General features: G+C 45.1%; 3 protein-coding genes across 4 annotated transcripts in view; 1 reads left to right on the forward strand and 2 right to left on the reverse strand.

The window, feature by feature from the left end:
- Positions 1-1,524: 1,524 nt before the first annotated feature.
- LOC144497209 (4-trimethylaminobutyraldehyde dehydrogenase-like) lies at positions 1,525-44,221 on the forward strand. Of its 2 annotated transcripts, XM_078218108.1 has the most exons (11): positions 1,525-2,238; positions 9,616-9,761; positions 19,872-20,001; positions 28,075-28,209; positions 31,121-31,317; positions 36,001-36,141; positions 37,709-37,897; positions 39,235-39,322; positions 41,689-41,830; positions 43,706-43,818; positions 43,900-44,221. In XM_078218108.1, the coding sequence occupies exons 1-11, from the start codon at positions 2,073-2,075 to the stop codon at positions 43,992-43,994; spliced, it is 1,542 nt and encodes a 513-aa protein (XP_078074234.1). In that variant the 5' UTR covers positions 1,525-2,072; the 3' UTR covers positions 43,995-44,221. The 2 variants fall into 2 exon arrangements, 1 of the variants encoding a protein (XP_078074234.1); XR_013498528.1 differs by lacking the exon at positions 41,689-41,830 and having other exon boundaries at positions 1,864-2,238.
- Positions 44,222-45,253: 1,032 nt separating this feature from the next.
- Positions 45,254-70,152, reverse strand: mgst3a (microsomal glutathione S-transferase 3a). The gene is made up of 6 exons (XM_078218109.1): positions 70,056-70,152; positions 60,544-60,673; positions 57,472-57,545; positions 50,422-50,479; positions 47,406-47,478; positions 45,254-45,508 (listed from the first exon to the last, which is right to left on the reverse strand). Exons 2-6 carry the CDS (start codon positions 60,661-60,663, stop codon positions 45,396-45,398), a joined length of 438 nt encoding a protein of 145 aa, XP_078074235.1. The 5' UTR covers positions 60,664-60,673; positions 70,056-70,152; the 3' UTR covers positions 45,254-45,395.
- A 30,681-nt stretch (positions 70,153-100,833) lies between these two features.
- The window catches only part of ccdc190 (coiled-coil domain containing 190), a 29,990-nt gene continuing 25,028 nt past the window's right edge, over positions 100,834-105,795 (reverse strand). The window contains exon 2 of the mRNA XM_078219177.1: positions 100,834-101,980. Coding sequence (XP_078075303.1) covers positions 101,320-101,980 — 661 coding nt within the window. The 3' untranslated portion in view covers positions 100,834-101,319. The remainder of the gene's footprint in view (positions 101,981-105,795) is intronic.

A 105,795-nucleotide genomic window follows, 5' to 3' on the forward strand; every position in this document is an offset into this window, starting at 1 on the left:
TCAACTTCTGCACTATAGGGATTCTATGAGCCCCTTTTAATGGCATCAACTACTGTAAAGCGGGTGGGGTTTAAAGGTCCCAGGATGATGGTAAGTTTCTAAGGTAAGTGAATGGGATGTGGGGATGGGAGTTTGGAAGTTGGTGGGAGTGGGGAGTGGGAGGTGGGAGGGGCCAGGTCCAAACTTTGGGGGATGGGGGTGGATAGGGGGTGTGGAGACAGGTCAGGGCAGGAGGTTGGATTAGGAATCCCGTGAGGGATAGGGTGCTTGGTTGGTTGGGGGGGCTGAGGGGTGGGTGTGCCATGCAGGGTTTGGTCTGAGTGTTTAAAATAGTTACTCTGAAAATTAGAAGTGTTTTTTCCCTTCTAATTCTTTCAGAGTAACTGTGAGTGTAAAAACAGCACAACCATCCAAAGTTAGCAATTTAAATCATTTTGTTGAATGGTTCCCAACGCAATGCAATTGTCCAGGATAGAATCTCATGGTGACTTTTTGAATGCTCTTCTGCCCAGCCTCCTGACCTCCATATAAATCTGTACAGCCATGATGCTCTGCCTATTTTCCATGCCCTGATCAAGTCCTGTTCACCCAAAACCCCTGTCTTGGCAGCATGGTGGCACTGTGGTTAGCATTGCTGCCTCACAGCACCAGGGACCTGGGTTCAATTCCTGGCTTGGGTCACTGTCTGTGCGGAGTCTGCACATTCTCCCCGTATCTGTGTGGGTTTCCACCGGGGGTGCTCCGGTTTCCTTCCACAGTCCGAAAGACGTGCTGCCTAAGTACATTAGCCATGCTAACTTGTGGCACTAATAAATAAACTGTCATAGGAAAGTAAGAATTTAGGAGCAGGAGTAGGCCATTCGGCGTCTTGGGCCTGCTCTGCCATCCAAGAACACCATGGCTGATCTGATTGTGGCCTTAAGTCCACTTTCTGGCCTGGTCCCTGTAACCATTGACTTCCTTCTTCTTGTTGATATCCTGCCCCCCCAAATGTCTCCAATTTAAAATGCCCATCCTCATGTTTAAATTAGCACATGGCCTTGTCTCGCTATGTCTGTGACAATCCCCTGGGGCAGCATAGTGGTTAGCACTGATGCCTCACAGCGGTTCGATTCTGGATTGGGTCACTGTCTGTGCGGAGTCTGCATGTTCTCCCTGTGTCTGCGTGGGTTTCCTCCGGGAGCTCCGGTTTCTTCCCACAGTCAATTTTGTTCCTGTGCTGTAATTTTCTTTGTTCTTTCCGGAAGGGTAAGGGGTTTTAGTTCAGTTGGGCAGCGTGGTCAGTGCAGGGCTGGAGGGCATGTTCCTGTGCTGTAATTTTCTTTGCTCTATGTAGTGAAAGATGTGCTGGTTAGGTGCCATGCTAAATTCTCCCTCAGTGGACCTGAACAGGCGTGGGAGTGTGGCGACAAGGGAATTTTCACAGTAACTTCATTGCAGTGTTAATTGTTTTTTACTTGTGACATGTGACACTAATAAATAAACTTTGACTCTCTCCTGTGCATTGTCCCCTCCCTCCACAGCACTTTTGGGAAGCGCACTGTCTGTGTTTGGGCTCAGTGTGCAGAGTCCCCTCCCTGCACAACACTCATTGCAACTCCACCTCGGCGTCCTTTCGCTATGTCGCCTCCGAGACTCCGTGGAGAGGCTTCTGACACCAGAAAGAGGGAGGAGGGAGGAAGAATAATGTGGGTATTTTTAAGCAGAGGTTCCGTTCACAATCAGAAAAGGAGATCATTTTACAACAACCGTGGTTGAAATGATATTGTGAAACATTTAAAACCAAATCCTTCTTTAATAATGCAGAGTAATAAAGTGAATTGAACAAAGTGCATTTCATACAATAAATCCCTCTCTCCAATCGCAGCGAGGGGGAGGCGCGGCTTTGAAAGGCAAAGCGAAGTCCATTTCCCAAAATATGCTGCTGCCAATTCCAAGCAGCGTTTCTTGAAACATTTGCAAATAAACCTAACATTAGGTGTGGCTGCCGGCAGAGGTTTTGTTTCAGTTGCCTTCCTGCCACCCCCCTGCTCTCTGTCTCCCGCAGTGTCATTGAGAAGCTCGCTGACTCTATGGAGCTGCTCCGCTCTCGGCTGATTCCCAGCTCGCTGCTCCGCGCCGCCTCCACCGGCGCTTTCCAACTCAAGGAGCCGCTCAACTACCGGCACGGAGGCCGGCTGCAGCCGCACCGCGGGGACGGGGACAGCCGGAGGGAGAAGGTGCACGAACCGGCCTCAGGTACAGCCTCCTGCGGCGGGGCATCTTCCGGAAAGCAAAGTTTTTATTTATTTAGTCGCAAGTAGGCTGACGTAACGCTGCAATGAAGTCACTGTGAAAATCCCCTAGTGGGGCTACACTCCACCGCCTGTTCGGGTACACTGAGGGAGAGTTTAGCATGGCCGATTCACCTAACCAACAGGTCTTTCAGACTGTGGGAGGAAACCGGAGCATCCGGAGGAAACCCATGCAGACACGGGGAGAACGTGCACATGCCACACACTGACCCAAGCCGGGAATTGAACCAGGGTCCCTGCTAACCACTGTGCCACCCACATCTTTCCTCTCTTAACTGATAGCTGCAGTCCAGCCACCTCCCCCCCCCCCCTTTACAATCCTTGTAAAATAATCCGAAATGAATGCAGCCTTTTATTTTGCAAAAGAGTTGGAAATGTTAGTATGAGCATATTACCAACTTGACAAGACGTTGCCTGGCACTGAAGCTGATGTGCTCCTGTAGTGATTTGATTTATTATTGTCACATGTATTGGGATACAGTGAGAAGTATTGTTTCTTGTGCTTCTGTATAGACAAAACATACCGTTCATAGGGCACATAGGGGAGAAGGAAAGAAGAGAGTGCAGAATGTAGTGTTACAGTCATAGCTAGGGCATACAGTGAAAAGTATTGTTTCTTGTGCGCTATATAGACAAAGCATACTGTTCATAGAGTACATGGGAGAAGGAAAGGAGAGAGTGCAGAATGTAGTGTTACAGTCATAGCTAGAGTATAGAGAAAGATCAGCTTAACATAAGGTAGGTCCATTCAAAAGTCTGATGGCAGCAGGGAAGAAACTGTCCTTGAGTCAGCTGAATATAACAACAGTCAGTACAAGTATCTTGCAGCCCTTAATGTCTGGAACACCTTTGGCATGGGGTATGTGTTACTGCTTGGCCATGTCTTCCCCTAGATTGATCTACATTATAATTCCAGGCAAATTGAGTTTTGCATTTTGGCCTAAAGGCATCAGATTAGCTCATGGTATCCTCGCATTGTCAGGTCAGGGTAGAATTGCAGTTGGTGCAAAGTCAAATTTCTTTTAAGTTTCAAAAGAATTTCTAACTGTTCAGCTTTTATCATTTTTGTATTTCTTATATTAATGGTTAGGTTACCTATCACTAATGTGAATCATCATAGAATCATAGAATCCCTATAGTGCAGAAAAAGGCCATAGGGCTGATCGAGCCTGCACTGCCAACAATCTCACCCAGGCCCTATCCTCTTAACCCCATGTAGTTACCCTGACACTCCAGGGCAATTTAGCATGGCCAATCCGCCCAACCTGCACATCTTTGAAGTGTGGGAGGAAACTGGAGCACCCGGAGAAAACGTATGCAGGCATGGGGAGAATGTGCAAACTCCACACAGTCACCCGAGGCCAGAATTGGACCTGGGTCCCTGGTGCTGTGAGGCAACAGTGCTAACCACTGTGCCACAATGCCGCCCCCGCCCCCCTTCTGACCTTTTATTCATGTCCTCACTAAAAAAGCCTATTTCCATAACATTGCCTAACCTTACTCCTGTGTCAGATCAGCTGCTGAAACCTTCAGTTGTGCCTTTGTTACCTCTAGATTTAATTACTCCAATGTACTCCCCACTTTCAATCCTCTGTTATCTTGAGCTCATCCAAAACTCTGCCTGCTGCGTCTTAACTCATAGCAAGTCCCCTTCCCCTTCGTCTGTCAGCACTTCGGGCGGGATTTTATGGCCTGGCTTGTCCCAAAACCGTAAAATCCTTCCCGAGGTCAGTGGACCTTTCCGGTAAAATTCTGGCCTTCATGTCCCCATTGAACTGCTTGTTAAGCAACATCTTGGTTTTGAAAATCTAACCATTGTTCTCAAATCCCTATATGGCCCCCACCCCCCAATCTCTGTAATCTCATCCAGTCCGACAACCCTTTGCGATATCTGTGTATTCAGGCCTCTTGTGTAACAGTGATTTTAATTGCCCCATCATTGCCTTCAACTGCCTAGGGTTCGGCAACCTTAACAACAAGAAGAGCCATTTTTAAAATTTAGCTAAAAACTGTTGTTCAAATGTCAAATAATTCTGAAAAACAAGATAGAGACTTTTGTTTTACAACATTTCACGAAAAGGTTATTTGAATGATACGTTCTGTAAGTGCAATGCTGATAAAATTGAAACAAGCTGTTTAATAATCATGATAATGGGTTTCAAGGATTAAAGTCAGGACCCACATGAGTCCACAGGTTGTGGACCCTAGGCCCTAAGTTCTGGAATTCCCTCCCTGTCCCTCTTTTCCCCCTCTGCCTCCTTTAAGATATTCCTTAAATCTTACCTTTTGAGCAAGCTTTTGGCCATTTCTTTTTTATTATTCATTTGTGGGACATGGGCATCGCTGGTTGGCCAGCATTTATTGCCCATCCTTAGTTACTCTTGTTCAGAGGGCAGTTGAGAGTCAGCCACATATTGCTGTGGCTCTGGGGTCACATATATGTAGGCCAGATCAGATAAGGTCATCAGATTTCCTTCCCTAAAGGACATTAATGAACCAGATGGGTTTTTCTGACAATTGACAGTGATTTAGTGGTCATCAGTAGATTCTTCATTCCAGATTTTTACTATTGAATTCACGTTCCACCACCTGCCGTGGTGGGATTCAAACACGGGTCCCCAGAACATTAGCTGAGTTTCTGAATTAATGGTCTATCGTTAATACCACTAGGCCATTGCCTCCCCTCATACTCCTTATAAAAGGCATGTCACAGGAGCATTATAAAACAAAGTTGTATGTAAGTTGTTGTTGCAGTGTGCACTGTGTTTCAGCTTTAAGCTTTCATTTTAAGCCTGTGTATATGAAGCTATGGATTCTGCTGCCCATAGGTCAGGATAGTGACACTGGTATAACCAGATGCTTCTGACTTGCTTTGAAAACAGGTATTGCTTCTAACAGTATCTGACATATAACTGTGACAGTAATTAAGCCTTTGGTGTGGAGCTTCTGAGCAGATCTAGTTCCTGCAAGAGTTGGTGCAGAAAGTTGTTGCACCCGTGCTCATAATGTTGTGAATATTCCGTTACTGAACCACTGAACCCAAAGGCTGAGACCACCATCACCACGTTGCGGGTGGATTGGCAGAACAGATAAACATTGCCTCCAGAATTAAGCAGGTTTCAGAATGTGATCGTAAAACGCTGTGAAGATAATCTCACACGTGGAGCTTACTGACTTGAGTGCAACCACCGTAACATGCTTAATCTGCTATAACAGTATTGTAACAAAACAGCCTCACACCTGGGGCCAACCACTGTAAGCCTGGGCATCTTGAGACTTGTGAACAAAGAAAAATGAGTTGCCTTGTACATCAGATCAAGAGACTATCCCCGAGTGCCAGGTAGTGGCCTGGGAGAGATGGAAAACTGGATGAAAAAAGCCAAGCTGGGAAGTTCCCCTCCGATTCCTCAAGGGGAGCAAACCTAGTCCCGGAGATCCCATTGTCATTTTTATTAATGCCTACCTTGTGTACAATGTAACCTGTTCCGGTAACAGGTCCAACTCCCTCTTGAGGGTACAGTGCACCCTTCTCATCAAAGGGCACAGCTCCGGATTCTAATTTGTTACCGGTGAGGAAGACAAGGTGCTCGCAAAGTATGTGTACAATCTTATTCAAACCATTGGGTGAATGCCATCTGTCCCAATGCAACCCAGTCTATTTCAAGATTTTAATTATAACTAGGATGATTACTATTTATTTCAACAGTTACAATTTGACTGATGCAAAGTAATCAGTTCGTATCTCTGCCATTTCCTCAGAGTCCATTTGGATTGGTTGCTTCACAGAGCCAGGGACCCAAGTTCAATTCTGGCCTTGGGCGACTGTCTTTGTGGAGTTTGCATATTCTCCTCATGTCTGCGTGGGTTTCCTCCGGGTGCTCCAGTTTCCTCCCACAGTCCAAAGATGTGCTGGTTAGGTGGATTGGCCACGGTAAATGTGAGGTTAGGGGGATAGGGTGAGGGAAAAGGGCCTGGGCAAGATACTCTGTCAGAGAGTTGATGCAGGCTCGAATGGCTGAATGGTCTCCCTTCTGCACTGTAGGGATTCTAAGATCTCTCCCTGGGATTTTTTTCTTTTGCATATTCAGCCTTTTAATATGACCTCCAAATTCTAACGTAGCTTAAAATCATTTTGCCATTCCTGCTGCAATTGTTTACTATCCTCTTCTCCAGTGATCTTTTAGCTGTTTAAATTGAAGCTATTGTTTCCTTCAATTTTAGACAATATACATCTTTGATTTCCTGAAAAATATATTATTTTAATCAATGAAAATATTTTTGCTTTAAATCTAATTTGCCTTTGTACATGACCAATCACAGATCTTGGCTTTCCACATGCTCCAATTTTGAATTTGTTAAGTACAAAGAAGGCAAATATATCCCTGACGTTTTAAAGATTTGCCATTTATCTCAAATATTGGTAATATCCCTGGAGTTGAGTTAAGCAATTGACTCCACTTACGTAAAATTAACACTGAGCCAGAGATGGAACCACTGAGAGCAGTGATTAATAGTTCATTCCAAGCGGTAGGTTTTAATGAGCATCTTAAAGGAAGAGCGGTTCAGAATAGTTTAGGAATGGATTTCTGTAGCTTAAGGCCTAAAAGCCCGAAGGCATGGCTGCACATGGTGAGGCAAAGAGAATTGTGGATACATAAGAGGCCAAAGTTGGAAGAAGACAGTTCTTGGGGGGGTTGTAGTGCCAAAGGATGTTCTAGAGATAGGTGAGGCAAGACGTAAAGGAGGATTGGCACACAAGGAGTTTTAAATTCAAGGCTTTGGTGGACCGGGTGCCATGGTCGGTCGGAGAGTAGAGGGATGAACAGGACTTAGTGGATATTAGGAAATGGGCAGTGGAATTTTGTTTGAGTTCCCGTTTGTGGAAGAAAGAAGGTCAGAAAGAAGAGCATTTGCATAGTTGGGTCTGAAAGTAAGAAATGCATGGATGAGCATTTCAGCAGCAGATAGTGTTGTGAAAATCTAGTTCATGGTTTATATCTTTCTGAATATAACTTTTGGTTTCAGGGATATCCTTTAGGAATTAAAGTGTTAAATGGAAAATCTTGATTGCGAAACTGGTAATAACCATGAAATGAGCGCAATTCAAACAAGCCAGAAATTAATTACAGTTAAAATTTACCCTGTGTTTATCTTCACAAGTGGGGCTAGAAGTATAAACAAACAAAGGATCAATTTCTGGACCTTTTGGTCGAGCCAAGATGTTTTATTGTTGTCTCCAAAGAGATAAGAGCTAGTAATTCTGGGAGAGAAGGCACTTACATCCATTAGAAATATAAATTAATCCTATGGGTTTACTTTTCTCTTTAAGAATATCCCAAAGCATGCCACATTGTCATAGAGTTTTGTAATGGGGGTAGAAAGTTATTTTGTTTAATTCGGTTGGGTGTTTGCTGTGAAAACAGGCAGTGCAGTGTTTCTTTGGTTGTAGGCTACATCTCACTGGATTGAGAGAGCCAGTAGGAGAAGACTTTTGGTCAGGGCTGAACTTAAAGCAGAGAAAATATAAACAGACTATAGTTGGAGCTCAATCTCAATTCCCCTGTGGGTTCCACAGGGGAAAAATCAGCTGGTAGATTTGCTGTAGCTTGCAGCTAGTGGAAGAAGGTATTTATGATTCTATAAATTAGGGGCAGCACAGTGGTTAGCACTGCTACCTCACAGCGCCAGGGACCCGGGTTCAAATCCGGCCTGGGGTGACTGTGTGGAGTTTGCACATTCTCCCTGTGTCTGCGTGGGTTTCCTACGGGTGCTCCGGCTTCTTCTCACAGTCCAAAGATGTGTGGGTTAGGTGGATTGGCCATGCTAAATTGCCCCTTAGCGTCCCAAGATGTGTAGGTTAGGGGGATTAGCAGGGCAAATATGTGGGATTACGGGGATAGGGACTGGGTGGGATTGTTGTTGGTGCAGGCTCGATGGGCCGAATGGCCTCGTTCTGCACTGTAGGGATTCGATAAAATGTAAGTTGTTATTTTTACATCCCCAGGTTGTGTAAGGTGCTGTATAAATATAAGTTTTTTTTTCTCTTTCTGGCTGACGGCTTACATTCCATCTGTTGTCAGGATGCAGCTACTACAATTTGGGCAAAATAGTCACAGGAAAGCCGAAGGCCAAAAGAATCTAGAATAGCTAGTGGCTGATGAACCAAAAGTCCTTTTACTGATGAGGTGTATATTATGAATCTGGCTCCTGACTGTCAGACTAATAACACTGCGACGAAATATAATTCGGTCTCCAAATCTATTCATTAAGAAATTAAACGAGCAAAAACAAGAGTCAGACAATAGCAGAAAGATAAGTTACAATGTTCTAAACTAGGTTGTAAATATAAGATGGTCACTACTAAATCCACGAGGCTATTTAGGAGAATCTTCTTTACCCAGAGAGTAGTTAGAATGTGGAACTGGTATGATATGGTTGAAGCAAGTAGCATAGATGCATTTAAATTGAAGCTGGATAAACATGAGAGAGAAGGGGTGAATAGGTATGGGTTAGGGGAAACAGGACGACAGGACGCTCGTGTGAAGCATAAACATAGACCAGTTTGTCCCCCCTCCTCCCTTAGCCCCTTCCATACCAGTGGGCTGGCCGGTACTATTAATGTTGGCTATTTGAAAGTACAATAAGGTGTGATCTTCCTGTAAGAGATGTACCCTCCTTCTAGGGATTAAAAGAGTTGCTTTCAACCAAGCTGCCAAGCTATGAACTTTCCACAAGAACATATCAGAATGACAGTCTTGTACGATTTGCAATTGGTGTGGCTTCAGATTCAACAAAACAATGCAAATACATGGGAGGATGATAACCCAGAAAGCTTCAGAGAAACAGAGTTAACATTTCAGGTCGATGACCTTTGGTCAGAATCTGTTTGAGTATAAAGTCATATCAACCTGAGACATTAACTGTTTCCATCTCGATATTACAACAAAGGCTAAAGTAGTCCATTAGCTGTAAAGCACAGTGGAATGACCTGAGGCAGTGAAAGATACCAGATAAATTCAAGTCTGCCTATCTTTCCACAGACGCTGCCTAACTTGCTGAGTGTTTTACAGCATTTTCTGTTTTATTTCAGATCTCCGGCATCTGCAGAATGTTGGTTTTATTGCCAGAGTGATTTACTCTTGTGGGCAGTGAAGTACTCTAATTAGATCAGTTAACGGGGTGGGCCAGGGGTCAAATATGAGAATTTCCTACTATTTTGTATTTTGATGGACCAAATACTAAAGATTGAACTATTTCACTCTGTTCATTTGGCTGTTCCCTTCCTGTGCTTTAGGACTTAACTATTTTCTTTTTTTTGTAGGTCGTGTGATATGTGACTTCCTTTGTTCAGGGCAACAGGAAATAGACCTTGCTGTGCAGAGCTCCAAGGAAGCATATAAAACCTGGAGTCGACTGTCTGGTTCGGAAAGAAGCCGCATCTTACTTGAGGCTGCAAGACTCATAAGAGTACGGGTGATATATTTAAATTTATTTTCAGCTTGTTGAAATAACAACTTACATTTATAGAATCATAGAATCCCTACAGTGCAGAAGGAGGCCATTCGGCCCATTGAGCTTGCATCAACAACAATCCCATCCAGATCCTATCGTCGTAATCCCCCATGCATTTACCCTACTATCGCTCTGACACTAAGGGGCAATTTAGCATGGCTAATCGACCTAACCTGCACACCTTTGGATTTTGGGAGGAAACCGGAGCACCCGGAGGGAACCCACGCAGACACGGGGAGGACGTGCAGACTCTGCACAGACAGTGACCCAAGCTGGGAATCGAACCTGGGTCCCTGGTGCTGTGAGGCAGCTGTGCTAACCGTGCCACCCATTTACCTACTCCATTAACTTAGTAAAACATCACAGGAGTTTTATCAGATGAGGTTTGATGCCAAGCTACATAATGAGGCATTAGACAAATGACCAAAAGATTGATCAAAGAGCTCAGATTTAAAGGGTGTCATCAAGGTGGAGAAAGTGGTAGATATGCAGAAAGGGTTAGGGCCGAGATAGCTAATGCTGTGGCCACCAATGGAGGGGTGAATGAACCTGGGCCTGCGCAAGAGTCCAAAATTGAAGGAAAGGTTGTAGGGCTGGAGGAGTTTGGATGGGGAGGGATGAGCCCACAAAGGGATTTCAATAGGAGGGTAAAGTGAGTATTTTAAATTTGATGCATTGCAAAGTACAGGTTAAATTATTGTGCAACATTGGCAGTTGAAAGACTAGAATTTGCTTAAGAAATGGATGATTTGTTTAGAAACATAGAAAAACTACAGCACAATACAGGCCCCTCAGCCCGCAAAGTTGTGCCGAACATGTCCCTACCTTAGCGATTACTAGGCTTACCTATAACCCTCTATCTTACTAAGTTCCATGTACTTTTCTAAAAGTCTCTTAAAAGACCCTATCGAATCCGCCTCCACCACCGTTGCAGGCAGCCCATTCCACGCACCCACCACCCTCTGAGTGAAAAACTTACCCCTGACATCTCCTCTGTACCTACTCTCCAGCACCTGGGTTTGGGCGTTTCTTAGGCTGTTAGTTAACTTAGAGTTTATTGCTGTTTCGTACAGGCGTTATCTCTTGGGTAAAGTTCCATTAATTATAGAATCATAAAATCTCTAGAGTGCAGAAAGAGGCCATTGGGCCCATTGAGTCTGCACCGACAACAGTCCCACTCAGGCCCTATCGCTGTAACCTCATATATTTACCCTGCTAATCCACCTGATACTAAGGGGCAATTTAGTATGGGCAGTGCACCTAACCCACCGCGTCTTGTCCCAAGTGCTCAAAGGTCTGTTGGTTGACAATTGGCTTGTTCAGTCTCCTGAAGAGTTGTGACGGAAACTCGAGACCCTGAGTAGACGTCATCCTTGGATCGAGGGACAGCCAACAATGATGGTATCAAGCTGCTGGTTGATTATTAGGGGCGGCACAGTGGTTAGCACTGCTGCCTCACAACGCCAGGGTCCCGGGTTCAATTCCAGCCTAGGGTCACTGTCTGTGTGGAATTTGCACGTTCTCCCTGTGTCTGCGTGGGTTTCCTCCGGGTGCTCCGGTTTCCTTCCACAATCCAAAGATGTGCAGGCTAGGTTGATTGGCCATGCTAAATTGACCCCAGTGTCAGGGGGGACTAGTAGGGTAAATACATGGGGTTATGGAGATGGGGCCTGGGTGGGATTGTGGTTGGTGCAGACTCGATGGGCCGAATGGCCTCCTTCTGCACTGTAGGATTCTATGATTCTGAGAACACATTTGCTTGGTCCTTCCATTGAATCCAGTGGATGTAGCGGAGGCATTGCTGATGGAATTTCTCTGGCTGATGCCGAGTCCAGTCTCACTGCAGTACAGGAATGTGGTGATGACAACTGCTCTGTGCACAAATACTTTGACTTGCGGAGGTCTTTGTTGTGGAACACTCGCTGCTGTGGTTTGTAGAAGGCTGAGTTGGTACTGCAGATCTGGTGTTGGATCGCCTTGTCAATGCTGGCCTTTTGAGAGAGGTAGCTGCCTTTATGGGAAGTGCTGAACGTACTTGAGAGCCACTCCTTCAATATACTTGGAAGGTGGAATAGTTGGCTGGCCAGATGTGGGTTGATATGAGTTTTAGTTTAGCAATGTTCAAAAGACAGAATCATAGAATCCCAACAGTGCAAAAGGAGGCCATTCGGCCCATTGACTCTGCACCGACCCTCCGACAGAGCATCCCACCAGGCCCTATCCTCGTAACCTCATGTATTTACCCATCAAATCCCCCTACACAGCTTGGGACACTAAGGGTCAATTTAGCATGGTCAATCCACCTAACCCGTACATCTTTGGAGTGCGGGAGGAAGCCGGAGCACCCGGAGGAAACCTCCACAGACACGAGGAGAATGTGCAGACTCCACACAGACTGTCACCAAAGGCCAGAATTGAACCTGGGTCCCTGGTGCTGTGAGGCAGCAGTGCTGTGCCTCTGTGCCGCCCCAAGTCCGGTTTCTTGTCTGCAGAATTGAGGAGATTGAGATCTGGTGCAGAAGGGCAAAGACTGCAGTTATTTGTAAACTCGATCATGTCTGTCTCTGGTGGTCAGTTTAGTTTTGGCATGGAGGCATCTTGAAATTATTTAGACATCCAGATCTTTGGAGCACAATCCACAGAGCCCCACGATTTACTAAGACTAATGCCTAGGTCACGTTGATGAATGCAGAGGTCTTCAGCATTTATTGGTCGCCTTGATGCTTCCAATGGTCACATTCCTGAAATCAAGGGTGGGTGGGAGGGTGGGTGAGGGAGGAAAGTCACTTTCCTTCCAAATGTGTAGGATTAATGTGTAGAGTCTTGATGTGTGAGCAAAAGCCCACCATTTTTGAAGACCTTAGCTGAAATACCCCGGGGCGGGTTGTGTGTGGGGTGGGGGGGGGAGGGGGGGGGCACAGGCATCATTTTCTATACATTTGATTGCTTATTGCAGCTCTCGCACTGATGGTGGTTCATCCATGGATTTTACTAAAGCATACTGGGTGACAGCCTGGAGAGAAACAGCTACTGCTATGTATCTGTGGTTGAGGAACTGTTGGAAATGCTCCTTCCAGCGTTGGTGGGTGGGAATGCCATTCTTGGCTACAAAAGCATTTAAAGAGAAGCCTGTTAAGTACAGGAAGGAATCAAAAAAGACAAGAATGATACATTGATGAATTGAGATGAAGTAGGATCTGAGGAGGCTGAAGTGGATTTTAAATGCCATGTTCCAGTTGGGCCGACTGGCCTGTTTCTAATATTGAGCTGCAGAGTATTGTGACTGAATGTAATTCAATTCTCTCTAGCTGTGTGTATGCAGTTTCCAGTTGTCAGGAGTGGGCTTTTCTTCATGTTGAGTAGTTATGGTCCCTCTATTTGTACCCACACTAGCATTACCCAGCTCGGTGTAGATCGGACATGCCTCTGGTCTGCATGGTTCTGTATCACATTGGGCAGCGCACCTGTGCCCAGTGCCACCAGGTGGCGCTTCCATGTATTACCCATTCAGCAACAACAGTTTACATTTACATTGTCCCTTTCAATGCAGTAAAACGTCCCAAGGTGCTTCACAGGATTTATCAAACAAAATCTGACAACAAGGCCAGATAGCCAAAAGATTGGGCAAGGAGGTAGATTTTAAGGAGTGTCATAAAAGGACGGAGAGGTTTATTTTCATTTATTTATTAGTGTCACAAGTAGGCTTATATTAACTCTGCAATGAAGTTATTGTGGAAATCCCCTAGCCGCCACACTCTGGCGCCTGTTTGGGTACACTGAGGGAGAATTTAGCAAGGCCAATGCACCTAACCAGCACGCCTTTCGGGGGGAAATGGAATTAAAGGTGCTGTATGAATGCCAGATGTTATTGTGTGTGCAATAGTCTTCATTGCTTAGAATCAAATAAAACTCCCCCTGGTGGCACAGTGGCATGGCTGCCAGTGATGAGGATTAGAATCGAGCTGCATAAGAGGCAGTGGTGGACTTGCACTTTGTGGGATCCAATGCTCACCTTAGTTTCTTCGTCCCTCGCGCCCCGCCCCGCAATGGCCTCGCGCCCCGCCCCGCAATGGCCTCACGCCCTGCCCCGCAATGGCCCCGCGCCCCGCCCCGCTCCCCGCCCCGCAATGGCCCCGCCCCGCAATGGCCCCTCACCCCGCCCCGCAATGGCCCCGCGCCCCGCCCCGCAATGACATTTGCATTTCAAATGCTAAATTATTATTGGCCATTTAGCCAGTTTTCACCCTTCAAGCGTTAATGGAAGTTGTCTACACAGATCAGTATTTTACACTTCCAATTAATATTGTTAAATGTGATGATGTAAACATTTATAATTAGTTTGAAAAGCTTCCAGAAAAGTAACTTGTGTTGGTAGACACTCACTCGTGTGTAAATTCAAGACAGGATACAAAATATGCCCCAAAAATGCCTCCTGCCAGAGGGCAGTTCAGAGAAAAAGGTGCCTCATAGAGGTGTGCCGCCACATATAAAAGATTGGGAATCATTGCCCTGGGATATGGTTCAATGTCACACTACGCAGTATCTTTTCCCCACTGAGCTATCAGTACAAATGCCAATTGTTTAGAGTTGCTACAGTGCGTTTGATTGCTGCTGAATTGCGACTGAAGCTCGGATCCCAATCGATTTACTTGCAATTCAGTATCTGTCCACTTTATTTATGAAGAACAACATTATGCAAAAATAGTGAAAGCAAGTCTCTTTCCTTCCTTACGAGGGAAGGAAGGGGGACAGAATTAAGAGGGCAGTGAAGTAAATAAAACCAACGTAATCCTCAGAATGAAACCCTTTTATAGATACATAATCAGAATATTATCACTAAGTTATATGTTGTAAGTAGCTGAGAAGGAATAGGGAGGTGGCGAGCTGATTCTGCCAGATTTATTGCTCTACTGATTATTCTCCTCATCCAGGTTTTCTCTCCTTTCTTGGAAGCTCAGGTTAATGGCTGTAAGTATTGCTGGCAGCCCCCTGGTACCTAGGCCTCTGAGAGGTGCCAGGTGTTGTAAGATATTTTGCCATCAATGGCAACGCAGCTGAACCCCACTCTGGTGTTGGTCAACATTCACAAACTGAGTTTTCTCAGCTGATGCTTGCTGCATTGCATTGGGAGCAGAACCCTGGCTGAACTTTCCCTATCCCAGCTTTTCCTGAGTTGGTCGAGCCTGTTTGGTTTCACCCGCAGAGTAGGATCAGTTGGTGCATGTGGCAGTCAAACCTTTGAAGCCTGCAATTTGGACCCTGAGGTACCAGGGGAAACTAGACTGTCTTCAGATTGGATGGTGGGGAGCACTGTGGTGTGGAGTTGCAGCTGTGTGACTTGCTGACTAACTGCACTGTCCAACAGGCACAGAGCCAGCTGTTTTCCTGGTTGCAAAAGATAAAATTTGGATCGAGTGAGGTTCCCACTAGCTGCTGTGTTTCTGTGACCTTGTTGTCGCTGCCCAGCAACCAGTCATCCAACAGCCTCTTAGACGGGGACGTGGTTTTTGAAAATGGGAAGGAAATTAACCTTTCAGGCAGGGGAAGAAAGTTAGAAACAAATACAAATTGCTTCACCTAACCGCTTGGGAGCTTGAATTTTGGCCATATTCTGTGGTAAACATGGGCTTGGGATTGGGCTGACATGGAAATATCCCTTCTGGCACACGTCATTCGGTTTCAAGCTAGGTAACCATGGTTACAGAAGTGTTTTGCAAAGGATTAACTCAAGTTCTTTTCTGTCAGATTTCTGCTTTTTTTGTGGAATCACTGATATATTCCTCTAGTAAGTAGTTGCACTCATGTGATATCTGAATTCCCTACCCTCACCGCTATAACCACCCCCTTTGTCAGAGCTAGAAGGGTCATCCAGACTCGAATCATTGGCTCTATTCTCTCTCTCCACAGAAGCTGTCAGACCTGCTGAGATTTTCCAGCATTTTCTGTTTTTGTCTATGTTTCCACTGCTTGATTGTTCAACTGCCATGTCCTCATCAGATGCTATCTGTTATCATTTGTTTGAAATCAAAATTCCATCCAGCCCACACTCAAGAGGACAGAACAGTCTCGCAAAGGTTATCCTGTGGACAAATGTCTGATTGTCAGAAGTGCCCAAGATTGGCCCAATGTGATTACTTCCTGTAAGTAAAAAGGAACCAAGCTGAAAGCACACTCGGCAGAGAGGAGGCTCTTGGCCCGAAACATTGATTGACTGTCCTCCCTGCGGATATTGTTTGACCAGCAGTGTGCCTTTTATGCCACGGATGTCTGAAGTTTTCAGTATTTTGCTTTTGATGGGGATACTTCCTGGAGTTGACATCTTCTCTTGATATTGATGACAATATTAGGGACTTGACAGCATGTAAGAATGCTTGAATGAGCTCTTTTGCTATGCCTTGCTGTCATAATGTGCCTACTTTAAATAATCACAAGACCATAAGATATAGGAGCAGAATTAGGCCATTTGGCCCATTGAGTCTGCTCTCCCATTCAATCATGGCTGATATGTTTCTCAACCCCATTCTTCTGCCTTTTCTCCATAACCTTTGATCCTCTTATCAGTCAAGAACCTATCTATCTGTGTCTTAAATACAGTCGATGACCTGGTCTCCACAGCTTCTGTGGCGATGAGTGTACTATTTAAAAATATAGAGAGATTAAAAAAAAAAGAGAGATTGAATAGGTTGGGACTTTATTCCCTGGAGCGTAGAAGATTGAGTGGAGATTTGATAGAGGTGTATAAGATTTTGATGGGTATAGATAGAGTGAATGCAAGCACGCTTTTTCCGCTGAGGCTAGGGGAGAAAAAAACCAGAGGGCATGGGTTAAGGGTGAAAGGAGAAAAGTCTAAAGGGAATATTAGGGGGGGCTTCTTCACGCAGAGAGTGGTGGGAGTGTGGAATGAGCTGCCGGATAAAGTGGTAAATGCGGGGTCACTTTTAACATTTAAGAAAAACTTGGACGGATAGATGGATGAGAGGAGTGTGGAGGGATATGGTCCAAGTGCAGGTCAGTGGGACTAGGCAAAAAATGGTTCGGCACAGACAAGAAGGGCCAAAAGGCCTGTTTCTGAGCTGTAATTTTCTATGGTTCTATAAGCAGTGTATTTCCTTCCTACTATCCCGGGTAAATATTTTTTAAATCACTCACGGGATGTGGACATCGTTGGTTTGATCAGTATTTATTGCCCATCCCTAATTGTCCTTGAACTGAATGGCTTGCTGGGCAATTTCAGAGGGCACTTGAGGATCAAACACTTGATAAAAGCAAATTACTGCGGATGCTGGAATCTGAAACCAAAAGAGAAAGCTTTGACAAAGGGTCACCTGGACTCAAAACATCAGCTCTTTTCTCTCCTTACAGATGCTGCCAGACCTGCTAAGATTTTCCAGCATTTTCTCTTTTGGTTTAAGAATCAAGCATATTGTTGTGGATCTGGAGTTGCATGTAGGGACCAGGTAAGGGTGGCAGATTTCCTTCCCTAAAGGCATTAGTGAACCAGATGGGTTTTCCGACAATGGCTTCACGGTCATCACTAGACTTGTTCTATGATTTCAGATTTCACCATCTGCTGCGGTGGGATTTGAACCCAGGTCCCCAAAGACATTACCCTGGGTCTTTGGATTATCAGCCTAATGACAATACCACTACCCAATGGCCTCCCCCAAAATATTTTATCTCCCAAGTAGCATTGCTAATTTTTTCGCCAATATTTTCTTGCTGTTTATGAAATGTTGCTGAATGCAATTTGCAGTCTACATTTTCCTATGTCATGACTGTTACTGCACTTCAAGTACTTCCTTGGCTGTGAAGCACTTTGGATATCTGAGGTCATGAAAGGTGCTATAAAATGTATGTCTTCCTTTTTATGTTGTCATCTTGTTGGTGATTATTTTTGAGATCGAAATAAAACTCCTCTCATAGGCATTTGTCGGATATGATAAGACCATAAGATGTAGGAGCAGAATTAGGCCATTTGGCCCATCGAGTCTGCTCTGCCATTCAATCATAGCTCATATGATTCTCATCCCTATTCTCCTGCCTTCTCCCCACAACCCTTGATCCCTTTATTGATCAAGAACCTATCTATCTCTGTCTTAAAGGCACTCAATGATCTGGCCCTTTGTGGCAATGAGTTCCACAGATGCACCACCCTCTGGCTGAAGAAATTCCTCCTCATCTCAATTTTAAAGGAGCATCCCTTTATGTTATTGGACTGTGATCCAAAGACCTGGATGAATAATCCGGAGACGCGAGTTCACCAGGGGAGCTGGGGAATTTGAATTTGGGTATGCTGAAATCTGGAATGAAAAACTCGCTGCAGTAATGATGGCGATGAAACACATCTGGATTGATGTAAAAACCCATCTGGTTCACTTAATATCCTTCAGGGAAGGAAGCCTGACATCCTTACCTGGTCTAGCCTACATGTGACACCAGACTAACATTATATACTTTAATCTTAACTGACCTCCTAAATGGTATCACATCATCACAAGAACATCTTTTCAGGGATAGATAAGAATGGGCAATAAATACTGGTCTCGCTAGCATTGTCCAAAACCTGTGAATGAATTAAAAATAAGAATAGGTCATTGTGAAATGATTGAAATTTCCGTGGGCTGTGGGGGGGGAGAGGGGTTGGGGGAGGGGGGGGAGAGGGGGTTGGGGGAGGGGGGGTGGTGCTGCAGACTGAATAGAGATGTTCTTCAAAGAGTTTGCCCAAAACACATTTGCTCTCCTCAATGTAGAAGGAACTGTGTTGTGAGCAGAGAATACTTTTGATTTGATTTATTATTGTCACATGTATTAGTATACAGTGAAAAGTATTGTTTCCTTCACGCTATACAGACAAAACATTCTGTTTAGAGAGAAAGAAAGGAGAGAACTCAATGTAGTGTTACAATCATAGCTAGGGTATAAAGAAAGATCAACTTAATGCGAGGTAGGTCCAGTCAAAAGTCTGATGGCAGCAGGGAAGAAACTGTTCTTGAGTCGGATGGTACGTGACCTCAGACTTTTGTATCTGTTTCCCAGTGGAAGAGAGAATGTCTGGAGTGTGTGTGGTCCTTAATTATGCTGGCTGCTTTGCCGAGGCAGCGGGAAGTGTAGACAGAGTCAATGGATGGGAGGCTGGTTTGCTTGATGGACTGGGCTTCATTCATGACCCTTTCTAGTTTTTTATGGTGTTGGACAGAGCAGGAGCCATACCAAGCTGTGATACAACCAGAAAGAATGCTTTCTATGGTGCATCTGTAAAAGTCAGCCAAATTTCCTTAGTCTTCTGAGAAAGTAGAGGTGTTGGTGGGCTTTCCTAACTATAGTGTCGGCATGGGGGGACCAGGACAGTTTGTTAGTGATCTGGACACCTAAAAACTTGAAGCTCTCGACCCTTTCTACTTTGTCCCCATTCATGTAGACAGGGGCATGTTCTCCACTACGCTTCCTGAAGTCGATGACTACACTATGCTGAGTTGAGAGAAGTACAAGTAAATTAGTGTTTCACCGGGAAGGAGAGTTTGTGGACTTGGACAGTGAGAACTGAGGTGATAAAAGGACATTCTCTGCACTCGCGTGGAGGAACGGGATGTATATGGGGGTGACTGAGGAGTGGACCATGGCGGGAACAGTTCCTGAGGAATGCTGATAAGGGAGGGCTGGGAAAGAAGTATTTGATGGTGGCTTCACAATGGAGGTGGATGGAAGTGGTAGAGAGTGATCCATTGTATACAGAAGCTGATGTTGTGGATGGTAAGAGTAAGGAAGCACTATTGTGGTATTGGGGAGAGGGGAAGGATCAAAACAGAAGTGCAGAAAATGGGACAGATGTGGTCAAGGGCCTTTTCAACCAGATTGGGCGGGAGGGGAGTAGAATCTTTGATTGAGGGTAAAGGAAGACTGAGTACTAACTTTGATACTGGGCATTGTTGGTCATAGGCAAGGTGATAGATTAAAATAAGTTGAGGGGAAGGGAGAGAAATGTCAATATATGTACTGCAAGAAAAGTTATCTTGTCCTGTCAATAGTTGCACAAACAGTTAAACTGTTTGCCTTTTATCGAACCAGGAGCAGAGAGAAGATATTGCAATTGTGGAATCCATTAATACTGGAAAACCCATTACTGAATCCAGAGTCGATGTGGATACAGCATGGCAGGCTGTGGAATATTATGCTGGAGTTGCTCAAACACTAGCTGGTAAGAACAAACTTGCAAAACTGAACCAAAATAATCCTAAACAGAGCCCTCATTCGTAAAAAGTTGAGGAAAATTCACATAAATTCTTGTAAGAGTTGAGCAGAATTTTCATCACTCCAGCATTGACAGCAACTGTCCAGGCCCCTAACCTCAGGAATGATCTCCCTCACCCTGTTATCTCATTAAAGAGTTCATTAAAATGTACATCTTCATGACCTTGTTTCTGAATGAACCTGTGGTTCTCATTGGGAGGCTTTACCACTTTATAAAGGTGCTTTATAAATGCAAGTGTTTTTTTATTATTCATTCATGGGATATGGGCGTCACTGGCTGGCCAGCATTTATTGCCCATCCCGAGTTGCCCTTGAACTGAGTGGCTTGTTAGGCCACTTCAAAGGGCAGTTGAGAGTCAACCACATTGCTGTGGCTCTGGAGTCACGTGTAGGCCAGACCGGGTAAGGATAGCAGATTTCCTTCTCTAAAGGACATTAGTGAAACAGATGGGTTTTTCTGACAATCGACAATGGTTTCATGGTCATCAGAAGATTCTTAATTCCAGATATATTTTATTGAATTCAAATTCCACCATCTGTCCTGGTGGAATTCGGGTTCCCAGAACATTAGCTGAGTTTCTGGATTAGTAGTCCAGCGATAATACCACGAGGCCATCACCTCCCTGTAAATTGTTGTTGATCCCTTTGTCAATCTCATTGTTTCTGCTCATTCATTATTTTGCCATGAATGTTCCTTTGATGTGTAGTACAGTATTTGACCACACTGTGGCACCAAACTGTAATTTACTCCTCTGACACACCCAAAAATTCTTTCAGCAATGCCCCCTTTTGACGTGGTTGGAACTGGCAGGTGTTTCTGCAAATTTCATTCCAATAAAGTGACTGCCATTTTCTTAACATTTCTTGTTGCAGACCAGAAATGTTTTGAGGTTCCCCCACCCCCAGCTCCACCTCTCTCCCTAAAGGTGGGGGAATTGATGTTTTCTTCATTTGCCAATGACATAATAGAGTTCCACAGATGTAAAAGTTGCCCCCTTGGCACTGTGCCTGATGCTAAATTTTTGCACATGACTGAGGACCTTTGGGTGTGAACCACCCAGTCTGGAAGTGTGGGCTTTCAAGGCCAAGCTAGTTTTTCAACTCGCTTTATTGGATGACAACTGAAAGCAAAACTTGAAATGGTTCTTGTCACTTTCACTTCTTCCAAACCCAGAATCATGAAGACATTCGATGCTGGTATTTCCCCAGTGCTATCTTATGTGGTGTAAATATCATGTTTTAGAGAAGCAATACTGAATACTGGAGATTTTTGCAGCTAAGGTTTCACTTGTATGATTTTCCCACCAGCAACCTGCCAGTTAAGGTGATGGATAAGAAATCAATGGGCTGTTTTTGTTGAGTGAGGGTTAAGACACCTGGAACATGGGAACAGTCTATTTAGACTGCTAGTCTATTTAGCTCCTTGTGCCTGTTCTGCCATTCGATGCGATTGTCGCCGGTCTGCTACCTACTCCAAATTCATGCCTTTACCCCATACCTTTTAATACCTTTTGGCGAACAAAGATCTATCAAATTCTATTTTAAAACAAGTGAAGGGGGCATCCCATAGAACTCATATGTCCACCATGCTATGTTACTTCAACATTACTGCAATTACCCAGCTCTTCCTTGAGGCTTTTCCCTGTCAGGTTGATGATCCGTTAAGCACAAAGCTGGAAAACATAATTTTTTAATGTAAGAGCTGCCATCTTACTGAAGAGGCTTCTGGCTGATCCATATCTAACAACCTGCTTTGAAAACTCTGCTCACGTTTTGACAGCTGTGCCAAATTCCACCACAGCAGCTGAGATGGTCCACGACATTCTAAAACAATCAACAACATTCTAAATCAAACAACCCACAACATTATATTTTTTTTAAAAAGTCTATTTGTCCCAACTCCCAATGTTAACAGATCCTTTAAATAAATTCCAGGATCCAGATCTATACCTTTGGCAAAACCTGATCAATTCTTCTTTGAGCCATACCCTATCTGTGTACCAATAACATTGAAATCCGTCCATTCATTTTTGAGATGCGTTGTTTACAAACAGAGGGGTAAGAACATTATCTCCACCTACCTTCCATAATCAAGAATTGATCTAACATCTGTTGTCATTTGCAGAAGAATGTTCCAAACTACTACCACCTTTTTCAGTATGAAAGTGTTTCACTCAAACATTCGGCCCTAATTTTTTGACTATTTCTCAAAATTAATTGAAATCATAGAAACCATACAGTGCAGAAGGAGGCCATTCAGGCCATCGAGTCTGAACTGACAACAATCCCACCCCAGGCCCTATCCCCACAACCCCACACATTTACCCCGCTAACCCCTCCAACCTACACATCCCGGGACACGAAGGGGCGATTTAGCATGGCCAAATGCATCTGACCCGCACATCTTTGGACTGTGAGAGGAAACCCACACAGACCCAGGGAGAACGTGTAAACTCCACACAGACAGTCACCCAAGTCGGGAATTGAACCTAGGTCCCTGGAGCTGTGAGGCAGCAGTGCTAACCACTGTGCCATCCAACCAGCGGAAACCGCTTCTATCTATCCACTCTTTCTGTTCCCAACTGATAGATGGAGTTCAGATGTAGGCTAGCCATGATCTAATTGAACGACGGATGAAACTCGACAGGATAGATAACCGACTTCTGCTCCTATGTAACCTCATCCACCGATGTGTAAACACTTGTGAATTTATCACACATTTCTCATTTAAAAATTAAGCCACTCCTGCGAGAGGGCTTTGAGGAATTTTCAGACTGCTGTGATGGCCAGAGACCCAAGTACCAACCGGTGATTGCCTCTCTTGGCGTGGTGGCCCAGGGAACACATCAAAGCTCTTACTATTTGCTCAATCCTTGCCCCGTTTGGCTAATTACAATATAATATCTGCACACTTACACAGAGCTAGAATTAGAATGAAAACAAGCCAGGAGCTCCACATTTCCCCACATTTTCCTTTCTATTAGGGAGGGAGGTGGGTAGTGATATTGTTGCTTGATTAATCCAGAGATGTGGAGATGCTGGCGTTGGACTGGGGTAAGCACAATAAGATGTAGAATGAAATAAACCTGTTGGACTTTAACCTGGTGTTGTGAGATTTCTTACTGTGCTTAATCCAGAGACCCAGAATAATGCTCTGGGAACCCAAATTTGAATCCCGCTACTGTCGACGATGAAATTTGAATTCAGTAAAAAAAAAAGTTGAATGATGACCATGAAACAAACCATTGCTGATTGTCATAAAAACCCATCTGGTTCACTAATGTCCTTTAGGAAAAGAAATCTGCTGTCCTTCCTTGGTCAGGCCTACATGTGACTCCAAGTCCAAAACAATGTATCAAATTGCTAAAATGCCTAATGAAACTAGCTGGATCGCCAAGCATCGACCTAGGCACCAGAAATGACAACAGCAAACTCAACCCTATTGACCCTGCAAAGTCCTCCTTACTAATAGCTGGGGATTAGTTTTGGGAGAGCTGTCTCACAGACTAGTCAAGCAACAGCCTGACACAGTCATGCTCACGGAATCAGACCTTACGTACACCTTCCCAGGCACGCCCATCACTATCCTTGGGTGTATCTAGCCCTACCTGGAGAATAGACCCAACAGAGGTGGCAGCACACAGTGGTACACAATCAGGAAGGAGTTGCCCTCAACATTGGCTCTGAACCCCATGAAGTTGCATGGCATCGAAAATGGCAAAGAAAACTCATGTTGATTACTACATACCTTCTTCCACCACTGACGCACAGTAGCAGAAGTGTGTGCCATCTACAAGATGCACTGCAGGAACTCACCAACGCTCCTTAGACAGCATCTTCCAAACCCACGACCGCTACCGTCTGGAAGGACAAGGGCAGCAGAGACATGGGAGCGCCACCACCTGGAAGTTCCCCTACAAGCCACTCACCATCCTGACTTGGAAATATTCTGTTATTCCTCCTGTCGCAGGGTCAAAATCCTAGAACTCCCTAACAGCACTGTGGGTGTACCTGCACCACATGGACCACAGCGGGTCAAGAAGACAGCTCACCACCACCTTCTCGAGGGTAATTTGGGGATGGGCAATAAATGCTGGCCTAGCCAGTGACCCCCATATCCCAAGAATGAATTTTAAAAATATATGTTAATGCCAGGTTGTTGACTCTACAAATCGCTAACCTGGTCTCTGCACTGGTCTAATGCTGCCTCTGGCTTTATGTGCTGAGCTTCTACCTGCTTCTACAAAACAGCACTCATCATTTTTAAATGCTCCTGTTAAAGACATAGAAAATGCTGATTATACAAACAATTATAGCATTACTGAATAGTTTATAAATCTTCCTACACTCAACTTCTGCATAAAACATGAGTAATGTGACAGCAGATTACATTCACATTAAATTAAAGTGTATATAATGAATGGTGCAGATCAATTTGTGATGAAGTTCATTTAATTTCACTTCTCTAATTAAAAATGGTGAAATGCTAAATGCTTTTGCTACAAAGGGCATACATCTGAACACAAGAAAAGTAGTTATTTCAGTGTCCAGATGATTAAATGATGAAGTACACTGTTTTTATCTGGGGCGGCATGGTAGCACAGTGGTTAGCACTGCTGCTTCACAGCGCCAGGGACCTGGGTTCGATTCCTGGCTTGGGTCACTGTCTGTGTAGAGTTTGCACATTCTCCTCATGGCTGCGTGGGTTTCCTCCGGGTGCTCCAGTTTTCTCCCACAGTCCAAAGATGTGCGGGCTAGGTTGATTGGCCATGCTAAAATTGCCCCTTAGTGTCCTGAGATGCGTAGGTTAGAGGGATTAGCGGGTAAATATGTGGGGATATGGGGTGGGCCTTGTTGTTGACTCTACTAATATGTAGGCCTGGGTGGGATTGTGGTCGGTGCAGACTTGATGGGCCAAATGGCCTTTTTCTGCACTGTAGGGTTTCTATGATATGGATTTCTGCTCTTAGGAATTTTCTTTAAAGTATTCTTTCATGGGATGTGGTGTGGCCGGCAGGGGCTGAATTTGTTGTCCTTCCCTAATTACCCTTAAACTGAGTGGCTAGTTAGGCAGTTAAAAGTCGATCACATTGCTTGGGTCTGGATCTGCTTGGAGTCACATGTAACACAGACCAGGTAAGGATGGCAGATTTTTGTAACAATTGACAGTGGGTTCATGATCAGCATTATTGAGGCAAGCTTTCAGTTCCAGAATTTATTAATTGAATTTAAAGTCCACGAGCTGCCAAGTTGAGATTTGAACCCCAATCCCCAGAGCATTAGCCTGGGCCTCTGGACTACTAGTCCAGTGACATTACCATTAATGTTTTATATTGATGAGTCTGCTTTTGATGGCATATTCATACAAGTGACCCATAGGCTGGTGAGCCAATGACACCAGAGACCGAGTTTGTCTTGAATCTTTTATATTTGGTGCTTTTGTAGTTCTTGTGATGGGAGCTTGACCCCTTGGCTGGCTGGGATTACATTGTAAAATCTACTACTGTGTCCCAGCAATCAAATCTCAGTCCATGTACAAATTAGCTGACAGGATAAAGGAGAGAGATTTTGCAGTGTTAACTTCAGGAGCCAATGCACAGGGTTCAATCTCCCATGAGGCTATGGCATAACGGTATTGCCACTGGACAAGTAATCCAGAGACCCAGCGTAATCTCTGGGGACCCGTGTTCAAATCCCGCCATGGCAGATGATTAAACTTGAATTCAATGATAAATCTGGAATTAAAAGTCTAACTATTGTCAATTGCCATAATAACCCACTGATGTCATTTAGGGAAGGGAATCAGCCATCCTTACCTATTCTGCCACAGCAATGTGTCCTGGCAGTTTTGAATAAACTGAAGGTCGATAAGTCCCCTGGGCCTGATGAAATGTATCCTAGGATTCTTTGGGAGGCAAGGGATGAGATTGCAGAGCCTTTGGCTTTGATCTTTGGGTCCTCGCTGTCCACGGGGATGGTGCCAGAAGATTGGAGAATGGCGAATGTTGTTCCTCTGTTTAAGAAAGGGAATAGAAATGACCCTGGTAATTATAGACCGGTTAGTCTTACTTCGGTGGTTGGTAAATTGATGGAAAAGGTCCTGAGAGATGGGATTTACGACCATTTAGAAAGATGCGGATTAATCCGGGATAGTCAGCACGGATTCGTGAAGGGCAAGTCGTGCCTCACAAATTTGATAGAATTTTTTGAGGAGGTAACTAAGTGTGTTGATGAAGGTAGGGCATGTCATATACATAGATTTTAGTAAGGCGTTTGATAAGGTCCCCCATGGTCGGCTTATGATGAAACTGAGGAGGTGTGGGATAGAGGGAAAGTTGGCCGATTGGATAGGTAACTGGCTGTCTGATCGAAGACAGAGGGTGGTGGTCGATGGAAAATTTTCGGATTGGAGGCAGGTTGCTAGCGGAGTGCCGCAGGGATCAGTGCTTGGTCCTCTGCTCTTTGTGATTTTTATTAATGACTTAGAGGAGGGGGCTGAAGGGTGGATCAGTAAATTTGCTGATGACACCAAGATTGGTGGAGTAGTGGATGAGGTAGAGGGATGTTGTAGGCTGCAAAGAGACATAGATAGGATGCAAAGCTGGGCTGAAAAATGGCAAATGGAGTTTAACCCTGATAAATGTGAGGTGATTCATTTTGGTAGGACAAATTTAAATGTGGATTACAGGGTCAAAGGTAGGGTTCTGAAGACTGTGGAGGAACAGAGAGATCTTGGGGTTCATATCCACAGATCTCTAAAGGTTGCCACTCAAGTGGATAGAGCTGTGAAGAAGGCCTATAGTGTGTTAGCTTTTATTAACAGGGGGTTGGAGTTTAAGAGCCGTGGGGTTATGCTGCAACTGTACAGGACCTTGGTGAGACCACATTTGGAATATTGTGTGCAGTTCTGGTCACCTCACTATAAGAAGGATGTGGAAGCGCTGGAAAGAGTGCAGAGGAGATTTACCAGGATGCTGCCTGGTTTGGAGGGTAGGTCTTATGAGGAAAGGTTGAGGGAGCTAGGGCTGTTCTCTCTGGAGTGGAGGAGGCTGAGGGGAGACTTAATAGAGGTTTATAAAATGATGAAGGGGATAGATAGAGTGAACGTTCAAAGACTATTTCCTCGGGTGGATGGAGCTATTACAAGGGGGCATAACTATGGGGTTTGTGGTGGGAGATACAGGAAGGATATCAGAGGTAGGTTCTTTACGCAGAGAGTGGTTGGGGTGTGGAATGGACTGCCTGCAGTGATAGTGGAGTCAGACACTTTAGGAACATATAAGCGGTTGTTGGATAGGCACATGGAGCACACCAGGATGATAGGGAGTGGGATAGTTTGATCTTGGTTTCAGATAAAGCTCGGCACAACATCGTGGGCCGAAGGGCCTGTTCTGTGCTGTACTGTTCTATCTATCTACAAAGAAGTGAAAACATTTGTCATGTCATTAGAGGGGAACATACTGAAATTCAGTTTCATGCCATACTATTCCAACAAATGGGACTTGGTGTCGTAATGTAATTATTAGTTGTACATAATTAAGTTGGGTCATAATGTCATTATGAGTTTTAGGTGGGTATGTTTGCAAGATCCAAAACCCCACAGAGTAGGACTTGAACATTTGTTTTCTTGTTATTACCCCATTGTTGAACTGTTCAATAAATTAATTAAAAACACAAATTGGAGGAACCTCCAAAGTGGGGTTAAAATAGCAGTGATCAATATCTCCAAGACCATCTCATCTAGTTGAAGACAAGTTGAATGCTTAGTTCCATGGATGACTGTCTGTCTAGTCCATTGGCACAGCTATGCACATGTTTATTGGTAATTGCTGATCCCATTCTTACACAGTGGAAGCAGATACTCAATACTGAAGGACTGACTAGCTCGTCACTCTGGGAATTCCTGCCTATTATATCGTTTCTTCAGTCTTTGTCGTTTTTTTTTTTGGCTTTGGCGGATCAATTGTACATTTTCCAAATTTCACCTATTAATTATCTTCCCTTTTTTTTCTGTGCACAGGCCAACACATTCAGCTCTCTGGAGGATCATTTGCCTATACGAGGAGGGAGCCCCTCGGTGTGTGTGTGGGGATCGGAGCCTGGAATTACCCATTCCAGATAGCCTGCTGGAAGTCTGCCCCAGCTTTGGCTTGTGGTGAGAGCACAATGTGCATTCTCATTTCGCGGCAGAACCATATTCTTAAACCGTATTTTTAAACAGAAAATGCTGGAAGATCTCAGCAGGTTTGACAGCGTCTGTGGCGAGAGAATAGACCCAACGTTTCGAGTCAGGATGACCCTTCATCAGAGCTGATCCTCTGTCCACAGATGTTGTCAGACCAGCTGAGATTTTCTGTTTTTGTTTCAGATTCCAGCATCCGCGGTAATCAGCCTTTATCTGTGTTCTTAAGCTTCATTTTGATTGGTGAATGTGCAGGTAGCCCGTGTGATCTCTTGGACTGTTCCTGATCACTTTGAGGGGGTTGGCGAGGGATTTTCCAGATCCTTTTTCCCTCACAGGCATTGGCTTTGTGTGCTTTATTGTCCCTCGCAGGAGATTACCTGCTGCTGGGTGGTGCTGTTGTGCTGGTTGAGCGGGTGGGCATGTCAGCAATGACTAGACTCGATTCTTCAGACATCATGAGTGAAGGTCTTTCCCTGCCCATCATTTCACAGAGTCACAATTCTCTGCCAAAATAACTTTGTTACTGGTTATGGGAAACTAATTAAGCAGTTAACGTGTAATTTAATTTCCAGCTGTTTCCGGAACAACGTATTTTGGTTGACCGGCGACCAAGATCTTTATTGTGTTACCGTGAGGCAAAATTCTTCAGGCCATACTCTTTTTTTTTTCCCTCCAGTGAATCTATCTTATTTATAAAGTGCCACAGGGCGGAAAAGAAATGGATATTCTTGGTGCAAAACCTGTTGAAGATTATGGATTGATTTGTGTGACTGCAACACAGTGTACAGAGCAATTCATTTGTGCTGAGGGCTTGTGCCTGTGAGCAGTCAGCCAGTACCATCTCCCCAGGGCTTTGCTCCATGCAGCTGTGGTAGTTCCAAACACTGCACTGCAGAGAAACTGCTGTTTGTATTTAACTCAAGCATAGCACCGTATAAAATAAAAGCCAGAAATGAACCACGGGGCTGAAAGAAATGAGGTGTGAATTTTTTTTTAAAGCCTGCTTTCAATTATGCTTTTGTTCTGGTGTTCATAGTAAGTAGAAGGATTATAAATATATAAATTTTAACAATTATATTATCTTGTATTATTGTCCTGTAATAATATATATTGGGCTGATTTTAAAAAAAACTTCATGGGATGTGGGTGTCGTCGCTGACTGGGCCAGCATTTATTGCCCATCCTTAATTGCCCTGGACTGCGTGGCTTGTTCGGCCATTTCTGAGGGCATTTAAGAGTCAATCGCATTGCTGTGGATGTGGAGTCACATGAGGGCCAGACCGGCTAAGGAGGGCAGATTTCATTCCCTAAAGGATGAGTTTTTACAACAATCGTCAATGTTTCCCTTTCATCACGAGGCTTCTAATTCCAGGTTTTTTTAAATAGAATTCAAATGTCACCATCTGCCATGGTGGGATTGAAATCCGTGTTCCCAGAAAATTGGCCCGTGTCTCTGGATTACTAGTCCGCTTCATCACCATTTTCCCCCTGAATCTTGAAGGGAGTAAGGGGGGGGTGTGGTTGTGCTGGGTTGAGAGGGGTGGTATGAGGTTAGTTGATGGCGAACTGTCAGCATTCACTGTTGTCCTTCTGAAGCTACCTGCAATTTTAGGATGTCGGGCATGTGCAGGCAAGTGTGAAAATTCCCAACATTATGATCTGTCGCTTGGCGCTCCAACAAGGGCTGTGTTGCTGCGTGCCCAGGGCCGCAATCACTGAATTCAGTGAGAATTTCAACCGAGCCACTTCCACATCACTGTTAGCAACCCCTAAAAGAAGCATCTTTTTCCACTAGGTACAACTGGGTGTTTAATGGAAATGCGAACAATAAGACTTGATGAACAATAGAACTGGCTCTTAACAAAAACCTCAACCCGCCCACTGTAAAATTCAGCCCAATATATAACCTGCTACATGATATAGCACACCCATCCTTATAAAGCAAAGTTTCATTCCACTTATCATGATCATCACTGCAAAATAATCCATTGAGTCTACTTCTTAAGTTTGCCCCATTCCTTTCAGCAATAAATCTGATGTTTGTCAATTATTTTGCACAGTGTTGTTAAATGATTAATTAGTATTAGTCTTGTGGGAGATTCTCGGACCATGATTGCAGAGTAAAGGGTCACTCATTTAAGACTGAGATGAGAATTTGGGTAGTGAATCTGTGGAATTCTTTACTGCAGAGGGCTGTAGTGTTTGGGCCATTAAATATGTTCAAGGGTGAAATAGATTTTTAATCAGTAAGGGACTCGAGGGTTATGAGGATAAGGTGGGAAAGTGGAGTTGAGGATTATATTAGATCAGTCACAATCTCATTGGATTACAGAGCAGACTCGATGGGCTGAATGGCCTACTTCTGCTCCAAAGCCTTATGGTCTTATTTTTAAAAAAGCAACGTCTGGCTCATTGTCCTGCTAAGGTGGGGGGGGGCCACCATTTGAATGTTGAACTAAATGCAATCTCTGGCCAAGCAGCGGTTAATTGTCTGGTCAGGGGGCTCTGTGGGTTGGAATGCACACACCAGTATAAAATAATGCCTGCACTGTAATGGTTCTGAACTTTGCTTCTCCAGGAAAAGATTTATCTTCTGAGGGTACTATTCATATCTTTGTGACTGATAATTTAGCTGCATTCCCTTCACAATTAACCAATCTTGAATTCGCACCGTAGCAGATGCGTGTATCCTATTTGCTTCGAGTGTGATTGAACATCCCAACTGATGCTGACAAGTAAGGATTTTTCACCAAGTTGGCACCTTACGTCCTGGTTTTATCGCTGGGCGTTACGAGCCAAGAGAGAGGAAAGATTATCTTTTTCTGCAGAGAAACAAATACATCTTCAAATGTTCTGAAAATCCTATCTCTTCTCCAAACAGGAAATGCCATGATTTTCAAGCCTTCACCTTTGACCCCTCTGACTGCGGTCATGCTCGCTGAGATCTACACACAGGCTGGGGTACCGAAAGGGTTGTTCAATGTGGTTCAAGGGGCTGTGGAGACAGGGGATCTTCTATGTCGACACATGGACGTGGCAAAGGTTTCTTTTACTGGTAGTGTTCCTACTGGAATCAAGGTAAGTAATGGTGGTTGAGGCTACCAGTGTAAATCATCTTGAATTATTAAAGCAATGGAGCTGCTCTTAATTTAAACAAACCCTCAATCAAACTTGGATTAAACTCTGTTCATCTGAGGCCATGTGTTGAGGTAGCGAGACACAACACCAGTGAGTGGGGGGAGACAAAACATGTGCCAGTAATTTGCTTTGTCCTAATGTACCGATTCCAGCTGTGCCATTGTGGGGAGGGATTTAGCAGGGGTCAACTACTTACTCAAAGGGAGGACTTAATGTGGACTGCAGCGATTCAAGAAGGCAGCTCACCACCACCTTCTCAAGGGCAACTAGGGATAGGCAATAAATGCTGGCCAGCCAGCGGAGCCCATGTCCCAAGTATTTTAATTCAGGTCAGAAACTCAAGTGTTTTATGAAGTTCGCCTGGATCATAAGTTTTGCATCTTGAATTTGGCTAGGGTGAGCATGAGATGTTTCACTTCAGGTATGATTCACATAACCCACTAGGGAGCTTTTATCAAACAAAGTTTATTTAAGAATACATATGGCAATAATTTTTCCCACTTACAAACAAGAAAAAAAAACCAACCATGATATTGTTTAAACCTTAACAACTATATGAAATGTTCCAACCAAACAAACCCCCCATAAACATATACCTGCCACCAGTTTAGCACAGAAAATAAGAATGCTCATGTGATGCTGGAACTTAGTCCTTTGGTTGGAGAATTGAAACTTTGACTTCTCAGCCTTGTAACTTCCAGCAGACATTGAGGTGGAGATAATGCCACTGCTGGTTTCTAGCTTTTAGCCAGCGAACCACTGCAAGAGGCAGATTTCACACTCCAGGAAGGCAAGAAGACCTGCTTCCCGCGAGTCAGCGGAATTTACAATAGCAGAGAGAGAGAGAGAAAACCTGCCTCCAGCCTGAAGTGAAACATCTCCTAAACTAAAAACAGCAGCCAGCAGCCCAAAACAGAAAGTAAAATGAAAAAAACTGTGCAAAGGCCTATCCATCATTTGTTCTCCAACAATTCAGGGTCATAAAAAATACATGAGGACCAGACCAAAAATAAACAAAACCCCATTTAAACTATTTAAGCAGCAATAAAAGGACTGAGCAGACAGCTCGAGGCCTGCTTATAACGGCAGAGAACATGATTAAAAATACATTCCTTAAAGGCAACACACATGGGTGGTTAGCACTGCTGGCTCACAGCGCCAAGAACCCTGGTTCGATTCTGGCCTCGGGTCACTGTCTGTGTAGAGTTTGCACATTCTCCCCATGTCTGTGTGAGTTTCCTCCGGGTGCTCAGGTTTCCTCCCACAGTCCGAAAAATGTGCAGGTTTGATTGATTGGCCATGTTAAGTTGACCCTAGTATCAAGGGGATTAGCCGGATAAATATGTGGTGTTACAGGTATAGGGCCTGGGTGGGATTGTGGTCAGTACAGACTCGATGGGCCAAATCATCTCCTGCTGCACTGTAGGGATTCTATGAATTAAAAGAAGAGGAGTATTGGCTGTTCATGGTGAAGCTTTTAGTGATCTGTTCAAGAGCAGCATCGATGATCGATGTAGCCTGCAGAGTGAGGCAGACTGGGTTGTGGTTAGAGTTAATGTTGTGAAATTTCAAATTCCTTGGGAGCCTCCCTGCGCATTCAGTGTCTGAAGGGAAAGACTGGATACCTTGTCACCATCTCTGCTAGTGAAATAACAGAATCTAGTCGACTGGGAATCTGATATTCTCTTTATAGATCCCTTACCCAGTTCCATTAGTGGACGGGAGGGGGGGGAAACAGCAGTTTAGATTTTATTTTATTTATTATTGTCACATGTATTAGCATAGAATGAAAAGTATTGTTTCTTGCGCGCTATACAGACAAAGTATACCGCTCACAGAGAAGGAAACGAGAGAGTGCAGAATGTAGTGTTACGGTCATAGCTAAGGTGTAGAGAAAGATCAACTTAATGCAAGGTAAGTCCATTCAAAAGTCTGACAGCAGCAGGGAAGAAGCTGTTCTTGAGTCAGTTGGTACATGACCTCAGACTTTTGTATCTTTTTCCCGACGGAAGGAGGTGGAAGAGAGAATGTCCAGGGTGTGTGGGGTCCTTAATTATGCTGGCTGCTTTGCTGAGGCAGTGGGGAGTGTAGACAGGGTCAATGGATGGGAGGCTGGTTTGCGTGATGGATTGGGCTACATTCACGACCTTTTGTAGTTTCTTGCGGTCTTGGGCAGAGCAGGAGCCATACCAAGCTCTGATACAACCAGAAAGAGTGCTTTCTATGGTGCATCTGTAAAAATTGGTGAGTGTCGGAGCTGACATGTCAAATTTCCTTAGTCTTCTGAGAAAGTAGAGGCGTTGGTGAGCTTTCTTAACTATAGTGTCGGCATGGGTGACCAGGACAGGTTGTTGGTGATCTGGACACCTAAAAACTTAAAGATCTCGACCCTTTCTTCTTCATCCCCGTTGATGTAGACAGGGGCATGTCCTCCTCTACACTTCCTGAAGATAATGACAATCTCCTTCATTTTGTTGACATTGGGGAAGTGATTATTGTTGCCGCAGCAGTTCACCAGGTTCTCTAACTTATTCCTGTACTCTGTCTCATTATTGTTTGAGATCTGTCCCACTATGGTGATGTCGTCAGTAAACCTGAAAATCGAATTGGAGGGGTATTTGGCCACACAGCCATGGGGGTGTAGTAGGGGGCTGAGAACACAGCCTTGTGGGGCACTGGTGTTGAGGATAGTGGTAATGTAATTGGACCAGAACCCCAGAGGCTCCGGCTAATGCTGTGGGGACCACGGCAGCTGGTTGAATGTAAATTCAATTAATAGAATCTGGAATCGAAAGCTAGTCTGAGTAATGGCGGTCATGAAACTATTGTTGCTAAATCCAATCTGCTTAATCTGTGTCCTCGAGGGAAGGAAATCTGCCATACTCAAGCTGGCCTCCATATAGATTCACCACAGTGTGGCTGGAAACAAAGGGGGCGATTCTCCCAAAAGTGCTGAATTGTCAAGAAAACTGGTCTAAATCCCAACTTTTTTTCCAGTTCAACTTCAGACCCGAATCTTCACGCTCTGTGCAATACAATCATGAATCTCATTAAAAGCTCGGGGGGGCGGGGGCCTATTTATACCGGAGTCTGACAGTTTCGGCCTCTACACATGCGCAGTGGCCCCGATCTGTCAAGTCTCCTCATTTGCTGGCCAGCTCAATCGCTGGCCAGCCTGGGACCCCTGCACTACTGCCCCTCCAGACCCCCCATGGCCTGATCGCGGCCCCCATAAGCATTCCCGGGCTAGTCCTGACCCCACCCGTGTCCCGGAGTGCCCCGATCTCCAGGCCCCCTGCCCCAGCAGTGGCGATTTCCCCCCACGCCGACAACTCCCTACCACCTTCCTCCTCCTGCAGCCCCGACTGATCGCAATGCAGAGTGGCAGCGGGACCCCACCTCCCCTCCCACCTCCACCGATTGCCGTTAAGCTCTGCCCCTTGGTGCTAAGGTGCTCCCTGGGCTGGGCACTTTGCCCATTGGGCAGTGCCAGGAGGCACAGGCTGGCATAGCCAGGGTGCCCATGCCCCAGGGGCACCACCCCCCCCTGCCACCCAACCCCCTGGGGGCCCCGATTGTTCCCCTCCCCTCACTCTGGCGGGGTCTCCCGCTAGTCCCTCGCAAGTGGAGAGCTACTCTATACCCCGCCGGAGTGAAATACTCCTGCGGGGTGGGTGATGCTATCGGGCCCGGAGAATTCCGTGTCGAACCCGATAAATACATTTTAAAAAGATTTAAATTACTTGCCTCTCTTCCTGCTGGTTTTCGGCGAGGTCCTGATTGCGCCTGTTCTCCGACTCTGGGAGACACGCATGCATCAGGAACGCATGCCCGAATCCCACAAAATGGCCAACACACGATTCTCCTATCCCAATGTGCCAAAAGACCTGCGCGTCGGGATGGGAGAATTGCCCCCATAGAAACTAGAAGCAGGAGTAGACCATTCGGCCCTTCAAGCCTGCTCGGCCATTCACTTTGATCATGGCTGATCATTGAATTCAATAGCCTGATCCCCGTTTCCTTCAATATCCCTTGATGCCTTTAGCCCCAAGAGCAATATCTAATCTCTTCTTGAAATTAGACAATGCTTTGGCCTCAACTACATTCTGTGGTAGTGAATTCCACACATTCACCACCCTCTGGATGAAGAAATTTCTCCTCACCTCAGTTCTAAAAGGTTTACCCCTTATCCTCAAACTAGTTCTGGACTCCCCCCACCATCGAGAACATTCTTTCTGAAACTACCCTGTCTAACCCTGTTAGAATTTTATAAGTTTCTATGAGATCCCCTCTCTAAACTCCAGTGAATATAATCCTAACCAATTTAAGTCTCTCCTTGTATGACAGACCGGCCATCCCAGGAATCAGCCTGGTAAACCTTTGCTGTACTCCCTCTACAGCAAGGATATCCTTCCTCAGATATGGACACCAAAACAGCACACAATAAACTTGTTAACTTGTGATTGCCCTGCGAAATGGCCCAGCAAGTCTCTCAGGCAATTCAGGATGGGCACCAAATGCTGAACTTGCCAGTAATGCTCACATATCATGAAAGAATAGATTAAAAATAAACTTGTCAGTTCCAAACATACATATTATTGAACGTTCTGTATAACTCTCCAGATCATGGAAACGGTGGCAAAAACTGTCAAACACATCACCCTCGAACTCGGAGGGAAATCGCCCCTCGTTATTTTCTCTGACTGTGATTTGGAAAATGCTGTGAAAGGTGCAATGCTGGCAAACTTCCTGAGTCAGGGAGAGGTGAGTAAACCAAGTTTCTTTGTGGTCTTGGGTTAGCCAGTCAGCTTTCTTTTTATAACATTTTTAACTGTTTCATACATCTGAATCACCTACACTGTAGGCACGTTTGGAAGCTATTAGAACATAATGCTGTTTGTTCTGGTCAGTGAATATTCTATATCTCACTTGAGGCTGTTACAGACCTCAAACGGGCCTGTCCGGAATGCTGGACAGACAGAGGCTGACCTCGGAGAGAATTTGACAATTCCACACTTCTTCAGTATTACACTGAAGCGTCAACCTAAATTATAGAACCATAAAATGGTTACAGCACAGAAGGAGGCCACTCAGCCCATTGTGTCAATGCCACCCCTCTGCAAGGGCTAATCCAACTTTCCTGCCTTTTCCGCATAGCCCTGCAAAATTTTATCTTCGGGTAATTATCCAGACCTCTCATGATTTTGAATACCTCAATCAAAACTTCTCTCGACTTTCCCTGAGGGCAATGTTCTCGGAAATCTTTGGACCCCATTGTATACATTCATCCAGTCTGATAAACGTCTGTTCACTAGTACTCTCCGTTTCCTGTCACTCGGCTAACTTCATATTTATACCGCCATTGTCCCATTTGTTTCCTGCTTTTCAACTTGGTTGACAAGCCTGTTAAGTGGCACTTTATCAAATGCCTTTTGGAACTCTATTTACACCACACCAACTGCATTACCCCAAACCACCCCCCTCAATCGAGTTAGTCAAACACACTTTGCCTTTAACAAATCCATGCTGGCTTCCCTTAATTAATCCACATTTATCCAAGTGACTGTTAATTTTCTCCCAGATTCTCATCTCTAAACATTTTCCACCACTGACTGGCATGTAATTAAGTTTATCCTTGCACCCTTTTTTAAACAAGGTTGTAACATATGCAATTCTCCAGTCCTCTGGTACCATCCCTGTATCTAAGGAGGATTGGAGGATTAGGGCTAATGCCTCTGCAATTTCCACTTTTACTATCCGCAGATGTATCTTATCCAGTCCTGGTGGCTTTTATCAACTTTTAAGTACAGCCAGTCTATCCAATACCTCTTCATCAATTTTTAGCCCAATCACTGTCTCAACTAACTCAATTTTCATAACAGCTTTGTCAGCATCTTCTTCCTTGGCAAAGACATATGCAAAACGTTCATTTAGTATTATAGCCATGTCCTCTGTCTTCATGCATAGATCCCCTTTTTGTCCCTAATTGGCCCCACTCCTCCTTTTATCACCCTTTTACTATTTATATACCTGGAGAAGACTTCTGGATTCACTTTTATGTTGACTGCCAGCCTCTTCTCATACTCTCTTTGCTTCTCTTTTTTATATTCTCACTCTTACATCCCCTGAAGTTTCTGTGTCCAATCTGGTTATCACTTGTACAAACTCAACTCCTGTGGTGAATTTTGGACTTGTGATCATCTGCCTCAGAGGCGAGAATGCTACCACTGAACCAAAGCTGACACATAATGTACATAAGCTTTGATCTGCTATTTAATTGTTAGTTGGGGGTAAGTATATATGTAAATGTACCATTCTTTATTCATTTCAGGTGTGCAGTAATGGCACCAGAGTGTTTGTACAGAAAGACATACTGCCAGAGTTTGTGGAAAGAGTGGTGGCAAAGACAAAAGCAATAAAAATTGGAGATCCACTACTTGAAGGTACTCAGATGGGAGGACTCATCAGTCGCTCACACCTGGATCGCGTGCTGTCCTACGTAAAGCAGGCCAAAGAGCAGGTACCTACACATTTTGGTTGCTCTAATTTTGCTGTACTAATTATTCTCATTAACAATAGATATTGTTTGTAACATAAGAGTCAGTGTATAATCTGAGGCAGTGAATCGACCTGGAAAGCCTTGCGCTGTTGTAGTTTGCACGCTGCATTGGAGTCCCGTGGAGTTTGCTAGCACATCATGGGTTAATCTAAATGTTAAGCCAGATTGGGCAGTGGTGCCTATAAACATTTATATCTCAGCTGCTGGGAGAGGAAATCTATGCTTGCACTCAACTGGAATTTCCACTAGACAGTCTAAGCTGATATGCTTGGTTGGATTCAATGCCGGTCTAAGTGAAGCTCATTTGGTTCTACCAGAAAGTGATCTTTGTGCACAGTGGCTGATTTGATTAGCCAAAACAAAAAACATTTAAGTCACAGTAGATTGAGAAGACATACAAAGCTTTCTGTTGAAGTGTCAAAAGATGGTGTAGCTTCTACAAAGATATTTGCCCTTGGTTGATGATAATGAAAATGTCACAACTTGTCAATAAAATGCTAACTGGAAAATGAAAATCATGAAATGTCAGGTTAATGTCACCAAAACTAAGGCCAATGTCTCCAAGACTGGCCTCAACTGAGGCAGAAAACCCGGAACCTTCCATGTCCCACTTGACTTGTCAGTTCAGCTGTCTCCCTCCACATCTATCCCGCTTACAAGCCACTTTCTCCCTTCTCAACACTGTTTCCTGTCTGAGTCTGACTCCTCCCTGAACCCAAGTCGTTCGGTTGCCGTATCAAGGCTCAATTTCTCCATTGCCCTTCCGGTCGTCTTCTGCTTCAATTCATTTACTTTGCCGGAGTTCCCACATTCACTTACACTCTGTTCATTCCCATGATCATGTCCAGTCCGAGCTTCACTGACTTGTCTGCCAATTTCATAATTCTTGCACTGGTTTTCAAATTTTTGCATTGCTTCACCCCCAACCTACCTTGAGGATCTCCACTGCTTTACATTGCTGTACGCGCCTTCTGTTCATCAAACACTGGACCTTTCTCCACTCCCTTGGTTCCCCTCTTGGTAAATGCTCGTTCATACATAATGACCCTACCCTCTGGAATTTGCCGTTTGCTTTCTTCCAACTTGCTGTCTTAAAAACCCTCCTTTGCCTGTATCTTTGGTTCCCCACATCTGTCCCTACCTGTGTTCAGTGTGCTCTTTATCCATTTCCACATTAGTGTGAACACACTGACAGCTTCCTGCATGTGAGCAGTGCTGTGTAAATGCGAGTTGTTGCCATTGCATTGCAGTGGTATTAGCCAGTGCGAGACTGATGTGATCATGATCATTGTTTACAGGGTGCAGCGGTTCTGTGTGGCGGAGATCAGTTTGTTCCTGATGATCCAAAACTGAAAGATGGATATTTCATGAAGCCCTGTATTCTAGGTATTGTTGTTCAATGCTACAATTAATAGAGCAAAATTGTTGGAATAGAGCTGATACAAAGAGAATTGAGTTTAAAATATTTGATCTTGATTGATGTAAAGTGATGCCTTGTGATCACTGACACTTTCCCATTGCACTATAAATACATCAGAAGTAATTGTTCAGCCATTGAATGCAAATGAATAACTGGCCTTCCAAGGATATATTTAGAATGGGGGTCAGTTTAGCTCAGTTGTCCGGACAGCTGGTTTGTGACGTGGAGTAATGCCAATAGCGCAGGTTCAATTCCCAGATTGGCTTTGGTTATTTATGAAGGCCTCACCTTCTCAATCTTGACCCTCGTCTGAGGTGTGGTGATCCTTGGGTTAAATCACCACCAGCTTTAGTCCTCAATGGCCCTAGAATAGAATCCCACAGTGCAGAAGGAGGTAATTCAGCCCATCGAGTGTGCACCGACCACAATCCCACCCAGGTGCTATCCCTATAACCCCATGCATTTACCCTAGCTAGTCCCCCTAACACTAAGGGGCAACTTAGCATGGCCAATCCACCCAACCCGCACATCTTTGGACTGTGGGAGGAAACAGGAGCACCCGGAGGAAACCCACTCAGACATGGGGAGAATGTGCAAACTCCACACGGACAGTGACCCAAGCCGGGAATTGAACCTGGGTCCCTGGCGCTGTGAGGCAGCAGTGCTAACCACTGTGCCACCGTGCTGCCCCTAGGCTGCTCTCCCCTTTTGAGACTTTATATTTAGAATATTAGAGTTGCTGATGGCCTGTTTCCCAACAATATTTATTAATGCTCATTACAAAAAGCAGGAGACTATTGTCTCCAACTTTGTGTGATGTAGAACAATTTGGGCTGAAGAAACTATTGTTTCCCCACCGAGTCATTGGGATATAATGCATGATTCCGATTCCTGAGATCTCGGGTAAAAAACGCCACATTGCTAGACCAGGTTTTTCAGGATTAGTCACGACTTTTGCTTCATATTACAAGAAATAAATCTACACAGATTAATTCAGTTGAAACAGCAATACATTGCTTGATGCTCTGTAGCTTTTGACCATTTTCTAAGACGGAACCAACTCGGGAGTTTCTAAATGAATCCTTTAAATCAGAACCTTTAGATTAACATTTTACATAAATTCTCACTTTGATAACCTCACCATAATGACCTGGAAAATCTTTGAATTCTAGGTGTTGCAAGCAATATCGTGGTTATTGCTCATCCCTCGTCGCCCTTCCAAAGGTGACGTCGAGTCTATCCCAAGGCATTTATGCTAAAATAAATTTTGTGTCGCAAGTGCTAATTCTTTAAGACAACAATGTGTTTCCTAGCAGAAAGCCTCCTAAGTGTCACCCATTCCTGATGATGGGTCTGCTTTGTTCTTGCATGTATTATCTGGGGAATAAATAAGATCTAATTAAATGAATTGATATCAATTCAATAAGTTATTAATAAACAGGCTGGCTGCCATTTGAACCTTGCACCTACCCTCCCATCATTGGATAAACATTTACTGTTCAAGAATCATTGCACAGAGAAACCTAGTCTGATAGAGCGGCACTGCCTCAGTACTGCACTGGGCTATCTGAAGTGCTGATTTTTGGATCAGACTTTGAGCACTGTTTTGAAGAAAAGGGTAGTACACCCCGATATCTGGCCAACATTTAGCCCTCAACAAAAAGAAAGATTAATCTGGTCATGATCACATTGAGGTTTGTGGAATCTTGATGTGCATGGATTAGCTGCTGTATTTCCTAAGTGACAACAGTGATTGGGTTTCAAAACTACTCGACCGACTGTAAAGTGGTTTGAGATGCCCTGAAAGAAATGCAAGTCTGTCGGTCTTTTCCACAAATCAGGTAATAAAAATTAGTCACAAAGGTCTCCAAACAAAATTACAGACTTGCAGACTAAAGGACAAAAAAAAAATTAATGGCTTTAATTAAAAATCCCAATGCCACAATTTCAATAAAAGGGTGTAAAGTAGTAATGTTCTCACGCGAAATAGGATTGATTCATGTTTCTGCCCAATGCAGTGGGTTGACACTTTGAAGTGCTTTGCAATGAATTAACTTTGCACTGATTCCCACACGTAGATTATGAGAGCTTGATCTCAGACTGGTCCCTCAGGGAGTGCAGTTAGGTGTAAAGGATCTTTCAGGGAACGAGCCCCATGAGAATGCTCCCATACATGACCCAGTGTTCAGGCAGAGCACATCTGATCTTACTCTGAGTCAGAGAATTGTACCCAATGCTTGAACATTGGGGGAATTAGATGCCTCATTTCCTGTTACATGCTGGCTTTGAATCTGTAGCATCTACAAATAATTATGTGTGTGTGTGTGGGCAGGGAATTGCAAGGATGAGATGACCTGTGTTAAAGAGGAGATATTTGGACCTGTTCTGTCAGTGCTTGCATTCAATACTGAGGACGAGGTCATCGAGAGAGCAAATAGCACCAGTCTTGGTTTGGCAGGTGGAGTATTCACCAGGTACTGTGCACCTCATATTTCTCCAAAACTAGACTGTTCATTTAATAAGCGCTGGCTGTAGCTCTCTCTGTAATGTGGACTGAGTTGGCTGCAGTTATCAGGGATAGTGTTACAGACCCGTGGCCCTGGGGTAGGAAGGGGAAAATTGGCCGGAAATTACATGTGACGCACACTGCTGAGAAGGTCAGACCAGACTCTTAAGACAGTTGCAATAGCTTCCAACACATGTCTAGAATTGCACACTGAACATTCAGACAGATTACCAGAGTTGTTTGGGGCATGTGCAGTTTATCCCAGTAAAGAGGTGATGCCTTCAAGAGAGGAGGGGTCCAGAAAATTAATACTGGTGCTCAAAGTGCTCTTCCACCTTTTTATGCATTATTAATTCCAGCAACATAACATGATGTGTGGTTCTGTCGCTGTTTGATGGAGGCGCACTTATTTTGCTCTGTACTTTTGGACCACTTCATTTTTTGAGGCCACTTTACATGAAGTATTCTGCCCAGCTTTGCTGTACAGTATTTTTATTCTCTAAATTTAATAGTTAAACCCTCCAGTATGTAAATGTCTTGTATCAAACCCCTGATTTCAGAAGTCAACTCTCATTGCATATATTATCTCAATGAAATTCAGAAATGGAATCAGTCGATTTGATCAGTTTACTGATTTGAACTGTCTGCTTAACACTCTGGGCAATCATGCCTGGTGTTTTTTCTATAATCACTTCATAGAATCATAGAAACCCTACAGTGCAGAAAGAGGCCATCTGGCCCATCGAGTCTGCACCGACCACAATCCTACCCAGTCCCTACCCCCATATCCCTACACATTTACCCGCTAATCCCTCTAACCTACGCATCTCAGGACACGAAGGGGCAATTTTTTTTTTGCATGGCCAATCAACCTAACCCACACATCTTTGGCTGAGGTGCGGTAGGTAAACTGCATTTGGGCGAATGTTTGATTTGTGCCGTGACTGCAGGAGGGAGGAATAGTATTGGACATGTGGCTAAGTGAGCAGACTTGGCAGCAGCAGCCATAGTGAAGGACTAGAAAGGAGAATTCTGCGCATAGCGGAACAAGCAAGGAATGCTAATGAAGTATCACGTAGCAAGGGTTGTACAGAATGTGGGGGGTAAAGCTATCTCTCAATCACACTGATAATCATAGTCATTCAAACTGAACTATATAAACTAAGATTTTATATTTATTTGGTGATCAACAAATTTACTGTGTATAATTATTTAGTGCTGTGCTTGCACTTTTCAGTTTATACATGCGAATAGGAACACAAACTCAGAATCTATCTTGTACCCTTATAACAATTTGAAAATGAGGATAGGGCTTGGGTGAGATTGTCAGTGCAGGCTCAATGGGCTGAATGGCCTCCTTCTGCACTGAAGGGATTCTATGATCTGAAATCTATTGCCATGTTTATATATCAAATCAAGCCACTGAAAAAAAACCCAAGAGAGGCAAAATAAATCCCAATACGGAGCACACATTCCCACATCTGCCCAATTTTAGACACCCCTTACCTGCACAGACAGTTTAGGGAAGGCTGACAAATCCATGTTTTTAGGGATCTTAGAAGGGTGCTCACTTAAAATGCCGTTGTTTTAACCAACAAACGCTGTGCAGTTTACTTCCAGAGCATCAACAAAGATGCCACCATTTACCAATCCCACTGCTTGAAGCTTTACTGGGCGGGGGCGGGGGGGGGCACGAGGGGAGAGAGAGAAAAGAAACAACCTCCTTGATGAACAATTGTAAAAAGATTAGAGAAATGTTATTTATAAAATTGGCCAGGAGTGGTGAAGTTTGCATACGCTTGTGTAGGAGTTTGTTTTGCAGCAAGAAATGTGTGTTTTTCAGAGATCTGACGCGAGCTCATCGGATGGCAGCGGCTCTCGAAGTAGGGACATGTTTTATAAACAACTACAATGTCGCCCCTGTTGAGATCCCATTTGGAGGGTATAAGATGTCAGGTAGCAATTCTGTTTTTCTGGAAAAATTGAGATTTTAAAAAAAGTTTAACTGAAAATTAATCCCAACTCTTATTGTTACAGGATTTGGAAAAGAGAACGGAATAGCGACCATTGAATATTACACACAGCTAAAAAGTGTTTATGTAGAAATGGGAGATCCAGAATGTTCTTTCTAAGCTTCAACAATGTTATCTGTTTGCCTGAATTCAATCTGTTGTTTGTTAGTTTGTAGCAGTTTATTACAACGAGTGAAAGCTCTTTTTTCTTAAATTCCCAAACTATATTCATAATGAATCTGCAATTAGTGAAGGCTTGGTCAAACTGCTACACAGTTGTAAGTGATGTTTTCTATCCATGTTCAACTACATTTGTTGTGAAAAAAACTTTCAACTGGATTTTGTTTGTTTAATAAAAAAGGCATGTTTAAAATCAATCAGTAACTTATTCTCACGCATTAGCAGGTTGGTCCGAAGTACAATCCTTGACAAACATTTTTGGATCAGTGGACATTTAACCGCACTGGTGAACTTCCTTATCGCATCAGTTTGTTGAGAGAATCCCTATAGAATTCTATAGCTGCATTCCATTATTTAGGTAATATTGATGCAGTAAAATTCAGGTGTGACATGGCAATGAATGTGCAGCGAGGAAAAACCAGATAAAACTGGTTGTAAAAAGTTATTTTACTAAACCATAGAATTCCTATATAGTGGAGAAAAAGGCCATTCAGCCCATCAACTCTGCACCGATTCTGTCCTTTCCCTATAACCTGTACACACAGTGCCTTAACCAACCAACGGACATGACACATTTACCATGGCTAATCCACCTAACTTGCACACCCGATAAGACTGAGGAAACTCATGCAGACGCTGGGAGAATACAGTCTAAAGGCCAGAATCGAACCCAGGTCCCCTGATGAGAGGCCAGAATTGAATCCATGTCCCCTAGTGCTGTGAGGCCCGACTGAACCACTCCAGGGAGGTGATTCAGTTCTTGGTAAGCTCAAGATTAACCACCTTCAGATGTTGCTTCTTAAACTAGGCATCTGAAGTTTTTCCTCATTATGAAATGGGAATATATGGTTCATTATCATGAATGCATTTTGTAACATTGTTACCCTTCCAATAACTGAATTTTCTTTTCAACTTAACACTGAATTGCACGCCCGCTTTCAAGTGACTACATAGAAGTGACCTGTGGGAGTCGGTTAAGATTAGTGTAGTTTTCTTTTATATAAAAGGACTAGTTATGGTGTTGTAACTGCAGAAATGCCCTATATTTATACACTGAATATGACAAAGGATAAAAATTCAATCACCCAAATGAGAACTGGGTGATTTTCCAGCAAAAGATGCTCAATTCAAAAAGGGGGTTTGGGAAAAATAACATTCAAATAAATGATCAATGCTCAGCTCTGAGCAATTAAACACAATTACCATATGCAAGAACTTTATTCTCATTTTATAAAAAGGTTGTGTACAAACTTCAGAAGCAGATGACTGCTATTAGAGATAAAGTTGCCGCTGCTATATTCTGCTAATCAAGTATACATTTGTCAAGTTAATAAATTAACCTTAGCAGCAATGTCTGCACCATCCCAGTTGGTGAAATCCAAATGATGCTGTAGTCCCCAGGAGTGCCAGGAGAGCCAGTGAACCAAATGCACCATATATTCTATTACTAGGCTCTAAAGAGGGGACACAAAAATGAAATATTAAACTAAGACAATTAAATAACTCCAGGTTACTTTTCCTTAATGCTCATCAACACAAGTTCACTGACTGAATGTTAAAGTAGTTCACTATTAAGCAAACTAAAAACTACAGCTTTTCTTCAGATTAGTGAAGCTTCAAGTTGTCAAAGTTGCTGCACATGCCTTTTTTTTAAAAAAAAAGTCAGCCGAAGCTGGAATTTACATATTGCCTTAACCAACCAATGGACATAACACAAAATTACAGGCTGGGTCCAAGTAACAGATTTTAAGGAGCATCTTGAAAGGGCACAATCTTTGACTAAGTATAACACACCTCATTGGAATACTCTGGTAAATATTCTAAAATGCAACAAGATGTTCAACAACCAGCTAATGCTTGAAGAGCCCTTTTGAGGTACATGTCCCCTGCAGGTGCAGGAAGATATGTTTACAATCCACCTGAATGTGTTGGGAAATTGGGCACAAGACTGGCAAATGATCCAAGTTGAACACAAGTGCAGGACAAAAGCTCAACATTCATACAACCTTTTTAAGGAAAAGCATCTGTACAATTGAATGCAAGACCCTCAGGCCCAATTTATATTAGTGTTCATCCAGCTCTGAACTCAAATTAGGATAGGCAATGGAGGCTTTGGAAATGTTGATGTGGACCAATTATACCAATTTCCAGCATCCACCATCCGAGTTATCAAGCTAGACTTTTTTTAAAGTTATGTCTCTACCCTTGTGGCATAAGCCTCACAGATCACTCCTAAGTTTATGAAGGGAATAGATTGTATTCCAGTTGAGTTTGTTCTAATTAAAGTTAGGGCAGATCAGGGGTCAGTTATGCAAGGCCCATAGAGTTTGATATTGATATGGAAACCCTAAGCATGCATCTTTCTCCCCCCCCCCTCTCCAAATCAGTCAATCGGTTGTGCTGGGAGTACTGCAGAGTACAATACAAATAGAGGCTATTGGGTTCTTGAGAAGGGTGGGCACAGGAGAAGATGCAATCCCTCAACCCCAGGAGTCTTTGTATGGTGAAAGTGGGTTGTACTTCTCCTGGCCCACAGGTGATGGAGGGAGGCAACTTCCCTTTTCCCCAGAATCATCTTTGCCTCCCTTCAGCTCCAAGTTACTCAAGGCCTGAAAACCCAACCAGCCATAATTGAATCTAAAGCAGGTTATTTAAACTTAACATCTGACCTGACTAACCACCTGATGAAGGTTAAAATTTATTCCAATATCCAAGTAATATTTAAAAATGACAGATGAATTATTCAAGAGGACCAAAACATGAATGTTTTTCATTAATTGCATCTCCGAAGTATGCTGAATGTGCCACTTCAGCTAGCAAAAAAGACAGCAGAAACACTAATCGAGCTAAGTTACAAAGAGTGAGTGATTGTTGCAAAGAAACAGTTATGATACGCTTAGTGCAGTAGCATTTTTTGCTAAGAATCAAAATGTTATAAAAACTGAATGGAGTGAAATAAATTTGGTTTCTATCTTGATGAAATCCACTGACTGCATGTATTCCGATGAGAATACTTTTATTCTAATAAAAAAGGTGCACCACAAGTAACTATGTTTAAAAATGTCCACTGATATAGTTTCAACAGAAACAAGGTGTTGATTTTTAAGCAATTGAGACCCTGTTAATAGTTGGAAATTGCTTCTTCAGTCATTTTGCCCACGTCATGCGAAATATTAGTTAATTCCACTGAATGAGATCCTATTTTAAAATCACCATCCTAACTAGTGACCATTAATGTTGAACCCACATGGTACAATTATTAAAACTAAAAACACAAGTTGTCAACTTGGCTCAAGGATTTGAAGTAAAATTTTACATTGGAATGACAAAGGGTTTAAGTTGAGCACCTACCTCCTGTGTAATAACCATGCGCATAAACAATCCTTCCAATTATCCAAATTCCTCCGAGTGCACTCACCAGTCGCTTAAAATAAAAAGCAATGGTACAGTCCAGTTAGCTTGGTACATTTGACAAGATACATTTAAGATTACCATTCAGCACAGTACAAAAAGGTGTACTGCATTGCCCAAGTATTAACCTTGAGGTACTGACTCCTGAAGCAGATGGAGGAGATCTCAAGGCAGAGAGTTCTCCTTACTGACATTCCTTTCTCAGCCAAAAGCACACAATACATTTGCTTTTTGCACGATCTCACTGTGTGAAAATTGGTTTCTGTGTTTAAGTAAACTGGGCTATACTGACAACGTGAATGTAACATAACTATAAGACCATAAGACCATAAGACATAGGAGCGGAAGTAAGGCCATTCGGCCCATCGGGTCCACTCCACCATTCAATCATGGTTGATTTCAACTCCATTTACCCGCTCTCTCCCCATAGCCCTTAATTCCTCGAGAAATCAAGAATTTATCAATTTCTGTCTTGAAGACGCTCAACGTCTCGGCCTCCACAGCCCTCTGTGGCAATGAATTCCACAGACCCACCACTCTCTGGCTGAAGAAATTTCTCCTCATCTCTGTTCTAAAGTGACTCCCTTTTATTCTAAGGCTGTGCCCCCGCGTCCTAGTCTCCCCTGTTAATGGAAACAACTTCCCTACGTCCATCCTATCTAAGCCGTTCATTATCTTGTAACTAGGAGCAGGAGTAGGCCATCTGGCCCTTGAGCCTGCTCTGCCATTCAATAAGATCATGGCTGATCTTTTTGTGGACTCAGCTCCACTTACCCACCCGCTCACCATAACTCAATTCCTTTATTGTTCAAAAATTTATCTATCCTTGCCTTAAAAACATTCAATGAGATAGCTTCACTGGGCAGGGAATTCCACAGATTCACAACCCTTTGTGTGAAAAAGTTCCTCCTCAACCTCAGTCCGAAATCTGAACAGTGATTTATAAATATTAAAAACAACAAGTTGTTCTGAAGCACGGCAATCATTGCTGCCCAGTAAACCATGACCTTAGTCTTGGGTTTGATCTCTCAAGGGCTTAAATACCTATTTTAGATTGGAGTTTCCCAACTGTTTAGTGGAAACCCATTTTCTCAGTCAGCACGTCTTGCTTCTCAGTTTGAGTGCTGCTTTTGGAGACTTGTGACACTCAACAGGCACCTCAAAGCACTGGAGAAAAACCACCAGCAGTGCTTTTGCAAGCTCCCCCCAATTCAATGGTAAGAAAGGTGATCTGACAGCACCATCCTTTCCAAGCTGACATATCCAGAATCAAAGCTAATCACACTCTGTCAAACAGGTCATGTCATTTATTGTACCAGACTCTTGAAGCAATTATTCTACTCAGCACTCAGTCACAGCAGGAGACTCCCAAGACAGTGGAAATGTTTTAGGGACTCTTTCAGGACATCCTTCAAGTCAAAAATCCCCACTGACTCTGGGGATGCATTGAGCAGAGACTACAAATCAAGATGGAGTGCACACATCTCCCCATAACTCAATCGACCCAACCCTCAGCTGCCCTGGATTTGTGGCAGGATCTACAGGTTGGAGCACTGGAGGCAGTCATCTCCAAACCCACTGAACTAAGTGGAAAAAAGTCATTTGCAATTCCGAGGGACTTCCTCAGGAGACTGCAATAAGTTACTGAACTATTCAGATTTTAAAGTAGCGGACAAATTTTTTAAAATCATTTGAGAGAAATGAAAGGAATAATACATAAAGAAAAAAGGTTGTATCAAAATGAGTGCTATTGAATTATTTTGAAATGACACCATTTTATACACTACAAAAATTCCATAGGTAGCATTAGAAACTTTGCAAATTATTAAATTCGTGGAATATTAAACGAAGGACAGTTGAATCAGACGAATTGCTCAAGTACTTCAAAGGAAGTGGGCCAATAGTGACAGAAATGGGTGACTTGTGTCAAAATAATTAACATGGCTGAAAACAAGGGAATGAGTAATTCTATTTTCACTGAACTGCAGAGCATCAAAAATAAAACTAATCAAATACTGTAATGCCCTAGTCAAGTCAATGTTGTCACACTGGAGATGAGACAAATACTGGAAGCAATTCAGACAAGAACCAGGTGATTGATCTGTAACCACAACCAAGTTGTGAGGAAAGATCGGAAAATGAATTTCCAGCAAGAGACTTTTCCCAATGGATACAAAGATGCAAACAATTATCTGTATCACAAAATACTGTAAGATACTTGGAAAAGCTCCTTGAATCGATTGACAAAAGTTCCATATTACAGATTGACCACATCAAAATCTGGATTCTTACAAAAACAAAATGCAGAGATTTTGACGCTCATTTAAAGCAAGGGGTTTGTTAATGAAAATGGAAGGTTCTTCCACATGTCACCCCTGTCTCAGCACAAGGCCCCCCAAGTCAGTTTGAAAGAAATCATAACATGACAGACAATGTACTTTGATTGGGTTTAACAAAAAAGGTGCTCCTCATGGAGTTAGCAGAAAGGAGGACAATATTTTCATGGCACCAATTTATTTTGGATTGGAAAAAAATGAATCTTCAGGTGAAATGACAGACTTATCATTAGCCTAGTTGGTAGTTAAACACTTCAACTAGAGATGTAACGTCAAAGTTATGACATTTTACCTTGGGTACCAAATCAGCAGTGATGGGACAAAAGTTATAGCCACCAATCCAGTTCTTAATAGGCAGAGTGTTGAGCTAGGAGCAATTTTTGTACCAACTAGGAATCACAGGTTACAAAATGGATATAAAATAACCATACTGCTCCGTTGGAAGCCCTTCACAGTTTAGGGTTCAAACACATGGGCAGAGTGGACGGTGTTTTATTGTGCTGTCTCTTTTAACAAGAGCAACTATTCAAAACCTTTTATTCTGATGAGCACAATTAAGACGACTCCATGAGTTAAATGTTTTACAAAATCTGGCAAAATGGAAGTTGAACGTTACTTACTGGGTGCTGGATTCCGCCAACTGCTAAAAAGAAGAGGAATGGTGGATATGTTTCCAGTCTAAAGCACGTAACAGGAAAAGGGAGAAAATGTCATTAATTTCTAATTAAGCACATTGGGTTTTAAAAATGATGTGGAGATGCCGGCGTTGGACTGGGGTGAACACAGTAAGAGTTTTAACAACACCAGGTTAAAGTCCAACAGGTTTATTTGATAGCAAATGCCATTAGCTTTCGGAGCGCTGCTCCTTTGTCAGATGGAGTGGAAATGTGCTCTCAAACAGGGCACAGAGACACAAAAATCAAGTTACAGAATACTGATTAGAATGCAAATCTCTACAGCCAGCCAGATCTTAAAGATACAGACAATGTGGGTGGAGGGAGCATTAAGCACAGGTTAAAGAGATGTGTATTGTCTCCAGACAGGACAGCCTGCAAGTCCAGGAGGCAAGCTGTGGGGGTTACTGATAATGTGACATAAATCCAACATCCCGGTTTAGGCCGTCCTCACGTGTGCGGAACTTGGCTATCAGTTTCTGCTCAGCGACTTTGCGCTGTCGTGTGTCGTGAAGGCCGCCTTGGAGAATGCTTACCTGAAGATCCAAGGCTGAATGCCCGTGACCGCTAAAGTGTTCCCCCACAGGAAGAGAACAGTCTTGCCTGGTGATTGTCGAGCGGTGTTCATTCATCCGTTGTCGTAGCGTCTGCATGGTTTCCCCAATGTACCATGCCTCGGGACATCCTTTCCTGCAGCGTATCAGGTAGACAACGTTGGCCGAGTTGCAAGAGTAGGTACCGTGTACCTGGTAGATGGTGTTCTCACGTGAGATGGCATCCATGTCGATGATCCGGCACGTCTTGCAGAGGTTGCTGTGGCAGGGTTGTGTGGTGTCGTGGTCACTGTTCTCCTGAAGGCTGGGTGGTTTGCTGTGGACAATGGTCTGTTTGAGGTTGTGCAGTTGTTTGAAGGCAAGAAGTGGGGGTGTGGGGATGGCCTTGGCGAGATGTTCGTCTTCATCAATGACATGTTGAAGGCTCCGGAGGAGATGCCGTAGCTTCTCCGCTCCGGGAAGTACTGGACGACGAAGAGTAATCTGTCCACCGTGTCCCGTGTTTGTCTTCTGAGGAGGTCGGTGCGGTTTTTCGCTGTGGCGCATCGGAACTGTTGATCGATGAGTTGAGCGCCATATCCTGTTCTTACGAGGGCATCTTTCAGCGTCTGGAGGTGTCTGTTGCGATCCTCCTCATCCGAGCAGATCCTGTGTATTCGGAGGGCTTGTCCGTAGGGGGTGGCTTCTTTAACGTGTTTAGGGTGGAAGCTGGAGAAGTGGAGCATCGTGAGGTTATCCGTGGGCTTGTGGTACAGTGAGGTGCTGAGGTGACCATCCTTAATGGAGATGCGTGTGTCCAAGAATGCAACCGATTCCGGAGAGTAGTCCATGGTGAGTCTGATGGTGGGATGGAACTTGTTGATGTCATCATATAGTTGTTTCAGTGATTGCTCACCATGACTCCAAAGGAAGAAAATATCATCGATGTATCTAGTGTATAGCATCGGTTGAAGGTCCTGTGCGGTGAAGAAGTCTTGTTCGAACCTGTGCATGAAGATGTTGGCATATTGAGGTGCGAATTTGGTCCCCATGGCTGTTGTGTGCGTCTGGAAGAAGAACTGGTTGTTGAAGGTGAAGACATTGTGGTCCAGGATGAAGCGGATGAGTTGTAAAATTGCACCTGGAAACTGGCAGTTGACGGCATCGAGTACGGAGGCCATTGCAGCAATGCCATCATCGTGGGGGATGCTGGTGTAGAGTGCTGAGACATCCATTGTGACGAGGAGTGCTCCTGGTTCAACTGCTCCATGTGCATTGAGATTCTGTAGGGAGTCCGTAGTGTCGCGACAAAAGCTGGGGGTTCTTTGTACAATGGGTTTCAAGATGCCCTCGACATAGTCGGAGAGGTTCACGCACAGGGTCCCATTGCCCGATACAATGGGACGGCCGGGTGTGTTTGCCTTGTGTATCTTTGGGAGGCAGTAGAGACATCCAATGTGGGGAGTACGTGGGATGAGAGCACGGAGTGTGCTTTGAAGGTCCGGATCAAAGGTCTTGATCAGAGTGTTGAGTTGACGGGTGTGTTCTTTGGTCAGATCTGTGGGTAACTGTCTGTAGTGTTCCTCGTTGTTCAGTTGTCGGTACACTTCTTTGCAGTAATCCGTTCTGTTCAGTATGATGATGGCCCCTCCTTTGTCTGCTGGTTTGATGACAATGTTGCGGTTGGTCTCGAGAGTGTGGATGGCGTTGCACTTGGGTGATGTTCGGTGCTGTCTTGAGTGCGGCTGATGAATTTGGTGTTGACGCACCTCCAAACACCAAATTCATCAGCCGCACTCACAAGACAGCACCGAACATCACCCAAGCACAACGCCATCCACACTCTCAAGACCAACCGCAACATTGTCATCAAACCAGCAGATAAAGGAGGGGCCATCATCATACTGAACAGAACGGATTACTGCAAAGAAGTGTACCGACAACTGAACAACGAGGAACACTACAGACAGTTACCCACAGATCCGACCAAAGAACACACCCGTCAACTCAACACTCTGATCAAGACCTTTGATCCGGACCTTCAAAGCACACTCCGTGCTCTCATCCCACGTACTCCCCACGTTGGAGATCTCTACTGCCTCCCAAAGATACACAAGGCAAACACACCTGGCCGTCCCATTGTATCAGGCAATGGGACCCTGTGCGAGAACCTCTCCGGCTATGTTGAAGTCATCTTGAAACCCATTGTACAAAGAACCCCCAGCTTTTGTCGCAACACTACGGACATCCTACAGAAACTCAACACACATGGAGCAGTTGAACCAGGAGCACTCCTCGTCACAATGGATGTCTCGGCATCCCCCATGATGATGGCATTCCTGCAACAGTTCTTCATCCAGACACACAGAACTGCCATGGGGACCAAATTTGCACCTCAATATGCCAACATCTTCATGCACAAGTTCGAACAAGACTTCTTCACCGCACAGGACCTTCAACCGATGCTATACACTAGATACATCGATGATATTTTCTTCCTTTGGAGTCATGGTGAGCAATCACTGAAACAACTATATGATGACATCAACAAGTTCCATCCCTTCCACCCATCCCTTCCACCCTAAACACGTTAAAGAAGCCACCCCCTACAGACAAGCCCTCCGAATACACAGGATCTGCTCGGATGAGGAGGATCGCAACAGACACCTCCAGACGCTGAAAGATGCCCTCATAAGAACAGGATATGGCGCTCGACTCATCGATCAACAGTTCCGATGCGCCACAGCGAAAAACCGCACCGACCTCCTCAGAAGACAAACACGGGACACGGTGGACAGAGTACCCTTCGTCGTCCAGTACTTCCCCGGAGCAGAGAAGCTACGGCATCTCCTCCGGAGCCTTCAACATGTCATTGATGAAGATGAACATCTCGCCAAGGCCATCCCCACACCCCCACTTCTTGCCTTCAAACAACTGCACAACCTCAAACAGACCATTGTCCACAGCAAACCACCCAGCCTTCAGGAGAACAGTGACCACGACACCACACAACCCTGCCACAGCAACCTCTGCAAGACGTGCCGGATCATCGACACGGATGCCATCATCTCACGTGAGAACACCATCTACCAGGTACACGGTACCTACTCTTGCAACTCGGCCAACGTTGTCTACCTGATACGTTGCAGGAAATGATGTCCCGAGGCATGGTACATTGGGGAAACCATGCAGACGCTACGACAACGGATGAATGAACACCGCTCGACAATCACCAGGCAAGAATATTCTCTTCCTGTGGAGGAGCACTTCAGCAGTCACGGGCATTCAGCCTTGGATCTTCAGGTAAGCGTTCTCCAAGGCGGCCTTCACGACACACGACAGCGCAGAGTCGCTGAGCAGAAACTGATAGCCAAGTTCCGCACACATGAGGACAGCCTAAACCGGGATGTTGGATTTATGTCACATTATCAGTAACCCCCACAGCTTGCCTCCTGGACTTGCAGGCTGTCCTGTCTGGAGACAATACACATCTCTTTAACCTGTGCTTAATGCTCCCTCCACCCACATTGTCTGTATCTTTAAGACCTGGTTGGCTGTAGAGATTTGCATTCTAATCAGTATTCTGTAACTTGATTGTGTCTCTGTGCCCTGTTTGAGAGCACATTTCCACTCCATCTGACCAAAGAGCAGCGCTCCGAAAGCTAATGGTATTTGCTACCAAATAAACCTGTTGGACTTTAACCTGGTGTTGTTAAAACTCTTACTGTTTTAAAAATGATACAGCTCACAGTAACCAAGGATAGAAACTGGATGGAGATGAACTCGGCAGCTAACCAACTTCAATGGTCAACTGAACAATGGAGCTTAGGGACCAGTTATGTTCAAGGGAGGCCACTGATCTTTAAAATAAAGATAGTGCTTGAAGACATGAAAGAAAAAAAATTATGTTCAGTTGAGTTCAAGGATGGTGGGCTAGATGTGAGAATTGACATCCATCCAAACAAAAAGGCACAAAAACATTTTGTCCGTCAAGTTCTCCAGCTTAATTTAGGGGGCGGTGTATAGTCCACAATTACAAACGGGTGAGAGAATAAATGAATGGACATTTGACCCTACTAAAATAAACAGTGCAATGTCCTTGTTACAATAACATGCAGCAATGTCATTTGTGTTAAGCTTTCTTCTACTCCTGTCATTAAGGGTCACTCATTTCAATAGATTTGTCATCTATTTTAGCTGTTTTTTTCTTAAATCATTTGCACGGAGGTGCTCTCCTCCATTCCCTTTAAACCCTAATCATTAGAATAATACAGCACAATCTGGAATGAGGAGGCACAGTTTAAAAATAAGAAGTCTCATTTCAAGATGGATAGGAGGAGGAATTTAGGGTTGTTAGTCTTTGGAATTCTCTTGCCCACAGAGCCGTGCAGACTGGGTCATTCAAGACCGAGTTGGCCAAGGGTTATGGCGGACAGGTAGGTGTGATGATACGGTGCCTTTAAGACAGATTGTAGAAGAATAACTAATCTTAGATATTGGGGTGTTTGTTTTAACTTGAGCTAATGCAGTTTTGTTTTTTGGGTTGTCTCTTGGGTTTGATTAGGCTGAATCATGTGCTAATGGGCAGGGATACACTAGAGACAAGCAGGCAGTTTTCTGCTAGCGGCTACAAGGAGATCTTTTCTCTCACTCAAGACTGCAGTTTGAAAATAGGCATCTCTCTCCAGAGATGTTCTGGAGGTTTGAGGACTAGCACATACCATAACACAAGCCTGTTTGCCAAGTGATTTTGAAGAGGACTTTATGTTTGAGGAATATTGCTTAAATTGGAACCAAGGGACAGACTAGCGGTTAAGAATTGTATCTCGTCATGCAAGTAGTTCAAATGGTAAAAGTTATGTTTTAATAAAAGCTTCCTAGTGGGGTGGGAGAATCATCTGGAGTGAAACAGCTTATCCTCATACTAATGCCAAAATCAAAAATCGTTGAGTCTAGTCTAACTTCACAATATTCCTTGGGAGTTTCTGATCTGGTCCATAACATGAAGTGAAGCAAGGCCAAATCAGCCATGATTATAGCATATAGCAGAGCAGGCTTGATGGGCCAAATGGCCTACTCTTGCTCTAATTTCTTATGACCATTCAGCCATTGAATCTGCAGCAGCTCCTTGTATCCGATTTTTCCAATTAAGAGTATTGTCCAATTCTCTAAGATTATGACTGAATCAATATCCCCTAACCCTTCACAAAAATCCTAACCATTCATTGCATAAAAAGTTTTTCCCCTTGTGTCAATCATCTTAAATCCCAGCTCTCTGGTTAATGACACTTTAGCCATCAGCAACAGTTTCTCTTCATTTACTCAAACTAAACCCTTTTCATCTTCTCTTGCCCTACACTACCTGAAAGTGTCTCAAAAAGTAACTGCAATCCCTGATCCTTGGAGGAACTTTGCTTAAAACCTCTCTACTGTCTTCATATCCTTCCTAAAGATTGGTGCCTTAAATGGGATAAACACTCCAGCCTGGGCTGTGTTCATGCACCCCTTTTTTTAAAAAAAGGTACTTTCATCCTTTTCAACAGAATAGATCACCCTGGCAGATGAAGTGTCGGCCAATTCCACTATCACCGATAACGTCCTTCTGAACCCTATTGCCATCTTCACTTATTCCACTTCCAAAGTTTTGAATCACATGAAAGTTCAAAATTGTACCCTGTACCTCCAAATCTAACATGCATCAAAAGCTGTGGGCCTAGAACTGAACTTAGACGACGATTACCACTATAATTCACTTCAGTCTAGAAACCAACCAAAGCAAGGTTTCTATCCCTTTGGCAATTTTGTATCCATGCTGCTATTGGCCCTTTCACCCTACTGGCAAATTTTGCAGCTTATCAGCTCAACGTGGTACTATACAAAACATTTTATATATACACACACACACACATCATTCACATGGTGGTGTAATATCAAGTACCATGCCAAAGGGTACTGCCAAGAGCCTGAGGCCTTGGTACCAGCTCAGTTAGTCTAATCAAGTCAGGTATAACATCAACGTACAATCCGTTTGATCACCAGGTGGAGATTACTACTCTGTGGTCAATGACGAAGATTGCAGTCTCCCTCCCACCTTCAAATACTGCTAGCCAACTGAACCCTCACCAATCCCAATGCCTTCAGTGATGAAGTCCCACTTATAACCATGCTCTCGAGACTTCAGTTAATCCAAAACAATGCCCTCAGTCTTTTCACGAGTTGATAAATACAGAAGCTGTAGTCTGCAAAAATCTTGCTCGTCTAACAATCACATGGGCTGTTTTTGTTAAAAAGAGATTGCAAATCAAATTTCAAAAGGAAGAAAGCCAATTAAGTTCTTGCCAAGATTTGACCTTCAACTGGAATTAAGTTTATTAACTGCCCTTCTGAGATATGAAAAATCATAGTACACAATTATGAAAGTTACTGAGCACATGTAACTTGGTGTATTTTCAGCGACACTTACGTATTTTGGTGAGCCCGCTGGATACAGTTGAACAAGTGTCCTGTCTCAGGATCATCGCTGTACATCACAGGGTACTTTTATAAAGAGATATACATTTGTTAGAAAGACAATCTTGTTACATGGGTATTTGGACAAGACGCACACAAATCCAAATTGCAGCTAGCATGACCCACAGTGAATGCACCAAGTAGATTTAAGTTCAAATTTCACTGGAATTACAGTAACTAAATGTGGACTGAATGTGACAAGTCAACACAGGAAAGATGGTCATTTACTGACTCGATAATCTGGGCTCCGATGTATCTGCACAAGAAAAGCATGTGTATTAAATCTGGATGATGGAATCAAATGATGAAAGCTCCATAGTTTTTTTTAAAATAAAAAGACCAGCCTGCTGCTCAGTTATGTTGAGACAACCTTTTGCTCCCCAAACTCTTCCAAGCGAAGCACCCCACATTTGCCTAACCTTTACAATACAACATCCTGCCTCAAAGCTTCACTTCCCAATTCACATATCACCAGCAACCCAGTGGCGCTCAAAGTTTTCCTCGCTCCAAAATTAACTTGTACACATAACAGAAATAAAAATGCACCAAATGCTCAACTCCAATCTCTTCTCCATAGTACCAAAAAGATAGAAAGGCTCCTTGCTTTAAACTCCAAATTTCGAAGAAAACTTCTTCCTAGCCAATCACGTTGATGCGAAACGACAGTACAGACACCACTCACTGCAGCCAAGAGTCCAGCTCCTCATTTGACTCAATTTGTGAACCTGTCCTGCCCACTGGATGACAACATGTCCCAATTTAAAATCTGCAATTCTAGGCACTCATGGGAATAATCATTCCCTGGGGTTTACAAAGTTACATTATTCCCTGGAATCCGTCTCCACCTGTAAAGCACGACTTGCCTTATATGGATGACATGCTCAGAAGCTGAAAAAAATAATCCAGCACAATAGTATTCCTGAGCTAGAGACACTCAAGGACACACCACATGAGATTGGTATCTCGTGACTAACTACTGGAAAGTGCATTAGATTGCAGGTAGGATGGGAATGCCTGGGCAATAATGCTCTTCATTCAGCATGAAGGATGATCACTGAGATACTTAGGGTTGCCTGCAACTTTTGGCGACTGAATTCCATGAGAGAAACAATGCTTGATGGGAGAGGCACAAGACAATGTTCTGGTTATTCCTGACCTCGTAGGTGTGCCGTCCCATTTTGTTAGCAGTAAAAAACTAAGTCAACATCTTATTCCTTTCCATTAAGCCTCATAAGCTACAAATCAAGCAAAGCAGAGGAGGTGTTTGAAATACTCCGAGGGACCAATTATATGACACAGCTTGTAATTATGTGCTGCACACAGTTGAGAAACCATCACTGTCCAAATACAAAAACTGTATCCAGTGTTGCTGTGGAAATAATAGGAAAGCATAGCGAGGTTTTAATTAAATATGAGGAAGGAACAAACACAGCAGCTCAGTGATCAATATGAGAGACACTTAGTTCTGTTTTAACTTGATTCCCGCCTCAGGCTATGTGAAGCCAGTGCCACACAATTAAAGGCCTTGGTGGACAGTGTTGCCTTGGACCACCCATTCATTACCTCCACGCACATCCCACTTAAATACTGCGCTGAACCTCCACCACCAAACATTTCATTGGTGCCGTTTAAGAAAAAGTGAGTCAAATGACATTTGATTGATAGAAAGGACCTTAAGCTAGATTCCCAAGATGGTGAGGAACCAGAAGGACCTAGCAGCACGAGAAACAAAGGCCTTCGGGTAGTCAACAAACTCCAAATCGTGCATGCCCAATTCAAACAGCGGCTACAGTTGTCGACTGATTAAAATGTATTCCTGGAAGCCAAAACGTTGCATGATTTCAAGAAGAAATTAGATATAGCTCTTGGGGCTAAAGGGATCAGGATATTGAATTTGATGATCAGCCATGATCAAAATGAATGGTGGAGCAGTCTTGAAGGCTGAATGGCCTACTTCTGCTTCTAGTTTCTATGACACTATAGAACACAAGTCAGTCAACAGGTCAAATATGAAATGGCATAATTGATGTGCAAATTGACAAACAATTAAGCAAAATTTGTCATGTGTTGTCAATCTCCCATAATGCTTATTCACATTGGTGACCTACACTTGAACTAGTCAGTAACTAAATTGGTCACAGGCATTAGCTACTACAATTCAGGAGGCAGTTGTAAGATAGTGAGCATACAAGAATAAGAGAATTGTTTAGGGTAAAATGACATGAACTGTTTTATGTACTGTACAAGACAGCCTTCAACACATTTCCTCTCTGCCCAAGCACAAAGTACAGACCACCACACCTACACTGGAGAATGGAATGGAAAGCAGAGATGTCTTGCTGCATCTGTACAGGGCATTGGTGAGGCCGCAGCTGGAATACTGTGTGCAGTATTGGTCCCCTTATTTGTGGAAGGATATATTGGCCTTGGAGGGAGTGCAGAGAATGTTCACCAGGTTGATACCAGAGATGAGGGGTGTTGATTATGAGGAGAGACTGAGCAGATTGGGTTTGTACTCGTTGGAATTTAGAAGGCCGAGGGGGGATCTTAGAGAGGCCTATAAGATAATGAAGGGGCTGGGTAGGGTAGAGGTGGAGAGATTCTTTCCACTTAGAAAGGAAGCTAGAACTAGAGGGCACAGCCTCAAAATAAAGGGGGGGTCAGTTTAGGACAGAGTTGAGGAGGAACTTCTTCTCTCAGAGGGTGGTGAATCTCTGGAATTCTCTGCCCATTAAAGTGGTGGAGGCTACCTCGTTGAATATGTTTAAATCACGGATAGATGGATTCCTGATCGGTAAGGGAATTAGGGGTAATGGGGATCAGGCAGGTAAATGGAACTGATCCACTTCAGATCAGCCATGATCTTATTGAATGGCGGGGCAGGCCCGAGGGGCTAGATGGCCTATTCCTGCTCCTATTTCTTATGTTCTTTCATACTGCCGCAACATCACCTACACCCAAAAGGCAACTTAAGTTGGAGTTATCCATGGCAACTGCTAATCATACTCCTTGTTTATGAACTCACCTCCACTTTGTACTTCTTGCGTGCTGCTGAAACTTTATGAGCAAGGTAAGTGACCATGATAAAGCTGGCTGTGCCAGTCAGCACCACAGCCCCATACTCTTTTGACAGGACCCCCACCATCTTTCAAACCCTAAAAAACAAAGAAAAAAAAAGTCATTTTGTTCCAGTGATAAAACATTTAAAAAGAGCATTTTTTTCATTACCAACAGGCACAGCTTTATTCTCCTGCTCATTATGTCCCCACCCGTTCGGAGCACAAAACCTCACTTTTGCCAATAACCCCCAAGGCCAGGATACTACAACACGCTCTCAGAAACCAGCATCTCTTCACTTCACTCATTTGTGGCACCTTGCTGTATTCAAATTGGTTGCCATATTTCCCACCTTAATGGCTTGTGAACAGCATGTTGGCACAATGGTTAGCACTGCTGCCTCACAGCACCAGAGGCCTGGGTTCAATTCCCAGCTTTGGTGACTGTCTGTGTGGAGTTTGCACGTTCTCCCCGTGTCTGCATGGGTTTCCTCGAGGTGCTCCGGTTTCCTCCCTCGGTCCCAAGATGTGCGGGTTAGGTGCATTGGCCATGCTAAGTTGCCTCTTAGGTGTCCCAGGATGCGTAAATTAGAGGGATTAGTCAGGTAAATATGTGGAGTTACGGGGATAGGGCCTAGGTGGGATTGTTGTCAGTGCAGACTCGATGGGCCGAATGGCCTGTTTCCACACTGTAGGGATTCTATAAGTACTTTGTTGGCTATAAAGCACTAAAGTCCAGTGATTGTGAAAAGCATCAATGCAAATTGCTTTTTCCTTTCAATAATAAAACCAAAATATGCTTGCAAGATTGTGCGACAGTAAACTGGAGGGCATGGGGGAAGATAGATCACAAATTGAGAGAGACAAGGAGAGGCGATGGTCTAGTGGAAGTATCGCTAGACTATTAATCCAGAAACTCGGCTAATGTTCTGAGGACCTGGGTTCAAATCCTGCCACGGCAGATACTGAAATTTGAATTTAAATGAATGAAATATATCTGGAATTAAGAATCCACTGATGACCATGAAACCATTGTTGATTGTTGGGGGGAAAAAAAACATCTGGTTCACCAATGTCCTTCAGGGAAGAAAATCTGCTGTCTTTACCTGGTCTGGCCTACATGTGACTCCAGAGCCACAGCAATGTGGTTGACTCAACTGCCCTCGGGCAACTAGGGATGGGCAACAAAATGCTGGCCAGCCAGTGATGCCCATGTCCCATGAATGAATAAAAGAGTGCAAACAAGCATCACATTCATGTACCCATTTGTAATATAGGGTGGATGGCCGTATTTGAAATGGGAGGGGAAGGACAAAAGAGAAAACAATTGCTTTGACAAGATCAGTAAACCAATATTTGCCTATAAACTGACGTGATTTGTTAACTATTAATTCAAGGGTTATGCCAACTGCAACATCTTATAGCATGGCCCCATGTCAGGGGTAGGAATGTGAGCCACACATTTCACTTGATATTATTTATGGCAGTTTACTCATGGCCCATATATAATGTGTATTTCCCATTGAACATGTATGCTGATGTTATCAGCAAGTGCAGTGATATTGTCAGTAAATGCAGATTGTGAAAAGTTTGAGCTTCTGGTTTGCCATGTGTGGGGCAGTTCAGCAAAGTGACAAGGTGACCGCTGACTGACATGTCAGCACTCAGAGTTTGTGAACATGGACTGGAAATGTGTGCAAGGTTGGGTTGCTTTCCTGGCGAATGGAAGAGGCTTAAAAGCGCTCATTTCTCCTGAGTCCATGGGGTAAAACTTAACAAGCTAATGAGGAATTTAGTAACGCCATAGAAACAAAGGGATATTTCATTTGTGGATTTAGTTGCACCCATTCAAAATCACCGCAATCCCAAGACTTCTTGAGAGTTTGGGGCAGTATTAGAATACATGCTCTGTGACAGGTTATTCTGGGGCACTAATGTGGGCAACATTGCCTGCTGGGAGAAGCCATGCCGACTTTCAAGAAAGTTGTGGGAATTTCTCAATGAATGGAAATGGCTGCTAGCAATGTAGAAGACAATGCCCTTGGTGGTGCACAGGTGGGTGAGAAAAGAGGCAGCAAACAAAAGGGCAAAAGCGATGGAATGTTTCAGGTGTGTGTGTGTGGAGGGGGGGGGGGGGGGGAAACGAGAGAGAAGAGAAGACACACTGAATAATTGGAAAACCCATGGACACCACCTGTCACAATTGCAACAAGGAAAGTTCAAGTCAAGGAGGGGGGGGGGGGGGGGCGCAGTCAACTGCACATCACCTGGAAAGCACAGAGCAGGAAGAGCAGTGCTCCTGCAACTTGTTCAATGCGAGTGAGGCATGTGTAGAGCTTATGAAACCGTGGCGGTCGATGGAAGTGGACATGAAAGTCTCTGCTGTTCAGTAATGATTAGACCAATAGAAACTTGGGGCTCCGAGCAGATTCCCTCCCTCCCTCAGGCAGGGATCAAACTACAGATGTACACCAGAGACACCATAACCATTGCTTGGGGGCTTTAAAAAGGTGGACATTGCACACAATAGCCAAGAAGCAAGAAAATCATAGAAATCATAGAAACCCTACAGTGCCGAAGGAGGCCATTCGGCCCATCGAGTCTGCACCGACCACAATCCCACCCAGGCCCCACCCCCACATATTTACCCGCTAATCCCTCTAACCTACGCATTTTAGGATTCTAAGGGGCAATTTTTAATCTGGCCAATCAATCTAACCCGCACAACTTTGGACTGTGGGAGGAAACCCACGCAGACACAAGGAGAATATGCAAACTCCACACAGACAGTGACCCGAGCCGGGAATCGAACCCGGGACCCTGGAGCTGTGAAGCAGCAGTGCTAACCACTGCGCTACCGTGCCGCAGTATGACAACTTGCAACTAAGAGCATGACTCCTGGTGGTAAAAAAGGAAAGGGGTTAGTCTACTAAGGTGTGACCAGTTCAGCAAAATTCTATTGAACTGGGAAGAGAAAGCACACACAGGTGATGGCTCCTGGTGGTAAAAGGCATAGTCTACTAGGGTATGACTAGCTCAGGAAAATCCTGCTGAACTGGGAAGAGATAAAGCACACAGGAGAGAGGAAGTCATTGAGGTTTTCAAAGATGAACTAGGCACATGCAGGGCACTACAACCGTCAAGTTGCAAATGGACCCTTGGGCCACTCCTCACTTTTGCGAAGCCCAGGACAGTGCCCTACATCATAAAGGCAACATGATGGCTACAGAGGCTAGGAATCACTGAGCCCATTCAATTTTCATGCTGGGCAGCACTAGTTATGGTACTGTGAGCAGATGCAGAGATGACAAACTTTAGCATCAATCAGGTCTCCAAGCTAGCTGCTTACTCACTGTCCCCTTGCAGGAGGCAAGATGTTCTCAAAAACTTGATTAGCCAAGCCTACCAGCCGCAGCTCTTTGTTAGAGGATAACTCAAATCAGGGTGGATATTTCAAAGGACAAGGTGTTGCAGGGGATTTCCCACATAGCAGTTTACTTGAATGATGGAGCACCTCAACCACCTGGATCAGGAGGTGGAGATTTTCTGAGGCAGAGCTGCACCTGAAGCATAGCAAGTGCATCTTCCAGGCAGAGTGTAGAATATCTGGGTCACAAAATCACAGTGCAGGGTCAATGCCCATGTGGAGGTCAAAGTCAGAGCTATCAAGGAATCTCCCAACCCCGGAGTGGGCCGAGCTCAGGTCATTTCTGGGCTCAGTAAATTATTACGGGAAGTTTCTGCCACAGCTTATAATGGTGTTGGTGCCACTCTATATACTGCTTCACAAAGAGACCCACTGAAAGTGGAGGCCAGCACAAAAGAAAGCTTGCAAGGATGTGAAAGCACTGCTACAATCAGCTGGTTCACTTTGATCAGGACACAAAGCTCTTCTGTCATGGGACACCTCAAGGTAGTGCATTCATCTGATGGAGGACAGGTTAGAAAAACCCATTGGGTTTGCATCGTCTACACTGACAACAGCCGAGAAGGGATAAGGAAGGTCTAGACATTAGAATCAGTACCTTTAGGGTCAATAATTCTCTATGCACAGACCACAAGCAAATCCAGGTGCATTCCTCCCATTGCTTCAGCGAGAATACAGTGCTCAGCTCTCACATTGTCAGCCCATCAGAACAACAGTGTACAGGGCAGGGAAGGACAATGCAAACACAAGTATACTGAGCCATCTGCCTTTACCAGACATACCCATCAAAACATTATTCCCTCCCAAAGGACAGACCGGGACCCTGTCCCGTCCCAGGTGAAGATTCCTTTGCGGGGTTAGCCTCCTGTTATAGGAGATGATGAACTGAGATGCAAAACTCAACCAGTGGGCAGGATGGTTGCATCCTTTGCAGGGTGGGAGGGTGGCAGTCCAGAATGGTCATCCCACCTGCTGGTTAGTCACAGCTCTTGAGATGAAGTCTACAAGGCTCACCTGAGTGCCTCCCAGATGAAAAGTTTAGCAAGGTCACATATCTAGTGGCCCAACATGGATCAGGACTTGAAGAACAAGGTATTGTCCTATTTTGTGTGTCAGACCAACCAAAAGATGATGCCACCAGCACCATTACATCCATGGGAGTGGACTGACATTCCTGATCCAGACTTTGAATTGAATGTATTCAAGAGGCGACTAGATATAGCACTTGGGGCAAATGGGAGCAAAGGTACTGGGGAGAGCGCAGGATTAGGCTACTAAGTGGGACAATCAGCCATGATCATAATGAATGGTGGAGCAGGCTCGAGGAGTCAAACGGTTTCCCCCTGTTCCCATCTTCTATCTTCGCAGGGCCCTTCCATAGGTCATATTGTGGACACTCACACCAAGTGACTGGCAGCACACATCACGAGCTCCCATTACAATGGAGAAGTTGCGCCAAGTTTTTAACCACTCATGGCTTACCAGGTTCTCTTTTCTGATAAGGACACAACATTACAAGTGACTTGTTCTAGGAGTGCATGCAAAGAAATGGAATACACCATGTGCACACTGCTCCTTTTCATCCTGCCTCTTAACAGTTTAGCAGAGTGAGCTGTGCAAGACACTGGAAGAAGGACTGAAAAGAATGACAAATGGGATCCTGGGAACCAAGCTCTCACTGTCCTGGTTTCAGCATTGTATTACGCCACAAACAACAGAACTCCCACCAGCTGCAATGCTGATGGGCAGATAGCCAAAGTCGTACCTGGATGCGCTGCATCCAGATGTCAAAGCAAGAGTGGGAAGGAGACAGGAAAAGTAGAAGAGACATGACCACCTTGTTAGGGAGGGTCATTTCAATCCAAATGACATGTCACAGCATACCTACAGTGCAGAAGGAGGCCATTCGGCCTATCGAACCTATACCGACAACAATCCCACCCAGACCCTATCCCCGTAACCCCACGTATTTACCGTGATAATCCCCCTGACACTAATTTAGCATGACCAATCCATCTAACCTACACATCTATGGATTGTGGGAAGAAACCGGAGTACCGAGAGGAAACCCACGCAGACACGGGGAGAACGTGCAGACTCCACACAGTCACCCAAGGCCGGAATTAAATCTGGGCCCCTGGCGCTGAGAGGCAGCAGTGCTGACTACTTTGTCACCCGTGTCTGAGAGAAATTTCTGCAGTAACCAACGCTGGCCGCCTGGAGTCATTGCCAACCAAGAGGTCCAATCTGATGGATCCACAGGCACCAGGATCATATTTGTCTGCGCCAAGGAGCTGCTACTGTGGAAACCCATGGTTCCTGATGTACAGGGACATGCAGCAGTCTCTGTCCCAGGAAAGGGTGGAGGACATTCATTCACAGACACCAGACCCCACTGTGCCCACAAGCCCAAGCCTCACCAGTGTCTATGGAGATACCATGGTTGTGGTGGTTGCAGGTCAATCACCTCAGCTCCTGGACATCTCGGCAGGAGTTCCTTAGGGTAGTGTCCTAGGCCCAACCGTCTTCAGCTGCTTCATTAATGACCTTCCTTCCATCACAAGGTCAGAAGTGTTCACCGGTGATTACACAACTTTCATTCAGCACCATTCATGACTCCTCAGATAATGAAGCAGTCCATGCCCATCTATAGCAAGACCTGGACAATTTCCAGTCTTGGGCTGACAAGTAACATCTGCACCACATAAACACCAGGCAATGACCATTTCCACCAAGACAGAATATAACCATCACCCCTTGACATTCAAAGGCATTACCATAATTGAAGCCATATCAATAGCCTGGGGTTACCATTGACCAGAAACTGAACCGAACCAACTATATAAATAATATGGCCACCAAAGCAGGTCAAAAGCTCAGAATCCTATAGCAAGCAACTCACCTTCTAACTTCTCAGAGCCTGCCCATCATCTACAATGCACAAGTCAGGAGTGTAATGGAATACTCTTCCAGTTGCCTGGATGAGTACAGCTCTAACAACACTGAAGACACCATCCAGGACAAAGCAGCCCACTTGACCGGCATTCCTGCCACAATTTTGACCCAGTGAGTGAAGAAATGGTGACATGTTTCCAAGTCAGGATGGTGAGCAACTTGAACGGGAACTTCCAGATGGTGTTCTTGTGTATCTGCTGTCCTTGTCCTTCCAGGTGATAGTGGTCATGGATTTGGCAGGTGCTGTCTAAAGAAATTTTGGTGAGCTCTTGCAGTGCATCTTGTAGATGGTATACATTGCTGCCACTGTGTGGTGGTGGTGGAGAGTGAATGTTTGTGTAATTTCCTCCCTAACAGCACTGTGGGGGTACCTACACCACAGGGACTGCAGTGGTTCAAGAGGCAACTCATCACTTTCTCAAGAGTTATTAGTGATGGGTAATAAAAGGCTGGCCCAGCCAATGCTCTCATCCTGTAAATGAATGAGGCTAGCTATCTCAACAGGGATGAGAATGGAGACAATAGGAAATACTCCAGAGTTAACAGTAAGTAATCTCTTGTTGGGAGGTTGATTACAGAATGGCTTCTCTTAAAAAGTCTTTGTAGCTTTACAGTCTTTAACAAGAACTATTTACACCATGTACAGTAAAGCATACAAGCTATGAGTGATCCACTCATAGTAGAGCTTGAAAATACTCAGGTGGAAAAGAAGAGGAGATATCTTTCCAATGGCAAACAGCAACAAGTGGGATTAAAAGCTGGCTTTGCAGATGGTGCGAAATATGAGGATGTGTTCAGCAATGGTCTCATCTGTGGTGAAGGACATGGGAGTGTGGGCCACATAAAATAGCAAGGTCGAGAGAGGTAGTATGGAAGTTTAGGGAGGGTAGCAAGATCAGAGGATAGGACAACTTTGCAATCAGAGGGTATAGACTCCCTCAGTGTAGAGGCGGAGACTATTTTGGGCAGAAACTCAAGATGGGAAATGGGGATATTTTCACAGTAGCTTCATTGCAGTGTTAATGCAAGACTACCTGTGACTAATAAATAAACTTTAAAAGGGTAGATGCAGATGTTAAAGGAGTGGAACAAAAGGAGAAGTGCTCAAGTAGAGAACGTGCCAGAAATGTTTCAGGAAGAGACAGTTTCAATCAAATTTAAGCCTTAATTTCCAGGGAATGGAAGTTATACTGTCAGTTACCAATCCTCCCATTTCAATTAGCGAAATAAAACCACTATTTCCACTAGCTTCCAAGAGTTCAGTTTTTTTAAATCTCCAAAACAAAGTTGCAAGCCATGCAACAAACTACTAATGAAGCAAGGCGACAGTGCAAAGTACAGACACTATCAGTGACCGAGCAACTCAGATAGTCTTATCAAGCCAAATGTTCACTTTGTACAAAAGGGGTTGAGTGAGAATTCCTGAACAAGACTGGGGATCTGCCCACGTCACCCACATGGGAAGATTGGGTTGAAGGTCTCCAGTAAAACTCAAAAAGGCTGGGGCTCTACAATGAAGGTGTCAAAAATAAAGATGATTCCACATGTAGGAGTCATAAATGCAAGCCAAGAAGTCATTAATAAATGCAAAAGGCAATTCAGGAGAAACTTCAAGGATGTGGAACTCCACCACATGCAGCAGTTGAGGCAAATAGCATACAAGCAATTTAGGAGGAAACTAGGCAAGCGCACAAGTGAGTAAAACAAACAGAGAAACAGGAATAGGAAATAGACCAGATAGCCTATTAAGTCTGCTCTGCCATTCAATTCAACAAGATCAAGGCTGAACATTAATGCACCTTTCTCACCCTATTCCCACAGCTCTCGATTCCCTTCAATGTTCAAAATTGATTGATTTCAGTCCTCGATAATGAAGCATCCATATTGGGCGATGTGGTGGCTCAGTGCCAGGGACCCAGGTTCATTTCCAGCCTTGGGCGACTGTGGAATTTGCACACTCCCCCAGTGTCTGTGCGGGTTTCCTTCAAGTGCTCTGGTTTCCTCCCACAGTCCAAAGATGCGCAAGTAAGGGGATTAGCAAGGTAAACTGGGGGGGGGGGGGGGGGGGCACAGAAATGGGGTTGGGCAAGATGCTCTATCAAAGGGTCAGTGCAGTCTCAATAGGTCGAATGGTCTCTTTCTGCACCGTAGAGGTTCTCTTCGGGGGTACAAAATTGCAAACATCCCCAATTTTTCAAGAAATTTCTCCACCTCCCTCAATTTTGTAATTAGAATACCTCACATGCTTCCAATTTCTGGAGAATATAGGCCCATTTTACTCTCTCTCGCAACAAGACAGAAAATCAATCCAGTGAACTTCTGCAGCACACCCTCTCCCAGACACACGCAGCCTTTGAGCAGACTTGCACACTGCTGTGGAATTGCAGAGAGCTATATTTTCTCATAAACTCCATCCCCCAATTACAATAGAGGTTAACATAACTTTGGTTTACTGGATCTGTTTATTCCAATTGTGTTTTGTGCATGAACCAGCCAATCCTCAACCCGTGTTAACACATATTACCATTATCTCACAAATCCTGATCGTGCGCGCCACTTTATAGAAGGTCTTCTGAAGGTCAAAATACCCTCCGCCATCCCATCCACCCTGCTAAATACACCCTCAAACATGTCTAATTGGTTGGTCAAACACAGCAGGTTATGCTGATGGGGTTAAATAAAAATGCTTTGGGAGGATGTTGTACAGCATAAATAATAATGTGGAGATGCCGGCGTTGGACTGGGGTAAGATTTACCCCAGCATAAATTAACCAGTTAGGTTGAACTTTAGATTCAGCGATGTAAATCCGAAGGAAAACAGAACCAGGAATCTTGCGAATAATACAAGCTCCATTTAAAGTCTTCACCCTTGGTTTTAATTTGGATGGAGAGAGAGTGATATCTTTCTTAAGAAAACTGAATGAGACCCATCAACCACTGAAGGCTGGGGAGGCTCATACGTACCAGGAAGTTAGTTAATTTCTTGCAGCCTGATCCCTTCATCCAGAAAAACAATGTCAATCTGTAACAATAAAGTTTAATCTTGAGTTGCTGCTAATCCCCCTCCCCTGCCTCCTAAAATAAAATAAATAGACATACCAAACGCTGCAGCTTTTTCCCCCGCCCTCTTTCTCCTTCTGCGACTTCACACTCGCATGAATCAGTGCAGAGGAGCTATTCTAAACCTGGGCGTTTATAGCTAGGCTGTGGGGGGTGGTTTGGAAAAGGCGGATTGCAGATCTAGGAAGAGTGGAACACATGAGCGTGCAACAGAAAAATGCTGGAAAATCTCAGCAATTCTAATAGATGCTGTCAGACCTGCCGAGATTTTCCAGCATTTTTCTGTTTTTTGTTTTAGATTCCAGCATCCGCAGTATTTTGCGTTTACTCGAGTGTGCAAGTTCAGATAGCCTGGCGACCAAACTATAATACAAGCAAAATACTGCAGCTGCTGGAAATCTGAAATAAAAACAAAGCACATGTCAGAAAAAAACCTCAGCACCCAGGGCTGTCTGAAGAAAAGTCATAGGGACCCAAAATGTTTTTGATTTGATTTATTATTGTCACGTGTATTGGTATACAGTGAAAAGTATTGTTTCTTGTGCACCATAAAGGCAAAGCATACTGTTCATAGAAAAGGAAAGGAGAGGATGTAGAATGTAGTGTTACAGTCATAGAATCCTTACTGTGTAGAAAGAGGCCAGTCAGCCCATTGAGTCTGGACCGACAACATTCCCACCCAGGCCTTATCCTCGTAACCCCACACATTTACCCCGCTAATCCCCCTGACAATAAGAGGCAATTGAGGATGGCCAATCAACCTAACCCACACATCCTTGCTCATAGATAAGAGTTAGAGTAGAGTTTTAAAAGCATAGAATTAGAGGGTATGCTTGGCACAGCTTGCAAGAAGTTGCCACGCTCCGGCGCCATCTGTTTACACCGTTGCTGAGATTTTCCAGCCCTTCCCACTGGTGGGATCTTCCAGTCCACCAATGGTGGACCTCCCCATCCACAATCACACAGGTCATGGGTGCCTGGCGGCAGATGGTGTGAGTCATAGAGAAAGCCATTGACATTGGTGGGACTGGAAGATCCCGCCACTGGTTAATGATGGGCTGCCTCTGCCACTGTAAAACATGTTGGAGGGGGTGGGGAATCCTGCCCTGTTTCTCTCTCCACAGATGCTGCCAGACCTGTTGAAAATAGAAAATAGCATTTTCTATTTTTACTATGGGAAACAGACCTGTGTCTCAACAATTTACTCAAAATGGTTCAAATGTCCTAGTTTGCAACTTTTCTCACTTTCCATGAATCATATCTGAGATTTCTGTCAGTACTTCACCATGTCACACAGCATCAGCCTCTCTCTTCACTTCCTCAGTCCCCTCCCGACCTCCCCCTCAACTTTACCTCAAGCTCTATTTACTGTTGGCAAACCCCAAAATAACTACACTGGGCTGCATCCTGGAATCAGAACACTGCCTACTTGCCAACTGTTGGACACTCCTTGAAGCTTGAGAGCTTCAAGTTCTTAGGTGCCCAGATCACCAACAACCTGTCCTGATCCCCCCTATGCTGACACTATAGTTAAGAAAGCCCACCAAAGCCTCTATTTTCTCATAAGACTAAGGAAATTTGGCATGTCAGCTACGACTCTCACCAACTTTTACAGATGCACCATAGAAAGCATTCTTTCTGGTTGTATCACAGCTTGGTATGGCTCCTGCTCTGCCCAAGACTGCAAGAAACTACAAAAGGTCATGAATGTAGCCCAATCCATCACACAAACCAACCTCCCATCCATTGACTCTGTCTATACTTCCTGCTGCCTCGGCAAAGCAACCAGCATAATTAAGGATCCCACGCATCCCAGACATTCTCTCTTCCACCTTCTTCCTTCGGGAAAAAGATACAAAAATCTGAGGTCACGTACCAACCGACTCAAGAACAGCTTCTTCCCTGCTGCCATCAGACTTTTGAATGGACCTACCTTGCATTAAGTTGATCTTTCTCTTCACCCTAGATATGACTGTAGCATTACATTCTGCACTCTCTCGTTTCCTTCTCTAATGAATGGTATGCTTTGTCTGTATAGCATGCAAGAAACAAGACTTTTCACTGTATCCCAATACATGTGACAATAATAAATCAAATCAAATCAAATCCTACATGTGGAAATTCCTTTCTCCAGCATTCAGAGCCACAGCCTGGAGGCTGATTTTTGTCTCCCCAGAATGGATTGGTTCGCAATTGGACAGCTTTTTGCTGGTCTGGTTGGCTCAACTTGCAATGCCCTGTTTGGTCATTCCACCAGAACACCCTGATTGGTCAATTAGTGATTCCATTGAGGAGGCCAATGAGGGAGAGTGGGAGACCGGTGGGGTGGGGAGGCGGGGCTGGGGCAGTGGGGAAGGCTCAGATTTAAAGGCATTTTTGGGGGTAATTTATCAGAGTTAACGAGGGTCATTTACCACCATAACCTCCAACAAATTAACCCTATGACTACCTGGGAGCTGGGAGGGAATCAGCTTTTGAGTGAGGATAGAAGATTGGCAGCAGTGTCTGCACAATCACAAGCTGGACTTGAAGTGGTATCTGACGGCATCCATCGCAAACCACCAATCAGTGCCAAGGAAGATGGCAGACAAGTTCAGTTGAGCCATGGAACATTCCATCAAACTTCTCATTGAAAGACTGTGAGCTTGTGATCCTGGGCGCAAACAAAATCTTCCACACTTGAGATAAGTTTGCGAGTTTAAAAATCCACCTTCTGACTAGAAATGTCTATTGTTAGAACCCAGTGTGCAAATGAAAATAAACAAAGTTTTGAAATGGGAATTAAGAAATTAGGGTGGCATGGTGGCACAGTGGTTAGCACTGCTACCTCACAGCGCCAGGGAACCTGGGTTCGATTCCTGGCTTGGGTCACTGCTTGTCTGGAGTTTGCATGTTCTCCCCGTGTCTGTGTGGGTTTCCTCTGGGTGCTCCGGTTTCCTCCCACAGGCCGAAAGATGTGCTGGTTAGGTACATTGGCCATGCTAAATTCTCCCTCAGTGTACCTAAACAAGTGCTGGAGTGTGGCAATTAGGGAATTTGCACAGTAACCTTTTTTTGGTACCTTTTGATACTTTATTTCTAATCAAAAAGTCCAATCAGAGTCCCCACAAGAGGGACAAACCAGATCCAAGCTGACAAGACAGGATACACATCTCATCTTGGGCTCTATCAAGTAAGATCCAAACTGATAGGATGAGGCATTGCACCCCCTCCTGGGATTGATCTGAGATTCATCTTAGCCAAAAGACCCAGATGGCTTTATAAAATTGCATCAGGAACTTCATTGCAGTGTTAATGTCAGCCTACTTGTGACACGAATAAATAGAGTTAAACTTTAGCCTTGCCATTGTGCATTACACAGTAAGGTTAGAAAGGAATAAAGGATTGACTGAGGCTTGTGACAAACGTAGCCTCTGTTCAGCTTTCTTAATGAAAATAAGACAGAAATGTCATTGAAACAAAAGTCTGTTTTGCAATGCTGTCTTCAATAATTGGGCTCTTAATATGGTTGCAACTCCGTCTGGACATATTCCTGGAGTTGTCATCACATGACCTCCCTAACGTAAACTGCCCCTCGCCAGACTCTTGTCATTGGTCCCCAACATGTCAATCATCACAGAGTCCCACTTTCCCAAGACTTTTCAATGTGTCCTGGATTTAACTTTCGGAAATCTGGTCACCCTATTCTGATTTGATTTATTATCATCACATGTATTAGTATACAGTGAAAATCATTGTTTCTTGCATGATATACAGACAAAGCATACCGTACATAGGGAAGGAAAGGAGAGTGCAGAATGTAACGTTACAGTCATAGCTAGGGTGTAGAGAAAGATCAACTTAGTGCGAGGTAGGTCCGTTCAGAAGTCTGATGGCAGCAGGGAATAAGCTGTTCTTGAGTCGGTTGGTAGGTGACCTCAGACTTTTGTATCTTTGTCCCAATGAAATAAGGTGGGAGAGAGAGTGTCCGTGGTGTGTGAGGCACTTAATTATGGTGGCTGCTTTTCCGAGGCAGCGGGAAGTATAGACAGTGTCAATGGGTCTATCAAATAGTTCTGAGAAAATATCATACACCCTAAATATGCTTGCTTTGTAGATTGTGACTTGAAACACTGATTGTATTCTCAGTAGTTTTAGTTGACATTTTCTTCAGCCGTCTAACTCCACATTGGATCTTTAGAGTTGGCAGCATCCAATCCAGCTGGGAATCCAGTCCGGAAATTAGTTAGCATTTGAGAGCCTCAGTTGAATTATGCACTGCTGCTTTAGAACCAATTTCACTTTGTGTTGTGTTGTTTTGTTCTTTAATGCGTGGATTTAGTCGGACTAAGTAATAAAATGAGAAAAGCTAAGGAGATTTCAGTTACTTTTCTTAGCTTCATTTCAGTTTGCAGTGTTATCCTTGGACCACACGCTATACACCAGATAAACTCACATTAATAGTGCCACAAATGTCTAAATGGCACATTAGTCAACAATCATAACTTGCATTTATATGGAAGCTGTAACTTAGTAAGATGTCCTAAGGTGCTTCACAAAAGTGTCATCAGACAGAACTTGACACAGAGCCAAAGCTGAGATATTGAGACAAGTGACCAAATGCTTGATCAAAGAGATAGGTTTTAAGCATAAACCTTTAAAAAAGGAAAGAGTTGGAAAGCCAAAGACGTTTAGGGAGGGAATTCCAGAGCTTCGGGCCTAGACAGCTGAAGTCATTATCCCCAGTGGTGGCAAGAGATACACAATAGGCCATTGATGGAGGAATTCAGAGTGAGCAGATGGTCATCAGGCAGGGGGAGGTAACAGACATAAGGTCCTGGCAGGGGTTTGAACAAATAATCCTTGGTCACTCTCAATAAGAATATCTTCACCCCAATTATTTCATGTATCTCATAATTGTAATTTGTTGTTTGCTTGCAGACAGGAAAATTCAGCATTGGTTAAGATGTAAGAGATACTGACACTGATGGAGAGAAATGGTCAAACCTTGTAGGGTTGAAACTCATGAACAAAGAACTCTGAGGGCACATTCTTCATGGCAATGCACTATATCAACTTCTGGCTTCAAATTCCTGGATACTAGATGGGATAGCAGGCACAGGATAGTAATTGGAGGAAGTGCTCTTGGCATTTTGGAAAGAATATAATCATTTTTAAATAGATGTTCTTAATTTTAAAGATGGCATTTTTTCCAATGCTTTTTCTTTAACTTGTTTTTTAAATATTCACCTTTAACCACTCCCAAATATCTTTTTGGCCCCACCTTCAAGTTATTAATACCTCATGTTAATCCATTGTTACCTCGCTGAACAGCTTAGAGAGAAATTCCTAAATGCAATGGTTTCCTTCACTTCTTCCCATCCTCATCCCAATTTCCTGTCTCCATTCTCTGACCCCTCTCCTTCCCACATTCCACACCCCCTTCCTCCTACTCACCTTCCCCCTCCCCCTTTTGTACCCTCTCTCCTTATCCACTCCTCTTAAAATGTCAGAACCAATAACTTGGTAAGTCCAGGGCTCTTATCGAGTGAAAAAAAAGATAGATTAGTTGGAGTGACCAAGGCCTAAAGAAGAAACAGGAAGTGAAGAGGCAGCAATGTTTAGGAAGAGAATGCTATAGCATGGTTGAATGCTTGGTCACAAAAATTAGGATGAGAGGTGTTATGGCCACATAGTTATGATTGTGAATTCATCTGGAAGATGGACACTGTGGCTGGAATTTTACCACCTCACCTGCCCCGATTAATGCTGTGCCATGGGGTGGTACAGTGGTTAGCGCTGCTGCCTCATAGTGCCAGGGACCCGTGTTCGATTCCTGGCTTGGGTCATTGTCTATATGGAATCTGCACATTCTCCCCGTGTCTGCGTGGGTTTCCTCCAGGTGCTCTGGTTCCTCCCACAGTCCAAAGATGTGTGGGTTGGCCAGGCTAAATTGCCCCTTAGTGTCAGGGGGATTAGCTAGAGTAAATGCATGGGGTTATGGGGATAGGGCCTGAGTGGGATTGTGGTCGGTGCAGACTCGATGGGCTGAATGGCCTCCTTCTGCACTGTCAGGATTCTATGATTCATATCTGGGCATGTCTCTGGCAAGTCATTTAAAATGCCAGCGACCTTTCTAGACACTGATCAACACACCTCTCCAACTCAACAGAAGACACTCGGAGTAAGAATAACTGACAGACTTGCAGGCCTCATGGAGGTGGAAATACAAATAAAGCTATTCAGAGGATATTCCTGCCTTGAATGTTGATGGCTATATCAAAATTCTCAATTGTGTGACAGTTGTTCAGCCCATTAAAACATTTGTGTGGACAATGGGAACACTGATACTGTGGTCACAGCTCAGAAATAGTCTTGTGATCGGTAACACCTCCAGGGCAGCACGGGGCTATCAGTCTGGGATGTAGACCACAGAGTGAAGAGATCTTACCAGGAAAAGGAAGAAACCTGCCTGGATATAGGGGCGGCACGGTGGCACAATGGTTAGCACTGCTGCCTCACAGTGCCAGGGACCCGGGTTTGATTCCCGGCTTTGGTCACTGTCTGTGTGGAGTTTGCACGTTCTCCCTGTGTTTGCATGGGTTTCCTCCGGGTGCTCCGGTTTCCTCCCACAGTCTGAAAGACATGCTGGTTAGCTGCATTGACTGGAACAGGTGCTGGAGTGTGGCAACTAGGGGAATTTCACAGTAACTTCATTGCAGTGTTAATGTAAGCCTCACTTATGACTAATAAATAAACTTTAAGTGGGGCATTCTTTTCTGTGTAGATTAAAACTTTACTACATGGGCTTTACTGCAAATTCAGCTGAAGAAAAGCGAGAAGTAATCAATTGTGAATTCATCATCTGAAACTTCCAACCTCCATTGCCTTCAGTGAATTAAAAGAGAATCTTCAGACTGGTAACTTTGCCAGCTATCATTACTAAGTGTAATAGAGACTTTGAAATTCTTTAGAAAATCTAAGTGCATTCTACCTCTTTTGTAATCATCCTTTCTTGTGTGTGAGTAGGTGTTGTTTTGATTACATTTCGGATGTTGAGAAAGCAAATGTTTATTATTTTAACTTAAACTTACCGAGGCAGCCTGTTCTGTATCAGTTGTTGATCATCACATCACTCAAGGAGCTAAACGATTTATTTTGGAAAACATGTTTTATTATGGTTGTCGAAAGGTGGAAAAAAGGGGGAACCACTCTATCATCTCCCCTGTCTGTAATAGAGTGGATACACAAGAGGAACAGAAAGCGTGGTGGACTGGTTTGGCAGGCCTAACAGAGAGGGAGATGATCATGGAGAGATTTAAACAAAATAATAAGAATTTTAACTCTGAGGTATTGGACAGGACTAATGAAGGGTGGGTCTAGGTGTGGTTAATGATGTAGTATTAAGTTAAGTTTATTTACTGGTGTTACAAGTAGGCTTACATTAATGCTGCGATGTGTTACTGTGAAAATCCCCTAGTCACCACACTCCAGCGCCTGTTCAGATACACTGAGGGAGAATTTAGCATGGCCAATGCACCTAATCAGCACGTCTTTTGGACTGTGGGAGGAAACTGGAGCACCCAGAGAAAACCCATGCAGACATGGGGGGAACGTGCAAACTCCACACAGGCAGTAACCAAGCTGGGAATTGAACTGGTGTCCCTGGCATTGTGAGGCAGCCGTGCTAACCACTATGCTGCCGTGTCGCCCACGGAATTTTGCATTTTCCTCGCCATCTTCCCTCTCACAAGCCCTCCTTTCCCTCTTGCCTTTTCCCCTTTTCCACCTTATTTCAGTTACATCATTGCCTTTTAACCCATGCTTGAACATTCTGCTTGGGCTTACTCAATGCAACACCGTGGAAGATCAACCTGTTTAAATGGTATCTGCTGCTCCAATTAATATTTCTATTTTTCACAGCTTGTGCAAAGGTAAATATTCTGATTGAAACAAATTTCTATTCTGTGATGCTTAATACTGACGTTGGGTAATATGTTGGCACAAGCTTTTGTTCTGGTGAGTTGTGCTTATTATATCTTGATTGGTTGAAGAGGTCTTGGTCTTTGGTTTGACAAACTGATTGGCCAAAGAATTTTCCAACATATTATTGCCTAAAGTGAGTCATAAAAGTTTATTAACGATTATTGTTAATATTTAACTTTTTAAAAGTTTAAAAATGATTGCCTAAAAGATAATTAGTAACATAATAAAATTACAAGTAAATTACTGGCAAGAATTAATAAGCCTTTAACTCTAACCTACAATTTTGACTGAAGTAGAAATTTTGAATTATTTCAGAATAAAATTGGCAACAAATGTCAGTTGTCACTGAATTGAGTTTCTTCCTGAGGAAAGCAGACCCCAAGTTGGGCAATGATTGAAAACACTCGTGTTGTGTTTATCTATTTTAACTTCCTTATTCTCATAGCTTGCCCAGAAAAGCCTGGAAGTTGTACAAGAGGGGATGGGGGAGAGGGGATGGTCATGAGGAGGTGGGTGCAAGGAGAGAGAACCACTGTTTTTGGAGCAATTGCATTACTGGGGTGAACTGGATCTAACAAAGTGATAGCTGGAGCAAAATAAAAGTGAAATACTGCAGAAGCTGGAAATCTAAAATAAAACAGAAAATGCTGGATAAACTCAATTCTGGCAGCATCTGTGGAGAGAGAAACAGAGTTAATGGTGGGATTTTATGGCCTGACTTGACCCGAGACTGGAAAATCCCTCCGAGGTCAACTGACATTTCCATTGTCCACCCCTCGCCCGCTCCAATTCCATGACGGGAGGGGCGGTAGAATTCCGGCGAATGTTTTGAATTTAGATGATTTCTTCTTCAGAGATAAAAAGGGGTAGAAATGTGATGGATTATATAGTTGGAGAGGGGATGGAAAAGGTAGAGCAGAACAGAAGGTCAGGGATAGGCTGGAGCTAAGGAGATATTGACAAAGGTATCATGGGACATAAGAGAAAGGGAGCGCTAAGGGCTAAAGAAGGTGCTGAGAGTGGTATAAAGGTGAGATAGCAGAATGCGTTAATAGGAGGTCAAAGGTTAGTGCTCAGTGAAAGCAAATCTGAAAAACAAGTGACAGATGGCCCTGTGGGGGAGGGTGGGTGTGGTTGTTTGGCAACAGTGCTGAAATACCATGATTACAATATTGCGAAAGAAAGTTAAAGTGAATGAACCGCTTTATCTAATACAAGGCATCTTGCACCCTGCCCTGTTAATTAGATTTGTTTGTGTGTGTTTAGGATTTTTAAAAAATTGCCCACAAGGTTGCTGGCAGAGCTAGTCTGATGGTGACCACAAAACCATTGTTAATTGTCATAAAATAATCCCATCTGGTTCCCTTTAAGGAAGGAAATCTACAGTCCTTATATGGTCTGACCTACCTGCGATTCCCAACCCATAGCAACTTGTCTAAGTCCTTAATGGCCTATCAAGTTGTACCAAACTGCTATGAAGCCTAAAAGGAGTGCTGGAAGTGATAACAGCACACCCGACTCCGTCAACCCTGTAAAATCCTCCTTACTAAAATCTGGGGTTGGTGCCAAAATTGGGAGAGCTGTCTCACAAAGTAGTCAAGCAACAGCCTGATATAGGCACAAATTAAGGAATCATACATTACAGGCAATGTCCCAAACACTATCATTACCATCCCTGGGCATGTCCTATCCCAACGAGAAGACTGACCCACCAGAGGTGGTGGCAGAGTGGTATACAGTTGGGAAGAAGTTGCCCTGGGGTGGGGGAGTCTAAACATTGCTCTGACATGGGCAAGGAAACTTCCTGATGGTTACCATCTTTTGCCCCTCAGAGCTGATTAATCAGCAGCCCTCCATGTTGAACACCACTTGGAGGAAGCATGGAGGGTGGCAAGGGCACAGAATGTACTCTGGATGGGAGACTTCAACGTCCATCCAAAAGTGGTTCAGTAGCACCACTACCCAGCCAGCTAGCTGAGTCCTAAAGGACATACCTTCGAGACCGGTGCTGAGGGAACCAACAAGAGGAAAAAACCTACTTGACCTTGTCCTCAATAATCTAATTGTCACAGGTGCATCTGTCTATGGCAGTATTGGTAGGAGAGACCACCACACTCTTTCCATTGAGGGCACCCTCAGTTATGTTGTGTGGCACTACCACCGTGCTAAAAGGGATAGACTTTAAACAGATCTCCCAACTCAAAACTGGGCACCCATGAGGCACTGTGGGCCATCAGCAGCAGAATAGTCATTCATCCACAAGCTGTTACCTCGTGGCCCAACATATCCCCCACTCTACCATTACCAGCAAGCTAGGGGTCAACCCTGGTTCAATGAAGAGTGCAGCAGTGCATGCCAGGGGCAACACCAGGCATATCTAAAAATGCGGTGTCAACCTGGTGGAGCTACAACACAGGACGATTTGCGTGCTAAAATACAGATGCAGCAAGCGATAGACAGAATTCAGATATCCCAGAACTAATGGAGCAGATCTAAGCTCTGCATTCCTGCCACATTATGCCACAGGGGTGGCACAGTGGTTAGCACTGCTCCTCCATAGTGCCAGGGACCTGGGTTCGATTCCCGGCTTGGGTCACTGTCTGTGTGGAGTCTGCACGTTCTCCCCGTGTCTGTGTGAGTTTCCTCCGGGTTCTCCAGTTTCCTCCCACAGTCCGAAAGACGTGCTGGTTAGGTGCATTGGCCATTCTAAATTCTCCCTCAGTGTATCCAAACAGGCGCTGGAGTGTGGCGACTAGGGGATTTTCACAGTAACTTCATTGCAGTGTTAATGTAAACCTACTTGTGGCACTAATAAATAAACTTAAAAACTTTAACTTAACATTCAGTTATGAATGGTCATAGAATCATAGAGGTTTACAGCATGGAAACAGGCCCTTTGGCCCAAATTGTTCATGCCGCCCCTTTTTTTAACCCTAAATTGCTCGCGTTTGGCCCATATCCCTTTATACCCATCTTACTCACGTAACTGTCTAAACACTTTTTAAAAGACAAAATTGTACCCGCCTCTACTACTACCTCTGGCAGCTTGTTCCATGATGTGAGATGCCGGTGTTGGACTGGGGTAAACACAGTAAGAGTTTTAACAACACCAGGTTAAAGTCCAACAGGTTTATTTGGTAGCAAATACCATTTGCTAATGAGCAAATGGCATTTGCTACCAAATAAACCTGTTGGACTTGAACCTGGTGTTGTTAAAACTCTTACTTAGCTTGTTCCAGACACTCACCACTCTCTGTGTGGAAATAATTTGCCCCTCTGGACCCTTTTGTATCTCTGCCCTCACCTTAAACCTATGCCCTCTAATTTTGACTCCCCAAATAGTGATGGACAATTTCAGCTAAATCCATCAACGTAACCCTCTATTCCCACCAAGGCATTGGTATATGCTTCTCTAACTTCCCCTTAAATTCATCTATACTATTCACATCAACCACTCCTTCGAATGGGAACTCCTTTCCCCAAAACTCTTTGAGCCAGGCATTTAATTCTCTAATGGGGTTCGATCCTATGCCATTTGGCGCATGGTTCAGGTAAAAATCCAGAGGTTATTACTTGAGCTTCTGCATTTAAATGTTGACGCTATCTCCTCAAGCTCTCTCAGCATAGCATCATTCCTAGTTTTATTTATGTTGTTGGTTCCTACATAGTAAATAGCAACTGGATCCTTCTCCCCGCCGCCCCCCCCCCCCCCCCCCCCTCCCCCAACTCCAAGGTCATCTCCAGCTGTGAGCAGATGTCTCTAAGCTTGGCACCAGACAGGTAACATAGTCTTTGGAACTCCCATTCATGGCTGCAGTGAATAGTACCTACTCCCCGGACTACCCTGCTCCCTACCTCTACCACATACTACAAGTACCTCATCCTGCTGCACTTAGGGTCTAGCTCTGTATCTTTGTGTCCCACAATATCCATGTCCAGGACTGCTTTTCAATGGCTTTCCTGGGACAGTGTCAGCTTTTATCCTGGGAGCCATTGATTAGATTTTACTAGTTTTCTAGGTTGGCTTGTACATAACATATCATATTCATGGTACATTGTTGGGATCCAGCGTCTTTCTGTAATGCTCCACATAACATTTTAGGCACTGTATTAATGCCAGATTTCTTTTTCTCATCCCTGCATCAACAGATTGTGGATTTAAATCCCACTCCAGGAGCCAAGCACGTAATCTAAATTGACACTTCAAAAAAAAAATTCGAGCATGTGTATATCATTTTCATGGCCACTGTATGTCTCAAAGTACTTTACAACCAATGAAGTGTTTTTTGAACTGTGGCCACTGTTGCAATGGAGGAAATACAGCAGCCAATTAGCACATGGCAAGCTTCCACAAACAGTCATGTGATAATGAGCAGATAATCTCTTTTCTACGATGTTGATTGAAGAACAAATGTTGACCAGAAACTGGAGACAACTGCCTCCAGACCTCTTTTAACAGTGGCCTGAACAATCCCTATCCACCACCACTCCTCCGTCTGGCTGAACTGGTTCTCGCACTCAACAATTTCTCCTTTAACTCGTCTCACTTCCTCCAGATAAAAGGTGTGGCAATGGGCGTCCGCATGGGTCCCAGTTATGCCTGTCTCTCTATGGGGTATGTGGAACGTTCCCTGTTCCAGTCCTACTCCAGCCCCCTCCCACAACTCTTTTATCGATACATCGGTGACTATTTCAGTGCCGCTTCATCCTCTAATCTGCACCTGGAAAAATTTATCAATTTTGCTTCCAATTTCCACCCCTTTATCACCTTCACATGGTCCATCTCTGACACTGCCTTTCCCTTCCTTGACCTCTCTGTCTCCATTTTTGGTGATAAACTGCCCACTAATATCCACTACAAACTGTTCTGATGATGCCACTTTCCAGTGTAGCGCTGCCGATTCCTGGTGCCCGACCCGTCTGCGGAGTAATCCCTATCATCATCCACGCCAGAGGACAAACAGGGCCTTGGTTTAACATCTCATGCAAAAGACAAAGCTTCCAACCGTGCAGAACTCACTCGGTACTGTACTGGAATGTCAGCCTTGATTATTGTGCTTGAGTCCTGGAATGTCTCTTGAATCCACACCGTTTTGACTCAGAGGTGAGAGTGCTTCGCAAGGCTGTCACATCAGTGCAATAATGGAGGAACGCTGAGCTGTGCGGAGTATTGTCCTTCAGATGAGATGTCAAACCAAGGTCCTGTTTGCCTGCTCAGTTTGAATCCCGCTGAAGGAAAGGCAGGTCGGTTCCCCTGGCATATTCGCCAAAATTCAACCCCAAACCTCAACAGTTTAACTGGCCGCTGATTTCATTGCTGCTGCATGATCTTATATACAACACTGTGTAAAACAACAGTGCTGTGTTCCAGAATGATTTCTAATGTAGAGCCACTTTTCTGCGAAACAATGTTTTTCCTTCTTTAGCTGATTGTTTCCAATATTACTGCTTCTTGATTTTCCAGGATTATTCCATTCTTTTCTTGTCAATAATCAGTTCTGACATGAGTACTGTAATAAGTCTGCGGAGGCAGAAGTCCCTTTACCAAAATCGCTTTATTTACAATTCTAACAGCAGTACACAGAGTGCTGCTAGATAAAGGTCTATCCCCGGGGGTGTCAGAGGAACTGACACTCCCAGTTATGTACAAGGCAAAGACACCCTGATTGACCCATCAATTAATCAGGGACATCTTTTGATGGTGGCTCCACTGAGATTTGAACTCAGTTTGCTTGATTCACAGTCCAGAGAGCAAACCATTTCACCAGAGAACTGAGACGCCTCAATTAATCAGGGACATCTTTTAGTGTCCAACCAAATGAACAAAATCAAATTAACTTTGGGACAATTCAAAAGGGGCAGCTCCTTAGAGGAGGGGGACTGCCCGAAACAAAAAACAAAGCAGAAAAGAAACTTAAAACATCAAATTAAAATGTGATTAAAGGGGTCAATAATACACCCCAGTCCCTGCGGTGCCCAGCAGGCATGGAAGGCATCAACTGTGCCCTCGGACAATGCATGCTCCCTTTCCGGGGACACCTGACCATGAATATAGCTGCGGTAGAGGGGCAGTCAGGTTGGATGACGCCCTCGGTCACCCGCTGCCTGGACCTGTAGATGGAACGCCTTGGCAAGCCCAGGAGCAGGTTCACGAGGAGATCCTCTTCCTTCCCCACCCCCTCCGCACCAGGTACCCGAAGATCAGGAGCGTGGGGCTGAAGTGCAAACAAAGCTTCAATAAAAGGTATTTGAGGAAACTGAAAAGGTTGCGCAGTCTGTAACACTGAACATAATTTGGAGATGCCGGCGTTGGACTGGGGTAAACACAGTAAGAGGTTTAACAACACCAGGTTAAAGTCCAACAGGTTTATTTGGTAGCAAAAGCCACACAAGCTTTCGGAGCTGCAAGCCCCTTCTTCAGGTGAGTGGGAATTCTGTTCACAAACAGAGCTTATAAAGACACAGACTCAATTTACATGAATAATGGTTGGAATGCGAATACTTACAACTAATCAAGTCTTTAAGAAACGAAACAATGTGAGTGGAGAGAGCATCAAGACAGGCTAAAAAGATGTGTATTGTCTCCAGACAAGACAGCCAGTGAAACTCTGTGGGAGTTACAAATAGTGTGACATGAACCCAATATCCCGGTTGAGGCCGTCCTCGTGTGTGCGGAACTTGGCTATCAGTTCTGACATGAGTACTGTAATAATTCTGCGGAGGCAGAAGTCCCTTTACCAAAATCGCTTTATTTACAATTCTAACAGCAGTACACAGAGTGCTGCTAGATAAAAGTCTATCCCCGGGGGTGTCAGAGGAACTGACACTCCCAGTTATGTACAAGGCAAAGACACCCTGATTGACCCATCAATTAATCAGGGACATCTTTTGATGGTGGCTCCACTGAGATTTGAACTCAGTTTGCTTGATTCACAGTCCAGAGAGCAAACCATTTCACCAGAGAACTGAGACGCCTCAATTAATCAGGGACATCTTTTAGTGTCCAACCAAATGAACAAAATCAAATTAACTTTGGGACAATTCAAAAGGGGCAGCTCCTTAGAGGAGGGGAACTCGCACACACGAGGACGGCCTCAACCGGGATATTGGGTTCATGTCACACTATTTGTAACTCCCACAGAGTTTCACTGGCTGTCTTGTCTGGAGACAATACACATCTTTTTAGCCTGTCTTGATGCTCTCTCCACTCACATTGTTTTGTTTCTTAAAGACTTGATTAGTTGTAAGTATTTGCATTCCAACCATTATTCATGTAAATTGAGTCTGTGTCTTTATATGCCCTGTTTGTGAACAGAATTCCCACTCACCTGAAGAAGGGGCTTGCAGCTCCGAAAGCTTGTGTGGCTTTTGCTACCAAATAAACCTGTTGGACTTTAACCTGGTGTTGTTAAACCTCTTACACTGAACATAGACATGGTCCACGGACTCCACAAGGTTGCAAAAAGGCCACGCTTGGGAGCCCGTGAACCGGTACAACCTACGATTGTACAATATTACTGCGTAGAGTGACCTCCACTGGGGACCTCCGCCGCCCGGTGGCAACAAGGCCCACCAAGGTGCATCCAGGCAACACGGATGCACCTTGAGGACATGGTAGTAGAAGGTGTGCAGCAGCAGGAAACACCTCCGTGCGGTAGCAAAGGGCATGGAGGGCATTGCCACGAGGTGGCTCAAGCTGTGGGGCACCTGACACGGGAGGGGGGATCTAGGCTTGGGGCCAATGTGAAATTCTATCCGGGCAGGGGTATGTTCGGGTGGGATCCCACTGCACAGTTGCGTCTCCTCGAACCACATGTGCCCTCGGGTCCGAGCACGACCGTCCTAAGGTCTTGGATGGTGTGGTGAACCATAGATGGTTACCAATATGGGTACTTGTACATATGTTACTCTTGTTGCTGTTGGGGTTAGGGTTGGGGTGTTCCACCTGTTAGCATTGTTCTGTGGTACACTCCGTTTGGCTCCGCCTTCTTACAGGGGTATAAAGGTCACTGCTACTTCCTAGTACCCTTAGTCTGGGATAGCATTGTTAGTAAGAAGTTTAACAACACCAGGTTATCCAACACCTCTCCAAGTGGAGAGGATCTCCAAGAAGATCGCGCATATTGACACAGACATCAAGTTTCTACATGGTGTTGTTAAACTTCTTACTGTGTTTACCCCAGTCCAACGCCGGCATCTCCACATCATAGTATTGTTAAGCAGTGTGCTCTATTCTTGTTGTGAATAAAAGCCTTTATTCCCGGGTACGACCTTGTCTCCCGTGTGAATCAATCGCGCATCAGATGGCTCTGGCCGCGTGCCGGACGGCCACTCCTGCATGCTCAGCCAGCATGTGGGGGTTCATCCAGCTCATTCCTCTCCATCCAGCACTTCCCCGATCCTGGTCACCTCGGTGTCCACGGCCCTCCAGCCACCTGAAGTTATACGACTGGAGGAGCGGATTCCTGAGCAGCGGCTCTCGCACGATAACTGCTACTCCTTACCGGAGAGAGCTGCGGCGCGAGGCGACCCGTGTTCCAGACTTTGAGAAGGTCTTGGCAATTAATCAGGGACATCTTTTGTTGTCCAACCAAATAAACAAAATCAAATTAACTTCGGGACAACTCAAAAGGGGCAACTCCCTAAAAGGAGGGGAACCGCCCGAAACAAAAGATAAAGTGGAAAGGAAACTTAAAACATCAAATTAAAATGTGATTAAAGGGGGCAATAATACACCCCAGTCCCTGCAGTGCCCCGCAGGCATGGAAGGCATCAACTGTGCCCTCGGACAATGCATGCTCCCTTTCCAAGGACATCCAGCTGCGAATATAGCCGCGGTAGAGGGGCAGACAGTTGGGTTGGACGACCCCCTCGATCGCCCGCTGCCTGTACCTGCAGATGGAATACCTTGCCAGGCTCAAGAGTAGGTTCACGAGGAGGTCCTCCTCCCTCCCCACCCCCTCCGCACCGGGTGCCCGAAGACCAGGAGCGTGGGGCTGAAGTGAAAACAAAGCTTCAAAAGGTATTTGAGGAAACTGAAAAGGTTGCGCAGCCTGTAACACTGAACATAGACATGGTCCACGGACTCCGAGAGGTTGCAAAAAGGCCACGCTTGGGAGCCCTTGAACTGGTACAGCCTGCGATTGCATGGTACTGCCGTGTGCAGCACCCTCTACCCTAGGTTCCTGAGATAGTGGGGGGAGATCCCTCTGTAGAGGGACCTCCACCATGGACCTCCGCCGCACGGCGGCAACAAGGCCCGCCAAGGTGTATCCGTGCGACAGGCGAGGATGCGGTAATGGAATGTGTGCAGCAGCAGCCCGTACAGGAAACACCTCCGTGCGGTGGAAAAATGCACGGAGGGCATTTCCACGAGGTGGCTGACCTGGGGGGTGGGGTGGGGTGCGGTCTAGGCTTGGGGACGATGTGAAATTCCGTCCAAGCAGGGGAACGCTCGGGTGAGATCCCACCACACAGTTGCACCTCCTCAAGACCACGTGTGCACTCGGGTCCGAGCGCGACCGTCCTAAGGTCTTGGATGGCTTTGGCTGCGTGCCGGACGGCCACCCCCGCGCTCTCAGCGAGCTCGTGGGGGTTCATCCAGCCCGCACCTCCACCACCCAGCACGTCCCCGATCCTAGTCACCCCGGCGTCCACGGCCCTCCTCTCCGCCAGCCACCTGAAGTTATACGGCTGGAGGAGCGGATTCCTGAGCAGCGGCTCTCGCACGAGAGCCGCTACTCCTGACGGGGAAGAGCTGCGGCGCGAGGCGACCGCGTTCCAGACTTTGAGAAGGTCATGGTAATATTCAAATAGGCCAACCTCAATGGCCTGATTGAAGTAATTACAAGCACCGGGATAATTTCTGTAGGTTCAGCATACTTTAATTGTGTGGAATTAATGGGATGTGTTCAACTGCCTGTGAGTTTCATTCTCTTTCCTTCAACTTTCACTGTTTTGTAGTTTCTTGGACTCTTTTAATTCTGGGACTGTCTGTGTGGTTTTTTCATTTGCATATTTTCCCAGCACAGACCTGATATAATAAACCAGTGAGATTTGTCTCATTTCAAGCTGTCATTTGTTGCTGGGTTGACCAGCAGAGAAAGTTTTACTGTCTAATCTTTACCACTTGATGGCCCCAAATTCTATAAAACCCAAGACTTCCTCTTGCATGAGGATCCAGTGAGATGTTATTCCCTGATTTGAAAGAACTAATTTCCTGATACGGATCTTCTTGGCAAATATTGTTGCCATTGCCCACCCTTCAGTTGGGTACAACTGAATACCTGGCAGAGAGTAGTTGAGTTAGGAAATAATCAAGTGGAGAAATATTGAGTCAGTGTGGTTAGGAACGGCTGCATCCCCTCTCTCAGGCACATTAAAGAACCAGTTTGGTTCTTACAACTACCCAACAACTTCATTTTCTGCCAGATTTCTTTTAAATTGGGTGGGATTGGAATGTGTGTTCTAACTGGATTACTAGTCCTATAACATGACCTTCACAGTACTCTGGCCTTGAGTGAAGTGCTTCCTCCAAAGCAGTCACATCTAATGCACATTGAGGTAGTTGTTCATGGAGAGCTGATTGATGCAGCCACATCGGGTTGAAGTTCCAGTTTACAGTAAAACAATTTCTGGAGCATCCACTGGTCATCTTCTTGCTATTGGGTTCCAGGGGCAGGAGGGGTAAGGGGAGAGGGAGGAGGAGGGGTAAGGGGAGGGGGAGGAGGAGGGGCAAGGGGAGGGGGAGGAGGAGGGGTAAGGGGAGGGGGAGGAGGAGGGGTAAGGGGAGGGGCAAGGGGAGGGGGAGGAGGAGGGGTAAGGGGAGGAGGAGGGGTAAGGGGAGGAGGAGGGGGAGGGGGAGGAGGAGGGGGAGGGGGAGGAGGAGGGGGAGGGGGAGGAGGAGGGGGAGGGGGAGGAGGAGGGGGAGGGGGAAGGGGAGGGGGAGGGGGAAGGGGAGGGGGAGGGGGAAGGGGAGGGGGAAGGGGAGGGGGAAGGGGAGGGGAGGGGGAAGGGGAGGGGAAGGGGAGGGGAGGGGAAGGGGAGGGGAGGGGGAAGGGGAGGGGAGGGGGAAGGGGAGGGGAGGGGAGGGGGAAGGGGAGGGGAGGGGAGGGGGAGGGGGAGGGGGAAGGGGAGGGGGAGGGGGAGGGGGAGGGGGAAGGGGAGGGGGAGGGGGAGGGGGAAGGGGAGGGGGAGGGGGAAGGGGAGGGGGAGGGGGAGGGGGAGGGGGAGGGGGAAGGGGAGGGGAGGGGGAAGGGGAGGGGGAGGGGGAAGGGGAGGGGGAAGGGGAGGGGGAAGGGAAGGGGAGGGGGGGGGTGAAATTTAGTCAGAAGTCTAGAAGAATGAGAGGTAATCTCATTGAAACATACAGGATTCTTAAGGGGCTTGCCAGGGTAAATGGATGTTTTCCCCTCATGGGAGAGTCTAGGACCAGACGGCATCGTCTCAGAATAAAGGGGAGCTAATTTAAGACTGAGATGAGGAGGAATTTTTTTCTCTCAGAGGATTGTGAGTCTTTGGGACTCCTTGCCACAGAGAGCTGTGGGGGCAGAGTCCTTGTGTATATTTAAGGCTAAGAGAGATAGATTTTTGATCAGCAAGGGAATCAAGGGTTATGGGGAATGGTCAGGACAGTGAACATGCGGAATGATGGATCAGCCATGATCCTATTGAATGGCGGAGAGGGGCCGAATGGCCTACTTCTGTTCCTATTTCTTATGGTTCTCCAAGGTTCAGTACCAGGACAGCAGCAATTTTGATATAGATTAATGATTTGCACTTGGGGGTACAGGCCAAAATTTTGAAATCAACAGATGACATGGAACTTTGAACTGTATCATCACAGACAGATGTGTTTAATTTCTAATTGTTCATCATTAATATGTTTTGTGTGGAAAGAGGTGGGTTTTTCCTTAGCCCTGGTGTGTGCAATCTACTCAGACACACACACACCCACAGACTGGACAAATAAAGATGGTGCACTTTTACAACTTACAGTTATCAGTCTCTGATTTATGATTTCTGGTGGCAGGCCTGTGGTTTCTTAAATGGATTTGATGATTTAAAGCTGAAGTGAGGGTTTTTAAAGTGAAGGGTTTGAAGCAGATTATGAGGCTTCTTGCAGTCGAACATTTAGGAGGGTGCTTCTCAGGTGAATTTTGAAAACTGGAACAGGTTAAGTATTTGGCTGCTTGATATCTTGCAGGTAATCTCCGAGTCTGGTTCATAGACTGGCTGAATCCTGATAGCTCTGCAGGATCTGATCTGAAAACTGATCTTCGGGGATATATTTGCTTGCCACTTGGATAATTGTACAGCCACACCATGGCAATCATCAATTTTGGAAGTCAGTGCACCAAGTGCTAATCAGCAATCAGCAACACTCATACAAATAAGTGGTGCTTGAGTGGGCATAATTGTGTGACTAGTTTGACTCCAAACATGTCAATTGAGTTGCAGCTGAATAATCTCAGCTGCAATAGGGTACTGATGACTGACACATTTATCAATTAGAAACGGTTAGGGTTAGGGTTGGGGTTAGGGTTAAGTGGAACTGTCAATCCATGATGGCTCCCCACTCCACTGCCCCAGGCTTCCTCTGTGTCAGGTCCTTCTAAGAAGTGGGTGGCCTGCCAGCAGAAGGCATCCTCAAGAATGGTGCTTTCCACAATTGACACTCAACACTCGTCTCCCTCTCATCCAACAACCGCCACACCCACTGCCTCCTTCCAGGTCTCCCACAAGTCAAAGTCCGGTCTCCTCTAAGTCCACCGCTGTTCCCCCAGTACCCTCTGAGTCAAACCCTGGTCTCCCCTGAGTCCTATCCCAGTATCTTACACCCCTGAGTCATGCCAGGTGACCCCTGAGGCAAACCCTGTACCCCAGTCCCCTATGAAGATATGGAACCACTCCATGAGCATTGTGCTCATCCCTGAGCTCTCCTTCGATGTCTGCTCAGCAGGTGCATGCCTTTTGAAGTTGAGGGGGAGGGGATAATCATGTTGTGCTTTCACCTCAATATGAAACGTGACTTTGGACTTCCTGCGATATTTTCCGCTCCTGCCACTGAAGCAGGTCACTGCGAATGGGAGTGGAAAATCCAGGCCAATATGGTACAACTGGTAGTTATTTGTTAAGCCTTGAACTTTTGAGCCTGGTTTACAAAGACAGAAAGAGAGATTGAATAGCAGAGAAAACAATTACAGCGAGGACTTACCAGCTTTATTGTGGAAAATAGGAATGGATTGTCCCCGTGTGGCATTAGTAAGAGATGATTTTTGATTTGATTTATTATTGTCACATGTATTGGGATACACTGTACAGACAAAGCATACTGTTCATAGAGAAGGAGAGAGTGCAGAATGTAGTGTTATAGTCATAGCTAGGATCTACAGAAAGATCAACTTAATGTGAGGTAGGTCCATTCAAAAGTCTGATGGCGGCAGGGAAGAAACTGTTCTTGAGTTGGTTGGTACCTGTTCTCAGACTTTTGTATCTTTTTGGGGTCAGGAGCAGTTGTAAGCAGAAAAGTAAAAATAAAAAGTGATTTATGTTAAGGTTTATTTATTAGTCAGAAGTAAGGCTTACATTAACACTGCAATGAAGCCACTGTGAAACTCCCCTAGTCACCACACCCTGGCATCTGTTTGGGTCAATCCACCAAAGGTGTCCAAAGCACATCTTTGGACTGTGGGAGGAACCGGAGCACCTGGAGGAAACCCACGCAGACACGGGGAGAATGTGCAAACTCCACACAGACAGTGACCCAAGCCAGGAATTGAACCTGGGTCCCTGGTGCTGTGAGGCAGCAGTGGTAACCACTGTGCCACCATACCCCCTGATATTATATTGTCCAGGATTCTCCGACCTCGCCCGCAGCTGGGATTCTCCAATCCCGTTGCTGTGAATGGAGATTTGGCTGAGTGTCAAAATCGACCTGCCCAAAATGGGGCGTAATGTCAATTTGCATTTTTTTGCATTCATCGCAATGTCATTAGCGAGTTTCACTCCCAACTGTCCCAGCTCACCTGCCTTAACTACCTCACTCGCTGCAGCTGGAACCGGTTAGGAAAACACCTCCTCTGTAAAAGTTGGATTCAGGCACTGGAGCAGTGAGGGTGAGTGAGGAGGGAAGTCTCTGCTTTCAAACTGCTCTTTGCTGCTCAGGGGGGGATTGTTGTGTTTCAGATTGGGGGGCCTGCGTGTGTGTGGGAGGGTGGGGAGGCTGTTGTTGCTCACAGGTGTCCGACTTCAAACTCTCAGCACAGATGTAGGTCAGAGCACTGGCCTCGGATCTTAACGCTGACTCTGGGTCCTAGTGCTGGCAGCAGCAAGCACAGTTGCTGGTGGGTCATGGACTGGAAACTCTCTGAAGTGGCAGTGCAGCACCCTCAAGACTTGTCAAGCAGCACTGTCTGTGGCTACTACTGCATGGATTCTGGGTGCATGTTTGTGATTTGGGGGCGGGGGAGGGGGGGCTGTGTTGCCATTCTGGGGGCTGTGGGGGGGAATGTGGGAAGTATATGTTTCTGGGGGGCTGTGAGGGGATATGGGGAGTGTGTGTTGCTCGGGGTCTGTGAGGGGGAATGTCGGGAGTGTGTGTTGCTGGGAGTCTGTGGGGGGTATGTGGGGAGTGTGCGCTGTTGGGGGGCTGTGGGTGGATATGGGGAGTATGTGTTGCTGGGCTGGGGGCGAGAGTCCACTTGTCTCTCCCCTTCCCCAACCCACCTCTCCCCTCTTAAGATTGACCCATCTTGAATGGGTTAAATCAAGAAGCCATTGCTCTTGCTGTTCTTTTGATTGCTGCTGGAGCTGAGGAGCGGGAGGATAAATTGTGGGCACAGAAGGTCCGGGCCTTACCACTCGCAGGATTAGAAGGAGACGGCCATCGGAGGCAGGGTGTGGCTTCCATTTGCCCCAAGGCGGGGTGGGGGGGGGGCTGGTGGGGGGTGGTGCAGGAGATGGAGGGAGCGGTGACCCGGCAGTTCGGCACGCGAGTGAACTTTGAGCAACTGTCGGACATCGCGTGCCGCTGATGGCTCCGTCTCCGAAAGGAGACAGTGCGACACCTCTGCCATTTGTTGCAGGACCTCGAATCTCAGGGCATGGGGGAGGGCACCCACTCCCAGTGGCTTTGAAGGTGACGGCCTCCTTAAACCTTTACGCTACCAGGTTCTTCCAGACCACCAGAGGAGACCTTTGTGGCATTTCCCAAACATCCGTCCCAAGTGTGTCAAGGGGGTCATGGATGCCCTGTATGTCCGGGCTGGCTAGTATGTTATATTTGACCTGGACCAGGCCCAGCAGGAAGCCTAGGCTGCCAGATTCATGACCATTGTGGGGATGCCAAATGTGCAGGGGGCTATAGACTGCACCCACGTCACCCTCAAGGTCCCGGTGAAAAATCCAGGAAGATGCATGAACAGAAAGGGATTCTATTCAACAAATGTGCAGTTGGGTGTGTGACCATCAGCTGCACATCATGGATGTCTGCGCCTGACACTCCGGCAGTGTGAATGACAGCTTTATACTGAGGAGCTCAGATATCCGGAGGTCTTTGAGGATGAGCCCAGAGTGTAGGAGTGGCTCGTGGGGGACATGGGATACCTGCTTCGAACTTGGCTGATGACGCCTGTGCGGAGGCCTGAGACGGAGATGGAAACCCGATGTATTGCCACCTGTTCAATAGTGGAGCGGTGCATAGGGCTCCTCAAAATACGGTTCAGGTGCCTGGACCGCTCTGGCGGGGCGTCCAATATAGCCCCCTGATATTGTCCCGCATTGTGGTGGTGTGCTGTGCCCTACACAACCTGGTGCAGCAGCGAGGAGACCTGGTGGAGGATGAGGACATGGAAGCTGACCAGTCGGGCATCGCTGGAGAGGAGGCTGCCCAGCAGGAAGAGGACGATGGCGACCAACACCACCCAGGTGCTGGAGGACTGGCAGCAGCAAGGATCAGGCATGCAAGGGTGGCGAGGAAAGCCCTGATCACCAGGCGCTTTGGTCACTAGGGGCCTGTGTTGTTGCACGTGGGTTCCAACCGCACCTCCCCACCGACCCCCCTCCCCGCAGTCCTACAATCTCCTGCAACATTGTAACACCAGCATGGTGGACCTGATTATACTGTGTTAGTGAGTTTCTGTGGCAGTCATAGCCCGCTGTGCCTCAGCACTCTGCTGCTGGGTCTCCTGCAAGCTCTCGAGCCTCTCAGCCATGGGCTGTAGAATCTCGATAAGCCTGTTGAGGCCCTCAGCTGTGGCCTGCTGTGACTCGGCCATCACTTGGAGCCTATCACTCATGGTGAGGGTTCCCTGACCCAGGCTTCCCACTGCGGACGCCACCCTTGCAGTGTTGGCCTGGGAAACATCCAAGGCAGGCAATAGCTGGTCCGCCTGAAAGCTTTGGGACTCCTCCCAGCAGCCTCACAGTTAGCCCAGTGTGGCCGTCAGCCCCTTCTGCATTCCCTGGCTCTGTTGCTGCATCTCCATGAGGGAGAAGTGATTGCAGAGGTGCAGCATGTAGCCTGGGGTCAGCTGAGTCCTCACCTCTGGCAGGCCCCCGCATGCCAGAGGCCTCGGATGTTCCCTCCTCCACCCAATATACATCAGCAGATGTGTTGTGCTCACCAGATGCCTTGCCACTAACTTGACCCAGTGATACGAGAGTCTCTGGGATGGTGAATTGTGACGTGGAAGCTAACGCAAAGCTGGTGCCAGCCTCGGAGGTCCCTTCATTGGCTTCCTCCGAGGAGTCTTCCAAGCTGTCAGAGGCAGGATGATGAGCAGAGACTGATAGCCAGGTTCCGCACACATGAGGACGGCCTCAACCGGGATATTGGGTTCATGTCACACTATCTGTAACCCCCACAACCTGCCTGGATGTGCAAAATCTCACTAACTGTCCTGTCTGGAGACAATACACATCTCTTTAACCTGTGCTTAATGCTCCATCCACTCACATTGTCTGTACCTTTAAGACTTGATTAGCTGTAAAGACTCACATTCCAATCATTATTCATGTAAATTGAGTTTGTGTCATTGTGCCCTGTTTGTAATCAGAACTCCCACCCACCTGACGAAGGGAAAGCCTGTTCCGAAAGCGAGTGGCTTTTGCTACCAAATAAACCTATTGGACTTTAACCTGATGTTGTTAGACTTCTTACTGTGTTTACCCCAGTCCAACGCCAGCATCTCCACATCAGGGGCAGGATGGGCAGGAGCAGCAGTGGAGGCCATGATGCCAGGTGGCCCCAGTGCATCGGGGTCCCTTCCTGCAACACAGGACACTTGGTTAAGTGCAAGGGAAGGAGAGGAATCTGGGCTGCATGCAACTTACTTCAGATATCTCCAGTGAGTGGAGGATCGGCTGGTGCGTATGTCTATGCTCCAGCCCAACCATGCTGTCATTTATTGTCTGCATCCCCCCCACTCCCGCAAGCTCCAGTGCCCGTTCCTCAAAGGGGGTGAGGACCCGAATCTCAGGTACACCACCCCCTGTCTTCACCCTCTCCCAACGTTTAGGGGCATTCTTCTCCTGTGGGGACAGAAGGAGCTATGTAAAATCCAATGGCACAAGTCCTGCTGAGTATCAGGTTGTGACCCTCGGAGGGTAAGGGTTGCGATACTCCCAGGGAGAAAGGAGGTGCCTGGTGTCAAGGGCTGAAAGCATGCAGAGTGCTGGGGTTGGGGGGGATCTGGAGGTCATTCTGGGGGAAGATGCTAGATGAGGTAAAACATACCCTTGCTGCCTGGATGAGGTCATTCAGTTTCATGCGGCACTGCTTCCCGGTTCTCCTGGCCAGTGCCCTGGCACTAACGCATGCTGCCACAGCCTCCCAGGCTGCATTTCCATCCCTTACTCTGGGGCGGCATCCTGCTGGGGGGAAGAGGGTCTCCTACCTTGCCTCCACTGCGTCCCAGCAACCTGGCCAGATCAGATTTGGAAAATCAGGGAGCTGTCTTTCTGGAGGCCATTTCTTCCTGCACAGCCTGCCTGTCTGTCCATCCTTGGGGTTTTTAATGGAGCTCTCCCTTGTTAGAGTTGATCAGCTACAGGCAGTTTCAGCGAGTCACGTACCCGCTCCAGAGCACTCCAGCAAGTTTAATGCAGTTTGCCTTGTTACCATGGCGAGGAAGCCAAGTCAGCACTTGCAGGTGTGCTGATGGCACAGGGGAGAATGTGCCTCTGTGCTGATCGGGGCAGGGGAGAGAGGGGGTCATGTCATTCAGTCATCAAGACCATGAGGGGTGATGAGGGGGCCATGTGCAAGGGAGTCCCGGTGGGTGGGTGGGTAAGGGGATCAGTAATGTTGAGGGGGGTCCCAATGTCCATGGGGGGGGGGGGGGGGACTGTATCTGGTCTCCAGGGGTTCTTTCAGGAGAGTTGTATTTTTTTCTGCACATGCGCAGTTTGTGGCTCCGATCCGAGCTGCCGGCTGTCTGGGAAGTTAAGCCCCACCCACTGCCTCCAGTAGCTAGAAACAGTCCAGCCCATACTTTCAAAGACTGAGTGCATAAGATTGGGATTGAAAACTCATCCAAAAACGGATCAGAAACTCTCCTGTTATCACGACAGCTGGACACTCAGAAAAAATCTCGTACAATTCTGTCCACTGAGTTCTTTGTCTGCTTCAGACAGCCTCGGGCTCTCTGTCCTGTGTAATACTGAGTGGCGTTTCCTCTGGGATCAGGAGAACAATTGCATTGCTCTGTTGAACAACTTTTGACTGGCTTTCCTGAGGCCTTCGGGGTCCGGTACCTCATGCTGATACAACTGGAAAAGTGTCAGACTCCATATATACACTGACAACCTCCAGCTTCACCTCATCACTCAAGCACTCCATTGCCTCTGATTTGTCATGTAGCTTGTTTGACATCCAGTTATGTATGAGCAGAAATGTCTTCCAATTAATTTTAGAGAAGATTGAGGTGATTATGAAGCACCTCGGAACATTTTACTATGTTAAAGGAGCTATACAAATGCAAGTTGGTGTTATCATTTGGAACTGGCTCCTTAGCAATGATCAACAGATCTCTAAGAGGGTTCTGGCCCAGAATTGTTTCTTGACAACTTGAAGCACATACCATACCACCCACACGCAGAGATAATTACACGGTTCTAATGAATGCACCATTGTACTTTATGCAGGAAGACGGATAATAATCTGAGAAAGATGAAATGTTTCTGACTGTTAAAAGTTAAGCTGCGTCATACCTTTTGTTTGAGAACAATCACCATTTTTTAACCATTCATTGCACATTTACATCACTTAAATTCCATTAAGTCTTACCGTTGATCACTCTCCTTGCTGCTAGTGCAAGTGCACAAACTTCAGATAGGGTCACACTTAGTCTGAGCTATGATGCTGCTGTAGTGGAACAGCTGGCCCAAATCACTACCTAGGTTTACACATGAACAATAATCACTTGACTTAAGGACATCCAGTCTTGTTAAAGTATAAAGTCACACACCTCAGGAGTGGAGTTGGGGGGGGGGGGGGAATACCCAAATAATACAAACACTTCCACAATTACACACAAGATTTTATTTCGTATAATCTTGCTGATGAGAAAGTTCTCGTCATTATTTGTACCGTAATTAAAATAGACATTCAAAAAGTAGGAATGCACTGTCTCCCCCCCCCCCCACCCGCACCCCTACATTTTCCATCTTATTTCATACACTCAGTGACTCACAGTGACATGAAAGATCCAACTGATGGGCTGGGTGGCCTCTTTCTGTGCTGTAATAATTCTAAATGACAGGACTGAAATATTACATTCCAGTTTTCCTTCATGTAGATCAACAAATGTGTATAAATCTAAGTAAAAATCTCACTGAAAAGAATTCACACATAAAACAAAATAGTATCATATAAAATCAGGCAACGTGAGAAGACTGGAGAGATGATGTACGCTTATGGATTGTGCTAGTCACAGTTTTAAAGTAGATTTTTTGGATTTTAACAAGCCTTACAATCAATAAAAAAAAGGATAGCCAGGAACTAACATAGATTGTCGCTGTAATTTATTCTACCACTATTTTCTTAATCTTGAACAGTTGTTGAGTATACTTCATCCTGTAGACGCTTATTTTGCCTCAAAGCACCAATTGGCACTGGTTATATTTTGCATCAAAGATTTAATTATTCAACTGAAACTACTAAAAAGCACATGGCACATCTAAGTATTTTTTAAAGCATTTTCATTAACATTGATATTAAAATCTTGATTCTTGCTTTGACTTTGCAATTTATCAACATTAATTACAAGTCCGCTCATTAATCAGTCATTTTAAACAAATGAAGGTATGGGACTATCTTTATTGGAGTAGCCCCTTTGGTTCTATTTAACTCTGGCTTTTACACTGTCAGTACGAGGGCAAAGGCAGGTAGGTATGGAATTTTCTGGACGCGGGATAGTGTGCTGATTCTATCTGGGCCTATCTAGTGATAGACTGGGTGTGGGATGGGGAGGCCAGGATCACTTTGAGCCCCCGCCCCCACCCCCCTACACTACACCACCACCTCCCCTGACAATCAGTGCCTAAACTGACCCACTGTATACAGTGATTGATTGCCCAAATGATGGTCGAAGGATGCTAAATGCCCATCAGCTTGTGCAGGAAAATTTGCCATTAGACTATTGCTAAACCGTATACCATTAGGAGGAAAATGGAGCACAGGAAACTCATTTGGAAAAGCTAAAGAAAATGTTACCAATGTGTAAAGGTTTAGCTCAGGGTATTCAAGATATTGTTTTTAGAAATGCAGTCAACTCAGACTTGCATTTCTGTATCAAAACAAAATATTCTGCTTTAATAAAACTAGTAGAAATTAGCCGGATAAGCTTTGCTTAGATTCAACTGAATCACTGCCACCCTTTTCATAGTTGCCCCTAATCCATTCTCACAATTGGCCCAGAATTGCTGGTGCAAATCTTGCAAAATGCTCAGCGAGTTAGATGTTTTTTCCGCTCACTCTTCCACTTGAAAACTTTTGCCCAGAAAGTTGCTGGAAGTGTAAACTGATGAGGGCATATAGCTGACAACAAGGTTTCCGTGACCTTGGCAAAGTGGTGGGACCAATGAGATTTAAGAATTGAAAAATTAACAGAGGAATGATGGAAAAGGCAAAGTGTGAACTAGAATCAAACCAGGTACAGAAAAAATAAAGAGGAAAGAAAGGCTTAGATTACTGCTGAAAAAAGATACATGTCGCCAAAGTTTTTCATCTTGAATTCATCAGGATAGATGCAAGAGTGCCAAATTTCAAACAATCACAACAATTTATACTACAGTTGAAAAGGGCGCCGATTGGTTGGCAAGTTGATTCCGATTGACTGAGGCATTGCCATGGCAAAAACAATAGGGAACTACAGGCTCTCCAAGCTCCCAGGTAATTCAGAAATTGTGCAAGGCTTGAACAGATTTCTTTTGTTTGCAGAAACAGGTTTCTGCTAATGAATCAAGATTGCTTCTCGCTAGTGTAAATGAGCTTGACTGATTAGTTTAAATTGGTTGTTAGTGTGTCAGAATCACCCAATCGTAAAGTCATATTTAACAGCAGATATTTTGATTTGGGTTTTGCAATCATGGATTCGTTGAGTAAGGTCTGTATTCTTCCCATTAGGGACAACAGGGAGAACCTGCAATTTGATTCAATCAGCCAATTGCTGGGATGTACAGCCTATGTACCTGACATCACACTGGCACTGAAATTCATTCATGACGTTGTGCAAAAGGCAGAATGTATCTTTGGACTGGCAACAGCATCCTGTTAATTGATTTGGATGAAGAGAACAAGAAAAAGAGACAGAAAGGAAAAACAAGAAAATAATTAATCTCCAAAAATGATTGTTACCTGTTGGGATGAGACCCCAAAAAATAGATTTTTTCCTTTTCTGGGTTAGGGAGGTTGCATGGTATTGCAAGAACATTAATCTCATTAAAAAGATACTTCTGTTGTTAATGTCTGGCCCTTACTTTCTGTCACAAGTCTAATGGTCAGTTAATATACAAGTGCAACGATTTCATGAAATTTAATTCATGGGGAGGTTAGGGGTGAGATGTCCTTTGTGTAAGGTGAATAGCTGAGCAGTGCCAATTATCCAGAGATTTATGATTCACGGGTTATCTCTTCCTCACTACAAGTTGCTGAATGGTTTATTCATTAATAATTACATGCACATTAAACTTGTTGGCAGCAAAATCCATACCAATCTTCATGTGCTGTCCCTTCGGCTGTTCTTGTAGTCTCCCTTTCCATGAAAGAAATGACTGCCTACCTGATTGGTTGGACAGAAATTAAATCTGCATTGTAGCTAATTATCTTGGTCTGGGGAGCTTACAGACAGGAATTGGTGCCAACCATATACCCAGGTCAGTAATGAAAGATTAATGTGTATTTATCCAGCCTGTGCGCAGAATTCTGCCAATTTCTTAAAGGCTACTAGAAATCTGTTATTCTCTTCCCCAGGAATCTGAGATACTGGGAGGTGGGGATTGTCCCAATGATAAATTTAATATCATCAGGTCTCTATGCCTGATCTCCCCCACCCCCATACCCCTCTAGATCATCCATTCATGTTGGCGTGAGGGCATGCCAACATGAATCATGACAGGTCTCCCATGGCGTGTACCTGGCAAGCAGAACCCACCGCAGGAGCTCAGATGAGTACATGGCTCAGGGTGGAGAAGGTCATGCCTGGGCAGTACCAAGGGGCAGTGCCAGAAGAAGTGTCGGGGGGAGGTTTCCAGAGCCCATCAGCTTCACATGGTGGGACCTGCTATGAGCCTAACTATACGGCAGAGAAAGCGACTGTTGGGGCTGATGGCTTCATGCCATTTTTCTCACCTGCTGCCGCACTCTGTCAAAAGATTGGAAGATTCCGTCCACTGGGTCTGTTGGAGCTGTCAAGAATGACAGCGATAGATTTTTATTCGGGAAAAGAATCATGGGCAGGAATTTTTAAGTCAGGACTTGGCAGCAATGCTGCATTGATGGCCAGCATTCTCAGTGGAGTGAACTATATGGGCCTCTGAAAGAAAAAGGACCATTTTCCTCTTTCTATAAAACACATATTGGTTCCTTTGCTTGGGGTTGATTTGACCAGTTCTTGGATCAAGAGGGAAATCACTCGCTATTCTTTAATTGGACAGAACAAGGCAGGGACTGGCAGAGGTGCCTGGTCACACTGGCACCTGTGTGTCCCAAACTGAAAAGGTGCCCTCCTACGCACCTTGTTAACTCCAGTGGGGTCATTCTGGGGGTGTAGGATTATATTGTCATTGTGCCAAGGATCTTAAAAAAAGATGTGAGAATAGATCCTGGAATATTCCTTTAAATTGGGATTTTTCCTGTGAGGTTTTTTTCCTTGCTGGTTTCCACCTCTTTCACAACGATATCTTGGAGTCGCTGCCTCCTTTTTCCAAAGATTTCACTGATTGTCAATTCCTTCTCGTCATCGGTTTTGGTGCGGTGCCTGATGTACCTCGCTTTCTTCGCTTCTGCAAAGGCTTCGAGGAAACTGGGCATGGTGTGTATGGTTCTGAGCAAGCCGTCTGGAGCGTAAAACTCAGAGTCATATGGAGGGCTTTCTTGGCAAGCGGAGAGCTGTGGGCTGCTGATCTGTCTTTGGGCCTGGTCGCTGGTGGCACTGCTGTTTGCCTCGGCGTCACCTGATTCCTGCCCCGTTTGGCTATCTGCTGCTTGGTTTTCTCTCCCATTGGTCGCATCCAGGCCCGTTGGTTTCTCAGAGATGCTCACATGCTTAGCAATGCTGCGGTTCAGGCTTGGCATGTTGATGCTGTTGACTGGGGGGGTTTTGAGCTTGTTGGATGGTGTGGAAGGCTGGGTCTCTTCTACCCCTGTGTGCCCATCAGATTTTTCCTGCCTGTTGCTGAACCCATTGAGGAAATCGTTGATCTGTGTCTGTAGAGCGAGAGAGGCAGTAGGTGGCATCACAATCCTGCCAGCCTTGGTAGAGTAACATCTCTGCATCCTAAAATTTTAAAGTAAAGCAAAAACATTTGAGCTGTAACATCATTCATCCTGATTCCTTGAACCCTGTCACATGTTTTTCTTCCTTGTTGGGACCTTAAACCAGCACCTAATTTGAGGCAGAAAGTACTATTCTTGCCATCTCCCATCAATGCATTTCAAATTCACTCCTGCAGGACTGAGCAAACGGAGACAATTCAGAGTTTCACAGTCTAAAAGGTGTCAAGAAGAAATTTTGGTTCTTAAGAATTTAAGCCAAATATCACCAGGTTTTCTCCTTAGCGTAATGGTTATGTCACCAATCCAGGGGCCAAGACTCATAATCTGGAGCTATGAGTTCAAATTCCACCACGGACTTATGTCTGTTCTCCAAGGAACCTGGAGGCAATCAAGGCAGTGTAGTGATTATGTTACTCATGGGAAATGTGAGTTCAAATCGTACAATTGGGGGATTTAAATCCAGTTATTAAATAAATCTGGGGGGGAAATGCTAGTATTAGTAACGGTGAAGCTGAAATCACTGGGTTATCAAAAAAGTCCAAGTTGTACACCTTTGTATATGCACTTCCCCAATCAGACTTATTTCTGACTCCAGACCCATATAGAATCATAGAATCCTACAGTGCAGAAGGAGGACAATCGACTTATTGGGCCCTATTTTACCAAGAATTTGCGCCTGTTTTCGGGTGTGAAATTGGCGTAAATTCGGGCTTCGGGCCTTTAACGTGATCTGCACCCGAATCCGAGCTGATCGTGGCGTTACCGACACCCGATTCAGGCGCGGATCTGACGATTTAAATGGATTAGCATGCACTTAAATCGATTTACTGAACCGCGCACCCAACTCTACTGCCAAATCCCACTTTACCGTCTTCTGGTCCGTTCCGGATCCGCGCTGTAAGCGACCTGCAGAATAAAAATCCGAAGCGGATTTCTATTCTGCAGGGGAACCTCCGAAGCCCATCCTCCTCGACCATCCTTCGCAGACCCCCCCCCCGCTAACCACCCCGGCAGACCCCCCCCCCCCCCCCCCGGATCAGACCCCCCTGGGAGGCAGGCCCCCCAGGCAGACCCCCCCACGGGATTGGACCCCCCTGGGAGTCAGGCCCCCCCCCGGATCAGACCCCCCTGGGAGGCAGGCTCCCCTCGGCAGAGCACTTCCCCAACCTACCTCGATCGCTGGTCTCCCTCCACCATCCTTCCGACCTGCAGTCTTTCGAGAGCCTGCAGCACCTTCCTGGCCTTCCGCTGGCATCCGCCGGAGGAGGGGGGCGGGCTCAGATGGATCTCTGGTTGCGGGGGGAGGGGGGGGGGATGGACTTGGGAGAATCTTGCAAACTGAAAATAATGTAGCATCTTCTTTGTGCTGCCTAATTATCTATGGGAAAGGTAATTAAACTACAGTGTCCTAGTGAGCAATTAGTGACCTGTATAATACATTTGTGATCTGTAACTGGACTGTTGAGGTCCCTGTAGCCATGAGCCAGGTGCTCAAATGTTCAGAGGAGTCATGTGGTGAACTTGGAAGAATTGTCCCCGTGGTGGAATTGGTTGGAAATAAGATTCAAGGAGATTACTAAATCTGGGAAATCAACCATAGTGAACAGAAGTTTGTATTGGCAACTCTTCTCTCACATTCCATGGCAGATGTGCCCCTACTTATGAATGTGATTTGCATGGGCAATGTTGGGTGCAGCTAATCTGCCTCTGGAGCAGCCTTAGATCCTTTCTTTCATCTTGTTTTCATCTGAACATTGCACAGAGTTATAATCGCAGGAACTAAAAACCTGACAGTCAAATATTTGGGAAAATATTTCAAAATATATATCCCCCATCCATATTTTGAAATATTTTCCCAAATTTTTGACTGTCAGGTTTTTAGTTCCTGCGATTATCGTTTTGACATTATCTTCCAAAGGGAATTCCTCTAATTCTGTGCAATGTTCAGATGAAAATAAGATGAAAGAAAGGATCCAAGGCTGCTCCAGAGGCAGATTAGCTGCACCCAACGTTGCCCATGCAAATCACATTCATAAGTAGGGGCACATCTGCCATGGAATGTGAGAGAAGAGTTGCCAATACAAACTTCTTTTCACTATGGTTGATTTCCCAGATTTAGTAATCTCCTTGAATCTTATTTCCAACCAAGTTCCACCACGGGGACAATTCTTCCAAGTTCACCACATGATTCCTCTGAACATTTGAGCATCTGGCTCATGGCTACAGGGACATCAACAATCCAGTTACAGATCACAAATGTATTATACAGGTCACTAATTGCTCACTCGGACATCGTAGTTTAATTACCTTTCCCATAGATAATTAGACAACACAAAGAAGATGCTACATTATTTTCAGTTTGCAAGATTCTCCCAAGTCCATCCTCCCCTCTCTGCTGTTTTTTTCTTTCGTGCCCGGGAGCGCTGCTTCAGATTTTTTTTCGAACTGCGCATGCGCAGTTCAGAGCTCTGATCGTTCTGGCAGCGCTAAGCCCCGCCCACTGCGTGGGTCGGACCGGAGCCGGCAAAAAGCATATGGGTGCGCTGCAAAGAGAATTCCGGGCTTGGATCTCTATTACGCCCGGATCCGGCCCTTAGACTCCAAATGATAAAATAGGGCCCATTGAGTCTGCACTGACTACAATCCCATCCAGACCTTATCCCCATAATCCCATGCATTTACCCTAGCTAGTCCCCCTGACACTAAGGGGCAATTCAGCATGGCCAATCCACCTAACCCACACATCTTTGAACTGTGGGAGGAAATCGGAGCACCCGGAGGAAACCCACGCAGACACGGGGGGGATGTGCAAACTCCACGCAGACAGTGACCCAAGCTGGGAATTGAACCCGGGTCCTTGGCGCTGTTAGGCAGCAGTGCTAACCACTGTGCCACCGTGCAGCCCAAGAGGATGTTAGATAATCATATGAGGGAGAACCGATCAGAAATGGGGATGTTTGCTGATTGCGTAATGTTCATAAAGGTTGGTCAGAGGACAGGAGGATTGCAACTGTTACACACTGTTAAAAAGGGGGGGCGATGTATAAACTTAGCAATAAGGTTTGCCAATGTAAAGTTGTGCCAGGGCAAATTGAAGAGGCTGTTACGAAACAATCCATGGGAATCCGTGGAGTGGCACAATGGCAGAGTGGTTAGCACTGCTGCCTTACAGCGCCAGGACCTGTGTTCAATTCCGACCTCGGGTGGTTGTCTGTGTGGAGTTTGCACATTCTCCCCGTGTCTGAGTAGGTTTTCTCCGAGTGCTCCAATTTCCTTACACAGTCCATCTTGGTATAACACCCTGGGGCCAAATTTCAAAAGTATTCTACTAGCAGGCAATGCTTCATCCCAGGATGACGATGCGAGCAGGCAGCCCCTTCCATGCAAAGTTACCCCTTTTGCGCACAAGTATCCCGCAGCATAATCTGAAAACTGTAGAGATTAGAATCTACAGTGCAGAAGGAGGCCATTTGGTCCATTGAGTCTGCACCGACCACAATCCCACCCAGGCTCCATCCCCATAACCCCATGCATTTACCCTAGCTAGTCCCCCTGACACTAAGTGGCAATTTTAGCATGGCAAATCCACCTAACTTGCACATCTTTATGCGCTGGGGCCTTGATTTCAGAAGTTCTGCTCCCAAACCTGGCACCCACCATTTTCCACTGGGGATGGATTGGGGGGTAGGTTGTAGTTTTCACACCCATGTTCATGGAAGCAGCTGCACATGTAAAAGTTTTGGTCTGTTTGAAACAGATCCAATTTTCACTACTGAGATTTCCAAAACATGACTCGTATGTTTAGACCTTCGAGAA

This window comes from Mustelus asterias, chromosome 8 (genome assembly GCF_964213995.1).
Source record: "Mustelus asterias chromosome 8, sMusAst1.hap1.1, whole genome shotgun sequence".
Lineage (NCBI taxonomy): Eukaryota > Metazoa > Chordata > Chondrichthyes > Carcharhiniformes > Triakidae > Mustelus > Mustelus asterias.

Coding starts and splice junctions, on each gene's coding strand:
- LOC144497209 (XM_078218108.1), top strand. CDS start 2,073: ATGGAGCTGCTCCGCTCTCGGCTGATTCCCAGCTCGCTGCTCCGCGCC. Junction 31,318..36,000: donor GTGTTCCTACTGGAATCAAG/GTAAGTAATGGT, acceptor ATAACTCTCCAG/ATCATGGAAACGGTGGCAAA. Junction 39,323..41,688: donor CATGAAGCCCTGTATTCTAG/GTATTGTTGTTC, acceptor GTGTGTGGGCAG/GGAATTGCAAGGATGAGATG.
- mgst3a (XM_078218109.1), bottom strand. CDS start 60,663: ATGGTGGGGGTCCTGTCAAAAGAGTATGGGGCTGTGGTGCTGACTGGC. Junction 50,480..57,471: donor CAGCGGGCTCACCAAAATAC/GTAAGTGTCGCT, acceptor TACGTGCTTTAG/ACTGGAAACATATCCACCAT. Junction 47,479..50,421: donor TTGGCGGAATCCAGCACCCA/GTAAGTAACGTT, acceptor TTTTATTTTAAG/CGACTGGTGAGTGCACTCGG.